This window comes from Lissotriton vulgaris, chromosome 8 (genome assembly GCF_964263255.1).
Source record: "Lissotriton vulgaris chromosome 8, aLisVul1.2, whole genome shotgun sequence".
In the NCBI taxonomy this organism is placed as follows: Eukaryota; Metazoa; Chordata; class Amphibia; order Caudata; family Salamandridae; genus Lissotriton; species Lissotriton vulgaris.
Genome location: NC_141696.1, coordinates 263,942,027 through 264,086,205, shown reverse-complemented (window position 1 = coordinate 264,086,205; position 144,179 = coordinate 263,942,027).

Here is a 144,179-nt window from a genome sequence, read left to right as displayed (position 1 = left end):
GGCGGTTGGCCTCACTTTTAGCTCGAACGGCTGAATGGATTTGCACGAAACTTGGCAAAATTGTATGGACTGTTAGCCCGATGTGCCTTTGCTAGGTCTCAATATATGTGCTCCAGTGGATTTTGAGAAATTAACGTTTTAAAACACAGATATATCTGTGACAGCGTCCCGGGTAGCGCTCCGGTTTGTGTACTTATCGCGTAACGGAACTTTGCGAAGCGAAGCTGATTGGCTCTCCGGTGTCTGTCAACATTGTAAACAGTCCGGAGCGGCCGCCATCTTGCCTCTCAGTAGAATCGAGAGACAAGAGGAGGCCAAAACGAAGGGGGAAATGACCATAAGGGGGCATAGTAGATCCTCCCTGACCCCCTAGGTTTTATGTGGAAGCTTTAAAAGGGCCCCGCGGGGCAAAAAACTCAGTTTTCTTTGCGTGGGGTGCGCCCGGTACGCGCACCGGAAAGCGGTCCGGGGAGCATACTATAAGGAAACAAGAATGATAGACTTTTTAAATATTGTATGTTTATTGATTGTTCGTTTTGTTGTTTTTTTTTGTTTTTTTTATTTAAGTAGCAAAATGTAGGTACAATGCAGTAACATAAAAAAGTTGCACAGTATACTATAAGTCTGACTTTACATTATAATCAATTTGGTACTAGTTTATGAATTACATATAAAAATGATTAAAGACTCAATCAATTTTCGATTATTAAATATAAATGTATTCTTCTGATTCTTTTTCAAAATTTAATATACTGTCTAACATTTGACTGTCCGAAATGTCCTCTTGTTGAGTGAACATAACTTCCCACATTTTATCGTCCTCATAATGAAGTAATAAATCCACAGATTCTACACATTGTAGAAGTTCTTGGTCTCGTGATTCGTCCATGAATTCCAAGTCAATGCTTTCAATTATTTCCTCATTTTTTATCTCTAGGGCAATTTCAAAGGAAAAGTTCTGTTCTCCTTCCATTTTTGTGCTGAAATTTGCCTAAAAAATATATATATCAGTAGAGATAGGGCAATGTTGGCTTTAGGTTCAGACAGGTACTTGTGAGTTTGTAACAGAGAAGTTATCTATGGGCTCTGTATGGTTTCAGGCGTGAAGTAGTACTATTAAAAAGTGCCTGCGAAAAAGCCTAAGTAAATTCATAATTATAACACAGAAACGTAAATCAATCCATAATTATAATAAACACGCCTTTGTCAATGTCTAACTCTTACAGAGGGATAGTATATAACTATCTGAAAATGTTTTCCAAATTAATTTAAATTGTATAACATAGTTCTCCGGTCAAATTTTTTAAATATCATCTTACCTTTTAAAAACAAGTTTAAGTTGTCAGTGAAAATGTTCTTGCAATGTACTTCAGGAAGTAGTAGTCAAAATGGCTGTGTTTTTCTCTCTTTCTTTATATATATTCAGGTAATAATCAATCAAATGTTAGGTTAAAAAAGTAGAAAATGAAAGTAACATTTTAATTGGTTGTCAATTCCAACACTTCCGATGTGTTTTGTGAAGTAATTTACCTCAGGGAATTTAGAGAGGTCTACATGCTAAATGGCTAAATGGAATTCCAACCAAATTTGTGAAAATGGTAGGGATTGGTATGTAGTTTGAGCTAATGTATATTTGGTGAAAGTGTCTCCAGTGGTTTTTCTGTAAATTACTTTCCCACCTTTTTTAAGCGAGCGCTTCTCAGTGCGTGCCCCGGTACGCGAACCTGCAGCGTTACGGGAGTCCTCCATTTTGTGTTTCGGTAGAATTGAGATACAAGATGGAGGGTAAATAATGTTCAGAATGGGTAGAAGGGGGCACGGTAGACGTATCCTGACCCCCTAGGTTTTCTGAGGGTGGCTGAGGAGTCCCATATAAGCGACAAAAAAGAATTTTTTTTTAATTTTTCGCGCGGTTAGCTGCCGGTACGCGAACCGGGTAGCGAACCGGGAAGCGAACATAAGTGAAAATTTGTGAAAAAAGGTACATTCGAAATTTTTAAAGCGTAATTAAAGTTAAGGTAGCTCTGAAAAGAGCTTTTGGGTTCTGTGTAAGTTCTAGGTACTTATAAGTAGGTACCAATACACAGTCTTAAATTTTGTATGAAAACTGTGTTCCCCTCATCTGAGAAGTGCACGCCATCTCCTCTGTAGATATCTTGCATGTAGTAACGCAAGTTGTTGTTGTAGATGCAGCCCATTCCATGGTCTCTCATGTAAGCTGAAACAGACTTATTTACATGCTTCCTCGATTTTTCAATTTGTGGACAAAATTGATTGGACCACCTCCATTTTTGTCTTTGGCATATATCGGCATATATACCAAGGCAGTTTGAGGAAAAAGTGCCATCAATTGCTCAAAGGTGTCCTTTAAGAGCATTTCCAGACCTACCCCAGTCAAAGTGCCCAAATCATTTCCTCCACAGTGAACTATTATGAGGTCAGGGTTTGGCAAATGCAAAAATGTTTTCACCAATGGTATCAATTGGTGACATCTCAATCCTCTTTGCCCAATCCATTTGTTTTCCACATTTTGTAAATTGAGGTTGTGTAAATTTCTGTTATCAGTATACCTGTGAGCCCAGTGAATGTAGCTATGTCCTAGAATCCAGACAGAAAACATGGCGAGAGGAGGTTCTGCTGCAGTCAGATGAAGTGTGGGAATGAAATGGCAGTTGAAATAGTGGAGTTTGTAAAGAAAAAAAACTGTGGAGTTTGAGTGCTAATGATTCATTAGCAGTGATTGGTGGATTTTCATTGCTGAAAACAGAAAGTTAGGGTGCATGGATGTGTTCTTTGAAAGATGTAATTTGAATGGTTAATAAAAATTGATTTTATGAAAGATTGCAGTGGATTAGCAGGTGTACTGAGAGTTCAAAGTTCATTTGAAACATTGTTGTGTGAACTTGTAAACATGAGAGGTCTGGCAGGAGGTAGTTGCTATGGAAAAAGGGCAGAAAGGGCAGAGGGGGGAAGGGTGTTGATTTGAAAAAAGTGAGGGAAGAGTTTTGATTGGCTGACATGAGAGATATGTGTGATGAATATCAGCATTTATGTGCCTTTCTTGGTTGCAGCCTCCAGAGTGCATACCTTTTGTTCTGCTAAAGAAAAATTGGTGTGTTTCTGAGACTGTTTTGAAATTCAAAAAGCATTTGTTAAGGTGAGATATCGTTTCTTTATTTTAGATAGAGACTAGTATGTTTTTTTGAGAAAATAAGAAAGCCAGCTGTGCATTTAAAATTATGTTTTGAGTCAAGTGTTTGCATTATGTTTTCAAAGAAGATTTTGCATTCTTTTACAAATTGTAATTGCAGATAATGTAAAGTATTAGTACTGACAAGGTGTGGTTGTACATAGGAGCTGTGCTGTGTTTTCAAATTATGATTAGGAAATCGTTTTTAAGGAAAAGGAATGCTTTTAAAATTTATGAGAATTTATTTACTTGCGATGTGACTCCTGCAATGCGTCGCTTTTGCGGAACAGATGCATGATGCATCTGTGTTGTTTTTGCCCCATGGTGCTCCACAGTGTACTTGTTAAAAGTGATGCATAAGTGGTGCAAGGGCCTTGTAAATACACCCCTATGTGTGCTTGGTCATTTTAAGTCACTTCCCCCTGAGGAAAGGGTCTTCTAAATATGTCCTCATGTGTACTTTGCAATTTTAAGTCACTTTTCTCTGGTGCAAGTTCTTTGTAAATACGCCGTTATGTGTGCTTGGCCATTTCAAGTCATTTCCCTCTGGTGCAAGGCCAGGGCCTTGTAAATACGCTCTCATGTGTGCTTGTCCATTTCAAGTCACTTCCCCCTGGTGCAAGGTCCTTGTAAATACGTCCCCATGTGTGCTTGGCCATTTCAAGTCACTTCCCCCTGGTGCAAGGTCCTTGTAAATACGTCCCCATGTGTGCTTGGCCATTTCAAGTCACTTCCCCCTGGTTCAAGGGCCTTGTAAATACGTCCCCATGTGTGTTTAGTCATTTGTAGTCACTTTCCCCGTGGTGCAAGGTCCTTGTAAATACGCCCCCAAGTGTGCTTGGCAAATTTTGATTTTGATTGTTTGAGTTACATAGCCATGTTAAAAGTGATGGGAAAAAAGGTGCAAGGGCCTTAAAAAACGTTTTCATGTGTAGTAGGGCATTTTAAGTCAGTTCCCCATGAATGTAGGTATATAATTGTTTTACATAAAAGGTTTAAAAACGTTTTTGGAAATCAATTAGGTTTCTTGATATGTACTGCTAGTGTTTCATAGGTTGTTTGGGGCATATTTACAAGGCCTTTGAGTCCCTTTGATATAATTTTTCCCATTTTAATTTAAGACATTGCCCCTGGAGCAAGGTCCTTGCAAATACGCTCCCATGTGTGCTTGGGTAATTTAAGTATTGATAGGGTGTGCTTCTACATAGGACGTAGACTACATCTGCACAATGAGATAACTAAGGTGTAGAAATACAGGTGATGTGATTGTTAAATGTGCAAAAATATTTGCACGTTTTTCAATTATATCACTTGTGTTTCCTAACATTACGAATCATATTGTGCAGATGAGGTTTAGTCGTGTTCAGGGAGATAGAGGAGGTCTGACCTTTGTTCAAGAGTGCAGTGGACATGATTCACTTCATCGGTAGGCTTGTATATGTATTATCACCTCTGTACTCTTCAACAAGCCTAAATTTCATCTGCAACCCTGAGTAGGCCTCACCTCAAACAAACTTCTAGATAGTCCACACCTTATCGTGATCCTGAATCAATCATCTAAAGTGTTAAGGGCAGATTTATGATGGCTGTGCGCCTCTTTTGTGCTGCTGTTGCGTCACTTTTATAATGCAGCAGTGATTTACAAGATGCACCATGTTGCAAGATAGCAGCCGCGGGTCGTGGAGGGAGTTACGGTGGGGCAGGGAGGCGGGGAGGGGGAGGGGCAGGGTGGAGGGACCTAAACACTGGCATATGGATTATTGCAGGTAAGTACACAATTTAACGTGCGTCAAGTTTCATGTGGGCTTTTTGTTGCAGGGTGGGCAGTCATTTGCATGAAAGCCCTGTAAAACTAACACCGTAAAATTAAGATGATTTCACTGAATCATCTTTATGGCATTGCTGAATCAAATCCTTACTGTTATTGATTTACTGTTTGGTAATAGTGGTTAATAAAATTTTTTATTATATTTTACCACAGATTCAACTGCAGATTATTTAGAAATTACACAATGCCGTCTAAGGATAGAATCCGAAAGGCTACGAAACGTCAAAGACAGCAGATTACTAAATGCTTGCAGCAGTCCTCTACAATAAAATCTCGTCAACGCACGAAGAAAGCTCCGGGTAAGAGAACAAAATCATTCCTTAGAAACATTTGTAGAAACAAAAGTATAACTATAGAACAAGTTTTAGTCCTGAAAAAGAGAGCCAATTTAAATGGAAAGGAAAGGCCCGTCAAAAAATTTTCTGCTAGAGCAGGAGATAACTCTGTGCATGGCAGTAGAAGGGAAAATACATTCAGGGACATTCGTAGGCGAATGTTACGCAACAGGATAATTGTCAATTTGCTAAAACCATTTAAGAAAGGCCAACAGAAAGTGGCATTTTATAAGAAAAAGAAAAATGTAGAGAAAATTATTGATCAGGCTTTCGAAATTATCCGAAAGTTATTTATTTCGGTAATTAATAGAATTAGGAAACTAAACAAGGTAATTTATGTTTTCAAATCAAATAGTAGATGGAAGAGAGTAGTTAATTGAAGTAATTTTTGTGAAGTTTTCTCAGGAGAACGGATGCATAGTTCAAGTTGAGAGGCATTTTTTAATGAGGAGAGTTACTTTCAGGACAATGATTTGGTGCATGCAGTTGACACCAGTGGTCGAGCATATGAGGTAAAAGATGGTTGTCCGGTTGAAAAAGAAAAACTTGTGTCTGCAGATGCAGAAGAGGTGTTAAGTGATGAGGTTTTAGGGAGACGTCCTAAGGGACCAGTGTACACCTGGAAGTGTAGTTCTATTTGCAGTGTGCGACAGGATTCCATCAATTTGCTTTGTGATTTTGTACGGACATTTAATAAGAAAAGTTTAAAACAAAAAATAAAGTTGTTGCAAGAATTAGATCCGTGCAGAGTGAGACAAGTGACAGGTTTGCATGGTCATTCACTGGCTTGTCTTTCCAGGAGAGTATGCCAGAGTGTTTTTCATCATTTCAGGATGCTAGCAGTGCATCATATTAAAGTGAGGAAATTAGTTAGAATGTTGTATTATGCTAAGAGTCCAGCAATTATGCTTAAACAATTAAGCAGTGCTCTTTTGCATGGTTCTGAAGTAGATGTGAAGAATATTTGTCAAAAAATTGAGTTCTGTTACTTTGCTGGTAAAGAGAACAATGTTGAAATTGACCCACTAGAAGAAGGTAATGTGGAAGAGAGTGTACAGATTTTCAGTACAGATAAGCTTCACTTTGAAATTTCCACGTTTATGGTGAAATCAAGTGAGAGGCCTAATTTCACTTGTGTGTGTTGTCGACGGACTTATTATAAGAATCAGACTAAGTTAGCGGATTTATATGCAAAAAGTGATATGGAAAACAATAGTGAATGGAAGGATTTTGCCACATACTTGATGGTAGAAAATTTGTTTTGATTTGGGAGCGGACCAACGTATGTGTACTTATTGTTTTAACAAATTAAACCAAAACCAGATGCCTGCTAGAGCGATTCATAATAATCTGGAATTGGTTGACATTCCTTCTGAATTGAAGGATTTAAATACTTATGAATCAAAGTGTCCATCCCTTCCAGGCTATTGTACGAATGGAGCCAAAGACAGGGAAATTGCCTCCATCAGATTTACAGAGAGGATTAAAGGGAAGAGTTGTTTATTTGCTTTTAGATTTGAAGAAAAACATTAATACAATTGGAGTAGAGAAAGTGGAAGAGGAACCTCTGGTTATCATAGTTAATGGGGTTCCGACAAAGAGTAAGAAAATCTGGCAAGATTTAGTGGATGTTAGGAAAGTCAAAAAGGCAACATTGTATTTGGTAAAAAACAATGAGTACTACAAGAATGTATGTGTTGCAGAAGAGGAAGTAAGTGAAGAAGAGGACAGCGATTTGTGTGCTGGACAAATAGAGAAAGTAGATGCCTCTAGAAATGAAGAAATATATGAACATTATAGTGTTCATCCTTTGCATTCTAAAGAAGTCATGGGGAATGCTATTGAGTTGTTTCAAATGAAACAAGCCAAAGGGAGTCCCATTAGTGTTTGGGAGGAAAGGTTGGAAGCTCGATGTTTCCCACAGTTATTTCCCACAGGTCAAGGAGGAAGATATGATGAGCGACCTGTTCAAATTTCTGCTTCAGAATACCGGACTTTACGATTGTATGCAGAAGATCCTAGGTTTCGTCAATGCATTCCCTATTTGTTTCATCTACTGTTTGAAAGTGATCTCTCTGGATTGTCTTATGCAGTGAACCACATCTTGAAAAGTCGTGTACAACTGCGAAATATCTCGGCAAGGGACTTTATGGATAAAGTCAATGTGCAAGACAGTATTTTGGATTCTCACCTGATTAATCTCATGGCTTGTCAGCGTGGTACTAAGGAGTATTGGTTCCGCCGTCATGGTGACTTAAAATGTATGCTGAGGAACTTAGGAACTCCCACATGGTTCCTCACTCTCAGCTGTGCTGAGTATGGCTGGGAAGACTTACTTGAATTTCTACGAGAGGCAAATGGAAACATTGAAAATATCGAATTCAAGACACCCGGAGAACTGTGCTCTTTGGATCCAGTGAATGTATGCAGATACTTCAATCATAGATTTGAAGATATGATGTCTTTCATCACAAACAAGAAAAATCCACCTCATGTTGGCTGGTGGGAGAAGCATGTTCTGGGGTTCACTCACGCACATTGGCTTCCTCACCTTGCTCATTATTGGAGATTCATTGACGATATTTTTATCGTCTGGAAGGGATCACAAGAACAAGCAGCTGTATTCGTTAATGAAATCAATGTGAACAATAGGAACCTGAAGTTCCCTGCTAATATTACATCTAACTCTGCTGAATTTCTGGATGTCCTGGTTTACATTGAGCATAACACTATTCAGACCAAACTTCACAGGAAAAGTACTGCGGGCAATTCCATCTTGCATGCCCGCAGTACCCATCCCCCACACACTATAAACAGCATTCCTTTGGGAGAGTTCATACGTATCAAATGCATTTGCAGTAGCCCAGATACCACACAACAGTGCCTATTGGAATCTAGGGAAAGATTCCTTTGACGTGGTTATAATCGAGCTGTTTTAGATCGGGCGTTAACTAAGGCATTAGCTCGTCCTCGTGAGGCACTTTTGACCCCAAAAATCAGAAAGATCTCTGACTCGGTAAATTCGGGCACTGCTAGGTTCATCACCACTTACTGTTCCCAGACCTCTAAGCTTAGTAAGATCATCAGGTCTGAGTGGCCTATAGTACTAACGGATGTGATTCTTGGTCCCTTTCTGCCTAAATCACCGGCCATTACTTTTAGGAGGGCTCCTTCAATGAAAGATTCTTTAGATAGAACCCAGCCTGAACTTTCACCCAAAACCACTTGGCTCAACAAACCCGTCTTTTACAGATGTACTTTGTGCCGTGCCTGTACTTTTGCGGTTAACGCCACGCATTATACATCTGCTTTTAATGAGAGAGCTATTTCGATAAAGGAACATCTGACATGTCGCAGCGATTATGTAGTTTACCAGCTCACCTGCACATGTTCTCTCTCTTATATAGGCAGCACAAAGTTGCAAGCGAACCAACTAATCCTGCAACACATCCGAGCCATAGTCAACTCAGACATGAATTACCCAGTGGCTCGCCACTTTAAAGCTGTCCACGACAAAAAATTGAAAGATCTGAAATATACATTGTTGTGCTCTGTGGCTAATCCAGGCAGGCGTGGTGATCATGAGAAACTCTTACGCCAAAAAGAAGCATTCTTTATTTTACTGCTTGATACCAGATCTCCCAATGGGCTGAATGCTTTTGATGAATTACATCATTTTTTGTAACACATGTTTCTTTTCTTTAAACCATCAATAATGAATTACTGTTCCCTTTTGATCATGATATATGCATGTATATACACTATTGTTGTTCGTGATATCATTTTTTCTTGGATGATCATTGATTACTGTTTAATGGTACAAATTTTAGTGTTTTTATGCATTTTTTTGCAGGTTTCCACTTGAGTTTTCCTACCGCTAGTTATTTTCCATGTATTTTACATTCTAATATATGGTTTGTTGTAGCATTTGCACTTTAGCTTTCAAGCATCTTTGAGACAGTGGTTTTTGTATTAGGCCTATAAATTTGAATCTATATAGTAACCTCATCTTGCACTAGCAACCGATTTTTATTCTCGTAATGTATTCTCTCTGTTGAAACTATGGGAGATTATACAGGATAAATAGATATTTTGGGGTTTTCTATTATGAATGATGTGGTGGTTATGATACACTTTCCACTATGTTAAATTTGCTTTGAGTTTGATTGTTCACATAATTTTGACATTTGGCCTTTTCCATCGTACTCGCGCACTATGCTTTGATTTTTGTCTCTTTGCATTCATATTTTATACATTCAAGTAACTATGGTCGATATATTGCTCAGCTAATGCTTGTCTGCTTTATTGTATACCCTTGCGTCCTGTTTCTTTAGGCGCTTGGGCTTTTAATGACCATTTAATTCACTGCCTACTCCTGACGCGTCATGTGACCAAGCTCCGTTCGCGGAGCGAAACGTGTCAGGGAGAGCACTCGCTCTTTCACTTTGCCTTAATAAATTTGCACTGCTGGCACCTTACTTGGAGTGATGGCTTGTTGATCTAACAACAGTTATTCAGCTTGTGGAGTGGAGGTCTGCACCCATTTGGAGCCAGCCGCTACCAAAAGCGGTTGGGATCCTGCTTGTTCATATATATATATATATATATATATATATATATATATATATATATATATATATATATATATATATATATATATATATATATATATTCCAAAGTAACGGCGTACCTCACGAGCACTCGGTAAAGGACAACACAACAATCCACAAGGTATCCAAGACGATAGATTTATTCCTTCATAAATCTCGTGACGCGTTTCGCACTCCAGAGAGTGCTTGATCACACAACTTGCACCAAGTGATACACATTATTTATGTTGGTTACACATCACTAAACATCAACAATGGACTAGTATTGTTAGTGGGTCCTACAAACATGATTAGTTGGGTCGCCATGTTGGAAAGGTGAAAACCTCATATATTATTGTAATAATATAGTGCTGGTTTAGTTATTCTCAATCCCCTAGTGAGTCACTCTTGTTAATAATCACAACAGTGCTTCTATGTGATTTGTATTGCAATAATCATGTGTTCAAAATTATATATTAAACACTTTATTTAGGAGGCGTGGGGAATAATTACCAGCTGAGCGAGTAATGGCAACGGGTAAGGTTCTAGTTTAACGTGTATCCAAGTGAAATGGAATACGTTATAGAGACCACCGATTAAGGTCATATGTCGAGACTCCTCCCAGCTGCGCGTCATGCCTAGACTGTAGTCATGGCTACGCGATGCTATGCTTGATCTGCCCGTACCGAGTGCGCGAGATTACTAGCACTCCGGTACCGGTAGGAGAAAGTACTGGTTTTTTATACCTCTGGTTCTTGAGATTAGGAGATCTCTTGTAAGATACACAACTATGTCTATAGAAAGCTGCATAAAGGACAACCAGATATGGTGAGGTGAGATCGAGGGTGGAAAACACCTTGGCACCCTCTAGCATGCTCATCATTTGGGTGATGTTCGGCAAGGGGTATCGGTCAACGACGACCTCTTTGTTGAGTGCCCTTAAATCAATGCAGAGCCGGACTGACCCATCCTTTTTCTTCGCTGCCACGATGGGCGCCAACCATTCGGTCGCTTCCACAGGTTCGATAACTCCAGCCTTGCACAGTTTCTCCAGTTCAGTTCTGACTTCCTCCTGAATGGCTATGGGGAGTCTTCTGACTTTTGCCACAACGGGCTTGGCATCCTCCTTCAATTTGATTTTGTGACTGTAGTTCTTCAAACACCCAAACCCTTCCCTAAACACCTCTTCAAATTCTCTTGTGATGTCAGCCTCACCCTCCTGTATCTCCTGTATCAAAATCTGGGGATTGCTGTTGGGATTGAGGTACACTTCTAACCCCTTTTGAGCACGCCACCCCAAAATGTTGTCCCCTACAGTGGACACATATACTTTTGACACAGTAGACCTGTTTCTGTACTCAATTTTACTCAGGAAGTATCCTTTCATGGAGATGGGGCGCCCCGCATACCCTCCTGGTCTCAGGTCTAACCTCCTCAAAATTATCTTGCCTTTGGACACACGTGAGAACTCCTTGGCATTAATGATAGTTATTCTAGAACAAGAGTCAAACAATGCATCTAGGTCAACATCCCCAACTTTTATGGTGTCTTTAGGACTATCAACTTGTTCCTCTTCAACCTGTGCTGTAACTTCCTTACATAAGGGGTTTCTGGGACCTGGCGCCTTCAACTCTTGTACTTGCACAACAAACTCGTCGCTCACCACATTCGTTCTGTCTCTACTCTGTCTACTGGTCCCCTGCCCACTTTTGCAAAATTGCTTGAAATGGCCCTTCTTACCACACTTGTTACATGTGAACCTGAGGGCGGGACACTCCTTGTCGTTGGCTAGGTGCCCTTGTTTCCCACACCTGTAGCAGGTACCTTTGTATGACCCTCCCGGTCTGCTTTCCTTCTGCTCCTTGCCCACTGCCTTCTGACCCTTAACTACAGACACGGTCTCACATTCGGCCACCACCTCACTCACATTGGTCTTGTCATCGTTCTTCTTCTCCCCTGCATCTTGCTTAATCTCCTTGACACACTGCAACATGTGCTCTACTTGCTTGGCTATGATGAGAACTTCTCTCAATGGCGGGTCATCTTTAAGCCAAAGCTCCTCACGTACTCGCTCCATCCTGCAGGTCAAAACGAACTGGTCCCTAATTCTCTCCTCGCTTGCTCCCCCAAACTTGCACGTTGCAGCTAACTTCCTCAACTCAGACACAAAATCTTCTATAGATTCCCCATCCTTTTGTGCCCTCTTTCCAAAATGGTACCTCTCCATAATTGTGCTGGTCTTGGGGAGGTAGTGCAAATCTAACTTCTTTAGACTAATTTCAAATTCATTCAGACCCCTTGCCTCCTGTGCCCCTAAATCCGGGAGATGGTCTAGAACTTCCTCTCCCTCTGCGCCCAAGTAATAGGCCAGCAATGCAACCTTCCTTTCTAGTCCTAGGTTAGGCCCACACACAGTAGCGTAATTAAGGAACACTTTTTTCCATTTCTTCCACAGGATGGTGGGATCACCCGGGTTGGTTAAGAAGAAGGGTGGAGGGGTCACACTTTGCATGCTTACTTCACACTAGACATATGGATACTTTTCCCTTCAAACATGCACCTATACACCGTGCAGCTTAGCAACGTTAGGAGAGAACCTGAAGTCAGTGTAGGATAAGATCGTCTAAAAAAAAAAAGTAAACTATCAGTGGAGGCACTATGAAGGAAGGGGAGCGCCTAACCACCCCTGCGCAGCTCTCATTACCTAAAACATACACGCAGAGGATGAAACCGTTACTCAAAACTCTAAAGTTATATAAGCATATTGATAACCCTCTTGGGGAAGTACAAAATACAGGGTGAAAAACGTTCCCCTATTCACTTTGTTCAGTCATTCACTTTGGGGCTGAATGTGCAGAGCGCAAAACCTGCCCTAGAAATCTCAATGCTTTGCTCTCAATGTTACAAAATAGATATGCTCTCTAGCATAAGTCAGTCAGGGCAGCACTCCCAGAGGGAGTAAGACTTGAGGAGAAATAAGATATACTACGTTTAGAAACCAAGATACAGCAGCATCAAGTTATTTACAAGGAGGTACACAAACACAACTCATATAAATCAACACATTTTCCCACAAATAGCATGGAATAGAGTCGATCAAACAAAGTCACACTACAGTACCAACCATTAAAAAAATATATAAGTGAAATTCCGCTCTGAGATGGAGGGGCTTTAGCCCCCCATTGTGTTTAAGCCTGGGCAATGCTGAAGATTGCTGTGGGCTCTGCTTGGCAGTGTCTGGAGTCTTATCTCTGGTGTTGGAAATGGGATCCCTGGCTGGCCAGGGCTTGCGTCAAGTCAGTCAGAGACCACAATTCCCAAGTCAGGGCAAGGAAGTTACATGCCAAGATAACCCCTGCTCACCCCCTTGGTAGCGTGACAAGAGCAGTAAGGCTAAATCGGAGGCAATGTAAGTGAAGTATTTGCGCACGCACCCACCAGCAACAACTTCCAAGTCCCCCCCACAAAAGGAACTCCACACAAGGTATATGTAAAAATAGCCTTTGTATTGCAAAACACATTAGATAGAAACACACACTTTACAATGTGCCAACAAGCACGCGCAGAATTTACAGGGGATATGTACAAGACAGGGCCACCCGGACCACTGTCAGGAATAGACACTTTTAGCACTAGGATACTTGTTAAAATTAGCACTTAGAATATAAAATCACTGTAGCACCAAATAGCAAATAGAACACACAACCAGTAATTACTGGTAAGAGGTAAGTACCATCTACGCAACCCTAACCACCTTAGGAGAATGTTACGCAGGGAACCAGGACCTCACTTGCAACACCTGTACTAGGAGAAAACAACCACCTAAGTATCACCATACATTTAGGGGTAAAGACATAGGAATATTACACATGATGCATCACAACATTCAGAGGTGTAGGGAAGGAAAACACATGATGCATAAACATACATTCAGCGGTATAAGAACAAGGCACATGACGCATCAACAACACATTCAGAGGTGCAGCAAATAACAAATTGCAGAAATCACATTAGCACAGAACTTACATCAAAGTCCAGGTTGCGCCACTGTGCCAAAACCTAAACGTAGCAGCTGCCTACTACTTGCTGGGCAGCGGAGGACAGGGACAGGGCCTAAACGCTGCAGCTGGCACTAAGTGCTGCGCAGCTGGGGAAGGCCAGGGTAGGGAGGAAGGAGTGCGACTCACTCCTAAGGCCAAAAGAATATGTCCCTAGGAAGCAAAATAACTAAACGGTGCAGCTGCCCACTAATTTCTGGGCAGCTGTAGATCAGCAAAAACTGGGCCAGGGCTCTCATCAGCCTTCTGGGACAAAGTCTGCGCCAAATGGGGAGCCCTCTAGGCTCGGAACAAATCCACACTGCGGCACAGGGTTGGAGCCCTCTAGGCTCTGGGAATAGTGGGGCCAACAATCGGTGGAAGCCACTCGGGCTCTAGGGATCACTTTTCCCCTGGGGAGCGCACTGGCTTCTGAAATCATCGTGCCCCAAAGATACTGTGCTTTTAAAATAACTGGGCCCCCCCTTGGAGCCACGCACAGGTTCTAGGGGACAATATGCCACACTGAGCCATCTGGCTCATGAAAGAATCATGTCCCCAAACGTTGGAGTCCCGCTCGGGGAACTCTTACTGACTGAGGCCCCCAGCACTGCCAAAACTGCACCCCACTCACCGGGACCTGGAGGCGGGGGCTCCTCTTTGGCACTGCTTTCTCTGCGGCAGTAGAGCTTTGGGGCTCTCTCACCACATGAGAGCCCCGCCTTCACAATGCGCCTTGTCTGCTTCACCCGGTCCCCCATCTCGGGACTGGGGCTTTTTCCAATGGAGCCAGCAAGGCTCCGGGTCGGTCTGCTGCCACTCGGGGAGGCGAGTGGGCTCCCAGCCTCCCCACGCAACACCCGCTTCCGTTTCCGGCCGTGGGACCGGACAGGCGGGACACCGGCTTCTCCTCCGCGCTGGCGGTAACATCTCCGGTCTCCCTCTTGACCCGGGAGACCGGCACAACGGCAATGGTTTCCCCCAGGCAGGGGGAAGCGGAAGTGAGGCACTCCAGGCCCCGCCCACAGTCAGGCGGGCGCAGGCCTTGCTTCTGGTTTCGGCCTAGGAGGGGCCGCCGCGGCGATTCACAGGGGGTAATACCGAGGGGTGGGTACCCTGTGTAAGCATTTAAAATGCACAAGCGAGGTGGGCCCTCGCTAAGTACCATATAAATGGGGTGGGCACCCGTAATTAAATAAATCAATGCAAACAAAGACGCAGGGTGGCACCTGCGCGCTCGGGGGCAAAGAAAGGGCAGGAGTGCTTCCCTCCTTGGGAAAACGACAGCGCTCTGCCCAGTAATGAGAAATGAAGCACCCTCAAGGCGCTGGGGGGCACAGACAGCACCAGGGCCCTCTGGGATGACCCTTTAAGCAACCAGGGCCCCAGTAACCATGTCCTCCTGGGCAAAGAAGGAATCCTGGGGTAGGAAAAGGGGAGCAGGCAGCTCCTACCAAAGAAAAAGTCCTCCAGTCCCCGCAGGTCCAAAAGCAGTCCATCAGCAATCCAGGGGCTGGGCAGGGCCCAGGGAGGCAAGCCTTCCCCTAGGCCCAAGCAGCAGCACGCCCCTGGTAGATTCCAGTCAGAAACAAGAACATTTGACAAGAGGTCACAGCCTCCTTTTATACAGAGAAATCCTTTGTCGAAAGGTGCAGGGTGGGGGAAGAACCAGTCGCAGCTGGTCTGGGAGCACCCTTGATGTGCTCAGCCCCTCACTCTATTCACTGGCAGGGCTAGGGACATTAGACGCACAACAGGGGGCGGAGCCAGCATTGTGTGGGGAAAGCCCAGCCCTATTCAGGACCCAGGTGCACTCCTCCCCAGCCATCAGCATGCTAATCTCCACACTCACCACCGGGCAGACCCATTCCAGACTCCTGGAGCAAGGCTTACCAGCCAGCTCCAGCCAATCACGTGCCAGCACACTCACTGCACATGCACACCCATGTCTAGAAGTGGCACTTCCACACTAAACACATTCACGCTGCACATATCATTACGCAGCATTAAATCACACGAGACTGCACATACCAGACTCGAGCCTGCACACCCCACGCATCAGGAACTACCAGGTCACATACATTCCCCATGCATTCCTATAGGAGGGCAGGCCAACCTTACTCCACTCACTCAGGGTGCGCACGCACCTTCCACTGGGACACAGTGAAAGTGCGCAGAACCCAAAAAATCACTATCACCAGGTCACCATTACAAGCAAAAAGTTTAGGGGTGAACCTGCCAGAAGGGCCAAGTCCAAAATCTGGTACGCCCGAATGTTTCACAGGTCTATAACGGTCATTTGCATGTTTACAAACCATTGTAAACTGGTTGAGTCTTATTTTTTTTCTTGTTCCTGTACCCCCAGGCCCCCCTCTGCCTTAGTGTGAGAATGCATTTCACGAAAAGGAATATAAAGTAGGGTTGCCAAAAGAAAAATGCCTGACATTTGCTACTTAAAAATCCTGCAAAGACCGTGTCTTGATACTAAATAGGGTTATAAATAAAAAAGTATGTATTCATTTGTTATGTGACTTTCTGTCTTTGTTTTCTTTAATTATCATCCATGGATCATTCAGGAAGCCCTAGAACACAATCAATAATGCTTTCTATTTATATTTGCTGTTCCAAATATGGACAGAAAAGTGCTGAAAATAGGCTTTAGGTGACTGCTTATTTTTGTACCGTTAGGGATATCAATATAATGAGCTGGCAACCCTAATCACAAGACTTTAAGTTTGTTGCAGAAGGAGCAAAATATGTATTTCCTCTACCCTCGATCCCTGAACACGGCTGCACTTGGAACGCAAATTGGGCTTGGCAATTGAGTCAGACCGGCCAGGGGGCAGGGTGTGGAGCATGGGGGTTTGCATGGAAAACACTGCTGCTACTTTTAGGGGCTGATATTGCAACACTGCTGCAAAAACTGGCCCCCTGTGCTAAAAACGGCCTCCTTTGGTCCAATACAAGCCCCTACCCTTCCATTCAATCAAGAAAACACCTGATGCCCGCTAAAGCACGTCTGGCCCTTTTCCTGAATAATACAATAATAGCAATAGTTTAACTTGTATCTGATATTGTACGCCAGCCCTCAACATGCTGAGTTACTTCAAATGTCTGGGAATGCACCCTGCATTCAGACAACTCACTCCTCATTTTTGCCCTTCACTTTCACTCTCACCCTGCACTCTCACACTGATCACAACACACTCACACTTATCATTCACTCATTCACTCACACCATTCACCCTGCACTCACAATGACCACACATTTGTAGTGTCCCCCTGTTTTACCTCTTGGTTGGGGTCTCCCCCCCACGCCACCTATGCCACCTACTCTCTCCTACCCATCCACTGCTGCCCCTGCAGTCCTGCCCCCCGACAAAGCCCTGCTCCTGCCTCCCTTCCGCTGCTCCTGCATCCCTCCCCTACATATGCCGACCGCTGCTGGGCTCGAGCCGGCTGCTGTGACTGCGCCACAGGTTCTCCTGGACTCTGTGGTATCTTTTTCCCTTCATTGTTTTTTACAGTTTCATCTGTGTTATTGTGCCTACTGGTGTTGTCTTTTACTTTCTCGTGCCCCCCATGTTTTACTGCTTGATTGGGGTCTTCCCCCGCGCCACCTACTCACTTTTTCCAACTGCTGCTGCCCCTGGGGCCTCGCCCCCGACCGAGCCCCTCTCCTGCCTCCCTTCTGCCAATCCCACCCCCTCCCCTACATATGCCAACTGCTGTGCTGTCGCGTAGGGGATGCATGCAGCTGGCAAGCCTGAGGCAAGGCCGTCTGCGCCCGTCCACACCAGGACTAGGTCCAGTGCCAGACCGCTTGGCCCCCGTGAGCGCCACAACACCCGACGCTGCTGCAACACCAACACTATCCATGCACTCAAAGGCAGCCGATCCTCCTCCTCCTTCCAGGCCACCCCGAAGCTCATCTATGACCCTTCACCTGGCGAAACTGCAGCTACACCTGCCAGCGCACTCCTGCACGTCCTGCCTACCCCACCAAAGCAGACCACAACCATCTCAGATGCATACTACTCAACACCGACAAGCACACCGTCGAACTCTGGGACCTGCTCGATTCGTCCTCCCCAGACATCGCCTTCCTGACAGAGAACTGGACGAATATCTCCTCAGCGCCTGACAGAGCCATAGCCATCCCTGACGGCTACAAGATCACGGGCAGGGACCAAAACACCAAACCAGGAGGAGGAATCACCATCACCCACAGGAACACCATCAGAATTTCGATCAACTCCGAAGACTCCCTCAGCATAGCCGAACACCTACACTTCCAGATTCAAGTCGATCACAACACCACCCTCGGAGAAACCCTCTTCTACAGACCCCCAGGACCCCTACCGCAGTTCAGCGACTCCATCACAGACCTCATCAGAATGCACGCCCTCGCCTCCACAGATTACATTCTCCTCGGAGACCTGAACTTCCACCTCGAAGACGCAAACAACAGAAACTCCACAACCTTGATCGACAACCTCACCAACCTTGGACTTAAACAGCTCATCACGACACCCACCCACTCCGTGGGACACACGCTCAACCCCATCTTCTCCCCCAGCAACCACGTCACCTTCAGCCACACAACCAAACTCCACTGGACCGACCACCACTGCATCCACTTCTCATTCAAGAAACAGGCTGCGCACAACCACCCTCAACAAATCCCACCCTGCAGCTGTAACAAGATCGCAAAGACCAGCTTATCACCACCCTCACCAAGGTCCTCCATCCGAGCCCTCAGACACCAATGCAGAGGTCCACAACTTCAGACAATGGATCGATGACTTCGCCAACACCCTCGCCCTGATCAGGAAACCCTCAAACAGGCACACTAGCACAAGAGCCATCTAGTTCAACGCCAACCTCCAGACTTCCAAGCAAACCTGCTGAAGACTCGAGAACCAGTGGTGCCACGACCAGACACAGACAACCACGCAGCCCTCAAGAATGCCAGACGAAAGCACCACCAACTCATCCGATCCGCCAAAAGGACCTCCTTCAAGGAGCACATTGACAATGACGCACACAACAGCAAAGAGCTTTTCAACATTGAGAAGGAACTCTCCAACCCCAGCTCCAATTACATCCCACCGTCGCAAGAACTCTGCGACTCCCTGGCCACCTTCTTCCACTGCAAAAATGCAGACATCCACAAGAGCTTTGACACCCAGACACCAATGACAGAAGCCGACACTTCCAACTCAACGCCCACCAAACACACCAACCTCCTGCTCTCCTGGCACAACGTTAGCGATGAAGACACCATCCAAATCATGAACACCATCCACTCTGGCTCACCTTCTGACCTCTGCCCCCACCACATCTTCAACAAAGCAAGCACCATCATCGCACCCCAACCCCGGAAGATCATCAGCAGCTCCTTTGAGACCACCACCTTCCCGGAGAGCTGGAAACATGCCAGGATCAACGCCCTACTCAAGAAACCCAAGGCGGGCCCAAAGGACATCAAGAACTTTCGACTCATCTCCCTCCTCCTGTTCCCGGCAAAAGTTATTGAGAAGACTGCCAACAGACAACTGACCCACTTCCTTGAGGAGAATAACATCCTGGACTCCTCCCAATCCGCCTTCCATAGCAATCACAGCACTAAAACTACCCTCATCGCCGCCACCGATGACATAAGGACCCTGCTGGACAGTGGCGATACTGCGGCCCTCACCCTCCTTGACCTCTCAGCCACCTTCGATACAGTCTGTCACCACACCCTGCACACACACACCTCCAGGACGCAGTGATCTGCGACAAAACCCTGAACTGGATCACCTCCTTCCTCACCAGAAACACCCAGAGAGTATGCCTTCCCCCATTCCAATCCAAAGCCATACGATCACCTGTGGCGTACCCCAAGGATCATCCCTCAGCCCGACCCTTTTCAATATCTACATGGCACCTCTTGCCAACATCGTCCGAGCGCACCACCTCAACATCATCTCATACGCCGATGACACCCAGCTGATCCTCTCCCTCACCAAGGACCTGGCCACCACCAAATCCAACCTCCGCGAGGGAATGAAGGCCGTTGCAGAGTGGATGAAGACCAACTACCTGAAAGTGAACTCTGACAAGACTGAGGTCCTCATCCTCGGCTCCACTCCCTCCACATGGAACGTCTCCTGGTCGCTGGCCATGCTGTGAACTGCCCCGACACCCACCATCCACACTCGCAACTTGGGGTACATCCTGGACTCAACGATCTCTATGACCCAGCAAGTCAACAAGCTCCCCTCCTCCTGCTTCAACACTCTCCGCATGCTGAGCAAGATTATATAGATGGCTCCCCACAGAAACCGAAACCCAAGCCTTCATCAGCAGCAGGCTGGACATCAGCAACGCCCTGTATGTTGGAACCCTGGCCAAAATCCAGAAAATACTTCAACGCATACAAAACACCTCTGCACACCGCATCCTCGGAATCCCTCGCCACAGCCACATCACCATCCACCTGAGAGACCTGCACTGGCTCCTGATCAACAAGAGGATCACCTTCAAGCTCCTCACCCAAGCTCACAAAGCACTCCACAACGCCGGACAAGCATACCTCAACAAACGACTCACCTTCTACACCCCAAACTGCCAGCTTCGCCCCACTGACCCCGCCCTCGCCACCGTCCTACGCATCCGCTGAATGACCCCCGGTGGTAGATCATTCTCCCACCTGGCCACCAAGACGTGGAACACCCACCCCACCCACCTGCGACAAACCCAGGACCTGCTGACTTTCAGGAGACTTCTATAGACCTGGCTGATTGATCACTAGCTGCTTTCCCCCCTAGCGCCTTGAGATCCTCACAGGTCAGTAGTGTGCTTTACAAATGCTTGAGTGATTGATTGATTGATATAGCACTTATACTACTCGCCATGAAATCACACCATTCTCCCTCCACTTACCCTGTGGTCACATGAGCACACTGCTTACTCTGCACTCACAGTGATCACTTTGCTCTCACAGTGCACTTGGGCTGTTAAACCTGTACCTCACCCTGCAGTTACACGAGCACACTACTCATCCTGCGGACACTTCACTCACCTGTCCCCCTCACTGTTCCCTCTGTAATCTCACTCAAACAAGTCCATCACTAACCATACATTCATTTGTCACACTCTGCACTTACATCCGCACCCAAATTAATATGATCAAATCACTCACCCTGCAGTCACTCCTCTCACCCTACTCTCACACTGTTGCATTGCTTACCATTCACTCACATGGGCACTCCTGTTACTCACACAGCACAGAGGGCTATTGTGCCTGCTACAAAGAATGTGTACCATGTACATCACAGAACTGAGTGTGAGTAAACTACGTGTAACCATATTAAAAAAATGAAATGTTTGACAAAAAGGGGCTATAGAGAAATGATGTGCATTGTTAGCGAGTGGTAGTATGGGAATTCATGGAGAAGGAGGAAATAGGGGAGGGGCGCCAAAAAAGACTGTTGCACAGTGCTCGTCCAGTGCAAGGGCCAGCCCTGGATGGGTGTCTTAGCCCTCCCCGAAGTTTGGGTCAAGTTGCACCCCTGATGGAGGCATTAGTAAAGCAGAGAATATTAGGTTACATAGTTACATTGACCCATGACTAGCTGGTCAATGACTATGTATGTTTATCTGTGAAATGAAAGCGGCAAGACCCCAGCTTGTCATGGCACGCTTAAAGGCGACACACCAGTTCCAATAGGAGCACACAATGCTGACTAAAGGATAGTATGGCTAGCCTATTTAAAGTTGATTTAGGAAAAAGAACAGCTGTGGTCTTCTTGAACTAGAACCAATTGATGTCTCAACCATGAAAAACCATAGTAACCCCCTGTTAGAACTGGCTATTTCTGGTTGGCTAAGGCTGACACCAAAGCTAGGCAGAAACCACCATTCTAGTCAGGGCAAGGGAGTCACACGCCAAGATAACCCCTGCTCACCCCATTGGTAGCTTGGCATGAGCAGACAGGCCTATCCTGGAGGCAATGTGTAAAGCATTTGCGCCAGCACACAACAGCAACAACATCCTAGGCACACCACAAAAGGAACTCCTCACAAGGTTATATAAAAATAACTTCTGTATTGTCAAAACACATCAGATAGAAATCACACATGTACATTGTGCCAACTGGCATGGGCAATATTCACAAGGGATTATTTACACAGGACAGGGCCACGTGGGCGCCTGTCAGAATCAGCACTTAGTAGACATAGCACTTCTAGGACTTAAAGTATAGTACAAAATAACAGTTATAAATCACAACCAGTAACTACTGGTAACAGGTAAGTACCACCTACTCAACCCTAACCACCTTAGGAGCACGTCACACAGGGAACCAGGACCTCACTAGGACCACCTGTACTAGAAAGAACAACCACCTAAGTATCACAATACAATTAGGGGTATAAGCAAGAACACATTACACATGATGCATCACAACATTCAGAGGTGTAGGGAAAGAAAACACATGATGCATAAAATATACATTCAGCGGTGTAATAACAGGGCACATGATGCATCAAGAACACATTCAGAGGTGCAGGGAAGGAAAAACACATGATACATAAACCAACACATTCAGAGGTGAAATAAAACCACACAATTGCGCAAAACTTACATAAGCCACCAATTGTGGCAGTCCCTAGGCCATCTGGCCTCTCTAGGGCTAGGATGCCCTGTTTTCCAATGTCAGGGTCCTAAACGGCGCAGCTGCCCACTAATTGCCGGGCAGCTGGTGTAAAAATGGTGGGGACAACGTTGGAGCCTTCCAGGCTCTTCACAAAGCACTAATGTCCCCCAAGAGCCTCTCTTGGCTCTAGAACTAAGTAATGCCTTAGCCCCTCGTGGGCTCCTTAGCAAATGTAGCGCCTGAGCCCCTCGTGGGCTCCTCAACAACTGTGGCGCCTGAGCCCCTCATGGGCTCCTCGACAGATATAGCACCTGAGCCCCTCGTGGGCTCCTCAACAATGGTGGCACCTGAGCCCCTCGTGGGCTCCTCGACAAATGGGGCACTGTGAGCATCTCAAAAATAATAATAATAATAAAGAGCTTATAGAGCGCTCAGTAACGCCATCTCGGCGTGTCCCCGCGCTAAGAGCTACCAGCGATCACCATAAGAGCCTATGACCTACACAGTGTATAGTTGTGTTTTAAGCTTGGCCCTGAACAGCGCTTCACTGCTCTCCAGTCTCAGAGCAGTAGGAAGTTTGTTCCACTGTTGAGCTGCTTGGAACGCAAAAGATCGTCCACCCATTCTAGCCTTCCTTATCCTGGGGACTGTCAGCAGCCCGGCACCCTCCGACCGGAGGGTCCTTGTTGGTTCGTAGCGGCTGACTAAATCCCTAAGGTAGGCGGGCGACCTGCCCCAGACAATTCGGTGACAGAAGAGGAGGCACTTAAACAGCACGCGTTTCTTCACAGGCAGCCAGTGAAGCGCATCCAGCGCCTTTTGAGAATTAGCTCTCCTGGGTCTTCTTAGCACCAATCTAGCGGCGGAATTCTGGATAACTTGCAGGCGGCCCAGGCAGCCCTCGGTGGCCCCTAGGAACAAGATGTTTCCATAGTCCATCCGAGAGGTCACCAATGCCTGCGTCAGTGTCCTTCTGGCCGCTATGGGTAGGATGTGAATGAATGAATGAATGAAAGGGGTTTTATAGAGCGCAAATCTACCCGAAGGCCTCGTAGCGCTAAAGTTGCTTACTTCTGGGGAGACTTACTGAATTATGTGGAAAAAAGAAAAGTTTTAAGAGATTTACGGAATTTTAACAGATTGGGCTCATTACGGAGGGCAGGAGGTAAGGAGTTCCAGGTAGTGGCAGCGTTAAGGGAGAAGGAGCGTCCGCCCCACCTGGCTCGTTTAATTTTCCGCGCTGTTGCCAGAAAAGCAGTGCTTGACCGCAAAGATCTATGGGGGTGGTAGGGAGTGGCCAAGGCGCAGATCATGGCGGGAGCATTTTTCCTCATGGCCTTATGCATGATGCACATTGCTTTGAACTTAACTCTGGCTTGAATGGGCAGCCAGTGTAAGTTTCTCAGAGCCACGGTGCCTGAGTGGCTACGGGACAGGCCCAGCAGCAGACGCGCGGCAGCGTTCTGGGTGACCTGTAGTGTTTTAAGTGTGCTACTCGGTGCACCCAGATAAAGGGCGTTCCCGTAGTCCAGGCGAGACAGGATAATGGCCTGGACCAGTATCCTGCGAGCCTGGAAGGGGAGGAGAGGCAGGACTTTCCGCAGCATGCGCATCAGTCCAAAGCAGGTGGCGGAAAGTGTGGTGGCTTGATGAGTAAAGGTAAGGGTGTTATCTAGCCACATGCCCAAGCTTTTAATTTGCTTTTTTGGTTCAGGGGGAGAACCCATGCAAGGTGGCCAAGGTAGGATGGGGCTGGGGAGGGCTGAGTTTCCCAGAAACATAAGTTCTGTTTTATCCCCATTTAATTTGAGATGGGAGGAAGCCATCCAGTTTGTGACCGCTATCAGACAGCTACTCAAGTTCGAAAAAGTGTGGTCTGGCTGATTCAAAGCTAGCACCAGCTGAGTGTCGTCAGCGTAGGTCACAATGTCAAAGCCAAATGGACGGACGATTTCTGCCAGAGGTTGCATGTAAACATTAAAAAGCGTTGGGCTCAGGGAGGAGCCCTGAGGCACGCCTTGGTTGAGAGGCCAGGTTTTTGAGTGGACTTCACCCTCTACCACCTGGAATGTGCGATTTTCCAGGAAGGATTGAAGCCATAGAATGGCGTTGCCCGTTACTCCAAGGAGCTTTAAACGGGAGAGAAGGATGTTGCTATTCACGGTATCAAAGGCGGCACTTAAGTCTAGCAACATTATTGCTGTAGTGCCGCCTTGATCCATGTGCCAGGATGTCTAAGGTTTTGTTTAGGATCTTCAGTACTCCAAAACATTTGCCCACAAGACGCCTTATGTGGCCATCATAGGATAGAGAGGGGTTAATCCAGACTCCTAAATTCTTAGCCTCCTCACAAGGTATGGGGGTAGGGCCAAGGCATGGAGGCCACCACTCTGCTGATCAGTTTTTGCTTTTTCCCCCCCACCACCAACACCTCTGTCTTAGAGCCATTGAGTTTTAGGCAGTGGGAGTCCATCCACTCAGCTAGTGCCTGCATACAGGACTTAAAGTTGTTGGGGGTGTAGGCGGTGTTCTGCGATAGGGAAATCAGCAGCTGGGTGTCGTCGGCGTAAGACACCAATTCCACCCCAAATGAGTGTACCACCTTCGCCAGGGAGGCCATGTAAAGATTAAAAAGAGTAGGGCTCAAAGCTGAGCCCTGAGGCACTCCCTGATCTAGTGGCATCTCGACCGACCGACATGTCCCTTGCTGTACCTGGAAACATCTCTCAGTGAGAAACTACTGTAACCAGTACAGCGCAGGACCAACGACCCCAGCTTCACTCAGACACCGTAGCAGGATGGAATGCGCTACGGTGTCAAAAGCAGCGCTGAGGTCGAGCATGATCAGGGCCATTGTATGTCCTGCATCCGCCCCTGCTCTTAAAGTCTCAGTGGCCCATAGGAGAGCTGTCTCCGTAGAGTAGCCCGCCCTAAATCCTGATTGTGAGGGATGAAGTAGGTTCCCTCTCTCCAGGTGCTCAGTGAGCTGAGCATTGACCACCTTCTCAGCTACTTTCGCCACGTACGGCAATAAGGAGATAGGTCTGAGGTTTTCCAGCATCTCAATGCTTACATTCGTTTTTTTCCTTATTGGCAGTACTATGGCCTTCTTCCACTCCTCAGGGACTCGTTGAGTGGAAAAGGAGGTCTGTAGGACGTGTCTAATGTATGGTTCCAGGGCTGCCAGGCCCTCTGAGATGACCCAGGCCGGTGCCGGGTCGTTAGGGGAACCGGACTTCACGCTGCGACAGATCTTTATTAGCTTATCAGCGGCGGGTACCTCGAAAGTTTGCAACGAGGAGTCAGGGGCCACAGGCGAGCCGCCTGCTATAAAGTCTATGTCCTTATCTGGTTGTTGGGTGAAAGAGGCATAAATAGCTTTAACTTTGTTGGAAAAAAAGTTAGCGACTCTATTGCATCCCTCCACGGTGGCCCTTAGGGGGGTGCTAGAGCTGGAGACTAATGATATTTCCTTATATATTTTAAACAATTCGCGTGAGGAGCTCTCGGCAGCCTCAATGCGTGTCTGGAAATATTTAGCTTTAGCTCTACGCACCTCATACTGGTAGCTTCTGTGTGCTAGGCTATAACTGTTTTTACCTTGTTCGCTCGGGTTCCTTCTCCAGCTCCTTTCAAGTTTTTTACAATTAGACTTGATTTGCTGGAGTTCTGGAGTGAACCATGGGGCAGTACGTTGTCTGCCTTCTCTGGCTTTACCCTTACTCATGGGAGCTAGCTCATCCAGGGTGGCAGTCACAAGCTGATTAAATTCATTATTCGCCTGATCACTGTCCATAGCAAGCGGTGGTTGCGCTTTCTGGATGGCGCATATAAATTTTTCTTGAGAATATTGTCTCCATTTACGTCTCATAATATTTTCCATCCCATTCTCAGTGGCCCTAACTGGCTGGTAAGAACATTGGAAAGGGACCAAGAAGTGGTCGGTCCAAGGGAGCTGACAGGGTGTAAGTGCCTTTATCATGTCCCAACTGGCGAAGATAGGGTCCAAACAGTGACCCCTCTGATGTGTAGCTGCAACACTTAGCAAGTACAATTGTAGTTCTTGTAGGACTAGACGGACGTCCTCTGCCTCCTTCTGTAGGGGATCTTCTAGATGTAAGTTCAGATCACCCAACACCAATACTTTATTGTGTTTGACCGCAGTCTGAGTGACCCCTTCCAGTAAACTACTTCGGAAGTTGCCCAGAGAGCCAGGAGGTCTGTATATTAGGATGCCCGAGATTGCCTCATGTTGGGTCAGTTTGATGGGCTCGAATCTCAGGATGGCACTCAAGAGCCTCTCTGGCTCGAAGAAAGAATGCGGCCTCGCTGGGGGAGCGACCCGCTGACTGCTGGGGCCGCTCTACCCTCCCAGCCTCCCCCAGGAAAATCGGCCCTACTGGTGGAGGGGGGCCGGGCACCGGCAATGCACGCCGATGGTGTCCCTCTCGCTCTGACGGTAATGGGCACTCTGAGCCTGGCTTGGCTCTAACAAATGACTGCCCCCAAGAGCCTCTCGGGCTCTGAAATGAAGCTATGCCCCTGAGCCTCCACCGGCGCTTCACACTGGAGGGGGGCGGGGACCGGCAATGAGCCCCGACATCCCCCCTCCCTCTAAGAGGCCCATGCACTCACCGGCTTCTCTGTGTGGTGGCGGCTCTGCTTCTCCTGGTGCCGCGGGTGGGGCTCTTTCCCCAGGGGAGCCTAGCTAGGCTCCCGACGGCTGCTGAAGACTCCTTCCCGCCCCGAGGCTGAGGGGCGGGACTTCCGGCCAGGCCGTGCCACCTTTGGCTGGCCGGCCAACCACTTCCGGTTTGCGCGGGCAGCACGGCTGCCCGCTTCAGGCACTTGCAGGCGGAGTATCACTATCCGAGGGGTAGGCTCCCTCGAGATAAGTTAATAAAAAGTTAATACGCGGCGTGGGCAGCTGCGGAAGGGCATAAGAGCGCTACCACGCACTGAGGGGATAATTACAGCGCTCCCAGTGCTATAAGTGAAATAACGCGCTCGTAAGCACTAGCAGCAGAATAAAGCGCTCCCAAGCGCTAGGGACAAAAGTACAGTGCTCTCAGCACTATGGGGGTCAAGAGGGTCCAGAGAAAGCGCTCCCCAGCGCTAGCTGCAAGGTCCAGACCCAACAAAGTTCTTCAGTATCCAGGACAAGTCCATCAGGTATCCAGGGCAAAGCAAAGTCCCCCTAACCGCCCAGGCAAGGCAGAGGGGTCCCCCAGAAATCCTCCAGGCATCCAGGGGCTGGACAGAGCCCGCCCCTGTCAGATTCAAGTCAGAAACAAGAACATTTACGAAGGGGACACATCCCCTTTTTATACAGAGAAATCCTTTGTGTAGCAGGGTGCAGGCAGTGTGAGAACCAGCTAGAACTGGTTATAGGGAATTCCTTCGACTGGCCAGGCTATGGACATCAGACGCACCCCAGGGGGCAGAGCCAGCATTGTGTGGGGAAAACCCAGCCTCATTCAGGACCCTCAAACCAGATGGTCAATCCACAAGCAGGCCCAGGCTCACTCCTCCCCTCATATCAGCATGCTAAACACTCCATTCACCACCGGGGCAGACCCTCCCAGACTCTTGGAGCCAGGCTCACCAGCCAGCCTCAGCCAATCACACGCCAGACAAAAATTACACAAATATGCCAACTTCTAGAAGTGGCACTTCTACACTAGACACAATCATGCCGCATATACCATTGCGCAGCATTCAATCTCACAAATTCGCACATGCCAAACTCGACCCTGCACTCCCCACACATCAGGAACTACCAAGGGCATACATATTCCCCAATCATTCATATGGGAGGGCAGGTCATTCACTACACATACACAGAGAGCTCACGCACTTTACACTGTACCACAGTGAAAAAGTGCAAAGAGGCCTAAACTCACCACCACCAGGTTCCAGAAACAGGCTAGGAAAAAGCAAAAAGTCTCGGGGTGAAACTGCCAAAAGGGCCAGGTCCAACACCACCCAAGGTAGGTAGGTGATAATATCAGCGACAATAAGACTCCAAAAATACGCCATTAACCACTAAATATAGCCCAAATCAAGATGTCAATGTCTTTTTAATATGTTAATGATGGGCGACATTTGGAGATTGTTGGTGAATAGAAGTCGTCCGGTTCCTGGAGTGCTCTCTAAGTACAGAGAAGTATCTGCCGACTGATTTTCCTTCATTGTGTGTATAGATATGTGGAGAAAATTCATGTAATTGTTTCTGCTCTATTTTCAGCATTTCCTCCAGAAGTAATTGAATATTAAGGTCCCTCCAAGCTCTAAATGAGACACCTTTTGTCCATCAATCGTCATAGGATGACTAGTCACTTAATTAGAGACTATAGCTGGGCACAGCTATATTGAATACACTGACATAACACATAAAAATAGAAGCATTGACATATATCAGAGTAAACGCTGTATAGCAGTTGCCTGCGAGATCTTACATGGCATGGGGGGTATTAACATCTATTTTTCCTCATATCACAGACCATTACACACATTACTCACAGGAACAATCAAGAAACGCACTGGGACTTGAACTACTAGGAAACATGATGTTAAATTATGCTCCATGCTCCTCTTTTAGAAATGAATATTGGGAATGAATTCGAACCTCATACTTCATATTCAATAAACAAGTTAGAAGCCAAAAATGTGAACACCTTGCTAAGCAAAAGAAAACGTAGAGACGAGATGACTTACGGTCGGACAATACTGGGAGCCTAAAATTGACCTTCACCACAAAGAAACACTTTATACCAACTGAACATTGGATAAAAACCTCAGGTGAAACCGGAGTCGGGATTTCAAAAATAACATTTATAATAATTAGAGAATAGCATGTTGCGAATTCTAGTTGTGCCTCTTGGAACATATCGTCAAACACTTCATCAAACAAAAACAGATGGTGGAACACAGACAAATTAAAATAACAGTGAAGAATAAAACTGTTGCATTAAAAAAAATTCTGCCTCCTATTAGGAAAAGAGAGGTGCCAAAGAATTCAACATCAAATCGTCTGAATATGATGTTCTCTTTCAAAAGCTATGCTTCCCAATAAATATTTCTGGCAATTTTGGCAGAATCAATTATACAGACAGATGAAAATGGAGATAGAAGAACATGGAGTAGAGTAAAATACCTGCCACAGACAGTCCTTAATTCCGACTATTAGAAACACTTTACATGATGACTCAGAACACACCTGGCAATGCTGTGTACGTACACAAAGACATCACGCTCACAAAGGGAGAGAAAGAGAATAACTTTAATCCTCACACTAGGAACCTGGGTCCAAAATTAGTGATGGAGTGTACTGTCTTTTGTTGCACCCTGGCGCTCCTTTAGGCAGGTGTGTTGGGCACAAACTGGGTCAGTGCGCCCTATTACAATGAATGCACTGACCTGGGGGCACCACAATCACTAAAATGTGGAGCAGATGCTTTAAAGTCTGTTGTTTAAAGAGGGAAGAGAGATCCCCTCAGTGCTCCTCCCAAGACATGTTTGACTCTACACCCACATCCATATTAAGGTATGGGTAAGGAATCAATGTAACATCCTGATTTGCATGAGGCCAAACTCCCATGCAAATGAAGGAACACTCTCTCAAGACAGCGGTGGTAGGATATGTTCACCACCACTATCAGTACTACAGAAGGAGCTGCACTAGAATCTGTAGCCCTTTCTGTAACAACATAAAGCCCTGAGGCACAAATGTGTGCAACCTCTGCTGTTGCATCTGCAGAGCACTATCTGTGATTCGGCCCCAGATGTGCAATATTGCTTCTCATAGGTTGTTACCAAGATTAATATTCAAACAAGACAAGGGAACCCAAAGGCAATATGTTAGGGACCTTGGGTGTATAGATATTTACTAAAGACAGTGGACTCTGGACAGGAAAGAGTTTAAGGAGCTATCGGTTAAGATACGCTAAATAGACAATAAGTTCTTTGTCCAGCCGGACAGTATTTATTCATTAATAAGTATAGTATATAAACGGAAGGATCAATAGCAAATGCAAGTGGGATGTAACCCGCACCCAACTTAGGAACATACATGGGTAACATAAAAGGAATGGAGGGGTTCAGTTTCAGGCAAGAACACAAAATCTGTGTACAACAGTTTTTCCAGACTTAATTTACAGAAGAGTACCATTACATTTTGTGATCCAGAACAATTAGAAACAAATGGTACATATAGTGTTGACGATGTTTCATGGGATCATCTTCAGGACAGTGATAATAAACATGCCTGTATGCAAACATTGTAATTCATGTTTGTCAATTACTGAGTAACAATAAGTAGAGAGTTACAGTAGGGGAAAAAATGAGGGGAAGAGAAGGGGAAATGAAACTGCATTAGAGCATGTAAGGGCAGACCATATATTTACAAAGAGCTGTTACAATTTGTGTAGAAGTTGAAAAATATGGCGCAGTGCTTTAAATTGGAAACATTAGTGACACTTTCAATATTTCAGTACATGTGTAGAAATTGGAAAATATGACGCAGTGTTTAAATTTGGAAAAAATGTGTGTACAGTTCAATAACACCATGTTGGCAGTATTGCGGGTGAGGCCTGATCATAGTCTATGGAGGCAGCACAGTGATTTAAGGCATGCAAAATTGCAGGTTTGAATTCGGGCATATGCAATCAGGGTGGTGCTTCAAGTGAGGATTTAGCTGTGAAACCGAGCGGTAGGGGTTGTGTATTTACAAAGTTCAATGGAAAACCGAAAACTTGCGAGAAAATTTCTGGAACCGGGCGATGCCTTGAAAGTGTACTATGGCCATACGGGACAAGAGGTGTGTCCACAAGATTCAATAAAACTAAAATGAAACAAAATTACTGAAGGTTTTACTCGGATCAATTGAAATCCAAGGGATGGGAGCAGAAATTCTTGCCGGAGTGCTGTGAAAAGGTAGTAGATAACCGGGAGCCTGCAATGAGTTATAGGAACGGGACGTTAGAAGTTGGCTGCCGTTTTCTGTACGGATCGATGTCGGCAAACCTGAGGGCCAATAGTTAACATAAGTACTATGTCGGAGTAGCATGGCCAAGGTGCCGTCAGCATTGGCGTCTAACAACTCACCGAGTGAATACTCGAGCAACTTCCAGGAGCTACTGCTCCGGCGGGGCGATCTGGGAGTGATTAGGAGATGGACAACAGGGGTAGGGTAGCTGCTGGGTGGGAACATGATAAGTGACGTGGTTGGTGAATAATATGCATGCGAGACGAGCCCCGCTGAAAAAGACAGCGGCCATCTTGTAAGGGAGGTATATGCATTCAGAGTATATTACATAGTGTAACACAATACAACCGCGGTATGGTTCGAGAAACAGGTATTATGTACAGTGGTGAATTATTATGTGTAGTCATAGAGAGGTCTAAATAAGGAATTAAAGTACAATACAAACAGTGGAGCATTTAAAAAAAAAAAAAAACTATAGGAGTAAAGTTCAAGCAGTATAAGCAAAGTTCAGACAAGTTCCATTATTTACAAAGTGTTTATAGTAGCAAGGTTCAATCCTCGAGGCGATTCAGGCCATCGTGTATGCTGTTAGTTCTAAGTATCCATTTTAGTTCTTCCTTGTTGAGCAATTGGTTGATTTCAGCACCCCTTGGGGGATGTTGGATTACGGTAATGATTGTCCATGTGAAATCCAATTTGCTATGTCCAAGTTCCATGAAATGGTCCACTAGTGGTGCATTCGGAGTTTTGCAGCGGATCCTGCTGTGATGCTGTCCAATCCGTAGTCTGACCTTTTGAGTTGTCTGTCCCACATATATTTTTGAACAAGGGCAAAAAATGGCATACACAAAATTTGCAGTATTACAATTTGAAAAATACCTCCTTTTAAACTTTATGAGGTTGAAGGTGAAATCTTTACCTTCTACGGTGGTGTCACATGCAATACACTCACCACATCTAGCATGGCCTGAGAGGTGTGGGAGACCCCATAGATCATTGAGGGTGTTCTTAGGGGCATTGGTTGGAAGAGCAGCCCTTGCTAGTGGTCTTAATGTATTTCACTCGCTTAAATGCAAACATGGGCCATTCAATGTTAAGAACCCCTGCATTTAAGACTTTCCAATGTTTCAGGACACTCTTACGTATGGCATTGGATGCAGGTGTGAAAGTGGTAAAACACACCCATCTTTCCTGGGCATTTTTAGGTTTAGGCACCAGTAGGATGTACCTGGGACAATACCAGGCCCTTTTTAGCGAGCGGCGGACCAATTTGCATGGGTATCTCCGACTGCAGGGCTTATCACTCAATGTTTTTGCTTCACAAAAGTAGGAATCTTTATGATAGCAGTTCCTTCTAAATCGAAGGAATGGTGAATAAGGAAGTGAGTCAAGTAAGGCACGGGGATGGTGAACTAAACAGTGTGTTGCGCTCAGTAGGTCTACGGTGCAGACTAGTAGTGAGTTGACCATCGTGGTGTTCGATTTTTAGATTAAAGAAAACGGCGATGCTGATCTTACTCTCTGATAGGGTAAATTAAAGTCCGCTACAATTATTATTGAGCCAGTGAAGGAACTGTAATAATGCTACAGCTGATGCATTCCAGATCATGAATATGTTGTCTATATAATGCTTCCACAGTGCAATGCCACTGTGGAAGGGGTTATCTGAATTAAGGATGCATCTCATCTCGAGGTTGTCCATGAACAGGATAGCTAGATTGGAAGCAAAGACTGCTCCCATTGAAGTACCCCGGACTTGGCCTCAGAACTGCTCATTGAATAGAAAGACATTTTTGGTTAGGCAGATTTCCAGAAGCTGTAAAACAAATAGAGTGGGTACTGCATGCGGACGAGGACGCCAACTGAGTACTTGTTCGATTACTAGCATTGACTCAATTTGTAGAATCTTGGTGTACAATGACTCTACATCCAAAGTGCACATTGTGTAGGATGTAGGGTCAACGGGGTATTCCTCAATCAAGTTGATCATAGACATACTGTCTCTTATGTAACACTCGGTCTGTGGTGCAAAATATTTAATGAAATGGTCAATGTACTGCCCAAATGGTTCCAAAATGGAGCCACAGCCAGAAACAATAGGCCATCCTGGTGGTGTTTTGGCATTTTTGTGAATTTTGGGAAAACAATATATTTCAGGAATTCTAGGAGATTTAATGTTTAGAAATTGGTGCTCTTTCTTGCTAAGGAATCCTGCTTCTAAGCCTTCATTGGTGATTTGTACAATACGTTTTTGAATTTCTTTGGTGGGGTTGCAATAATGATCGGGGTTACTTAATTGCCTGAGGATCTCATTTTTGTATTTGTCCATGTCTTGAATGACTATCCCTCCACCCTTATCTGCGGGTTTGATGACCAGTGCTTGGTTAGTTTTTAACGTGGAGAGTGGTTTCTTCTCCTGTAGAGAGTTATTATAAGGTTTTCCACTGAATTTTGTAAATACACAACCCCTAACCCTGGGTATCACAGCTCGGTCCTCATTTGAGGCATCACCCGGATTCACAAACACTCCCGCTAGCAGTCTTGCATATACCCAAATTCAAACCTGCAATTTTCCATGCCTTAACCACTGCGCCGCCTCCATAGTCTATGATCAGGCCTCACCCACAATACTGCCAACATGGTATTATTGAACTGTGCATGTACTGAAATATTGAAAGTGTCACTAATGTTTTCCAATTTTAAACACTGCACCATATTTTCCAATTTCTACACATGTACTGAAATATTGAAAGTGTCACTAATGTTTCCAATTTTAAATACTGCGCCATATTTTTCAACTTCTACACAAATTGTCACAGCTCTTTGTAAATATATGATCTGCCCTTACATGCTCTAACACAGTTTCATTTCCCCTTCTCTTCCCCTCATTTTTTCCCCTACTGTAACTCTGTACTTATTGTTACTCAGTAATTGACAAACATGAATTACAATGTTTGCATACAGGCATGTTTATTATCACTGTCCTGAAGATGATCCCATGACTCTTCCCTAAGGGATCAAAATGTTGTCAACACTAGGGGCTCGATTCCGATCCGGTAAAAAAATCCACCGTACGATTCGTATTCGTAGCCCTTTCCATACAAATCGTACCCGTCCGTCCGAGTTGCGTAGTACGATCCGCATTCCGTCAATCCGTCTGAATCGTCGCGATCCGTACGTATTGCAAGGCTGAGACTGTGAACCGTACGACTCGTACACACGCCGTACGACCCGACGAGTACGATCCGGACTGGGGAATCAGGACGCGATTCGTACGGTCCACGTCAGGTAAAGTCGATTTGTATGTAAAAGCGCACAATTACATACACCCCGTACAGTGCGTACCCCCCCATGATTGCAGGGGTATGGCACGTACCCCTGCGATCATGGGGTGTACGAGCCGTACCCCCATTGTACGATCGGTGTACGAACGGTGTACGAGCCGTACCCCCATTGTACGATCGGTGTACGAGCCGTACCCCCATTGTACGATCGGTGTACGAGCCGTACCCCCATTGTACGATCGGTGTACGAGCCGTACCCCCATTGTACGATCGGTGTACAAGCCGTACCCCATGTACGATCGGTGTACGAGCCCTACTTCATGTACGATCGGTGTACGAGCCGTACCCCATGTACGATCGGTGTACGAGCCGTACCCCATGTACGATGGGGGTACGGCTCGTACACCGATCGTACATGGGGTACGGCTCGTACACCGACCGTGCACCGATCGTACAATGGGGGTACGGCTCGTACACCGATCGTACTATGGGGGTACGGCTCGTACACCGATCGTACACCAATGGGGGTATGGCTCATACACCCCATGATCGCAGGGGTACGGTGTGTACCCCTGCGATCATGGGGGTACGCACCGTACCCGGGGGGGCCGTTCCGTACCTGTTTCGGCACGAACTCTGCTTTTACGGCTGTTTTCAGCTCCCGTAGAAAAAGGGTCGTACGGTGCGTACCCGACACAAATCGTACTTGCTGGGTCGTAAAAACCAGCCGCGAACCATACAGATGTCGCGTACAGCAGGTTCCGAGGGAGAATCGTACGGAGATTAGAGTCGTACGGTGTCTTGTACGACTCGTACGGAGTACGGCTCCTGGTACGAATCGTACTTCGTCGTACGTACGGGGGACGTTGCAGGGTAAGATTTGTACGGGAAAAACGCTCCGAACGGCTATTCGGAGCGGTTTTTCCCGAATCGGAATCGACCCCTATATGTAGAATATGTTTCTAATAGTTCTGGATCACAAAATGCAATGGTATTCTTCTGCAAATTAAGTCTGGAAAAAATATTGTACACAGACTTTGTGTTCTTGCCTGAAACTACGCTCCTCCCTTCCTTTTATGTTACCCATGTAAGTTCCTAAGTTGGATGCAGGTTATGTCCCACTTGGGTTTGTTATTGAACCTTCTGTTTAAATACTAATTAATGAATAAATGCAGTCCGACAAAGAACATATTGTCTATTTAGCGTAAGTTAACCGATTGCTCCTTAAACACTTTCTTGTCTAGGGACCACTGTTGTTACCAAGATTATAGCAGATGGAATACAGCAGTCTGTGAGATATTATATCTGCTAGAGGTGTTCTCGCTGTTTTTTATTTAGGTCTTTCAAAAATGTTCTCTTTATTGTACACTGAAGGCAGATGTTCAGGCAAAGCCCTTGTACTCTGACCTTCCCCTGTCAACTCAATGACGTTTGCATTGGGATTGTACTACAGTTAGCTGTATCAGCTCTGTGCATATCAAACCTATTACATATGTATAAGTTCGGTAGTGTAAAGTAGGGCAATCATGTTCATCACCAAAGTTCCTCACATGAACATCAAAGGCCCCACACACAGCAAGACCAGACGGCCCTTTAAATCTATTTGTTTGTATAACTATTTTGAACATTTATTCAGCAATTTGGCCTGGTGGAGGCTATCAATACAAACATTTCTTAGTTTGAGTGACAAATATGGGGCCTCTTGGGTGCCCTAGTTATGTGCCTCATGGGAACACAGTGTCAGTGCATGAAGGGAGCATTTGGTGTTTTGGGTCAGGGGAAGATTGGGTGTTGTATATTATGGGAGTACTGATTGTTGTGATTTCAGGCACTGAGTAGATGTCATACATCAGTGTAACACTCAGTGAGATGTAGATCAGGGGTACACGGTACAAGCTGTTGTGCAGTGGGGCAGCAGAGTAACTAAGCAGGATGCACATGAAAAGGTAGTGAATAAGGCATAAAGAAATGTTCAATCATGCTCAGCACGCTGACAGGTAATAGGAAAAGAGAGTATGTGGTGTAAGGGCGGTCAACCACAAATCTGGGGAACCAGGTTCGACATCCTGTGATTCTGGGCAAATCACCTGATATCCCCGTGCTTAACAAAAATGAATGTGTCCTTGTGTAACACATCTGGTGCTCATGTAAAGCGCTCTGATACCCGATACATTTGGGTCAAGTTTGCGCTATATAAAACTCTGGGGAAATAAAGAAAGTCATGCAACAAGAGCCAGGTTAATGTGAAGATAGGTTGGCACAGGGTGGTGTCAAGAGGAGTCATTAATGCTATCTAAATTGGGTACCACTCATCTAGCTGTATTTTGTTATTTTTCTTTCCTTGTACTGGGGGTATTTTTTTGATTAAGAGTTCTAAAATGAAGGCAACAGGTCTAGAATGCCACTATCCTTTACATGAGAAACCCTGATGATTTTTAGAAACATAAACAATGCATTTACAAACACTTTGGGGCAGATTTATGTTAACTGGCGCATCCCGAGGGATGCGCCAGTTAACATGCGCCACAGCTACGCCACCCATGGTGCGCCGCATTTATGATGCAGCGCACCATGGGGCAAAAACGGCACAGATGCGTCACGCATCTGTGCCGTAAAAGTGACGCATTGCTGGAGTTGTGTCGCAAGCGCGACGCAGCTCCAGCAAGGCTCGGGGGTGCCCTATCTGACCAATGCTGCGTCAAGCCTTACGCCTGCTTCAAGCAGGCGCAGGGTTTTGACCCAGCATTGGCCTAAAAGTGACTGAGTGAAAACCACAAGCGGCGCAGGGCTTTACAACGTGACGCATCTGCCTAGATGCGTCACGTTGTAAATCGGTCGTAGGGATGTTTACGCCACAGTTGCGTGACGCAAACGTGGCGCATACACAACATAAATCTGCCCCTTTATATGTTAGATTCAATTATTATTTTAACGAGAGAAACTCTATTTGACGATAGATACAAAAATAAAGTTACATGGGCATCATAATGTTCAATCTCTGGGTAGTTCCCAGGTTTAGATGGAGAACTGCCCCGATGTATGGTATCTATAGATCCAATGCCCTCTAAATCCTCCCACCTCCAATCTCTGATTTCTAGCCACATTTACACCATAGATTGGCACACTGTCATCCAAGCTAAACTAGAAAAGTGACAAAGCATTTTGCCATCTTTGCAGGTAAAGATTTTTTCAATACTAGCTGAGAGTATTCATACCATTCCAGAAAAAGATACCCTTAGATTAGCTCAAATGCCCTTCACACATTCACACTCATTAGAGCTCATCAGAGAAGCATAACTTTTCCAAGACACGAAGTGTACCCAGTAAAGTTTAAATGCGAACACTCACAAGCTTAGGATGCCTAATAAATTACGGAAATCACAATCTAGCAACTTTGAATAGTTCCCAAGTTTAGGTGGACAGCTGCTATTGTTTATTAAGCACATCTACAAAATACCATGCTTTGTGCCCTAATTGTTGACTCATATATTTAGTTCCTTCCAATTTCATCACTGTGTACTGACTGAAAAACAAATTTTATTGTGAGTTGCATATCCTGGAACAAGTTGGTTTCATCGCAGAAGAAATTCACAATGCATACCTATAAACTAACAGAGATTGATTCGCTTGCTTGGATTTCGTGTAATTCATTTTATACAGTTGAGTACAATACCTCTACATATTTTATGCAATCAATAACATAATGTGCACTAGTGTTGGCTCTTAAACGAAAAGGATGCTTTCAGATTGACACCATTGTATGTCCATCTCATACGGTTTTCGCTATTTATCTTAACATACTTTAATATTTAAAATACTGAAAAGAGAATTTCGACTGTTAAGGACTCGTGTGCCCATTAAAGGCAGGGATGTAGGGAATATCATTCGATGTTTTTCTTATGCCTAGCAAAGTACATCTAAATCCGAATTATCTAGTCTCAGTACCTAGGTAAGAATGGCATGAGAGCCAACAGTACAATACAAGAAATTCAACCGGAAAGTCTTCTCTATCCAAATGAAGGAGGTAGTAAATGAGTAACTTCGAGGCCTGGGTAAAATATGAATTGTATCACATTCATTTGCATAATTTCGGGAATTTCAAGTTATGCTTGTTATGCAAAATTCCCAAAATTGCACCACTATGCAACTTTGCATAATTACGTGTCATTTGGGGTAAAAAGTACCGCAAACATTCATTTTGTTGTAAAAATTTACGGCTAACTCACAGGAACAACATAACTCCATTGTCATTCAAGTTGGGATTAGGCCCTTCGCCAGAGGCCTTGTGGTCAACCTTCTGCACATGGTGGAAGGCTGCACTTACTAAGGGGGTGTCGCCTGCCCATGGAGGGTTGTCCCCCATGATATGGTTGCCCACAGGGCCTGCTCAGAGGCCAGGCCCTGTGGCCAAACCCCACTGAGCTCAGCCAAAGATGATGTGCAGGGTGTTGGACAACTGCATAGAGGTTGGATGCAGAAGGTTGTGAGATGCTGTGTACTGTGTGAAGACTGTGTGAAGAGGGGGTTGGCAGTGGGTTAGGTTGGGTTTTGTGTGCTACCCCAGTTACTCATCTTAGGGAGGTTGCTCACAGGACATCAAAGAGATTGCTAGCTCTGGGGCAATTGATCGTGTGGAGTTGGGTGCAGGGCATGATAAAATGTTAGGTCCTTCTCCAACTTCCTCACTGTGGGTAGTTGGGGTTGATGCTCGGTCTGGTGGATGGGTGAAAGGGGGGGGGTAATTACTTTGTCTGGAGTAAGATTGGTACTACAGTACTTCCGCAGTGCCAGGAAGTGAGGTACACCCGAAAAAATAAGCAATACAGGCATCTTGCTGATACTGTGGGAATACTGTGATACCCACAAATGTTATTAAACAGTTTTTGTTCATGGTAAGAACATATATATTACTGAGAAAGCGTTGTCTCTGACAAGAGACTTTGTGTTAACAGTGTATTGTGCACACCTAGAGGGTAAAAATGATACATTTATGTACGTGTATAGGAAGATCTTGTTCCCTTCTGCTGTGAAATGCATGTCATCCCTTTTATGGATAGCAGGAACATGAAAGTGTATTTTATTGTGGTGTGTGGTTCCCATGTCATATTATCAGAGAAAAGCTCAAATTACCTTATCGACATGATTATGAGAATTTACAAATTTTGGGCATAACTGGTTAGAACACTGCCTTTTTTTGCCTTTGATGTATGTTATAATTGACAAACATCATGTTGGGGAAGAGATTCATCAATATTCCCAAGGTTTCCTTCATTTGAGTTGAGAAAGTTGCATATCATGTCATTAGCAGACCACGAGCATGACATTAGCATGCTCACAATTTGAAATGATTTCCCACGTCAGCAGTAGTTGATGCATTTTCATCCCTCACTGGCCTACTCAAGTTATATCTACTTTGGGAACCCCTAGACCTTAGTTCATGTTACAGTGTTTGGCCCAAAAGATAAACAAATGGCCACACTACTGATTCAAACCATGATGCTAGCATCCTAGTGCAACACAGAGAGGAGTTCTACACCAGAATGAGAAGCGTTCGGGAAGACTTTGTAATTTGAAGAGGCAAACACGTTTTGTAGAGTCCTAGGTTTGGGATTGGTTGCTGTTTGTGAGGTAGATCACTAGGCTATTTAGCAAGTAACTGCCATCTGTTTCAATTCAGAAATTGAGTCCGGAGTATGGTATTTTCTGCTATTAAAGTCCACAACTCATCAACAGAACAAGAAGACTGAAGACCATATTATCAAGCAAGGGCGATACATTTTCGCCGTTCTATCGGCAGGAAACTGCAGCGAAAGCGGCAATACTGGGCTTGATAATATGCCATTGTGAAGTCCCATAGAAGCCCAGATTCTGGTGTTAGCCTGGGCTTCTATGGGAATTCACAAGGGCATATTATCAAGCCCATTATCGCCGATTTAGCGGCAGTTTCCTGCCGATAAAAGCGGCAATAATGTATCGCCCTTGCTTGATAATATGGTCCTGAGAGTTTTCAAATATGGAGCTTTCCATGGAGCAAAGCATGCATGAGAACACTTGCACTGAAAATAAGCTTGTAAATTTGTTGCCAAGAAAACAGGTTATATTAGAGTGTTCAGCGTTGGTTGAATATTAAATATTGTCTGCAGTTTAATATTTGCTATTTAAATAAAGTATAATAACAATGTAAAGACATATTTCACTACTACATTAATAATTAAAGTTGAAATACAAAAATTTGTGAAAAGAGTGAAAAAATGTGTATAACAAACGAGAATAGACGAGAGTAAACTAAAAAGACATTTCTGAACACCCATATGATATTTGTTTTAAACACAAGTTACCTGGTGAGGTGCAAGGGCTACCTATTTGCTGATTATGGTATAATATTGGACTACTGAAAAGACACAAAAATGTAATGTTTACTGTTGTTTTAGTGGCTCAAAATAGGTCTGGGCAACCTGTTGTTTACCCTGAATTAATTGAAGCAATTTCCGGTAAATTTGTGTTACTCTTTTGATGTAAAATTACATAAAATAACACAATTGCAGTTAGAAATGGGGGTCTCCAGTTCGCAGTGGTGTGCACCCTGCCCAAATAGGGACCCTTCCATCTAGTCAGAATGAGTAAAGAACACACCTAAGTTTGCCGGTGCTCCCCCCCGTAGCTTGGCACAGACCAGTCAGGCTAAACTACAAGAGCCAATGTGTAAAGCATTTCTAATTAACCCACAGCAACACAGTGAAACCACTACAGATGGACCCCACAGCAGTTAAAAAGAAGAATCTTTATCAGATTCAGATTTTAAAAGTGTGTTTATTTAAACGTTGGTCTATAAACAATCACATAGTTACAAACATACCAGCATCCTAAAACAACCACCCATAAAGATAATTAATAACACTCCATCATTTTACATACAATTTGCCACACATCCATAGATAAAAGCTTATACAATTAGGTGCTCCCCTATTGCGATTAAAAATCTTCCTAATGCACATACCACATTTAAGCAGCTAATTTTTATCAGTAGACTGATGGCTTGATCCCAATTAATAATTCTATTGCTGATAACAACGGGCTTAAAAAACTCTGTCCGTTCATCTAAAAACCACAAACAGTCTATTAAAACATGTAGCCCACTACATTGTACTTTCAGTCCACATGTACACAAGCCCTGCCCATCTCTCAATACTGTGTTAATCTGTTTATAACATGGATGTTGCCCAAATCTGAACCTCACCACGGAATTCTTCAGATCGGGTCTTGGCAGGGCCTCGATATAAGGGAACACATGATCATTACTCATGTCCTTAACCAAAAACTGGAAGGCTGTTTTATACCACAAATAAAACAAGTCTCCCTCTCTAGCTATTCCTTATGATAGTACTTAATTCCTGCTCAGGGATTGATTTCTCTTCCTTCCGCCCATCTGGCGCCAATAACAATTTATTGCAGAGCTTTCCTAATATATGTTTCACTTGAAGGGCACAGTTCAGCTCACTTTTCTCTATCTCTTTTTTAAGATATGATATGTTAAAAGGACCTTCCTCATTCAATCTCTGCCAAACAACTTACATAGCTTGCAGCCCCTGGCAGTTCCAAGCTGTAAGCTGGCATTCTACTCTTATGGCCTGTTCCATGGTTGACAGTGGCAGAGCAAGGAGCCGTTTTGTACATTTGCTCTCCTCAGAATTCCAATCCAATTTGCCACCTATGGTTAGCACTTCTGCCACATACTAAAGTTGTGGGCATACCATTGCATTAAAAGCCAAAAGTAATGGGGTGTATGGACTGCCCTCCATATATCTGGCTAAACTGTTTTAAGCCCCAGACCAAGGATAAGGCTGGTGATTTTAATGCTCCTATGTGGCCTTTCTAGTTTTACTTGTTATCAAACCACATGCCCAGATATTTATATTTGTCGACCACATCAACTTTGTCCGCACCCAGGTGCCAGTTAAAGACCCACTTTCCTTTACCCAACACCAGTATTTCCAAATTAATCGAAAGTTATTTTCTGCAAGCAATAATCATGGAAAATATCCAATTTCCTTTGGAGCCCCAACTCTGTCATATCCATTATCACCAGGTGGTCTGTATATATTAGGCAAGATATATGGGTCTCACCTATCTTTGGGCATAAACCACCAGCTTTATATAGAGGTTTTGGTAGGTCAGATAAGAAAAGGGAGAACAATTGAGTGGCCAAGACACAGTCCTGCTGTAGGCCATTCCTTATCTGGATTCTCTTTGGTAAGGTCCCATGAATTTCTAAGATCGCTTATCCTAGTTCTGCCTGTGCAATTCTTGCATAAGCTAGAGCTATGCCTTGTTGATACTAAGCTGCTCTGGCATATCCCTTAGTAGTTTCCTATCCACTAAATCAAAGGAGGCTGGTATTTAACAAAGCAACACAATTATCTTGCCTCTTAATTTAATTGCCTTTTTTGTGATTGCCCATTGACTGAGGCAGTGATCTATTGCTGAGTGGCCTTCCCTAAAGCCTCCTTGTTCCGTTGGGATTAAGTTGTTTTGCTCTACCCAGGATTTCATTATTTCTAATGATACTTTAGAAAATACTTTTTCCCCCCACATTGTGTAAGCTAATTAGGCAATAGTTATTTTGGTTGGATGGCATCATCCTTCTTATGTTTTGGCCTAACTAATACCTCTTTCCAACTCTCTGGGTAGCATCCAGAGTCTAAGACTATTCCAAGGTGACATAAAGTAGACTTGTACAACAGTCAAACTTATTTTTTATTACAACTGCTCATACGTTATCTGGGCCCGCTGCTCTGGTTAATTTGAGGGACTGAATAAATTATTTTATATTTTGTAAGAAGTACGACTTAATATCTCCATCAAACTTGGCAGTACTCTTCAGATTCTCATCTGCATTATTGCTGACATGCAGGGTACCTTAGTGGTTGATCCAATTGTCTTACCCTACTAAACACCTAATTTCACCTTGCGTGTTCCCCTCATGCACTACCTGCCAATATTTCCTGATGGTTTTTGTGCCTTTCACTTTAATAATAACTTGCCAGTTTTTACAGACAAACTCCAATTTCCTTTCCCTCAGCTTGTTTTTATACTCATGTTTTGCCAGGCAGAAAATCTCCCTTGTTACCTTAGTCTATCTTTTCTTAAATAATCTTTCCCATTTTCAGACAAGTAATTTTAGGTTAGTATACTCCTTTTTGAACCACCCATTTCTCTTGCCTGCCTTTTTGTGTTCTCTGTATAAAGTGATAAATCCTGTTTAAGTTTTACCCTTAAGCAGTGTACTACCTACTCCACCCGCTCTTCATACCTTTTTGAAATATCATTCAAATCCACTTTTATAGCGCATAGTCTTCCATTAGGTTGCTGAGCAGTTACTAACTGTCCTCAGTTATATGAGAAGTGACACATCAAGGGTATTCTACCTGCAGCAAGGCAACTCTGCCTCTCTGCCCTCTTTGTTCTACTCTAAATATTAACTGAGGGGGCAATGATCACTACAGTCCATTTTTAGCACCTCAAATCTTTCCACCTCAGAAAAATGACAAGCATTTACAAACACACAATTTATTGGGTAAACCTAATTATTTTTGGAACACTGGTTGGTAGGAGGGTCAGTTTCTACCAATCCGTTGACACAAAACAATCCTATGGACTTCTCGCACTGTACCACGTGATCTGAGGAAATCTGCCAAAGGCACCCGTGCCACAGCTCGCAAATCTATATACAGCTTGTCGCATGAAGCTAGGTCTAATTCATGATTAAAATCCCCTAGTACCTTTACCAACTGATTTGACTTTGCTATGCAAGTAGACTCATAATCTTGTCCTAGCAGTCCCAGTGGGATTCCATATTCTGCTAAACTCGCTGGTGGGATATGAATGTTAACTACAATTATTTGTCTTTCCTTTCATGGCCCAGTAAAGAGCTCTATCAGACTGATCAGTAGCCACTGGCTTTTAACTTTCAATCTACTCATTTTATTACCTATGTTTGTAGGGACCAAAGTAATCAGCCCGTCCAAGACCAGCCTGGGCCCAGGCGCACAGCATTTTCGGAAAGCATTAAAAATCCATCTACAGACTCAGGTCCTTTGCATTGCAGGTTTCCTGTAAGCACATGATTCGATAACCTCTCAAAACCTCATTAAAGCTGTCATGGTGTTACAGTTTCTTATATCCACCTACAACCAACAGGCTGTGTGAAAACCTCACCCCTACTCCAAATCACTCATCTCCCCCATCGACGATCCTCACATATTAACATTGAATCAGATAGGGGCTCAAAACGGTTCTGCAACATCAATTCTTTGGCTGCACTTGCTATAGTTATGCTTAGAATGCACTCCCTTCTTTCCCTGAATGTTTTTATTTGCTAGACTCTTACAGGGCTATACTGTACTTGTTCCAGCCATAAACCTGCATGACAGGCCAGGGCTTCGTAGTCCTAGGATTCCTCACCCCTGCTCCCAACTCATCTGTCTGTACCAATCTTATATCCTCCTTTTTGAGTTTTTCCTCTGCCCTCACCACCACCTGTTTCGCAAATTCTGAGTAGAAAAGGGCCTTTGTTACCCCTTCACTTCCAGGTTTGTTATAAACCCTATTTGACTCATATCCCCAGATGTAATCTTATATAAACTGGGATATTTGGTCAATACCTGTAAGAACTTTGATCGATTCAGAGGCTTTAACTTCCTCAGACACTTCCTACCTACTCCCAATCCACAGGGTTTCAAATATACCCACATGCTATCCCTTCCATCGGATGCTTCTCCATATATCTAGTTTCTGGGAGTTATTAAGCATTTACTCCTCCCATTCTTGTAAGCAAAAAAGCTACTATAATCACAGGGCTTACCTTCTCCTCTGCCTTTCTGCTACTGCTGCCTCCACCAGCCTCTGTGCCACATTTTATGCAAGACTGGCTGATAATAGCTTCTTTCTCCAGTGACCATGCTTTTGGCTTCTTACTATTTCCCCTGTACCCTCCTGGCCCCAACTTTAAAATTGGCACCTTCTTGGGTGGCTGGCAGGCGATGCATCGATGTTTCGCTGCACGGGGCATTGCTTCAGGAATTTAATCCACACAGCTGTGCTGCGTCCGAAAATTCAGCTGCAAGGAGGACGAAGTATCAATTTCTTCAGATCCTCAGTTCTTGGCAGCTTCCTTAAGCAGGAATAACCTCCAGAGGGCTAGAACTGGACTAGGCAGCCCCTGTCAGATTAGAGCTCCCAGCAGTGGAGGTCAAAAAAACTGTGGGTGAAGTCTTTGTGTTTCTGAGACTTCAGAATAGTAGTCCATTAAACTCAAGCCCTTGTAGATTCTTCTCAAGTAGGTTTATAGCAAAGTCCAGTCTTTATCCTCTCCTTTGCAGAAGCTGCAACTGCAGGCCAACCCAGAAAAATAACACACAGTAGAGGGGCAGACTCCTCCTCACAGTTCTTCAGCTCTTCCCTTTATTCCAGAAGTGATCTAAAGTTCTAGGGTTATAGGTCCACTACTTACATCCCATTTTCTATTTGAAGTCTTTGTTCAGAAAGTCTCCCTTGTTCAGTAATACAATATCTGTCCACTTTCATTTAGCTTTACTACAGTGGGTTGCAGAACAGACGCAGCATATTCAGGTGCCAGCGAAAACTCATCCCACCACTCTAAGTGCAGAAACGTCCATTCTGCCAGGCTATGAGTCACCCAGGAGAGGCAGGACACACCGCAACCCCCCCTTGTGACTGTCTAGAGTGAAGGCACATCCCTACCTCCTGTCACAACAAGACTAGACAGGGAATGAATAAACAGGCAGAAGTACACAGTATGGTTAAACAAGAAAATGCCCACTTTCTAAAAGTTGCATTTTCAAACATACAATTTAAACTTTTACTAAAAGATGTGTTGTTAAATTCTGAGTTCAGAGAGATTAAACTCCGAATAGCTAGCTATTTCCAATTAAAAGTTGCACATGTAAAATACATAGCTCCAATGATAGCCTACAAGAGAGCTAGTCCTTGCGGTGAGTAGACATAATATTGAGTTTTTTATTTTGACTAGTCATAATATCGAGTTTTTAATTTCGACTAGACATAATATCGACTAGACAGAATATAGACAACAAAAATATCGATTTTAAGGTAAGTTAATATTAAAGTTTCATTTTTGTGTAATATAATTCTGTAGCGTGGGTTTATAGGGGAATAGGGTGGGAAGTAATTTAAATATAACTAATTACATATGTTATTTAAAAAAATTGGTATTGATTTAAAATGAATTGTTAATTAATTATGAACTGGTAATTAATTAAAATATAATTGGTAATTATTTTTAATTGATGAATTGATAAATATTTTATTTTTAGTCTTTTAATTTCTGTAGCGGGTTGTGGGTTTATAGGGGAATAGGATGGGAAGTAATATAATTATAATTAATTAAATATTTTATTTAATTAATTGGTATTTATTTTAAAATAATTCCTAATTAATTATTAATTGGTAATTAATTAAAATATAATTGGTAATTAATTATAATTGATTAATTGATAAATATTTAATTTTTAGTAATTTATTTTCTGTAGCGGGTTGTTGGTTTATACGGGATTAGGGTGGGAAGTAATTTAATATTAATTAATTAAATATGTTATTACATTTGTTGGTATTTATTTAAAAATAATTGTTAATTAATGATTAATTGGTAATTAATTTAATTATAATTGGTAATTAATTATAATTGTTTAATTGATAAATATTTTAATTTTAGTAATTTATTTTCTGTAGTGGGTTGTGGGTTTATAGGGGATTAGGGTGGGAAGTAATTTAATAATAATTAATAAATATGTTATTTAATTTATTAGTATTTATTTAGAATTAATAGTTAATTAATTATTAATTGGTAATTAATTACAATATAATTGGTAAATACATTTAAATTATTAATTAATAACCATGTCAATTTAAATAATTTAATTTCTGTAGTGGGTTGTGTGTTTATAGAGGAATCGTTTTGGAAGTAATTTAATTGTAAGTTATTATATTGTTAAAATAAATATATTGATTTTAATTTGTAAAATATATTTAATTTGTAAATTAATTGATTGATAATAGGTAAATTATTAGTATTAGTAGGTAATTATATAATTAAATAAATATTATTTCTCAATGTAATAGATTATTTAATATATTTTACACAATTCTAAAATAATAAAATTATTTTGTAATAGATTTTAATATTTATATTATTTATATTTATATAACAAGTATTTACTTTCCGTACTGTTGCACTCACTGGAGTTGGAATAGTAATTTTAACCCCTACGCTATCCAAAGCTTTCCCTACTGTTGCATTCACTGGAGTTGGAATAGTAATTTTAACCCCTACTCTATCCTATGTTTTCCCTACTGTTACACTCTCTGGAGTTGGTATAGTAAATTTCCCCCCTACACTATCCGACGCTTACTTTACTGTTACACTCTCTGGAGTTGGAATAGTAAATTTTACCCCTACGCTATCCAATGCTTACCCTACTGTTACACTCACTGGAGTTGGAATAGTAATTTAAACCCTCACGCTATCCAACGCTTTCCCTACTGTAGCACTTATTGGAGTGGTAATAGTAATTTTTACCCTTACGCTATCCAAACCTTTCCCTACTGTTGCACTCCCTGCAGTGTTAATAGTAATTTTTACCCCTACGCTATCAAACGCTTTCCCTACTGTTGCACTCTCTGGAGTTGGAATAGTAATATTTACCCCTACGCTATCCAACGCTTTCCCTACTGTTGCACTCACTGGAGTTGGAATAGTAATTTTTACCCCTACTCTATCCAAAGCTTTCCCTACTGTTACACTCTCTGGAGTTGGAATAGTAATTTTTACCCTTACGCTATCCAACGCTTACCCTACTGTTACACTCACTGGAGTTGGAATAGTAATTTTTACCCCTACGCTATCCAATGCTTACCCTACTGTTGCACTCACTGGAGTTGGAATAATAATTTAAACCCATTCGCTATCCAACGCTTTCCCTACTGTGTCACTCTTGGGAGTTGGAATAATAATTTTTACCCCTACTCTATCCAATGCTTTCCCTACTGTTGCACTCACTGGAGTTGGAATAGTAATTTTAACCCCTACGCTATCCAAAGCTTTCCCTACTGTTGCACTCACTGGAGTTGGAATAGTAATTTTTACCCCTACGCTATCCAACGCTTACCCTACTGTTGCACTCATTGGAGTTGGAATAGTAATTTAAACCCCTACGCTATCCAACGCTTTCCCTACTGTTACACTCTCTGGAGTTGGAATAGTAATTTTTACCCTTACGATATCCAACGCTTACCCTTCTCACTGGAGTTGTTACAGTACATTTAACCCTCTTGCCATCGTACGGTAAAAATATTGTATATGTTTTGTTAATAATATGTAGATATATATATAAATGTATTAAAAAAACTTTTTTTGTAAGTTACATTAATTATTTCTTAATTTTACGTTTATTTAAGTATTTTAAATATGTTTATATTAATTTAATTTAATGTTATATTACTTTTAAGTTACTTTTAACATATTTAAAAAACATCGATATTTTGACATTCTATATTTTTAACACTCGATATTTTGGAGTTGATATTTTTGTACTTACCTGTTTGAAGATAGGAAGTCGATATTCTGTCAGTCGATATTTTTTCCTCGATATTTTGGCATCTCGATATTTTGTCAATCGATGTTCTGTCAGTGATCCAGTCCTTGCATTAGTGAAGAGTGAAATACACAGTATTTCTCTATCAGCAAATATAAAACACTTCAGTACATACCTTTCACATCCACTGCAGACTGCCCACAGGGCTACATTGGACTTATCTGAGGGGTGCCTTACATGCAAGAAAAGGGAAGGTTAGGGCCTGGCAAGTGGGTGCACTTGCCCGGTAGACAGGGCAGTTTAAAACTGTGCTAACAGACCCTGAAGTAGCCGGTCTGGGACACATTTACAAGTCTACTCATGTGGGTGGCTCAACCAGTGTTGCAAGTCCACTAGTAGCATTTGGTTTACAGGCACTGGCACACTCATTGCATTTTACTAGGGACTTGCCACTAAATCAAGTATGCCAATCATGGGTAACCAATCATAATCACAATTTACACAGAGAATGTATGCACTTTAGCACTAATCAGAAGTGGTAAAATGTCCAGAGTACAATTGCCAACACAAACAGGGTAATAAAAATAGGAGGCAAAACCTGCAAAAAAGGTAAGGCTTAACATGGGTCGTTGCGTAATTATAAGTAATTTGTTACAAAAATCCTACCACAGGAGCACAAGAACATCTAATGTGGTTCATGTTCTGTTACATTTAGTGCAATATTCCTAGTGAAACATTCATCCATGGGTCCATTTTGGATGCAATATTGCATTTTGCTCTAAGGTAATAACGCTAAATGCTGGGTTACTCTCATATAAATATGCAACATTTTACATTGATTTGCTGTAATTCCATGTAAGTATGCAAATGAAATGTATGTGAGGTGTGCCCAACCTTAGTTCAATGTGGATAGGTACAACAAAGTAAATTAAGAGAGATTTTTCTGCTTGAAAACTTGAGATGAAGTAAAGATACAGAGCACCAGCACAGGGTTTTAAGGTAGAAAACTGCACATCATACAAAGTGATCATGTATGAGAAAGTAGGTTGTTGGTTGAATGGAGAGTGAGCCCTGGCCAAGCAACATCCACAATCTCTTGCATGGTGAACCACAAAAAGCCATTCAATTAACCTATGCTTAACCCCAGGTGGCTATGCACAAATAGCCAGGCTTAACTTAGAGGCAATGTGTAAAGTATTTATCCATCGCAAAAACAGTAAGAAAGTGAAAACACAGCAAAAGAAAAATCCAAAATCAATTTAGAAAAATAGAGTACATTTTAATAAATTATTTGACAACCAAAATGAAAAATATCCAATAAGTAGTACTGGACTTATACATTTTGCAAATATTTTAGTGAAAACTAGTGCCTAAAAGATCAAAGTACTAACCATGGACATAAAGTTGTGTGAGACCAGGTCAAAGTAGAAAAATATGGCTGCCTACAATGGCGCTCAATTTGGATACAAGATGTTGATTGAACCTGGTCAGCGCTTACCTTCGAACATAGAAGACATTTTGAGAAAAGTGACTGAGGAGGTAAGGTTCAATGGGCAAGGCTGCCGGAGTTATCTGAGGAGGGCCGCAATATGCTTAATAGCCGCTTCACAGAAGAAGAAATAAAACTATGTATAAAAAAATCAAAAACAATAAAGCAGCAGGGCCTGATGCTCTTCCTGGCGACGTCTATAAAACGCTCCAGGATCTATTGGTACCAAAACTCTGTGAGCTGTTTAATTATATATATAGCCCTCAGGGCAGAATTCCGCCGTCTTGGAAAGAATCTACCATTGTGTTAATTTTAAAACCAGGGAAGGACCCCCATAGGGCAGACTCCTACAGACCAATCTCCCTGCTGAACGCAGATTACAAGATCTTCACTAGTATTTTGGCAGGGAGATTGGCCAAACTGGTCCTGTTTTTGATCAACCTGTACCAGAAGGGTTTCATCCCGGGGAGATACATCCAAGAATTAACCTTACAGCTGATCGGTAATATTGATCTTGCCGTGGCACTGTCAGAGCCTTTAGCGGTGGCAGCCTTTGACGCAGGCGAAGGCTTTCGACCGTGTCAACTGGGGTTTTCTCTGGGATGTTCTTACTATTATGGGGTTCGGAGAGACCTTCATCCAAACTATAAGAGGATGCTATGAGGGTGCCTCGGTGGCGACTTTATTGAACGGCTCTTTGTCATCACGCTTTAATGTCAGGAGGGGAACAAGGCAGGGGTGTCCCATCTCACCTCTCTTGTTCGATCTCTATATAGAGCCTTTGGCACAAGCATTGAGGCTAGATGATCAAATTACACCTTTTAGAATAAAGGAATACTGCTGCCAGCTGGCATTATACGCAGACGACCTACTGGTTTATACCAGCAACCCGGTAGAGGTTTTTCCAGAGTCGAGGAGATCAAAGCAGACTATGGTATCTAATCAACAATACAAAAACAGAAATAATGTGCTGGGGTGTTGACAAGTGGGAGAGAGCAACAAGCAGCCAGTTTAGGTATATAGGCATATTAATCACATCTGACCTTAACAACATAGTGAATATAAATATATAAATTTGAAAAAGGTGGCTAAAGATATCGACCATCTATTTTTGAGTTAGCAAAACCTTCCGTTAACAATATATGGCCGTGTTAACTTGGTCAAAATGGTCATCTTGCCCAAAATAACCTATCTATTCAACGCGATACACTTAACATTCCATGATAAAATCTTAAAAAAGATCCAGGGGAAGATAGGCAGTTTTATCTGGGCAAATAAGAACCCTCGGATGTCCTGGAAAAAACTGAAAAGAAGACTGATAAAGGGGGGGGCGTGATGTGCCAAATTGGGGGCCGAGAAAAAAGTGGGAGGTCCCAAACTGCTTTTTTCCCCATCCTATTTCCCAGAGCCGGAATCACTGAACGGAATTACACAAAATTTAGCAGAAAGCTAGTTCTTGGTCAAGAGAGATAGACTTTTGTAATCTGGTGTAAATCTGTTCAATAGTTCTGGAGTTACTAAAGAAAAAAGATTGATGTATATTTAGAGATACTGATCCACCACCGATGCACTGTGGAGGATCCGCAGATCCACACACCAACAGCAATGGCGTGGTTGACTGGCTCCAATGTGATAGAAAAGTTGCGACCACCATTTTGTTACATGGAACACGATTCCTAAGGGTGGGGAATTAAAGAAGAAATAGGATCTAAGGGTTCAGGATAGATTAATCCTGACCCCATGAAACTGATGGAGGTGCCGCTGAAGGAACCCTCATAGGCAAGAAATCGTCCAAAAAATATTGAGCATGTGAGGATGTATGAAGCCACTGTGGTGCTCAGCACTGCCCCATGTGAATCCACAACAGATCCATATCGACTCACACACTGACTCATATAACCAATCACAAATCCATACAGCCAGTCACACACCCACTCAAAGACCCAGAACACCACTCACATACCCACTCAGACACCCATATACCCACTCACACACATCTCAGAGAACCTCTCATACACCCATTTGCAGACCCACAGAGGGACACATACCCACTCATGCACCCACATACATACCCACACAACCACTCAGACACCCACTTACACACCTGTACAGCCACTCACACACCCACTCAGAGATCCGGAGAGCTACTCACACACCCTGTCACAGACCCACATATTCATTCACACACCCACATCTATACCAATGCAACCACTCATACACCGACTCATAAGCCTGTACATCCCCTCACATGCCCACTCAAGGGCCCACAGACCCACTTGCATACACACGCTCAAAGTCCCACAGTTCCAGTCATACATGCTTTCACACACCCACTCACATAGTCACACATCCACATTCACACCCACACAACCACTCACACACTGACTTACATACCCACACGCCATTCACTCAGCAACTCTAAGAACCAGAAAACACCCTGGCACCCATACAGCCACTCACACATTCAGACATCCAGAAAAACCATACACACACACTAACACATTCATACAGATAATCACACACCCACTCAGAGATCCAGAGAGTCACTCATACAGCCACAGAGGCACTGACTCATGCACTCATACACCCATATAAACACTCATACAGCCACTCACATAATCACTCACAATCCCACATAGCCACTCACACACCCACTCACAGATCCAGAAATCCAGCCAGGCACACAGTGACACACCCACCACACACTCACAAACCCACTTAAACACGCACACAATCACTCACACACCCATTCATATACCAAGGTTACAGGAATGTTAAAGTTAGGAAATAGCATTAAGAAATGTAAAGATTCACTCAAAAAAAGGTTATAGGGACATTATAGGTAGGAAATAGCATTTAGAAAATAGAATTAAAAACCTTAGGCGCATATTTACAAGGACGGAGTTAAAATTATCGCCGCATTAGCGGCAGAAAACTGCAGCAAAACGGCGATAATGGGCTTGATAATAGGCTCTTGAGAATTCCAATAGAAGCCCAAGTTTACACCAGAACATGGGCTTCTATTGGAATTCTCTGGAATTCTCAATAGCCTATTATCAAGCTCATTATCACCGCTTTAGCAGCAGTTTTCTGCCGCTAAAGTGGCGATAATTTTACCTCCGTCCTTGTAAATATGCCCCCAATAGACCAAATGTTACAGGAAATGTATAGTTAGGTTAAGATTTTGCACACACAAACCATAGAAATTCAGCAGTTATAGTTATAGTTATCTCGCGGAACTACAACTTGTGCTCTAAGGTAACGATAACTTGCACCTTTGCCATGCACAGTTTTCTCATTTTTTTCAGCATTTCTTAGCTAAGATCAAGCATTGTTGAATACTTTTTTAGATATGGTTGTAAAAAAGGCATGTGAAGGGACAGTAAATCACATAATATATTGTGATATGATATGATATGAGGTAAGTATAATGTGCAATGTTACTCATGGCTGAGAATACTGACCCTAGCTCAGCAACAAATATGGTAAATCCTATTCTAACACATACGATTGTAGTATGAAGAACCAAGGAGAGAATGGTGAACCTTGAAATAAGTAAGTCAAATGCCCACATGAATCATTGGATAGAGAAAAAAGCCAAGTGGGACAGGAAGCTAATTCCAGATTTTGGACACAATTACAGAGAAGGATTTACCTCCATTTCTTTTGCATCTGAAAAGATTAATGGCTAGTAAATTAAGGTGGGAAGATCTCATGGTTCTATAAGGCTTGTCATGTTTTAAATGGTCACAGATATATAAAAGGCCTGAGCAGTGGAAGGCTCTCAAGACCAAAGTCTGAGTCTTAAAAAGAATCTATTTATGGACCAGGGCCAATGCAGTTTCCTAAGTCCATGAAAAACTGAGCCAGTCTGACCGGAGCATTTTGGATTTTTTGTAATTTCAAGATAAAGGCTATTGCAGTAGTTTTATCGTGAATTGATAAGTGCTAGTTGTTAAAAATGGGATTCTGGTTGGCAGAGGTATGCACCATGTCCACGTAAGAATCACCACTCCAGTCAGGGTAATCTGGATGCACACTAAAAGATATCCTGTGCTCACCGTCTGGAAGTTTGACACAGAGCAGTCAGGCTTATCTAAAGAAGCAATGGGTAAAATATTTGTTCGACACAAACAGAGAGAAACACAATGATAAAACCACAGTTATATTCCACAGAGGGCTAGAACAATATATTATATTTTTATGAGTAAAACAAGATAAATACAGTAAAAATCCAATAAGTAAAACTAGAATTATGAATTTTTTAAGAAAAAATTAAAAAGTAGTGTTAGAAGCAAATAGCATTTAGAGGTTACTTGAGGTCACACTAGACTGGGACAATCCAAAGTTCAGGCCGACTGGGATGGAGGACAGGCTGGCTACAGTGTTCACATAGGTCCCACTGAAAAGGTACCTTGGACAGAGCATATATCGACGTTGAAGTCTTGATGTGTCAGTTTCAATCCAGGCAGGCGAAGAAGGATTCATCAAGGAATCCCTTTATGAAGCAGGTTCTGTGTCGTCTAGAGCTCCACTGTCCATCATCGAGTTGTGCAGTCCGTCAAAGCAATGGCATCGGTCAGCTTCAAAAGCCAATGCGCTGGCTCCGATCAGGGCAACATCATCATGGTGTCAATTTTTATGGTTTTGGACATAAGAAATCACCTTCAAAGGGCCAAGGACTGGATTGGCACCACTTGGCAGGGCAGAACTCACAGATTGCATTGTCTAGATTCTGTTGCAGAGATGAAGGAAGTCTTTGATCTCCCTGGGACTTCAGAACAGAGGGCAAGCCAGCAAGTCCTTGAAGTCACACTGAGTTCAATTGAGATGGATCCAGTCTTTGTCCTCAGCAGGGCAGAGAGCAGCTCGCAGCAGAGCAGCACAACAATGCAGAAAAGCAGTTCTTTCAGAGTAGCTGTCAAGCAGAGTGGCAATTTTTGTAGCACTGCAGTCTTTACTCCTGGCAGAGTTCTTCACATGCCGAGTAGTGTACTGTTTTGGTTGGGCAACATGCCCAGTACTTATACCCAGTTTTGCCTTTGAAGTGGGGGTGACTTAAAAAGGGTATTTGAAGTGTGCACAGCCCTTTCTTCCCAACCCTTGCTCCAGTCTATCAGTAATGGTGTAATCATCCCCTTGTGTGGAAATCAGGACCTATTAAGGTGTCAGTGTCAGCCCCCCTTCTCTCTTCCTGCCCCGGAACAGCTATCATAATGCATATATGTTCTCTGTCACACACAAACTTCCTCTGTTTGTGGCTGTCAAGAGGGAATGCACAAAGTGCATCTCTCACCCACCCCTATGACGTGGATTGGAGACAGGCTGCAAGGCACACAGAGCAAAGAAATGTCCACTTTCTAAAAGTGGCATTTCTTAAACAGCAATGTTAAATCCAACGTGACCAATAAGGAGGATTTATCATCATCATTCCAAAGACATGAAACATGATGCAACCACTCCTTTCTTATCAGGAGTTACAGCTTAAAAGTATATTAAGGAATTCCCAATACTAGCCTATGAGAGGAGTAGGCCTCACAGTAGTGAAACATGACTGTGGGTGTTTGTCACTACCAGGACATGCAAAATTTAAAGGTACATTTCCTAACCTTTTATTTATACAGCACCCAGCTCCTATGGCGACCTATGTGTAATAAAAGGGGGGTTGAGGTTTGGCAAGTGGTTTTAAATGCCAAGTTGAAGAGGCAGTAAGCTGCACACACAAGCCTTGCAATGACAGATTTGAAAGGCTACTTATGTGGGTGGAACAATCACTGCTGCTGGCCGACTAGTAGCATTTAATTTACAGGCCCTGAGTATATGGTATACCGCTGTACAAGGGACATACAAGTTAACTAAATATGCCAAAGATGCATATAACAGTGTCACCCTGTTTAGGGAAGAGGCGCATGCACTTTAGCACTGGTCAGAGGTGGTAAAGTGCTCGGAGTTCCAAGGCTAATGAAAAGAAGGTCAGAAAAAGAGGAGGAGGAAGGTAAAAGTCTGGGGTGACACTTCAGAGAGGGCCATTTTTCAACACTAGTATTGCAGTTTCCCTTGAGGTCAAGGAAGGTTTGTAAGGTATTAATGATTTGATCAAGCATAAACAAGCACCAGAAACAGATACTATTTGGGAGTAAAAAGAGAGTGAGCAGTCAAATTTGATGCTGAGTTTGTGAGCCACTTTGACTAGAAAGGGAGGAGACAAGAGATTGTCAGGCAACTACAACCGGGGAGAATATATGTTATCCTCAACACATAAAAGAATCGCTGTCCTGTCAGTGTTAAAGTTCAGGAAATTAAGCTCCATCCAGCGGACAAACTCAAAAAACTATATTTTAAATAGGGGTTGGAGCTAGAAGAATTTTTGTCTAAAGGCAATACCAATTGGGTATCATCAGCATATGATGTGGACACGTTAACAAAAGTATCAATGAGAGACATAAGAGGAGATAAGTAAACATTGAAAAGGGTTGGAATAAATATTGAGCCCCGAGGAACCCCAAAATTCTGATTTGCTTTTGATTGAGAGGAACTGACCAATAGATTTACTCTGCCTCCTGTTCTGAAGAAATGACTGTAACCAAGCCAGGTGAAAAAGAAGCACACCGTGTAGGTCAAAGGCCATCCTGTAACTTGCGACAAAATCCTGTGAACATGATACTTACTTTTTTTGTAGTAAGTGTGTTATTTGGAAGGCAGAAAGCATAGCAAGCTTTTATTCCCGGATTGGCCTTTATTGAAAATGATGATTTAAAGAGGAAGGGGGGATAACTAGTAGCAAAGAATGCCTTGAGGGTCTGAGTGCTTTTCAGTTCTTTTAATGTAGGCCAGTAACTTCAACTTTCAATTGGAAGGAAGGCATTTCTGAATGGACATTCATCTCACCACGGAGCAGAGAAAGACCATGCTCCACCTGTTACTTTGTTAAACGGATAATTTATTAGATAGTAGAAATAAAATGACAATCTACATTATGGAATACTCTTCTTTGCAAGTTTAGCGTGAAAGCCTATGCCGTGGAGTACCTCAAACTCCAAATATTGAAAGATTTTCTATGTTGTAAAGTGTCATTGATTGCAGGTACACAATAAATATCTACCCTGTGGAAAACTCTTGTTTGCAAATATAGAGTGAAAGCCTGTTTTGTAGAGTACCATGAGTTGCATATATATAGCATAGGGGTGGGTGGAACTTGCAGAGTTCCGTGGAGTTCAGCGAATGTCAGAACTCTGCAAGTTGCGCTGCTCATGCTGAGTTTTTAATGCTAGGAGCTTGTTTCATGCTGTAAAATAAGCGTGAACTGCACCACATGGAGCACTCTGTTTCTTTCTGCAGCTCAAGTAGATTTTCTACTTGAGCCACAGCTTTCTTAACGCAAACAGTAGCGACCTGCCAAGACTGTCCGCGCTGGAAAATCTCGCCAGGAGGTGTTGTAACGCTCGATTTAATTGCTGACGCTCGACAACTTAATATTGGTGAGCCACACGCCGGGAAAACTCCATCATGCAGCAATTTATGGAATTTTTCCAGAGCTCTGCACTCCAAGTGGAGCGCAAAGTTGGCAAAACTCCACTGGCGGAGTGGAGTGTATTGCCCAGCCCTAGACTATGGAGCCAGTTGTGACTCAAAGGGGCATATTCACAAGGATTTATCTCTGAATTATCCCCACTTTAACGCATCAAAAGTGGTGAGAGAATTAACACCCCATTCACAAGCTGGTGCGAACTGCAAATGTCGCCAGAATTCCCCGATAACATCCCTAAAACCTAACACCACGGCGGGCACCACTAACTAACGTTAATGAGATGCAGAGTAGGGGTTCCTGTGCAGAAACACACAAAAGAACAGCATCACCACTTTCACAAAGAACTGACAGACCCGCAAAGCGAACTGAAAACACGCGAAAAGCCGTAGTAGCTGCAGGTATTTAACACCTGTCTCAAGCATTAGTAAAGACGGACGACTACCTGCAGTAGGCAATGGAGCCCCGCACTCAGCCACATCCGAAGACCGAACGATGCCATGGAGCTACTTATCATGCAGCTCAGAGCCCCAACAGGCCACAACACCCACCACCACCACCCCCAGTACCGCCACCACCCCCTATACCTGAACCCAGACCAGCCCCCCCTGGATCACCAAAGAGGCAGCGTAGAGTAAGACAGTGGACCTACCAAAAATGCACCACACTCACAGATCTAATGCCCGAGGAAGTCATTGCCCACTACAGGCTCAAAAGGGCAACCATTCACCGCATCATGACCCACACCGCCCACACCCTGATGGTCCCAAACACAGACGAGAACCAACATCCCTCTGCAGACAAAGCTGCGGGCTGTGCTGCACCTGTTGGCCTCTTGTACCTTCTAACCAACAACTGCCACAGTCAGAGGAGTCTCCAGCCAGCCCTATCAAAGTTCATCACACCTGTCCTGGATGCCATCCTCAGCTTCATACCCCAGTACCTTCACTTCCCCAATACTGCGCAGGAACAGCTGGAGACTAAGCAAGGCTTTTACACCAGAGAGCCGGATTCCCAGCTGTGTTGGGGGTAATAAACTGCACACATGTCCCACTTGTGCCCACTGCAGATACTGCACATTACTTCTGCAACAGAAAGCACACACATTCCATCAATGTGCAGGCAATAGTGGACCACTGGTGACTCTTCACCAATGTCGTCGCCAACTACCCAGGCAGAGTGCACGATTCCTTCATCTTCCAACAGTCCATCATCAACCAGCGCTTCCAGGATGGCACAAATGGAACGTGACTGCTCGTTGATAAGTACCAAATAAACACATCACAATGCCTCAACAGCACAATGCCCAACTGTGGGGATGCACACATGACCAAATCATATTCCACATGTCAAACTGCATGTCCACATACCAGCTATGACCACAACACTCCATGGTCATCCTGGCCTACCCTTGCACCCTATACAGACTGCTGGTGTAGTGGCCAGCATCAGCTCATCCCTGCGGGCCGGCAAACACTCACCCCACACACAACCGGCACAGGTGACACTGGATTGGTGGACTTGCAATCACATTCTGCTGAACCAAGTATTGACTCCTTGCTCCCTGCACTGTCACAGGTGATCAAGGATATGTTCTCTCTTCTTGGATGATGACACCCCTCCAAGATCCAAACACACCCGCCCAGAGGCAGTACAATGTGGCCCACATACGTACCAGGGGCATCCTTGAACGAACTTTTGACGTGTTGAAATCACGTTTCAGGTGCCTGGACGGCACAGGTGGGAAGCTCCTGTACAACCCGGACATCGTGTGCAAGCTGATCGTTGCATGTTGTGTGTTGCACAACATCTGTGTTTGCGCCAGGGCCCCATGGATCCCAGTTCCGGAGGTACTGGCCGATGATGGGGGAGATGGGGTAGATGGGCTACATCCCACTGCAGCAGCGGCAGGAATGGCCCATAGGAAGACCATCATTGAAACTTACTTCTCATGAACACGTCATATCCATGGCAATCATGCAACAGTAGATAATTGCAAATGCACTGCATGTGTGAATAAACATGTTTACAGGTCTCAGCTTTTACTTGTACATTTTGTTGTAACGTTTCCCTGCATTCCAGATGTGATTTGGCAGGTTGTGCATATTTGTTGAACCTGTTGCGTCCTGTATTGAAATGGTGGGAGTGCTGTTTGACCCGGGATGTTGTCACTGCCGGGGTGCACTCCTCATTGTGTGCGTATGCTGCACAGTGGGTGTGTCGCTCCTGCAGCTCTGCTCTGTCTGCCACTGGTCTCTTTTGTGCCGGTTGCCTGTCAGTTCTGTCCTTCCATGGTACTTGATTGTTGTGGTGTACATGTTACGGAGCATCTGAACATTGCAAGCACTCACCCCCAGTCAACTGATCTGGGCTTAATCCATCATCATTCTTTAGCAAACTCCGCCACTCCAGTCCAGGCATGGCCATATGCAAATCAGTCTGACTCTGTGCCTCATGGGAACAGTCCAGCCCGAACTGCCAAATCATGTCTTTCCTGGACCGGAAACAAGCATCCTGGGACCAGTTTCTGGCTAATCAGCCATCATCAGCCAGGCTAGCTTGAACCAGTGGCAAAGTGAGCAAGGGACCCATGTCTGGGCATACCCTGCCAACTTAGGGCAAACAAAGCAAAACCAAAAGGGATGATGGATGGAGTGTTGAACATTGCAAGCACTCACCCCCAGTCAACTGATCTGGGTTTAATCTATCATCATTCTTTAGTTCACTCCCCCAGTTCAGACATGGCCATATGCAAATCAGTCTGACCCTCTGCCTCATGGGAACAGTCCAGCCCGAACTGCCAAGCCATGCTAAAGAAGATGATGGATTAAACCTAGATCAGATGACTGGGGGTGAGTGATTGCAATGTTCAACACTCCGTCTATCATCCCCTTTTGTTTTAGCCTCTGCATTTGGACAGGGTGCATTTGTCGTACTCCGTTGTTGATGATTTTTGTTCATCGCATTTTCGGTGTGCTGGCCTTATACCATTTTCCCGCATTGCGTGTGAATATTGCTGCCCTTGCGCTGGTTGTCACTGTTTTCTCATTGCGCTTGTGTCCATCGCAGGTTTTGTCACGTTGGGGAATGTGTTTTTATCTCCGTCACGGTAGTTGATTCGCGGACATTGTCCGCGGTGTCAGCAGACTATCGCATGTTACCGCCGTGTTGTGATTTCCACGTTGTCACAGGGTTATTTTCTTGCGATGCAGCAAGTTGCCTTACGCTACTCTTGCAGTAGTTATCACATGTTCTTGTGAAAATACCCCTAAGTCTCTGAAAAAGTGCAAAAAGCAACATTGAAGGGATGTGGACACAAAACCTTTTTTTGTGAGTAATGGTTAGTGACTGCATCTGTATCCTCTAATTAACGTGTTTTTACGTAATGGCAAGCTCCAGGTTTAATTTCCCAACGCAAAATCATAATGTACAACTGATAATATAAAAGAATCCCTACATTGCTAATGACACCAACATTCAACATGGTTATTGGATGGAGTTCGTGTGCATGAAATAAACAATATGACACATGCAGACTTTCTAAAGTCCTCCAACAGAACTGGCTTAGTCTATCTTGAAGCGAAGGTAAATCTTAGAAGGCTTTTAGTGTGCAACGGAAACAGTTTAATAGATTAAGTGGTTTAAAAGTATTGCCAATTTGAGTCATAACCTAATAGCAGTAAAGACACGTTTTCCTTTCACAGTTAAATTGATCTAAATGCATTAGCGCCTGCATTTAATATGAATTGTCTTCCCCGCCTCATTGCATAAATAACTAACAATTCATAGCGAGGGTGACTCAAAGAGGCCATTAAAGGAAACTGCCTATTCTGTTTGTATTGACAGGCTCAAAATGGACGCTATATTTCCTAACAGTTAAGATGATTATTAAGAAATACATTTCTGCAGAGCATGTAATATAAAGCAATGGCAGAAACTATTTTAGCTGAAAATGACTACAAACTTTAATAATATAATTCTCACACTCAAGTTGAATAACAAGAGATATACCAAATCAAGCCTAATATTTCGTAAAGATTTCAGTGTGCACAACTGTCTTCCATAGGTTATCCTGAATGCCTTGTTATGTGATTGCTTTAGAGCACAAATTAATCAGGAAACGTTTGCTGGAGTTAATACTGTATTCTTTTTGTCATGTCCGGTTTTAGACATAATTTCATCAGTTCAAAATTGGGGATTTTGTATCAGTTCCATTGACTACACATCGGGAGAAATGAAAAATAGAATATAGACATTCAAATGGAGCGGAAATAAAAGTCCAGATTGTTAACATATGTCAAGCTATGAAAATGAAATATTATTGGCTCCAATAGGCCAAAACTTATGTTCTAGCCAAAAATATTGGCTTGGATCTAAATATGGCAAGTATAGATGTGTGCATAACAATATGTTATCGCGCGGCTACTCTTTTAGGCCCTTATCAATTCATAATTTCTAATCACTCAATAATGTCTAAAGTGCAGCACTATCACCCCTTGGGGATACCTGGGCGCTGAGGTTGCATTGGTTGCCTATCTCGATTTATAAATGCATGTAAGAATGATCATCTGCTGAGAATCGCTCCAGGTTTGCATATTTGAAAGGCTCGCTGCACTTTATTCTTAGTGGGGACTGGCACACTGTATTTTAAAAACAGGATCTCTGCACATCACCTGTTGTCCCTGGCATTAGCATGCTGCACTTTAACTCTGTTCCCAAGTACCACGGACTTCAACGCCCAGAGCGTGTTGCGGCAGGAGCCGTACGCGTCATAGAACTCGTGACAGGCGGTGTATAAAGCGGGGCTGATCAACCACAATGCGGGAGATCGCTTAGGTTTTGCATATTTGAAAGGCATGCTGTGCTTTATTCTTAGCGGGGACTGGCACGCTGTATTTTTGAAACGGGATGTCTGCACATCACCTGTTGTCCCTGGCCTTAGCAAGCTGTACTTTAACTTCAACGCCCAGAGCGCATTGGGGCCGGAGCTGCACGCATCATAGAACTCACGCCAGGCGGTGCATGAAGTAAGCCTAACCTCCTGCAACGCGGGACGCGCGTGGGTGTGCCGGGCAAATCCCGGGCCAAAGGTCGGCCTGTCTGATCCTGTCAGAACCCGGAGGAGGTTGGGCTGGGCCACCCCTCATGAGTTTCACGTAGGAACTAGAATAGTTAACGGTTCTGAACTATTCATTTTGATATGCATGTATTCCTATCGTTTTACGGTTCAGTAGGGGGTTTACTAATGGTTATGGAGGGAATACTTTATTAACTATATATTTTGTTGATTAAGTAGGGATTTGCCTATCCGTTTAGGTAAGATGGATAAAAGGAAATTGCGCAGTATTAATACCAAGCAGGTAACCAGTAAAACACAAGTTCCTAATATGACTTTGTTGAACTATTTGACGGGGCAGTTGGTGCTATTGAAAAAGAAATTTCAACTGTAGAAGAGTCATCAAACATGGACTCACAAGGGACACTACCGAATAGTACGGTTAATGCTCTTCAAAAAAATGAGTTGGGGGAAGCCTGTACTTCACAAAACGCTATCACAGAGCAAATAACCCCTTCCATACTGATGACGGCCCCCAGCCGTCATGCATCACGGTGCTTGTGTGCTGATGACGGCTGGGGGCCGTCATGTACCCGGCCGCTCTTTAAGACGGCCGCACAGGCGCAGAATCGCGGCCGCGCCCAAGGGGTTAAACAGCTGTGTCCACGTCATTAGTGATAAGATTTTCCATATTGATCTGGAGGCCGATTTAGCACCCCCGCCAAACGATCTTGCAATCTGTTAATCAATGACCACAATACAAACTTGCTCCCAGTCATTCATCAGACCCCAACTTCGATTGGCATTTTCAAGCCTAAAGCTAAAACACAGCAGGGTACAATTATTAAAACCAGGGCACTGCCTTTTCTTCAGGTGAAATGAATAAACTACTAAGTCTGATAACGGATTTAAATGAGTATGTTAAACAATCTGTAGTCACCCTGGAGGTGAGACTGGAAAAAATAGAGTCCAGATTGGTAAGAGTTATAGCGAATCAAGATAATATTACATCTAAGGATGGGTTGAGTAAACAGAAAAAAGGTAGTAGCGTGGATAGTGTAGCTATATCTCAAGGCCATGAAATTACCGATAGCGCTGAGAGTAATAACAGTCAGCGAGGTGAGAGGGATAGGATTACTAGAGCTATGGGATCCACTAAACCACATGTAACTATACAAAGAAATAGCTCGTCAATAAAGGTAGACGAGGGTAGAGAACCAGGAAAAATAGACAAGTAGAATGGCAGGGAGATATAGCGGTGCATGAGTTACGTTTAAAAGCAGGGTCTACTAATTCAAATCCGCATGAATATCAACCTTTACTACAGATTTTAAATCTACAGCCTGCAGCCACTCCTTATACAGTGGTTTTGGTTAACGTTCCTCCCTCTCCTGAAGGGTGTAATGAAACCTGGACTACCCTGAGGAATATAGCTATTCATTACCTGGGGAAAAAAACAGGACTGACTAGTGAAATGTTTACAGCTTTTAAGATGGTTAGGCGTGTTTCATGGGTGGGTACAAGCAGGAAGATGTTTCGAGGGGACTGTATTGTTCTCTCTAGGCATTCCTTCGCATGTTCGTGAAATCTTGTTTAGAACTGGAGATAAAAATGTTTCTGTTCCTGGTATAAAAGTTATCACCTTGGGCTTTTTCTATCAGCCCAAATCCCTCTACTAACCTAAAGATCAGTACTCCCAAATTTTGCAAATTGAACATATGGTTTATAACTTGGAGGTATCAAACAGATTCGGGGTCCTACAATCATTAGATGAGAATGATTGACTCCCAGACAGTAAAGACCAGTGTACCTGTATGTTCAATACCATCATTCAAAATCCTAGTGGGGTACTACAGCAGAGCCTGCTCGAGAAAACGGTTACACTGGAAGTGCTAGATGGTTTAATGCCTTAGAGTATCAGTAGATGCCAGTACGGAAAGAGATACTAGGAGCGTTGAGGGGTCTGGTTATACCTCAGATAGCCAAATCGTACCTATAATGCAACAGCCTCCACGAATATTAGTTGGCTCTTTTGGAATGTTGCTGGTCTTTTATCCAAAGTGAGTACCTCAGGTTAGATAGACTTTATTCACAGTTTTGACATCCTATGTCTTCAAGAAACTTGGCTGCTGGATGAAGTTCACATAGACGGTTACAAGACATATCACATGCCAGCAAAACAGTCAACTCATGGGAGACATAAAGGGGGTATATGTGTGTATATTTCAAATCTATTAGGGGTTTGAAAAATGGAAATGATAAAATTGGCTATATTCTATCAAATTGTACGTATTCACCTTGACCCAAATATAGTAGTGCTTGTAGTACATTTTTATAATAACACGGAAAGGGGTGAACTGAGAGATATAATAAAGACATTTACCATCTGGGGAGGTGATTTTAATGTTAGCCTATGTACACAAGTCACTTGTGGGGTTTTGATACAGAATCCGAAGAGGATACAAATAATTTTCCACACTCAGAAAGGGGGGAGAAGATTAATGAAATTATGCATCTACACAACCTGAGTTTTGCAAATATGTTGTGTACTCTAAGCGTGGACTTTGATTATAAATTTATAGGTAGAAGATTTCAATCTACAATAGATTTTATTATTGTTCCCAACAGTTATGCTACTTGGTTTTATAATTTAAAAACCCATTCTAATGTTATGAGGAATCATCTTCCTCTTAGTATTAATATAGCTTTTCCAAAAAATGGTGAACAGATAATAAATAGTAGAACGCCCTGGACCCAAAACATTGTTTTGAATTGACAAAATGGTTATGCTCAGCGCTGGGATAGCAAACACCCAGACGAAAAGAATAAACAGATTATCACCAAAGCTTATGACCATATTATGAAATGATTACAAGAAAGTTATTCCCTTGATTATATTCTGAGAGCATTTTCCCAAATTACTTTATTAATTCAAAATGTACTCAGAATCCAAAATAAGGGAATCTATGTTGAGAAAAACGGATGGTTTGACTCAATCTGCACTAAATCATATAGCCGTCTGAAAGTTGCTATTCACAGGTCTGTGAGGGATCATGTGGAAATACGAGAATGTAGGAAGGCTTATAATTTGGCCAGAAAAAAATAGCAAGTAAGAGCTAAAAGAACAAGCATGGGCTACTTTACATGAAGCATCCTTGAGTAAGGATTGCTCCTTGTTTTGGAAGGCAGTCAATGCTCTGTTTTTCACTAATAAGGATGGTGCAACTATTGCAGTTGCTATAGACGAGAAAACGTGGGTAGACTTTTTCGCAAACATATCTAGTGCCAATGGGAATGTAGAAAACTGTACTGCCCCGGATAGTAACCAACTTGGTGATCCCACTGGTTTTCTGCCCATCGAACTGCAAATTACCTGTGAGGAAGTAACAGAGGCTCTTAAGGCTAGCAAAGGTAGAAAAGCACCAGGACCCGACTGTCTGCCTATTGACCTATTCAAGTCAATCTCTTCATTATGGTCCCTGCTACTGATGCGCGTTGTAGAAGCATGTTGTGCAAAGGGATTCATCAAGTCATGGTCCGAGTCAGTGATAACACCGATCTTTAAAAGAGGTGAACAGGAAAACCCAGCATGCTTCCGCCCAATATCCCTTCTAGATTTTCTGGTGAAGGTAGTAGGAAGGGTAGTCTTGAATAGATTGCAAATTTGGGTAATAATATTTTGAGCTAGGTCCAATTTGGTTTTAGACAGGGATTGGGGACATGTGAATAGGTTTGAAATCTTAATATTTTAATTGAGAAATTCACTCAGGCAAAAGCAGAGCAATTTTATGTAGCATTTGTGGATTTATCCACCGCTTGGTCATGAGTATTGCACAGAGAGAACAGTAGAGCATTCCAAGCCTGGGCAGCCTTAAGAGCCAGGGAGCAACCAACCATCTTATGGTGGATAAAGCGGGCACCCTTGCTTGAAGGAGGGCTGAAGAGCGCAGTTGTCTCAGTGGGACAGAGAAGGAGAACCGTTACTGTAGGCCATTCCAAGACCATAGAGGGCACAATGTGCATAAACCAGGGATTTGAATTTAAACCAGTCTGCCACAGGAAGCCAGTGGAGAGTGCAGAGATGTTCCCTCACGCTGCATGACTTAGCGATTCCCAAGAGAAGCCTCGCAGCCGCATTCTGCATGATCTGGAGTCTATTCAAAGAATATCCAGGGTTGCTTACGTACAACTCGTTAGTGTTGTCCAATTGGGAGAGGATCAAGGCGCGGATGACCATCTCTTTGGCCGGCCTATAGAGGAGAGATGAAAAGCTCCATAATGTTTTAAGAAGGCCAAAGGTTCTTGTTAATTTTGCACAAAAATGGGCAAAAGACCCCCAGGAATTCTTCTTAAAATATACTAAGCCAGGTGCATAAGTATAGCAGTGTCTAGGGTGGGAATATGGGGTTCTAATGATGTATCATCAATTCAAAAAGTTGAAAACACTTTTGTAAGGTTTATTTTAGCAGTGCCATCGAGTACCCCAGTTTTGAATTGTGTAGTGAGTTAGGGATTTATTACATCACTGACATTATTAAAGTGCAACCAGTTTTATTATGGCATTGAGTCTGGACTTCCAGCAGTACAGGGCTGAATAGAAAAATTATCAGGGATTCTATGAAGCAGGGCCATGTAAGTAAGATCACTTGGTTGAAGTACGTGAACATTTCTTGATGGATCTTGGACGATTACATTTTTATAATTCCCCGTAATCTATGAATTCCAGTGCATGGAAGGAGTTAAAAAAATTATGCATGGCCCATTTAGAGATGTTACGAGTTGCCTTCGAAATGTAGAAAAGTATGGCGGTTCAGCTTCAAATGACTTTGGTAACATATCGCATTCAACCCTAATTAGACTGGTGTACTGCAGGATATAACAGATAAATGCTTACACGATTCAGGTTTGGTAGTTTCCATCGTTTGGTTAGCTACCCAGCTGTAAACGATTGGTCAAGAGATCATTGCAATTGTCCTTGTGATAATGTATCACCACAATCTACAATTCACATGACCCTTTTTTATAAATTCTGTGAAAGGGAAAGGGAAAGATGGATAATGCTACTGTTGAAGTTAGGGGGGGTGGAGGCAATGCCATCTGGCCTTTCTATTTTTGCAATTATTGGAGAATGTTTATTGTGTGGGTGCTATGGCTGGATTTTTGAAAAATATATTGCGGCTAAGGAAAAGTATAACAAGTTAATAGCTATTATGACAATGCTTTTCAACCGTATTACCTATCTGTGAATGCCTAGTCAAGTCAAGTCAAGTCAGATACTTTATTCTGCATTTTTTTTAAAACACCATAAAAGTTACATTTTAAAATGTATCACCTTTGATGACTTAGAAACAATCAGTTAAATACAATATTTAAGAATAATAAAAGAGAAAGCAAATAAACGACAGCAGCACTGCAAGGAGAGTGAAAAAGCTATACTAATCGTAAGAACCAGAAAGTCACAATGACTTTTAAAGGTCCAAGCATTTTCTGTAACTCAATGCACATTTGAGGAAACCGGCCACAAACGGGATACTATCAGGTTTTAACAATTGTAGATAAAACAAAGCTGGGCGCACTTGCACAAAGTTTAGCTTTTTTAACAAAGGTTTCAGTTAAATAGTCCTGGGCATTTCATAATATTTACATAGGAACATAAAGTGAAGCAGATCCTCTGGAGACTTAAAGTCGCAGCCACAGGATACCAACATGCTCCCTTTATGACCACCCCTTGGAACTGACAATAAGTAATGAAAGAGGTTAAATCTAAACCTAATTAAAAGGAATCTCTCATATGCAGGCAACGGCCAAGTGAGATACGGCTCCATATCCAAAGTAGTACTAAGTATCAGATGTGCCCTCACGCAAGGTTTGAATATTTCTTTTCCTTCTCTTTTCATTTTCTGAATTTGGATGAAGGTGTATTTTATGCTGTTGACATCCTGCCTTTTAATACCCTCAGGATTTAAAAACAAGTCTAGACATCCCAGCTCACAAAAACGGGTTTTTAAATATTTTAACCAGGGTATGTTATTCATGTGGTCTAGACTCGAGGCCTCTTTAAGGATATTATGGGTAAGATGTAAATGCTTGTTAAGCCAACATTGCAACCAGAAGGTAAGCGGGCGTAGTGCCAATATGTCGCTTAAATAGGGCATGCCCGTTTCCTCATGGACAGACCGGTACGCGATCCCCTTGGGGACACTCAATAGTTGTTTCAGGAAGTTGTTTTCTGTCACTTGAAGACCCTCAATGTTGCAATATCCCCATAGATCACTACCATAGCATGCTATGGATATGCACTTAGCCTGATGAATTTTTAGCATTGCTGCCACTGGTCGATTACCCATTTTGGCAGCAAAGCCAAAAAGTGCTGCATTTGCCCTTGTTACCTGACCCTTTTTTTTGTTTAGAAGTTTTTCAACAGTTTTTATGGTTTTTTGGTTTCTTTTTTACCGGAAATCAAGAAACTGTGCAAACAAAAAAGTGTCCAATAGGAACAAATAAAGAAAAAACATTTGCGGCGTGAGCAACGGTGCTCCTGTTTGCGCCGGATAATTAAATCAATCGATTTGCTCCCGTAGCACACAGTTTCATTACAAAATTTACAGAGGATTTTTAAGACTGCAAAATCTGGTCTGATGTCTGGATGTGGACTGGATGGCTCTGTGGCTGGTGCTCTTGAAGTGCTGGGAACAGCAGGTGGAGGATTGTCCCGCAGCCTATCACAGCAAGCTCTTGCATAATTGCGAGGATGGAGGTTCTTGATGTGTCGAACCATGCTTGCGGTCCCAAACAAATATTTATTGCTCGGATCACCTCTTGACAGTGTGGTGTCACAGATCTTGCAGGTGACGTTTGGAGCATTCACCTTTTTCTGTCCATCTGGATAGGTGAACAATTTCCAAATCATTGCCTCTTTTCTTTTTGCCTTTGGCTTCTCAGCTACAAATTCCTCCTCAGTTTTGAACTGTCTTCTTGCTGGGCAGCCATGATCAATCAAAGAAGACACAGCTCCTTCAGAAAAAGGTGTTCCTTCAATGAAAGTCAAAGAAGAATGGTTTAAAATGGGTGAGGCCTTTCAACAGTTGGAATAGGAAGTGGTATGAACCAATCAAATCTCTTGTTTTGAAGTCATATGGCGTACGCGTAGGGTGAGCTACGGTGCGCGTACGGACGATGTACGTTGCGATTTGCGTAATTGCTTGTAAAAATAATATACGCTTATTAAAACTCAATAAATACTATTTTCATAATTATCCCAGATAAGGTCTTCCCTCAATATTTACATTAAATGCATCAATATATCTTTTGAAATAATTAGAAACTTTCGCACAGTATGCGAGTGGGGCGCCGTACAAACTTACATGACGTCACGCTGAAGCGCTGATGTGACGCGGAAAGTCAAGACGTATGCGCGGGTACGCGCACAGTATGATTACCCATACAAAGGATGGTGCGATCACCGTAGGCGTACCGTACGATTACCCCAAAAAATGCAAAAAGAAAGTATATAGAATTTAATTTTAATATATTGAAAAAAAAAACAATTAATAAAAAATTGTTTTTTTATTATTTTACATTATAAATATATATTATGTAACTTACAAAATAAAATATCTAAAAATAATTATTATAAAAATGTAGGAAATTAATATAAAAAGAAATAAATATAATAATTAATACATTTAAAAATTATCATTTACAAAACCTATTAAATTCACTGAAAAAAACCATAGGTTTCAGCCACGTTATAGTTAGGAATTATCATTTAAAAAACCTTCCAAATTCACTGAAAAAACCATAGGTTTCAGCCACGTTATAGTTAGGAATTATCATTTAAAAAACCTTCCAAATTCACGGAAAAAACCATAGGTTTCAGCCAAGTTATAGTTAGGAATTACATCACTCATGACATGGTCAGTGATATAACTCATAACATCACTGATGACATCGCAAATGACATCACTGATGACATCATCCTTGTGAACGAGTGGCAGACCTCCTCTCACCCTAATATGACCTTTGATACACACATCGAAAAATAGAAACTAACATTTTCAAATTAATGGAGATACCAATACCAGTTAGAACAACCTATTCAGTAATTCCAAATTCTACATACACATCCAATCATTCACCAACAGTTCTATATAGTTACTCATACATGTACTCGCTCATCATAGGTACTCCTACACCTAAAGATCCTGTTACACACCTACACTCATACATTGAGTTACTCACACACATACTCACACATGCAAATAAAGTATGAAACATCCATTTGCTTCTATATAAAGCTATACACACACCACTACACTTAATACTACAGAAACATACACATACCTACTCTCTTAAACAATCACTTATAGAAGCACATACTTATTTATACAGGTATTCTTCCAATCTCTCACTCTCATATATACTCACTTATATACATCAATGCTCACATATACTAGTTTAAAACATATGTACTTACTCATAAAGACACTATTGAGACAGTCATTCACTCACTAACACACCCATACCCACACTCATCCACCATACAGTCCTGCACACATGCTGTCTTAAAAAACATACAAACAGTGAGCCAGTCATTCATGCATCTGTGCACTAAGTAATATCCCCCACCCAACCATACAGACACTCATAATGATACTCAAAAAAACAACTAATAACCCATATACACACTCATATAGCTACTCACCAACCCATGCTGCCACTTATACACAAAGTGAGACACGAATACAGATATTTAAATATTTAAACATTACTCCCTAATACATGTATTCACTAAGATACACTTAATAAGTCAGGTATACAATCAATTTTACAAAAAAACACCCATTTAGACACCTTTTACCCATTTATTCTTTCATCGACCTTCAGATATACATATATAACAAATATTCATTTTTCAGAAAGACACTTTCACTGGATGATGTGTCATCAGTGATGTCGTTTGAGATGTCATCAGTGATGTCACTGACCATGTCATGAGTCACGTAATATGTGACATCATCAGCAGTGGATTGCGGGTGCTTGAGTTATAGTTAGCTGAACTAACTAAACCAGGGGAATTTCAATGGTTTTGTACGAGTGAAATGTCCAGCTATCTATAACATGTGTGAAACTTATGTTTTTTTCAGAGAATATATATATATATATATATATAGGGCCATTGATTGGGGTTTACAACTTATAATTTTAGGACCAGATTATGTAGGATAGGAATTTTCGCTTTCTTCCTTATCTCCCGTCCGTAAAACGGATGTTCAGTATTTGAGGAGGAATTAACCTAGGCAAGAAATTTTCATTCAGTATTAAGAAACACGTGCAAAAATTATGCACAGTAGTATTAGGCTTTGTGTTGGAACTAAACAGATGTCGGTCATTACATGGAATAGATATATACAAATATCCACTGATTTTAACAATGTGAATTTTAAATATGTGTGGTCGGTGGCACTCACTATTTAACGGATGTATATATAGTTATTTATCTATTTGTTCCATGTGTATTTACACATTTATATGTTTTAGAATTATAGTGTATATCTATGTGGTTATGCATTTATGTATTTATTTTTTTATTTAGATATTTAAATCTATTTATTCATACTTATATGGGTGGATCGACTTAAGACCTGCCAGCACAAGGTTAAAAATGTCCCGCAATGATTCAAGGGACAGTGCATTTATGCTAATACTTTTTGAAATGATTGCGTTTCTTGCGGTTATGGTATCCTTCTATTAAGTTTAGGTATCCTTGTACATTTCATGTATCATATTTGTGAGGATGTAACAATTTGATTAAGTTAACCCCCTTATGACAGTTACAAACTACTGGATAAAACTGAGCACTGTTTTTTGCACTTCATATCATGTGGTACTTTCACAACCAATGAATACACTCGTCTTTAAAATGAAAAAAAGAAAAAAGTGAATAACTATTTAAATGAATGCCATAGGTAGTTTGGTGATCAAGTCCCCAGGCAGGGACAACACGTGTATATATATATATATATATATATATATATATATATATATATATATATATATATTTCACTGAAGAAAACCATAGGTTATAGACCATATATAGTTAGGAATTAGCATTTACAAAACCTTGAAAATTCACTGAAAAAACCATAGGTTATAGACCATATATAGTTAGGAATTAGCATTTACAAAACCTTATTTTACTCACACAAAACCATTGAAATTCCATATATAGTTAGTTGCACTAACTATATATGGCGCACCCGCAATCCACTGCTGATGATGTCACATATTACATCATTCATGACATGGTCAGTGACATCACTGATGACATCACTGATGACATCTCAAATGACATCACTGATGACATCACTGATGACAACATCCAGTGACTGTGTTTCTGTAAAGTTTAAATATGTTTTACATATTGAAGAATGAGTGGATGTATAAGTGTCTGGATGAAGGATTTAGTAGGTGCGTGACTGACTGTATGAGTGAGTGATTAAATGTGTCTTACTAAATTCATGGGTTATTGACTAAACTATCTGAATGTGTGCATCAGTATGTCTGTTGTTGTGTAAGCTGCTGCATGTGTTGATCAGTAGCTATAAGAGTGGCTATATGGGTTATTGATTGGTTGCCCAAGTATTTGAATGGGAGGCTGAGTGTGTGTGTGGGTGGATGGGAGGTGTGTGACTCTGTGCATAGATGTGTAAGCAGTTGATTCACTAGGTGTATGAGTTCAAGAGTGCATGTGGAAACAGCTATATGGGCGGTTGACTGCATGGGTGTGTTGGTGAGTGAATGGATATCTCAGTGCTACATGTGCAAGTAAGTATGTATGTAAAACACAGTACATGTGAGAGTTGACATATATAAATAACTGTGGATAAGAGCCAGTGAATGTGTGAGTGGCTGTATGGATCATTGTGAGCTTGTATCAGGGATTGTATAAGAGAGTAAATATGTGTTAGAATATGTTTGAATAAGTAAGGTGTGTATAACTGTATAGTTGAGGAAATGGAGGTGTGATTGATTCTTTGCATGGCTGACTAGGTGTGTGAGTAACTCCATTGATGAGTGACAGTCTGTGAGTGTCTGTTTACACTGAGTGTATGTAAGGTTATATTAGAGTCTGAAGAGGTTCATCGTATTATCACATGAGTGATGGCATCAGTGATGTGATCAGTGATGTCAAATGAGATGTCATCAGTGATGTCATCAGTGATGTCATCAGTGATGTCACTGACCATGTCATGAATGATGTAAGATGTGCGCGATATATAGTTAGTGCAACTAACTATATATGGAATTTCAATGGTTTTGTGTGAGTAAAATAAGGTTTTGTAAATGCTAATTCCTAACTATATATGGTCTATAACCTATGGTTTTTTCAGTGAATTTTCAAGGTTTTGTAAATGCTAATTCCTAACTATATATGGTCTATAACCTATTGTTTTTTCAGTGAATTTTCAAGGTTTTGTAAATGCTTTTTTGTGAAAATAACTAAAATTAGGTATACATAAGCGGCGTTCATTTATGTTCACCACAGCCACTGTTGAAAGTAAAGTGAAAGTCGCGAAACAGTGACAACGCCATCTAGTCCCTTTTAGGCCCCATCATGCACGTAAGTAACAGCCATTTTGTGTGTCATGGCCTCTCTGCCCACTGCCAATAGCCTATGATTATTCGGAATTTGTTCTCTTTGAGTGATTCTCTATTCACAAATAAGCACAGAATCGCAATACTCTGTTTAGTTTTTGCAGATAGTGAAGGATAGGTAGTGCAGACTTTTGTCCCCTTTGTAACCCGTCATGCCTATCTCAATGTGAATTTGTTGTGCACCCCACGCAAAGAAAACACTTTTTTTTTTTATTTGCCCTGCGGGGCCCTTTTAACCCCTTCGCTGAGGATGACAAAGCCAGCTCGTCATGGGCGTTACCTGCGCTGCGCGGATGACGAGCTGGCTTTGTCACGAACCGCGCGATTTTCAAATGTCAGCGCACAGCGGGAAAACCCGTAGCGCGCATGCGGTTAAAGACATTCTTTAGTCTAATTAGGTTGGCCTCTATTGTATGTATTTTTTTTTTATTATTTTTTTTCTTTCGCTCCCGGTCGGCGAACCGGGTAGCTTAGCGTTACCTCAATTTGGTGCCGCGACTCGGTCCGCGAACTGGTAAACGTTCTTTTTGCGCAACTGCCGCGTTAGAAAACGACATCGTGACGCATCGCGTAAGCGCGACGTATCGGGTTGTCGCGTAATGCGTCTTATGACACGCCGCGTTAGCGCACCCGGAAGTGTTCCGGAGCGCGAACCAAGCTGCGAAGCGCAGCGCCCCGGAAACGATCCGGGGCGCGGCGCGGAGCGCGTAACGTAAGCATAACAGGTCATGTGACTTGTTTATAAAACTTTTCATTGGTTCATTTTACTTTTAGTTTCCTAATGATGGAAGGCTTGGTCATATGACCTTAAAATAACACTTTTCATTGGTTTAGAATTTTTTTTTTTCCAAATGATGAAAGTCCCACCTTTTTTCTTCACTCTGACTTTCATTTATATGAGAGAAAGACCTACATTGACTACCTTACAAATGGCTTCAATGATTGCTGCATCTGGTGGACCCCCACCACCACCACCACCTCCTAGGAAGAGAGGACCACCTTCTCAGGTCATCCTCCAACAAGAGGAGGAAGAAGAGGAAGAAGAGGAAGAGGAGCAAGGGACTGGGATGTTTTTACCTGAACAGCCAAGGAGGTCCCATGTCAAACCAAATTATATATGGCAATTTTTTTCTTTTCCCCAGGGACAAAAAAAGGTTAATGCACGGTATGTTACCTGCCTGATTTGTAAAAATGAACTGTCCAGAGGAACAGAAAAAAAATACAGTTATGGTAATTATACCATGCATCGCCATATGGAAAGGTGGCACCCTATCAACTAAAGTGCTGCTCAAGTACGTGATCTAGTGGATAACCCCCGACCTGTGGCCAGTACATCCACCAATGAAGAGGCACTGACGGGACCAAAGGCGAGCGACATGGTCCCAAATATTCAAATGAAATTTGGGAGCATAAAACATGTCTGTATTCATTGTGGACAACTCATTTGCTACAGAGATAGTAGCATAAATTTAATCAATTTAGCTATTGATAATCATCAATGTCCCAAACGCCCCCGAAAATAAATTCTCTTTTTTTTTTGTTACTCCTGTTGAGCCCTTCATAACAAATCATTTTCATTTCCCCCTAAAAAAAACAACAAAAATAATAAAAAAAAGTTGTTTTCAGAACTACCTTCCCTTTACAAGAATTTGCTAGAATGTTTAGCACTATGACAACCTCTATTTCTTTTGGTTCGCTTCCCGGTTCACGCGCCGGTACGCGAACCGGAGGCGAACTCAAATTTTATTTATTTTTTTAAAAAAAAAAAGAGAAAATAAATTGAGAGTAATGTTAAAAGAAAGACAGTTAGAGGGAGTAACACAGAGATACTGTTTAAAGAGGGACTGAGAAAAGGAGTGGAAGGAGTAGAGTAAGTAAGTAATAGAGAAATGAATGAAGTAAGTAGCAAAGGCAGAAAACTGAGGGTTAAACAAATGAAGCAGTGGAACTAATAGAAGTTAAATGTGATAGAAACGTAACGAAAAGAGTACAAAACATTTACCTTATAATTGTCGTTAACTTAGTTACTTGTTATTTTAATGCTTTCAATTTGTGAAAGAAAGAACAAACATTTGAAAAATAATAAAACATGTATTTTAAAATTAGAAAAGACAAGGGAAAAGATTGACAATCATCCAATTTTACAAAAAAATAAAGTTAGAGACCCCCACTTCTCCATGCCCCCTACACAGTCCTAAATATATACATTTTAAACTGATGGTATCTTGTTGAAGATGAAGTGAGGCCTATCTTGCAACATGGTGCATCTTTTGCACTGCTGCTGCGTTACAAAAGTGACGGAACAGAGGCGCAAAAGAGGCGCACGGCCATCATAAATCTACCCCTAACATTTTTAATGATTGTTTCTAGGTAAGATGTTATTTTATAAATTTGTCTGGAGAAATATGTTATGCAATTTAAAATAATGTGGAAAACATTTTCAGATAGTTATATACGATCCCTCTGTAGGAGTTAGACATTGAGAAAGGCTTCTTTATTATAATTTTGGATTGATTTACGTTTCTGTGTTATAATTATGAATTTACTTAGTCTTTTTCGCAGGCACTTTTTAATAGTACTACTTCACGCCTGAAACCATACAGTGCCCATAGATAACTTCTCTGTTATAAACTCACAAGTACCTGTCTGAACTTAAACCCAACATTGCCCTATCTCTACTGATATATTTATTTTTTATGCAAATTTCAGCACAAAAATGGAAGGAGAACAGAACGTTTCCTTTGAAATTGCCCTAGAGATGAACAGTGAGGAAATCATTGAACACATTGACTTGGAATTCATGGACAAATCACGAGACCACGAACTTCTACAATGTGTAGAATCTGTGGATTTGTTACTTCATTATGAGGATGATAAAATGTGGGAAGTTATGTTCACTCAACAAGAGGACATTTCGGACAGTCAAATGTTAGACAGTCTATTAAATTTTGAAAAAGAATCAGAAAAATAAATTTAGATTTTAATAATCAAAAATTGTTCGAGTCTTTAATCATTTTTATATGTAATTCATAAACTAGTACCAAATTGAATATAATGTAAAGTCAGACTTATAGTATACTGTGCAACTTTTTTATGTTACACAATGATTTTGCTCATAGTTACTTCCTTTCTCCAACTATATTATCTCCAATGTGTATTTAACATCTCTTTATCATCTCCTGCCTCCATATTGTTTCTACTTTCCTGACACACTATGGTATGAATTCCATATTCCACAATAACTTCTGAAACAACATGAAAGATATCTACAAAGGAGACAGTGTATATTATTTTTTTGACTCTGCATTGGTACCTACATATTGCTACTTAAATAAAAAAAACAAAAAAAAAAACAAAACGAACAATCAATAAACATACAATATTTATAAAGTCTATCATTCTTGTTTCCTCATAGTACGCTCCCCGGACCGCTTTCCGGTGCACGTACCGGGCGCACCCCACGCAAAAAAAAGTAAATTTTTTTATTTTTGCCCCGCGGGGCCCTTTAAAGCCTCCACATCAAACCTGGGGGTCAGGGAGGATCTACTATGCCCCCTTATGGTCATTTCCCCCTTCGTTTTGGCCTCCTCTTGTCTCTCGATCCTACCGAGAGACAAGATGGCGGACGCTCCGGACTGTTTAGAATGTTGACAGACACCGGAGAGCCAATCAGCTTCGCTTCGCGAAGTTCCGTTTCGCGTCAAGTACACGAACCGGAGCGCTACCCGGAGCGCTGTCACAGATATATATATTTTTCTGAACGTTAATTTATCAAAATCCACTGGAGCACATATATTGAGACCTAGCAAAGTCACATCGGGCTAACAGTCCCTACAATTTTGCCAAGTTTCATGCAAATCCATTCAGCCGTTCGAGCTAAAAGTGAGGCCAACCGCCCTATGGAAATTAACGTGGGAAAAATGCATTTTGGGACCCCCCTTTTTTCTCGGCCCCCCTTGACGAACCCCCCCCAAATTTTCAGGGGCTGCTCAGAAACAAAATGTGCCATTTTCCTGAGAATTTCAGCCAATTCCGTCCACAAACGCCAAAGTTATTAGACATAGAATTTTCAAAAATCCCATAGAGAAAAAATCCTAACTATATATTACCTACTGGCGGTCGCCAGTAGGTATATATAGTTAGGACCTATTTTCTATAGGAAATCCCCAACATTCTATTGGGAATAACTTTGGCGCTGGTTGATGAATCTATGCAAATTTCTCAAAGAAGATGGCTCGCTCCGCTCCGCTCCTTCCCTGAAAGTTTGGGGGGGATTCGTCAAGTGGGGGCTGAGAAAAAAGGGGGGTCCCAAAACGTGTTTTCCCCATGTTAATTTCCATAGGACCTTTAGACACGGCTACAGCTTGAACCGCTGAAGGGAATTACACCAAACTTGTCAAAATGGTAGTGTCTATAAGCGCGCACCCGTGCGCGCATCCCCACGAATTTTTGGAATTTTCTTTTGGGGGGGAGCTTGGGGGGCTTCTCTCTTTTATTTTAATGTGTTTTATTTTATTTTTGAGGGTGCCCACCCCTCGTTTTACTCCCAAGATCACCGCCGCGGCCAGAGCCGCCTCAAGATGGCCGCCGCCTGGTTGTGGGCGGGGCCGGGGGGACGTGGTTTCCGCTTCCCCCTGCCTGGGGGAAGCCTTTGATGTGCCCGCCGGCCTCCCGTGCCAAGGGGGAGACCGGTAAATGACGCAGGCTGGTGCGGGGCTGGTGCGGGGCTCCCGTGTGCTGAGGAGCCCCGGGAAGAAGAGCTTTTAATTAGCGTCTCCGGGAATTCCCTGCCACAGGAGAACCACACATAACTGTGCAAGACCCCCGTCTTCACCAGCCCACCTGCGAGAATATAATCAAGACCGATGCAGCATTCAGCTAACATTTCCGAACCGGCCGAGGAAGTTAGTGCAGTGGATGGGTCACGGAGAGCCATGACTGACCACCGCCACTGTGTGAGGACAGCAGCAGCCTGAAACCGAAGTCGAAAGTAGATTTCCGCGGGGGTGGCTCACGCCTGACATGATTTGCACCTACGCCCTTGTTGCAGTGCGAGTCCCCGACCGGGGTGCTTCTGAAGTGCCTGCCTAGCAGCTCCTCCCTGACCCGGAGTCACGCACATTTTGCCGCCCTCCTTTCATCCCCTTTGAAAATGAAGGTCAGGTTCCAGGTCTACTAATTGATTTACAGCAGTGCTGCTGCGCTCAAAGAGTCTTCTGGGCTTTCTACAGCATGCCAAACGCCGTTAAACCACCTACACGGGGTCACAGGCTGGAGTTGACACTTGTAAGTGTGTATATCAGTACTTCCTCAATTGGTGTTCGTTTCTGTGGCAAAATATACACGTAATGATAGCTATTTTCATGTACGGGATGAATTGGGCTCTATGTCAGTATATCACAGTAGCAGTGGGCTGCATCAATATCTGGTGTATTTTAATTTGAGGCAGAGACTACGGTTTGCACATTTCAGGCGGGAGATTAATTTTTGGCTTTAATAATCAGGAGTTTCCCACCAGAATCAGGTCTGTATGAATCATCTTAATTTATTTTTATTATTGGCTTTTCTGTGTTTCTTTACTTTATCAGTTAATGATCATTAATGCACCTCGAACATATTTTTTAAAGCTTTCTTCTTATACTTTCAGTTAAAGAGTGTGCAAATAAGAGAGATACATTATTATACTGGTGTATAGAGATAACTTTACTTTTTGATGGCTGTTTAATTAGATGGCATGAATTATGCATACCATTACTGGAGAGTACTATGCTCAATGACTCATAAAACTGTTCTTACAGTTATGTATCTATAGCATAAAAGCATATTTATGATGTTGCTTACTACCCATTCACCATTATGTTTACTTACATGTTCTGTCGTATGAGCCCTTCTTCCTATGTAAAGAAATTCTGCCCACTCACATTAATTTCCTCATTGAGATTTTTTTACTGTGCCATTGTCATTGTCCTTGTGATATCCCGTCCACCTCATCACTTTTCCCCACACAAGATGGACATGGCCTTATATTTGGTATGATGCACGTCCGTTTGGCTTAACTACATACATGTGTTTGAACACATGATTCTAAAGACCATCTCATTGCTCAATGGGTGTATTTCTGATATTTAAATGTTTCCCCGTGTCTTCATTGCTTGATTTTGCTCGAAAGAAAGTGTCACTCATAGTCATTGAAATGTCACTCATATTTACACTGAAATTATGAAAATGTCACACTTTGCAATCTGAAACCTTGGCAGCTATGAATATATTCACAAATCCACGTACCCGCCACAAGAACAGGCTTTTCTTTAGTTCTCCATTTGATGTCACTTTTAACACCTTGGGCGACAAAAAAAAACTACATATGTATATGTATATGTATATATATATTCACTGAAAAAACCATAGGTTTAAGGCCTTATATAGTTAGGAATTAGCATTTTAAAAACCTTTGAAATTCACTGAAAAAAACATAGGTTTTAGGCCTTATATAGTTAGGAATTAGAATTTAAAAAACCTTGAAAATTCAGTGAAAAAACCATAGGTTTCAGGCCTTATATAGTTAGGAATTAACATATAAAAAACCATTGAAATTCCTCCTATATAGTTAGCTGGACATTTCATTGATATAAAACCAATGAAATTCCACATATAGTTAGTTGCACTAACTATATATTTCGCGCATCCGCAATCCAATGCTGATGATGTCACATATTACATCATTCATGACATGGTCAGTGACATCACTGATGATATCACTGATGACATCTCAAATGACATCACTGATGACATCACTGATGACATCATCCGGTGTCTGTGTGTTTTTGAAAGTTTAACTATGTTTTACATTTTGAAGAATGAGTGGATGTATAAGAGTATGGATGAAGGATTTGATTGTATAAGTGAGTAAGAATGTGTTAGTATATCTGTGAAAATGTAAGCTGTTCTGTGTTTAACTGTATAGATGAAGAAATCAAAGTGTGATTGATTCTTTACAGGACTGACTAGGTGTGTGAGTAACTCCATGGATGAGTGGCAGTGTGTGAGTTTCTGCATAGGTGTATGAGTGCAAATGATAGTGTTGTAATGATGAGTGACTGTATGTACGAGTGATCTTATGGGTGAATGAATGAATGTGTGTGTAGACGTAGGAATCAGTGAGTGCGTATGTAGTAAATGGTATTCGTGTGTCAATAGTTTCAAAAATGATACTCTGTATTTTACACTAGGTGTAACAGGTTATTTTAGAGTGTAAGGAGGTGCATTGTATTATCACATGAAGTATATCATCAGTGGTGTGATCATGGATGTTAAATGAGATGTCATCAGTGATGTCATTTGAGATGTCATCAGTGATGTCATCAGTGATGTCACCGACCATGTCATGAATGATGTAATATGTGACATCATCAGCATTGGATTGCAGATGCGCGAAATATATAGTTAGTGCAACTAACTATATGTGGAATTTCATTGGTTTTATATCAATGAAATGTCCAGCTAACTATATAGGAGGAATTTCAATGGTTTTTTATATGTTAATTCCTAACTATATAAGGCCTGAAACCTATGGTTTTTTCAGTGAATATATATATATATTGCAACACAATCCGACTATGTAGTTGAAAAACGGCAAGCACACTGGTATCCGATTTATAATATTTTAATGCAAACCCCCCTCACCCCAGACAGACGCGTTTCGCTATTCAAGCTTCGTCCATCCAATATGCAGTGATGTCAGTTTATAGATATATGGTTGTTGGCAGACAGCATCTTCATTTTTAAAGGTAGAGTTAGGGCATCAGAGAATATTTGTACACATGATCCCATTTGCCTATTCAGAGGTGGACCCACAATTCTTCATCATTATTAAGGACCCAAGGGGTCATGGTCTTAAGATCGATAATGTATCTAGATTCTAAGACCCGGAGTGCCTTTTCTCTGTCCCCCCATGTTCTAAATGTTTTGCCTGATCTATACAGTAAAATGTCAGAAGATCCCTATCACTCTGATGACATTCAGTGAAATGGCGAGCAACTGGATAGGATTTATCCTTGTTTGCGATTGCTCTCATGTGTTCTAGGATCCTGAGTTTGGTGGGGTTAATAGTGCTCCAAATGTATTTTTTTTTACATGGGCACTCAAGACAGTAAATAGTGTGGTCTGAATTGCAATTTAGAAATTTTTTTATTTTCTATTTGAGTCTGTTCTCTCCTGTTCTGCCCGGATACTCTAACACTTTCTTACTGCCTTTACAGGCTTTACATCGCAAACACGGGAAGAACCCTTTGATGTTAGTAAGGTCAGTGGGCTGAGCCTTTGAGGAAAAATGGCTATGGACTAAGTGATCAGATAGTGACTGACAGCGTCGGTAAGTTATTAAAGGCTGCTGAGGAAGATGTCCTTTCAAAACACTGTCAGTAGTCAAAATGTGCCAATTTTTCTTAAAGATGTGGACTAAGTCTCCAGATTTGGTGTTAAATTTAGTGATCATTCTGACCTCATCTTGCACCTCTGGTGCTTTCTTTGCCACCAGGAGATCCCTCCTGTTGACAGTATATGCCTTATTGGAAGCCAGATGTAATATGCTCTTGGAGTATCCTCTATTTTGAAATCTCTCACTGGCAGCTGCTTTAGCGTGTTGGAAATCAGTATCTACTGAGCAGTTTCTTTTTAAGCGCAGTAGTTCGCCATAGGGGACATTTTTAATTAGACTTTTCAGGTGGTAGCAAGCCGCGTGTAACACGGCATTCCTCGCCCTGGGTTTTCTATAGAGTCTCGTTTGGAGAGTGTTGTTCTCTCTAAAACGTTCCAAGTCCAAGTAGCATATGCTGGTTGCACCTATAGTGCTGGTAAATGTCAAATTCCAAATATTATTGTTGAGGACGGTGATATATTCCTCAGCCGAGGTCCGATCACCTCGCCACACAATAAAAAGGTCATCTATGTACCTAGTCCACGTTAAAATTTTATCTGTCCATGCCTCATTGGCCTCACACCACGCCTCGTGCTTCTTCCACCAGCCCACGAACAAGTTCGCGTAGCTTGGGGAGAAGCACAAGCCCATAGAGGTACCCCTGGTTTGTTTGAATAATTGGCCAGAAAAAAGGAAAATGTTGTGGTACAAACAAAACCTCATCATGCTTAACAACATGTCACTATGTGACCTGTATCGCTTTGGTTTTCTATCAAGAAACCACTTATTTGCCATTAAGTCGTTCTCATGGGCTATACAGGTGTATAAATTCACCACATCTAATGTTATTAAAAGCATATCCGAGTCCCACGAGATATTGTCATAATACGGAGGAAGTCTTGTGTATCCCTCACGTATGACGGTAAGTCCTTTAGAATTGGAGCAAGGTACGAGTCAATGAAGCGTGATGAGTTCTCCAAAAGGCTCCCAATCGAAGACACGATCGGGCGCCCTGGTGGTCTTTTGGCATTTTTATGTATTTTGGGAAGGTGGTAAAAGGTGGGTAAGATTGGTGATTCACATTGTAGGAAAAGGAACTCATCCATGCTGAGCATACCATCCTCCTTCTATTTCATTAGCATTGATTGGTATTCTGCTATACTTTTGGCATAATCCGTTATTTGTATGATGGTATACCACTCTTTGTCCTTTAGTTGTCTCAGTGCTTCCTGTTAATACTGTTCCCTATTAAAAATCACAATATTTCTCCCCTTGTCCGAGGGTTTGATTTCGATGGTTTTATCATTTTTCAGGGACTTTATAGCCTCCCATTCTCTCCTCGTAATATTGGATGTTTGCATGTCCATTTTTCCCTTTGAAAAAAATAAAAACAAAATATATATGTGCCGCATTCTTTGTGTCAAAAAAAAAAAAAAAATATATATATATATATATCGTTTGGGGGTGATTTGTCAAGTGGGGGCAGAGAAAACAGGGTAGCGATATCTAGAGACAGAGTTCTACACGCGTACGGAGATCCATTAAATTACGAGCGCGACCTCATGCTGATTGGCTGTCAACTGTCTGTCAACACTCGAAACCAGGAAGTGTTAGCGGCCATCTTGTGCATCGGTAGAACCGAGACACAAGAAAACAGTAAAACAAAGTTGAGAAATAAGGGAAGGCGGCAGGCTAGAAACATTCTGACCTTCTAGGCTTGCTCAGGGGGTTGTACATGGATGTGTAGGCTCTTTTTTTTTAAAGAAAAAATGTGGCGTACGTGTACGGAAGTCTGTACAATTACGAGCACGAGCTGCATGCTGATTGGCTGTCAACTGTCTTCCAGCACTCCAAACTAGGAAGTTTAGGCAGCCATAGTTTATTTTGAAGTATGCAGGGGGCTCACGGCTCTCCTACATTCTTCGGGGACCGCCACCTTCCTGGGGCAGTAATATATAAAATAGGGGGGTCTGTGATGGCACGGACTTCCCAGCTCCGGGGACTTCCACTTCTCGGGACTTTTTAATGTTGGGAGGGGGTCATGTGGCCTGCTTACTGGAACCATAGATGGCCCTGGGGACCATCATTTCCCAGGGCAGCCTCTTGCAGTGTCTCGGGGTGCTTATCCCCGGGACACTGCTGTTTGCTATGGTAGGGCCAGAGTGCCGAGGCTCCCACTTCAGCACAGCAAACCGGTTTACTATTTGAAAGAGAGAGCAAGTTAATCTGCTGTCTCTTTCGAGTAGAAAAGCAAATTGCTTTTCGTTAGAGAGAGCAGCATGTAAGCTGCTCTCTCTGAGAAAACAATGGCGGCTCTTGAAGGATGCGGGGAGCCGGCTGGGATCGTGGGGATATTGGCGTTCTCCCCATAGTTCCCAATGTTATTTTTTGAGTACCGGGGGATTGGGTCCCTTTGCAGCTCCTTAAACATTCGTACATATAACTTCTGCAAAATCATTTTTTGTGTTGGGGAACAGAGTATTACTCCAGTGACTTTGTCATCCATGTATCTTTTTTACTTTTTCTTTATTTGAATTCTGCTTTATTTATAGTATGTTTCTACCTTTCTTCACAATGAGTTCCACAGCGTAGCGTCCGTTGCAGTGTTCATAGACTTTTTGTTCTTTTGGTGACTTACCAGTTTGTGTTCAAGATTCGGTGACCTATTTGTGTTGCTTTCCTTTGTGTATCTTTTATGCAGCCTTTTTTGTGTATGTTCTTTTGTATCTAACTTTATTTATTCAGTGCTTCATCCAGCGTTCTAAATATAGGAGTACATCTGTAGACATGTAGTTTACTCCTTTCCTTTACCTCCCTCAACCCTAATTTAGAATGTAATGGGGTGAGTCAAACTAAGGCAGTGCTGTCGTCATTGTTTTAAGTTTGCAAAAGAGTAGGTAGTATAAATAAATAAATAAAGCACTTGACACAATGCAGAGTGACACCGTATTTATTGTATTTAATTTTAGAATATTTTGAAAATAATATACACTCGTGTAGAAAATGTTGTTGCTTTAATTGTAAGATATATTTTTAAGATATTTCATAGGAATCGCCACATATGCTGATATTACAGTGAAGATAAAATTAAGGGTTTATGTTTTTGTACAAGGACTTACAACATAAGAAATTCAGTATGGAAAATCAATAAAACAATTTGAAAGGCAGTTTTGAAATTAGTAACAGTGTCATAGAAGAGCTAAACATAATTTGTATAAGTAGGGAGAATGAAGAGGAAGATATAAATGCTGTAGATATCAGCTGTGATTTCCTAGACTAAACTTTAGATGCTGATTTTGTGGAAGCATTAGATGACATCGAGTGATGATGAGTTTTGAAATTGATAATTAGAAATATAAAATAAATGATGAAATTATTTTAGAAATTCTATTTAGTTATGAGCGGTTATATTCTTCATTCTTCAAACCACTTTATTTGATTAATAAAAATCCAAATAGTGCAAATACATACACGAGACAATTCAATACATATAGATAATATAAAAGTGTAGATCATTAGTACACATATATATATATATATATATATATATATATAAATGATTTAAAACTAGAAAGATATATCAATTAAAAGAAATTCATGGTATTTAAAAATTTAGGAGGAATACACAGTTCAGTCATCAGTGGGAATCTTTGTTTCCTAAGGCGAACAGCAGCAATAGGAAAACGAGCAATGTTAAAAATGTTCCAGGTATTGTCTAACAATTGAAGGTACATTAGTGCTGGTCTAACCTAAAGAAAGCCCTTGCCCCTCAAAAGCGGAATTAAAGTCTTCTTCCTAATTTCAGTATAAAAATCAGAGAACATTATGAAGTGGATAGTGTTACTAGACGGGGCAAGATGGCGGCCGCGTGAGGTAGCACGATTAAGTTGCTCCCCCGATCCTCTAGGCTGATGCCCTGACCTGCGTTTGTCTGCCGACAGAGAACAACTTCAGAAACGCTGCAGTGATCCAGTTTTCATTGTGCTTACTGCGGGTCCATTCGCGGTCCACCCACGGTCTGCTGCAGCCCTTTGCGGGCTCTTTTCTTTTGATCCGTTGGCTTCCGGGCGACTGCTTGCGGCTACTCTGACTACTGGCTTTTGGCGGCTTCCTTCTCTCCTCCCCGGTGTGCAGTGTTACTCGTGCATGGCTCCAGGGACGATGGAAGCCGGCGGACGGCAGCCGATTCTGATCTGCCTGACTTGATTTTCTTCATATTCTGACTTGCTTCGGGAGCGGAGAAAGAAGTGCTTGCGTAATCCCCTGTCTGACTGGAGGTATCCCTGTATTCTTTTTGCTTTCTTGCTGCCTAATTATTATTACACATCTGCAACAGACTCTGCTCAGGTACCTTAGCTACGGGAAAGACTGAAGTGGGGCAGGACTTTTTTTGCTGTCTTGTTTGTTCATTGGAGTTTGTATATTGGAATTTGCAGGCTCACTTCATGTGGAAGTGTCCACGCCCACTGACGCTGGAAATTGATGGTATAATAGGTGTAAGGAAAACCGTACGAGTTAAAAAGTTGCCACTGAAGAAGAGATACATTTCTCGAAACGCGTCTGGCAAATCTGCAAATTATGAACTGAGGAGGCGGGTGTTCGCGCATTTGCCTGTGTGCGCTGTGATCGTCAATAAATATGAAATTACTATCTGCCGGCTGGTTTCTCTCTTGGGGCAACCTTTTACTTTGGATTTACAGCAGCTGAGACAAGCCGCGACGGAGACCCACCATTTGAACATGGTCCTGAGATGGCTCCAAACGGTGTCATTTCAAAAGGAGGCAGTTTTCACGACTATCACTACTTCACCGAGACGCCCCCTCCATCTTCATTTTTGTGGGCTTGAAAGTTTCATGTTGCATCACTGAATGGTGGCAGTTGGGATTGTGTTTAATGCTGGGGCTCAGCTAGCCCAGTTCCGCTTGTGTTTTTATTTCTGCGGGGCCAGTTGGAGGTCTGCTGTCGCAGTCTGTTACTCCAGCTTTCGTAAACTGGAACAAATGCCCCACCCCGCAAAGATGGGCTCAAGGATGCCGCAAAACAAGGAGGTAGGGACGGGGGCAAGAACGGGTCCCCAGCCAGCAAGGATAATAGTAAAACGGCTGTTGGAAAACCCGGGTCGGATCATACTCCGGATTTCAGAGCTAGGAAAAAAACTCCGACGGTTCCTGATATGTTTTCAGCTAAATCGGTGAACCGTAATACCCAAGCACAGGCTAAGGGTACAACAGAGCGCACACCTATCCTATTGAGGAGCAAGAAGACAACAACCAATGTGCCTGCTTCTACGCTTAAAGGGGCTGGGGGGTAGAAGGCATTAATGAAACAGGGGGAATTGATTCTGGACCTGACTTAATGTTGGTATCTAACGCACAGGTACGTCCCCCTAGCACAGGCCCCCTTACTGAGATTGACCAATCCTTGCTGTCCTTACCTTCTGCAGCAATTGGGGTAGCTATTGCTCCTGGGCTGGACAAAAATAGCGCTGGGACGGCCACTTTCTCCCCTCATCTCCCGAATCGATAGGAAAAAATACTACCCCTGTCTCAGGCTCTCTAGATCTAGACGAATTCTCTAGTAGAGGAATCTGATGAAGGACGACTATTACTTGGCACCCCAGATGGCGAAAATTTTTTCTCCATGGCTGAGGAATCTGACTCAGCTGCCGGTAGCGATTTGGCCCAAGAATCCTCGGAGGCAGACGGTGTAGGCTCTGCCGAAACTAGTGACACGGACAGCGCACCTAACACCGCTGAGACGCTTAGACAAGCGCGTGCCCACCCCATGCGAGGAAGCGGGTGGCAAAAAGGTACCCGTGCATTGTCAGATCTGGACCAACACCTACAATGGGACTACTCTAATATTACTCTGGGTCAAGGTGGAATAGAGGGTGGTGGTACTCCTCTAGAGAGCCCTCAGGCATCTGGGTCTAAAGATAGTGTGGGACCCTCAATGAGCCTTATCTATTCTACACTGAAAGCTATGCAACTAGAGGCTCGCCAAGAACCCAAAAGAGCCCAATTAGCAACAAAAAAAATCCAGGGGGCGATTAGAAAGAATGCCAAAGCATGTATGGAAGCTATGGCCCGTAGAACTGTGTTGGAGGAGCGGGTTGAGAGTCTGGAAACTGGTTTTGAGATAGCCAAACAGAACACGTCTGCAAATGAAGCAAGAATGCAGGATGTGTTATGGAAACTAGAGGAGTCAGATAATAGACAGCGCCGTAATAACTTGCGCCTCTTGGGTATTGAAGAAAATGCAGAGGGGGGGACATACGTAACTTTGTAATTAAACTCTTTAAAGCTGCTTTCCCTGAACTATCGTCCTGGAACTGGGAAGCTGAGATTCAGCGGGCGCATCGCTTTCCCCTTATGCTTAAAAAAAATGCCGGTCAGGACCAGAGGCCACGAGCTATCCTCATTTTCTTTGGAAATTATCTTTTGCGACAGGCAGTTTTTGAAAAAGCCAGACCAGACGCCAAGAAATCTGCAGAAGGACAAACTTTCTTTGTACGGCTATACTTCTGCCATACCACGATGGAACGACGATGGCGCCTGAGGCAGATGATCCCTCCATTTCAGACTCTGGGCTGTGAGGTTTATCTGATGAACTCTGTCCACCTAAAAGTGATATGTAAGGGTCGGATGAGGGTTTTTACGTCCAAAATACAAGCGGAGGACTATCTGAAAGAGCTGTCTGGTGAATAGGCCAAGGGCTTTCTTCTATCTCTACGGCAGGATAGACTGTTTTTTTGTAGACCAGACTTCATGGAAGTTATGAATATAGGTTTCTTTTTTCTATCTCTATGAATTCTCTTTATTTCCATTCTATTTTCACTCTAGTGATGCAGTTTATGTATTTTCTCTGGATCAGAAGCTCTTTGTACATAGTTGGAGCCCTGGGGGAGTGGTAACTTTCCTTTTAAGGCTTAAAGTGGACTTGGTTAGGACATTATGTGATTTTATTTCTTATGTTTTTCATTCTGGACGAGGGCAACGGGGGCGCACAACGTGGGAGGCATCACAAAGGTCTGGTGACCTTTTTTGCCGAAGTGGTGGGGGAGATATCGGGGTGGGGGTGGGCGGATCCTGTTCTAGGGTAACAAGGTAATGGCAGGGGCAAAAGAGCTATTAGAATTTATGTGTTTCTTTTTGAGGGTTTTTTTCCGGACTTATTGTAGGCACCAAACTGATAAGCAATGGGTGGTTTGCAGATAGCCACAATTAATATATGTGGTCTGATTGATCCGGCAAAATGGAGTAGGATTAAAGAGGATATCCTATTTCTCAGGGCCAATATAATTTGTCCTCAGGAGACTCATATTCAAGTTAGCCAAATTCAACTTTTGAAACAAGAGGGGTATCAGTTGGTGATTTCTACAAAACAGGAAAATAGGACAAGGGAGGTTGACATCTTTGCACATGGGGGATGACTAATTTTCAACGCTCGATTTCTGATAGATATGGTAGATGGGCCATAACTCAATGTGCTATGGGCAGTAATGTTTTTACCCCTTGTTCTATCTATGGCCTGGTATTGGATGCAAATGAGATTTATGATTGGCTAAACATTGAGTTGGTGGGGTGGCCACCCCCATTAATCATCTGTGGCGACTTTAACATCAATCTGGGTTGGGATGTCCAGAATCCCCCCTTAGCTGGCTACAAGGGACGCAAACCAAAGGTCTTCAGCTCCTGGCACTATATGAGGGCGCTTTATGGTCTAACTGGTGTTTGGGCTTCAAAAAGAAGTGGGGAAGATGGATTCACATATTATTTGGCCCTGCATCAATCGTATTCTAGGCTAGATTACTTTTTTGTTTCACAAAATTTGGTGGCAGGGTGTGATATCCAGAAATTTCCCAAAGTCATGTCCGATCATAATCCGCTGGTCCTGGAATTGTCACTACAGTGTATCTATAACAGATCAAGCTGGACTTTTAATCGAACCTTATTGACTGATAAACAATATGTGGATCGGATGGTGGTATTGGTCACTAGGTTTTTTCTCGAAAATCAGAGGAGCACTTGCCTCCAAACTATGTGGGAAGCACTTGAAGCTGGAGTCATGGGTGAGACCACAGAGTTTGGCTGGTGGGTGCAAAGGCAGGAAAAGGATGAAATCAAGAGGCTATATGCCGCACTGAGCAGAGCTGAATCAAATTTGGGCCAGGTCATACTGGATAAGGGTAACATCGAGGCCGCTCAAACTTGGATAGCAATCGCTAGAGCTGCTATAGTGGAAATTTCTACCAGTAAGGCAGCCGCCAGGTATGTAGCCTGGCGTACCCAAATGTATGAGAGCAATGAGAAAACGGGACATACCCTCGCTTTACGTATAAGGGAAAAGGATGCTCAGACTCAAATTCTGGGGATCATTGATCGAGATATTGGACTGGTAAAAGATTCTGATGCAAAAATTCTTTTAGCCTTTGAGAAGTTCTATCAGAGATTATATTCGGAAAATAGAAGGCATAATTTAACCCTGCAGCAGGATATAGCTAGATTTTTAGAGCAAGTCTCAATAGAATCTCTGCCCCGGTATACACCTGTTACAACGCATTTGTTACAACGCACTACTGTTACAACGCGACTTTTACAACGCATACCATTACAACGCATTGCGCTGGGGGGCGCTCTAGGATAGGGAATAAGTATAATTTACTATCCAACACCTTCCCTAGGGTCCACGGGGACTGGAGTTAGAATAGTAAATTATACTTACCACTATCCAGCACCTCAAAGCGCTATGCGTTGTAATGGTATGCGTTGTAATGGTCGCGTTGTAACAATAGGTAGTTGTAATAGTATGCGTTGTAACATGGTACATCCCTCTGCCCCCCTTAGATGTCTCCATGCTTGAAGCTTCAATTACTTTAGCTGTGATTGTCAAAGCTCTTGAGTCGATCCCTTCTGGGAAAGCGGTGGGTCTTGATTTTTTGCCTGGAGAGTCCTTTAAAAAATTTGCAATACAGCTTGCTCCAATTCATTTTTTACTTTTTAGCCTGATTCAGGCGGGTGAATCACCACCTGACTCTTGGAGATATGCCAAAATTGCATTTTTTTTTAAAGAAAGGGAAGTCACCAACAGATTTAGGGGCATACCGTCCTATTACTCTAATCTACAATGATGTTTAAAATATACTCCAAGATCTTTGCGAATAGATTAGCCTCTTTTATCAAAAAAATAGTTTCACGCAATCAACGCGGCTTTGTTCCCGGCCTGGAAACAATTGATCATATTTGCAGAGTCATAACTCTCTTTGACTATACTCAGGTGACAGGAGACCCTATGGCACTAATTCCATTGGATTCTGAAAAAGCTTTTGATGGGGTCTCCTGGCCTTTTTTATGGGCAGTCTTGAAACACTACGTAATTGGAGATGGTTGCATTAGGGCTATAAAAGGCATGTACATAGTGCCTGTAGCTAAAATAGCTGTAAAGGGCTGCTATTCTGGAGAGATTAGGATTGAGCGGGGCACCAGACAAGGCTGCCCCTGCTCTCCCTTGCTATTCGCAATCTATATTGATCCCCTCATTAGATTGATACAAGCAAGTCAGGCAATTCCATCCGTTTTGGCTATAGGAGGGGAGGTAAAAATCTTAGGGTATGCGGATGATTTAGCAGTGGTTACTCCAACACCACAGGATACCTTGGTGGCGCTAGGATCTATTACAGCTAGATTTGGGGAAATTTCTGGATATCATATGAATGAAGGGAAGACACAAATAGTCATAAATCGGAAGGTGGATATGGTTGATTCATAGATAGTTCCCCATGCAAGGTATCTTGGGGTTGAGATCTGCTCCGATCCGGCTATAATCGTTGACATAAATCTTGGGCCCCTTTTTGGGAAAATGAAAACCGATTCTAAGGGAATGAACAATCTACAACTAACACTTATGGGGCGGGCTAACATAATAAAAATGATGTTTCCTCCGAAAATCTTGTATTATTTTAGGGCGATTCCCCTGGAATTTAGTAAAGACTGGTTTCGGAAATTTGACCAATTTATTTCTTGGTTCATCTGGGCGGGGCAGCGCCCAAGAAGGGCTTCACGATTAATGACCCTCTCCCGAGATAGGGGGGGTTGGCCCATCCCTAACTTTCAGGCAAATTATTGGGCTACCACTTTGAAATACTCAGTGGAAGTGATAAATGGTTGCAGCTTAGATGATTCTGGATGCTCAATTTTCCAACTTTTGTGTGGGGCAGAGGCCCGGGGCCTCTTGCTACGACATACAGACTACGCATATTTCAAGAGGGTAAAGTTTAAGGTTTTACTTAGTGTATACAAGGTTTGGACTTCAGTTAGGAAAAAGATGGGCATTCCACGGCTGCATCGGTATTCCTCTCTGGCTAGTAATACCCTCCTCTGTTTGGATATATTTACGGATGGCTATTTTCGCAGGTGGAAGGAGAAAGGGATTTATTGTATCAGGGATTTTTTGGCCGGTGACATTATAATTTCTTTTGACACTCTTAAAGATCGGTTTGGGATGGGTAATAAGGATTTTTTTAAATATCTGCAAGTTCAGGACGTTATAGCTAAAAAATATCATAATCGGGTCCAATTCCCCTTACTAGAAATACTTAGTAATAATCGGGCCCCACAAACACTTAGTGTCTATAAACTCATCACGGCAGGGATGGGGAATGATCTATCCAAACACTTTGAATGATGGCAATTGCAGGTTCAGGACAGGCAGGGGTACTGTGAAGATTCCTTGTTTTATAGCCAAACAATGTGTATATCTGCTAACCTTCAAATACAATGTTTTAAAACCTGGTGTAATTTATATGTCACCCCTGCTCGAATACACAGGTGGGGCGGCCTTACTGGTATTTTTTGCCTGCGCTGTGGAGAAGTAGCTACAGACAGCACACATATGTTTGCTACATGCCCCAAACTATCTCTATTACTATCCCAAATTGAATGTAGGCTAAGAGTTATGTTGGGGCAAGCTCTGATACTTACCCCACTGACTGTTATGTTGGGGTTCTCTGAGTAGGGGATGGATGAAAACTGTAAGAAATGTGTGTTTGTAGCTATGGCCGTCTATAGTATATGTATAGCCACAGTTTGGTTAGACATCACACCGCCGACAGAATATATCTGGCTTAGTAAATTTATGTATGTATGTAATTGGGAGATGGCGGTAGTTAGGAGGAGAGGTAGGCGGGCTAGAGCGGCGGGAGAGAAGCTTAGGGACCCAATGCTTAATTGGCTGAATCGCTAGGTAAAGACAGACTTATCTATATCTCTGTGTTTTTTCCATGTGCTTCAGATATTGCCTGGTTGAATGTGTGACATTGATCCACATTCGGTCCATCATCTGTTTTGTCAGTTATTGCCTCAGCATATTATGTTATCATAGCTCTTTCTTGGCTTGTTCTTTTCTTCCTGTGTCTCCCCTTGAACTTTTCTCTTTCTTTTGTTTTGGTGGGGATAGGATGGATCCACCCGGGGTGGGTGGGGGGCAGAATGTGAAAAAACACATAGGGGTTACAAACTCTTTTTTTTTCTAAATTATACTGTTTATTTCTCTGTGTTTGGTACCCCCATAAAAAAAGATAAAGTGGATAGTGTTTTGATTTGAGAAACTATCACAGTTGTGTTGTGTTTGGCTGAGGTAGTAGCTATGATAAAAAGGCTCTATAAAGGGCATTGACTTTGAATCAAAATATGAAATTCAGGAATAATTAATAACTCCAGTCAAAAAAGGCAGCAGGTAGGTGTGTATATTTGTGGATGATGTGTTGATTGTGTTGAAGATAAAAAAGGTAAAAATTAAGAAAGGCAGCAGACGTTGAAACTGTGCACTGCCTTGTAAAAGAAGTGGGTGTTTTGTTTTTCAGGCCATTATAGACTGTGAGTCGGATTCCGTAGTGTTACCCTGAGAAACTGTCAGTACATCTAAGGAGGGAAGCAACTGTTTAAATGACATACACTGTGTGGTAGAAATGGTGCAATAAAGGACGTAAGTGTGCAACTTATGCACTGTCATTCATCTGTAGTAGTTACCAAGAAGGCTCAATAAATGGTCTGCACTTTGAATTTGTATTAGAAGAAGAATTGATAACCACAGCCAAGAAAGGCAGCCATTGTGCACATTTTGTAATGCTTTCGGCCGGGGGTGTAGCTACAACAAAATGGCTTGATAAAGGGCCTTGACTTTGAATCAGAATATGAAATTAAAGAAGAATTGATAACCCCAGCTAAGAAAGGCAGCAAGTCTGTAAATTTCTCCGTGCTGTTGGCCGGGGTCGTTGTTACAACAAAAAAGCTTGATAAATGGCTTGCACTTTGAATACGGATATGATATAGAACGATAGTTAATAACCACAGCCAAGAAAGGCAGCAAGTAGGAGTGTGTATGTTTTAGATGATGTGTTTAATGGTTGGAAGATGAATAATGTAAAAAGTAAGATAGGCTGCAAGTGTGGAAATTACTTGGATTCCTCCGTGATTGAAGCAAATAAACTAGACCGCTAACCCCAACTCGGAATCGGCGGCTATCTCAAGGCGCCGTTTTCGAGTTAATTCAGTCCAGGGAATTCTCTCTGATCGTTCTGTGCTATAACTCCTTCCTTGCCGTGCAACTAACCCCAATTGGAGTCTTGGGGTTCTGACAGTACCCTCCATAAAGATAGATTCTCTCCTACTTGGTTTGGTAGAAAATCGCTGGTGAAAAGACTTAACCAACCTTGGAGCATGGACATCTTCGTCCTGTTCCCAAGACCTTTCTTCTGGGCCATAACCTTTCCAGTCCACCAGATAGTACAATTGTCCTTTTTGCTCTGTTCCTGTGTAGTAAAACAACAGAGTAATTTCTTAAGTTTGACACACTGCCTCTCCGCTGTTATATGGGAAACATTTGATCTGATAAAAAATTGAAATGGAGATTGTTCTGCAAATGGAGAGGAGATGGCACCTTCCTTTAGGGCTGCGGACAGAATTTGTTCTTTTGCTGTATAGAACAAAAAAAATAACTAAGATATTACGGGGCTTTGACCGGCCAGGGTTCCTTTTGAATGGATCTCTATGGACTCTCTGTATTTCATGCTTTAGATCAATTCCCGAGTGGTCCTTAAGCACTGTACGTTTCAAGAGCGAGATTAAAAAGCCCTTAATATCATCCCCTTCTATTACCTCGGGTACATTCATAACCTTCAGGTTATTCTTCCTTGCATGATTCTCCAACCTTTCAAGATCATCTTTGAGTTCTTTATTTTGCTCAGACAATTTCCCCAGCTGTGATGCCATAGCCTCTATAGCAGTTTTGATCTTGGGAATCTCTTCCTCAATTGCGTCCGTACGTGCAGTGACCACTTCCAATTTCTGAGCCAATACCTCGCAAGAGGACTGGATTGCTGCTTGATTGGCTTCAGAAACCAGGAATCTATTAGCCAAATCAGCTTGGTTTTCCTCGGAGACTGTAGACCTATTGGTCATCTCTTCTTTCAGGGCCAGTAGAATAACTGCCAGTGAGTGAGAGATAGAAGGTGGTACTTCTTTAATTACCAGAGGGCAGATGGAGTCTTCCTTTATCACTTCTTCATTCTTCCCCTTTGCTAATCTTGCTGATGTAGATCTGGCGTGTCTCTCAGGTCTGTTTCTTGCCCTTGGGTTACTTCCTCTTGCTGATCAAATATAGCAAATCTGTTGATAAGACCTATGTCTGGATGCACTTCCTGAACCAGAGCCTGAACCTGATTAGACGAGGGTAGGAATGTAAGTTCCACCACTGCTTTCTTGGTGATCTCACTACTGTCCATAACGCTAGATTCAGGTAGTATTTTCTCTTTTTCATTCAGACCGATCTCAACAAGCGTATTTTGTGCTATAGTGACTGCTTGCGGCTCGTGGAGGGATTTGACGTGGGCTAGGGTCTGTTGGTTTAGCTGAGATTGAGGGTTTTTAGAAGAAGTAAGGGACATAACTTGATAGTAAGATTTCAGAGATGGTGTTATTCTTACCGTGGTCTCTACAATTTTCTTTCCTCTTAATTTTGTCTTATTCTTATGTGCTTTAAAAAGACAGGGGTACTGGTGATCCTAGGCATCCCTCCTGTTTAACCTGTTTGCCTTTCCTGGTCACAGTGTTAACTTCTGCAACGGGGGGGGGGGCACGCTGCGGGATAATTGAGTGTGTAATCAATTTGTTTGAGACAATGTGTGCTGCTCTAGCCCTTAGTAAATATCTAGTTGGTTGGAGGGCAAAAATACCCTCTTGTACGGATGCTCCACTCTCCATACAGTCAGCAAACACCCTGCCTATTATGTCTCTCTCCACATTCACATCGACCTCAAGAATAATAATCTTAGGTCTACCCTTTCTTTTTCCAACAAAGTGTAACAATGAAGAGTCAGAAATTGCCACCGCTGCCCCCGAGGAAGCAGCTATCTTTAATCCCTCAAGGGTGTCACAGGTTTCACCCAGAGCCTCCTCCACAAAGAGACTCGCCTGTTCCTTCTCCGCCTCAGCTTCCAATCCGCCTCCCTCTCCCAGGTAGTCCAGATCCACACTGACCCCCAGACCACCCTCAGAGGAACCCTCATCTACTGACCCCGGGCCCACGAACACAATTCAGCGAGACCATCGCCAACTTCATCAGCCCGCACGCCCTAGCCTCTCCAGAGGACATCCTCGTAGGGGACCTGAACTTCCACCTTGGGAAAAAAGACGACAGCAACACCACAACCCTGCTCGACAACCTCAACAACCTCGGACTGAAGCAACTGGTGAACACGCCCACCCACCTCCCCGGCCACACACTCGACCCCATCTTTTCCGCCAGCAACCACGTCTCCTTCAGCCACTCCTCCGGACTACACTGGACCGACCACAGCTGCATCCACTTCACCTTCAAAAAGACCACCTCCCACCACCAGACACCACAGATCCCCTGCAGATGCTGGAGCAAAGTCACCAGAGACCAACTGACCGCATCACTGAGCCAGAAGCCACCTGCCCACACCCCGACACCATCGCAACCACCGATGACATCTGTGGACAACGGAGAGACAGCCGCCCTCATCCTCCTCGACCTCTCGGCAGCCTTTGACACCGTCTGCCACCGCACCCTATGAAACCCGACTCTACAACACTGGGATCCAAAGAAAGGCCCTAGACTGGATCACATCGTTCTTCTCCGACAGAACCCAGAGAGCCCGCCTCCCACCCTTCCGCTCTGAGGCCTCCAAGATCATCTGCGGCGTACCCCAGGGGTCCTCACTCAGCCCTACCCTCTTTAACATCTACATGAGTCCCCTCGCCACCATTGCACGCAAACACAGCATCAACATCATCTCTTACGCTGACGACACCCAACTGATACTCTCCCTCACCAAAAACCCCGTCACCTCCAAAGCCAACTTCCAGGACGGAATGAAAGATGTCGCAGAATGGATGAAGCTTAGCCGTTATGTTATGTTATGTTACTGGGGGTTTTGTAAAGCGCTCAGCTGCTCCGAAGAGCGTCCCGGCGCTGCAGATCAAAAACAAATACCAGCAACTAACAGAAATACCACCAGCGACGCAAGGAGCTCAAAGGAAACAGAATTATTGGGCAAAGAGAAGAGTCTTAAGCTCCTTTCTAAAAGTGAGCAGGTTGGAACTGGCGCGTAAGGTCAGAGGTAATGTGTTCCAAAGACGAGGGGCAAGGTAGCTAAAGGAACGACCTCCACATCGTGCACGTCGCACTGCCGGCACAATTGCCTTGGCCTGGGCAGCGGACCTCAAGGGTCCAGATGGAAGGTAGAAATTGACCCTTTTTTGTAGATACACTGCACCGAAGTTATGCAGAGCCTTGAAAGCTATTGTTAAGGTCTTGAAGGTGATGCGTTTGCAGATCGGCAGCCAGTGCAGAGCTTTAAGAAGGTTGCTGGCCCTAGTTCTTCTGGTTAGACCGAATATGGCTCTGTCTGCCGAGTTCTGGACGACCTGCAGGCGAGTCAGGAGATACTCGGGGAGACCCAAGCAAAGGATGTTAGAGTAGTCCAAGCGCGAACCTATCAGAGCCTGCAGCGTGATCTTTCTGTGCTCCAAGGATAGGAACGGCAGAAACTTTCTCAACATCCTTAAGATGGCAAAGCACTTCCCTGTCAGACCTGCTACTTGGGCCTTAAAGGAGAGAGTATTATCCACCTGAATGCCCAGATTCTTAGCTGTTACAGAATCGCTGGCTGGCGGGAACATGGCCGAAGGCCACCAGTGCTTCCATCTCGGGTCGGCGGGACACCCAAAGAACAGGATCTCGGACTTGTCCGAGTTGCATTTGAGGCCGCTTTTCCCGAACCAGTCAAACACAGCCTGAAGACACCTCAGGATGGCGGCTCCGTCGAAATCACAGCCCCTGTCACATGTGAACAGGAGCTGCGTATCATCCGCATAGGAGACGATCTGGGCCCCATGCTCCTCCACTAGCGCCGCTAAGGGTGTCAAAAAGATGTTAAAAAGAGAGGGGCTGAGTATAGATCCCTGCGGGACCCCTACCTCAAGCTGCGGCATTGCAGCGGAGAAAGGGGGAGCCCAGATCGTTTGTCTGCGGTCGGACAGAAAAGATTGAAACCATTTGAACACCGTTCCCCTAAGACCAATCTCCCAGAGTCTAGTAAGGAGAAGGTCATGGGGAACGGTGTCAAAGGCCGCCGACAGATCTAGCATGATAAGCATGGCCTTTCCACCACTGTCCAGAGTTTCCTTCACAGCCTCGGTCACCTCGAGTAAAGCGGTTTCTGTACTCAGGTTGGATCTGAACCCGGACTGTGACTGGTGAAGTAAGGAATTTGACTCTACAAAGTGGGATAGGGTGGTGTGCACATGCTTCTCCGCTATTTTCGGCAGAGCAGGCAACAGCAAGATTGGCCTGTAATTGGAGTGCAGTTTAGGATCCACATTGGGCTTTTTAATAAGAGGAAGGATGAGGGCCTGCTTCCAGGAAGTGGGAACCTTGCCGGTGCTCAGGGACAGATTAATGATGGGGTTGATGATAGGGTTAAGAACGGGAGCCAAGGTCGCAAGACATTTGGCGGGGCAATGGTCAAGTGGAGAGCCTGATTTCAGTTTGGCCAAGAGGTCCAGCAAAGTATGAAGCTCTAGGACAGGGAAACAGTCAAGAATGGGACCGGTTATAACTTTGTCCGGATCGGATTGGTGTAACCAGGGAACAAGAGGATCATCGACCTCAGGGCTGGAACAGGGACATTGTATGTTCCTTTCAAGGCCGCTTGGATCGTGAGAATTTTGTTGGTGAAAAATTCTGCTAGATGAGTTATCCACGGTTCCGAAAAGGAAGACGTGGGAGTACAGCAGGTGGGAGCGATAAACTCTTTGACAATCTTGAAAATCTCTTTACAGGAGCTATCTGCTACCTCAATCCTTCTGGCTAGAAAGAATTTCTTTTCTGCTGTAATGTCCCGGTGATATTCTTTCACCGCTTCTCTATAGGACTGTTTAGAGGTCGAATCATACTGCCTCCGCCAGTCTCTTTCGAGCTTCTTGCAGTGCCTTCTTTTGCTCACCAAGGCAGCGGAAAACCAGGGGGCAGAAGCTTTTACAAGCTGTGATCTAACCTGGCGAGGTGGCGCAAGGGCTGCCAGGCGTGCAGTGAGCCAATCCTGAAAGCACTTAACATCGTCCTCTAGCCTGCCTGTGAGTACACACGGATAGGTCTCTAAAGCCAGAGTGAGCATGGCTGGAGAGATTTTGTGGAAGGCTCTGGAAGTACGCGCTTCGTGCATCTGACCATTGCGTGGGGTCACTGTGTGATGTGCTATCTGGAAGTCAGCTAAGAAATGGTCCGACCAGAGGACTGGGGCGAGGGAGGATAGGGTCACTGGGGCAGTAGAGAAGATTTGGTCTAAAATGTGCCCTTTCTCATGTGTAGGTGCCTGTAGATACATGTTGAACCCCGCGGAGGATGTCATGTCCAGAAATGTTTGCACTTCTGGGTCCTCTGCCTTGTCCATGTGGATGTTAAAGTCCCCTAGGACCAGGCAGTGTCTTGCCCGAAGGCTAAGTGTGGAAATGATCGCGAAAAGGTCCTCGGTAAATGAGCCGAGAGGGCCTGGGGGTCTGTAAAGTAAAAGCCCAAAGCAGGATTGTTGGGGAGAGAGGGCCAGGGAGAAGGCTAGGATTTCACAGCCCGGTAGATTGTCCACAGGCAGGATCGTGCAGGGGATGTGTTTATTAATCCGCCTCCCTCTCCCAGGTAGTCCAGATCCACACTGACCCCCAGACCACCCTCAGAGGAACCCTCATCTACCGACCCCGGGCCCACGAACACAATTCAGCGAGACCATCGCCAACTTCATCAGCCCGCACGCCCTAGCCTCTCCAGAGGACATCCTCGTAGGGGACCTGAACTTCCACCTGGGGAAAAAAGACGACAGCAACACCACCACCCTGCTCGACAACCTCAACAACCTCGTACTCAAGCAACTGGTGAACACGTCCACCCACCTCCCCGGCCACACACTCGACCCCATCTTTTCCGCCAGCAACCACGTCTCCTTCAGCCACTCCTCCGGACTACACTGGACCGACCACAGCTGCATCCACTTCACCTTCAAAAAGACCACCTCCCGCCACCAGACACCACAGATCCCCTGCAGATGCTGGAGCAAAGTCACCAGAGACCAACTGACCGCATCGCTGAGCCAGAAGCCACCTGCCCACACCCCTGACACCAACAACGCAGTGCACAACCTCGCACAGTGGATCACCAACTGCGCCGACGGCCTCGCCCCTCTGAAGAAACCCCCTCCAGGCAAGACTAGCAACAGAAAAAAACGCATGGTTCACAGACGCCCTCAAAATCGCAAAGAAATCGTGCAGAACCCTCAAAAAAGCCTGGCGCCACAAGCGGAAAAAAGAAAACATGACAGCCCTCAAGAGCGTCACCCGCGAATTCCACCAGATAATCCGCACCACCAAAAGGACATCATTCAAAGAGCGGCTGGACAACAACGCCCACAACAGCAAGGAACTCTTCAGCATCGTCAAAGAGCTCTCCAATCCCAGCGCCAGCAACAACGACATCTCACCATCACAAGACCTCTGCAACTCCCTTGCCACATTCTTCCACCACAAGATCACAGACATACACGACAGCTTCGGACCCCAGACCCTGCCCCCAATCACCAAACCAACGACCCCCACCTCCAGCCTCAACCCATGGGCCCCCATCAGCACCGAAGACACCACCCGTGTCATGAACAGCATCCACTCCGGCTCCCCCTCCGACCCATGCCCTCATCATATCTTCAACAAAGCCAACACCATCATCGCACTCCACCTCCGGAACGTCATTAACAACTCTGTCACGTCAGCCACATTCCCTGAAAGCTGAAAAAAACACGCAGAAATCAACGCCCTACTAAAGAAACCAACAGCGGACCCCAAACACCTCAAGAACTTCTGCCCCATCTCTCTCCTCCCCTTCCTCGCTAAAGTCATCGAGAAGACTGTCAACAAACAGCTGACAGCATTCCTCAAAGAAAACAACTTGCTCGACCCATCCCAGTCCGGATTCCGAGCCAACCACAGCACCGAGAACGCCCTCATCGCAACCACCGATGACATCTGTGGACAACGGAGAGACAGCCGCCCTCATCCTCCTCGACCTCTCGGCAGCCTTTGACACCGTCTGCCACCGCACCCTATGAAACCCGACTCTACAACACTGGGATCCAAGGAAAGGCCCTAGACTGGATCACATCGTTCTTCTCCGACAGAACCCAACATCAACATCTCTTACGCTGACGACACCCAACTGATACTCTCCCTCACCAAAGACCCCGTCACCTCCAAAGCCAACTTCCTGGACGGAATGAAAGATGTTGCAGAATGGATGAAGCTTAGCCATCTGCAGCTCAACTTGGACAAGATGGAAGTCCTCATCCTCGGACAATCCCCATCCGCCTGGGACGACTCCTGGTGGCCCACGACACTGGGCACCGCACCGATACCCACGGACCACACACGCAACCTGGGATTCATCCTGGACTCCTCCCTCACGATGACCAAGCAAGTCAACACAGTCTCGTCCTCATATTTCAACACCCTGCGCATGCTCCGAAAGATCTTCTGGTGCATCCCCACTGAAACCAGAAAGACGGTCACCCAGGCCCTCTTCACCAGCCGGCTGGACTAAGGAAAGGCCCTGTACGCAGGAACCACAGCCAAACTTCAGAAACGCCTTCAACACATACAGAAGGCCTCCGCATGACTCATCCTCGACATCTCTCGCCACAGCCACATATCTGCCCACCTGAGAAACCTGCACTGGCTCCCCGTCAGCAAGAGGATCACGTTCAGGTTGCTAACCCACGCACACAAAGTGCTCCACGACTCGGGCCCCGAATACCTCAACAACCGCCTGTCATTCTACAATCCCACCCGCAAGCTCTGCTCCACCAGCCTCGCCCTCGCCACCGTCCCTCGGATTTGCAGAACCACCACTGGAGGAAGATCGTTCTGCTACCTGGCAGCCAAGACATGGAACTCCCTCCCCGCACACCTACGACTGACCCAGGACCCTCTCACCTTCAGGAAACACCTCAAGACCTGGCTATTCGAGCAGTAGCAGCAGCCCCCCTCCCTTCAGCGCCTTGAGACCCTCACGGGTGAGTAGCGCACTTTACAAATTGATTGATTGATTGATTGATAGTCTGACCTCAAAATGCCGTTTTTACACAAACTAAGCCTCTGCCTCTGCCCGTACCGCCTCAATTCTGTGGCTGCTCTCCCCCACCTCCTGCCCGCTGTCACCGTTAATATTGCTTGTTCCGCCGTCGGCTCACTCTTAATCTCTTTACCGGGCGCCTCCAGCCGCGTCTCCCTCGCGCAGCTCACACCGGAAGACTGATAGCGGGCTCCTCCCGCACTCTACCTCGTCTTCTCCACAGACGACAAATCCGCGACTGCCGACAGGGATGCTCAGGAGAGGGCTGAGGCGGATACCAGCGGGGACGCAGATGCTAACACTGCCGACACCGATTTCCCTGACTGCAGGTATGTTCAGACCATTATCAGGAGATCTCCAAGGGGGATATTCAGTTTCTGCCTCAATTCATGCCACCATTTGAGCCCAGAGGGGGAGAGCCCGCAGCCGTTTCAGTCAACGGCCGCCATGTTCCTCCCTAAATGATAATTCCTAACTATAACCTGCTTGAAACCTATTGTTTTATCAGTGAATTTCAATGTTTTATTAAATGATAATTCCTAACTAAAACCTGATTGAAACCTATGTTTTTTTCAGTGAATTTCAAAGGATTTTTTTAAATGATAATTCCAAAGTATAACCTACCTGAAGCCCAAGGTACTTTTTTCTGTGATTCTGAAAGATGTATTCAATAACAATTTTAAATCTATTAATTGTTATATTTATTTATGTGATACTGATTTATAAATTTATTTTAAATATATACATTTATAGATATCTTATCTTTAAGATTACATTACAGATTTTTAATATATATATATATATATTTTTAAATGTAATATATATATATATATATATATATATATATATATATATATATTTTATATTTTAAAAATATTTTTATAATACTTTCAGTTTTCTTTTTTTACAACTTTTCTATCAGTCCCGCACCCAAATCGCACCTCTCTTGATTGCCGCACAGAACGTAGCCGCCATTTTACCATTGTTCTGTAGGATGCGCATACGGTGTGCGATGTGTACATATTTTCATGCGCGTTTGCTATGCGACCCGTACATGACTTCTAGCGCATACGCAACATATACGTATCACGCCACACCGCATGCATTTCCGCATGACGTCATGTGCGTGTTCAACTCGGTATATGTATTTAATATAAATATTAAGGGGAAAAATGTTATTCTTTTAGTTTTAATAAACTTTTATTACTTTTAAATGCAAATGCAATTTGGAGAAGTCGCGCTAGATGCGAGCTGCTTGTACGCACCCAACGCAGATTCCATGTGACCAAAAAAAAGAGAATTTAATGGTGCATAACACATACTGTTCTAACTATTGAAGAACCCCACCCATTTCAATTACTCTTCCTAGCCCTTCCTTACGAGAAGACCTATCCTGAAAAGAACGTTACTTTTTGCTCATTGGAAACCTGAACTTCTTTTTGGATTCAAAAATAGCTACACCGCTGCAAGAATCATCTGATTCTGATAATGTTGTTACTCATCAATTTGTACCAGAACCTCACCCTCCCAAAAGATACACATCCATAGTATGGAAAAAAAATTATTTTCCGGAGGGTTAAATGCCACCAAAGTAACATGCAAAATTTGCCATGGAGTGCTGTCCAGAGTAGATCCAAACAAGAAATACTCCGGTGGCACTGCTAGTATGTGCAAGCACCTCCAATCCATGCATCCTGTCAACTATGCTCAAGAAGAATGTAGAAGACTGCGCCAAAATGTACCTCGACCACCGGCAATACCAAGTACCTCTGCAGCATCACCTTCAACATCAAGGCCAGACACACGTCCCCAATTCGTGAAAGTTAGAATGCACTGTGTGAAGTACAATCATTTAATTAGTTATGGGGAGCACTAAGTAGACCTAGTTTGCAGAGCAAATGATAACCATCAATGCTAGTTTTTTTTTATTCCCTCAAAGTTCATGGTTTTCTTCGTCCAGTTGACTTTTTTTTCTTTAAAAAAAAAACGTTCTAAAAATCTAAAAAAAAATATAGAAAAGTACAAAAAACTATTTTTTTTTCCAGAAATAACTACTCTGGTTAAAGAAATAGCTAAATGTATATGCTAGTGTGTGAAAGTTTCCATAAATGTATACATACTGCATAATTGAGTAAAGAATGCATTTGTCATATGTGGTGAATGTATAACTGCAGAACTATAAGAAAGTGCTGTACCATGACACTGTAAGCTCTTTAGCTACAGCATGCTGAGCTACTTCCGAAGGACAGAGATGCAACATATGTACATAAATATGTTGGAAGTCTGTCCTTCCCTCTGCACTGATGCTTAAACTGCAGGCATGTGGTGATACACGTACCCTTGCACCATGGTGCAACAATATCTGTGTCGAGTGGAGTTTGTTTTTGTGCAGGAAAACACACCTTCCTGCACATAAACAATCAGTGAGGCATTTTTCTCCTACAATGTATGCTGTGCATTGTAGCGTATATTGCAAGAAAGAAATGTTGGGAAATGAAAAAAATTCTACAGCAGATTTACAAGCTCTCTTAGCAGGTGGCTTCTCCATATTTACAAGGAGCCAACAAGTTACCATGCATAACTTTTCCTTTCCTTCTAAATATGCCCCCTTCATACGCAGCTCTTACGTATATATATTACATAATTCATGACATGGTTAGTGACATCACTGATGACATCACTGATGACATCACTGATGACATCACTTATGACATCACTGATGACATCACTGATGACTGACAGCATCCAGTGAATGTGGTTTGGTTTGTTATTTAAATATGTATTATATATATAACAATCTGCATTGAAGAATGACTGGATATAAAAAATATGGATAAAGGATTTAGTAGCAGTGTCATTTATTGTTTACTTGAATAATTTATTGTGTTTCATTAAATATATTGGATAGTGACTAACCTGTGTGAATATCTGTACTACTTTGTCTGTAAACTGCTGCACCGGTTGGTTACTAGCTATGTGAAAGTCTATATTAGTTATTGATTAGTTAACTGAGTATTTGTATGAGAGAGTGAATGTGTGTGTGGTTCGCTGGGGGGTGTCTGACTGCCCAAAGATGTGTGAATAGTTGATTCGGTAGGTATATGACGGTAAGACTACATGTTATAACAATTTTTGGGGTGAGTTATTATCTTTATGGGTGTGGTAATGAGCAAATATATCTCTCAATGGTACATATGCAATAAAGTACAAAAGTAAAAGGCAGTGTGTGTGACATTTGTTATATATAAAGAAGTATACATATGACTCAGTGATTGCATTAGTAACTGTATGGATAACTGTATACTTGTAATAGTGATTTTATAACTAAGTATGGGCTGAAAATTGGTTCCGCTTGCGGAATTTGCTGATTCTTGGCAATTTTGCGGTCCGCGAATCTCACAAATTTGCCCAAAAATCCGCCATTCACAAGCTGGCAGATTTTGTTGCTTTGCCGCGCTTCAAAAATACAATCTGGCGTGCGCGGCGTTGACTTAACCTGATTCTGAGTTTTACCGAGTTGTTTTTCCTCCCGGCATGTGTGCGCTGCGCCATTTTGGATCTGGCTGCGTGATCGCGCAAGACTTTTCGACCGCGAGTACGTCATAGCGGCCCGCCATCTTGCACTGCGAGAGTTGCTGAAAGCGAATACTTCATGAGGGCCGCGAACACGCACCACGCAAGAAAACTATTGCGAACACGTAGTTGCACCGCGCAGCTGACTTCCGGCGGGAGATTTGAACAACTCGCTTTCCCGAACTTGCAAAAATTCCAATTCTACCGCAGGCAGCATAAACCTTCTGATAATGATGATTTGGATCAGAATAACTTCTCAGATTGACATTTGGCTGCACTTTTTTGTGCAAGGAGTCCATTTTTCGGGGGGTGGGAGGAAGGAAGGGCCCCAGAGTCTCCAACTTCCTGTTCCTGTCCAGCAGGCTCCTCCCAGTGCTTTGTCCATGTCCTGGTCACTTTTCATTTGGATCTAGAGCTGGAAGGATTACTTTTTGTGGCTGCTGCTGGCTATTTGTATTTGAGGACTTTTTGTTTGGATCACTTTTGGATTACTTTTGGATTTGAGATTTTACAAGTAAGTTGGTGTTGTTTGTTTGGGGCATTGCAGTTGCTGCAACTACAATTTTTAAAATTGTTCACAACTTTTGAAAAAACATATTGTGGGTAAGCACAGTATCTAGTAGGCCCAGGGTTAGTCATGGGTGCATGATACAACTGTTTCAATGAGTTTTGTTGAACTTAAATATCATTTATGTCATGGAATTGAGTAGCACACTGTTATATGTGGATATTTTATTTATTTTGGGGTGCGTGTAAAGCCACACTAGCCAGTAGGCCCAGGGGTAGTCAGTGGTGCATGGACAAAGTCTTTCTGTGGGGTGTCTTGAATTTAAACATCAATTAGGGCATGGATGGCATTGGATTGTGGTGATTTGTGTGTGTTTCTAGATTTTTTGGGGTGATGTTAGGGCCTGGCCATATGGGTGTGGGCAGGGCCTGGCCATGTGGGTGGGGGTCAAGGGGCCATTTTGAAGCAAGGCAGTGTGCTTTGTGCCATAGGCCTGCACCCAGTCTGCCCTGCTTTCATCAATTATGCCCAGGGGTACTCAGTGGTGCATGGACCAAGGCTTTCTGTGGGGACTCTAGAATATTTTAAACATCATGTATGGCATGGATGGCATTGAACTGTGGTGTTTTATGAATTTTGGGGGTGGTGTTGGGGCCAGGCCATGTGGATGGGGGCCATTTTGAGGCCTGGTCCATGGAAGGGCCATGTGGGTGGGGGGTCAAGGGGCCATTTTGAAGCCAGGCAGTGTGCTTTGTGCCATAGGCCTGCACCCAGTCTGCCCTGCTTTGTTTCATCCATTATGCACAGGGGTACACAGTGGAGCATGAAACAACTCTCTCTGTGTGGTCTCTCTTCTATCAATGTAAACATCAATTTTTGAGTAGAAATAATTGCAATTTTTATTTGTGGTCTTTCCGTTTTTGGGTGTGTTGTAATAATAATAAATGCCTAGTTGCAAATATTAATTGAAGCACAACATATGCAACATTTATTTAACTGATGTTCCTCTCGCTTCCTTTACTTTTAGGTGCACAAAGAGAACCACAAATCAATCATCCGCTTCGTTCATCATCAGTGCCAGGAAGAAGTCCTGCTGCGGTGTGTGCAGCACAACGTCATATGACGTCACGTGTGGCCACAGACAACTCTGCAACTCGTGCAACTGCGGTCTGCTGTTCTTCTGACATCTTAAGAAGATGGGCCCAAAGAAAGGTGGCCGTAGCTCCTCTACCAAGAAAGTTGCCAGTGCCACTGCCAGTAAGAAGGAGCAGAAGACGCAAGTGGCGCCACTTGCCAAGGAGACTGGTGTGCCCACAGACACTTTTTTTGGGAAACAAAAAACTACGCCTGCAGCAACAGTAAGGTCTTTGAATGGCTGCATCCAAGAAAGCGCATGATTGGTTATGTTTCCACGGATAATGGCAGTAATATAGTTAGGGCCATGAATGATGGTGGCTATTTCAGAGTGCCGTGTTTGGCGCACAGTATTAACATTGTTGTTCAAGATTTCTTGAAAAAAGAAAGCACAGTCAGCAAGTTACTGACCACCTGCCGAAGGATCTTCACACATTTCAGCCATTCTTTTAAGGTCCGGAAGCAGCTGAGGAAACTTCAACATGAAAGTAGAGTGCCAGTCAGAGGACTCATCCAGGAGGTGGTAACACTTTGGGACTCAACCTTCTACATGATTGAGCGTCTGTTTGAGCAGTGCTTGGTAATCAATTAGTAGGTCTTTGCACTGGGTTCTACTATGAAAGACATGAGGCTAGAGTTAGAGGAATGGGACCTAGTTAAACACCTGACAGACATGCTTCGTCCTTTTGAGGTCTTCACGTGTGACGTCAGCAGGGACGTCTGTACTTTGGGAAAAGCTACCCCATTTTTGCGTGGGTGACCTAGAGCACCAACTGAAGGTGGGGTCTTCAACGTTCAAAGATGATACTGATAAGCAAGACGCATATCAGTTGTCGGAGAGCTTATTTACCCGCCTAGTTGACAATGAAAGGCTTAAAACAATACATACAGAACAACATTACATTTGTGCCACTATACTAGATCCACGGTACGAAAAGGCAGTGGCCAGCAAAGCATTCATTCCTTTTAATGAAGCAGATGTTTCAAAGAACAAACATAGGCTAGCTCTGTCAGCCACTCGGTTAAAAAACAGAGAGGCAGGAAATCGAAGGAACCGGCAGAAGTACTATTGAATCAGCAGGCCATCCGGCGTCAAGGTCCTCTTCTGTGGCCAAAGGCAGTCACTTTCCTTCACAGCCGTTACCTACACCAGCAACCGTATCATCATCCTCACCTGCACCATGCCCAGCCATAATATTGTCGGAAGCGGATTGGATAACTCATCAAGGAGTTGCTCATTCCAGTGCTGGTGCAAAGGCCACAGATTGTACGCAAAGTGGAGCAGCCCTGGGTGACCTTGAGTGGATGGTGCAGGCCTATTTGGATGACCCAATACAACCCATTGCTGTATTGGTACAGGAAAATGCCTCTATGGCAACTGATCACCAACCTGGCTCTAAATTATTTGTCTTCTGAACCTGTTTTCAGTGCTGCAGGGACCATTCAAAAAGAACCCGCCTTTCGCCCAAAAATGTCGAGAGGTTAACAATGATCAAGATAAATCAGCACTTCATACCACCAGATTACAAAATACGTGAATCCACGCAGAAAGAAGAGGACACCGACTTAGGTGATGGAAGTTCTTCTCTGTTAGCTGACCTACTTCCATCTCAATTCACAGAGTTTGAGGACGAGCTCTACTTCCCTGACACCTAGGCCTGAAACTGACTTCTTTTTTTTCATCCTCACTCCTTTTTCACTTTTACTTGTGTGTCTTGCTTTGTTTTGCAACTTTTACCACAACAAAACTCGAATCACAACAAATCCATCAGCAGCACTGTCTTCCTCTTATTTCATTATTGAAGATGCTGCTGTCTGCAATCCTGAAGTTCAGAAGTTCACAACTCAGTCATGTTCCTCTATCCCCCTCCTCCAGACTCCCCCCTACCCATTTCCCTCAAGGCAGATGGCTGGATTACGCAGAATGAAGAAACTGTCGCTTCGTAGATGAGTCCCCTCAAACGAAGTGGGACTGCAATTACTGACTATATGCTGATTGCTGAAAGTTATTCTGAAACTGACACAAGAGGCTGCCCTGTGGGCCTCCACTTTAAGAACAAGATGCGGATAAAAAGTGGAACAGGTAATGAATAATGAGATGGCATGCAGTGGACAGCACTGGCTGTCTGGCACTGATAAAAGCAATTGCTGTTTGTTTGCTGTGCATGAAATGAATCATCATATGTCTTCTGTAAATATTTAATCTTTTACACACTAAATATAACTCAAGTCTACTCTGTTTTTTTACCTTGTTTAATTCAAATTCTACTTCTACTGCAGGGGCCATTACGTTGCATTTTTTAATATGCAAAATGTCCTTGGACTCACTGTGTGTGTAGACTGCGACTGCATGAACAACATTGAGTTTGCCAATATACCATGATGATGATGAGTCTTGATGATCAAAATGACATAACATATTTTTTCTTTACAGTCACTCACTGGGATGGATGGATCATCATCGTCAGTTTACAGAAGAAGTATGGCCATTTCGTGAGTGGCAAACAGGTAAACCAGTCAACAACAACTACAGCAGAACTACATGTCTGTCTAGTCATGGTATAGAGCGGTTGAACCTGTGTAGTGTTATTATGCCAGAGTCCAGACAGCAGTTCATATAAAATTGTGGCTATGTGGCTTGCTGCATACAATTAGGGATGCTTTGTCTGTCTGTGTCAAAGAGGTATGCTACATCTGGTTGCTTCATTCACTCAGTGGTGCCTGCCTTGACCGTCTGCATGGCCCTGGCCTGCTGTGTGCTATTTACTATCCTTGAAAAGGAGACTCAGTGTACGCACTTTAGAAATATGCTTATATGTAATACTGTCGCCTCTGAAACTGAAAGCGTTATTTTTGCACTACACACCGTACCTTATATTTTTTTCTCCGTGGTGTTTTAATATCACTTTCTGTTTTTCCATCAACAATTACAGGCCTGCTTTTACCCTGTTCGATGGGAAAAACGATTAACTCAGGCTTACCATTAGCGATCTGCAATTCCGAATCCACCAGGCAGGCAGTGGACAGTGTGTCTGGTCACCTAGATTGATCGACGGAGCATCATATGGAATGGAGGAGTATCATGAATAAGAGGAATGGCTGGATGCATGCAACTTCCAAAATTGAACAGGAAAACTACACCATACAGTTAGTGTCCTCTTCAATTCTCCTTATCTTTTAAATAATGTTATTGTTGTGAACTTCTATGAGTGTGACTCTGTGTGTTTCTTTGCTCTCTGCTTCAAATTCATCCCTCCAGCTATTTGATAATTTTCTTTGCTAATTTAATGTACTAATAAGTGTTTATTCTCTCTGAGGGCAAATAGGCAAGTGACATTGCGTAATTACTACAGCCCTGTACTGACACATTGTTTCTTCATAGCTAGTAAGTTATAGTAAGTACTACTTTTCAGTAACCTAAACATCCATTCAGCAAACAACTTCATGCATTCAGTAGTGCATGCTCTTCCTATATGTTCCTTAAAAGATTTATGGATATCTTCGTATCCAAAGATTTGTTTTTCTTCATTTGTAGTTTGTCCACACTGTGTTTTTTCCCTCTCTCCAAAAAACCTTCCCAAAAAACCCCACTCCCATCCAACTTTCAAACCCTAACCCTCTTCCCCGGGCTGTGTGGTTTTCATTGAGGTGTGACTACATGACAACATGTCGGGGGTTATGCTGAGGGTAGTGTTTTAAGGTTTAGAAAAGTGCAGTGGTGTTCGTCTACTGTAGGGGATTAGTGTTTTAGGGTTTAAAGTAGTGCAGTGGTATGTATGTAATATATAAGTTCATGCTTGGGGTAGTGTTTTAGGGTTTAGGGTAGTGTTGTGGTGTTTGTGAAGTGTAGCAGTTGTGCTGGGGGTATGTATTAACATTACACTATGACCACCCAAACCACAAATATCAGTAGTAACTTCCAAAAAAATCCAGATGAAGGTATCAACAGAATGCTAGGAAAACATTTATCAATATTAAATACTTCTAATCAAGTAACATTCAAATCATTACATGCAGTGGGCCACAAATGATATTATCACAGCAGTAAGTCTCCCCCAACTTACATTTAAAGTGGATAAACATGTTTCATGTGACAGACCCATAGGCCAATGCTACAGATTCCACATGCTTCAACGCCTTCCACATACTCAGCGAGACTTTCAAATAGACCCACCCCCGAATAAAGGAAGACCATCACCCAAGCACTCACCACCAGCAGGCTGGACTACGGGAATGCCCTCTATGCCGGAATCAACAAATTTCTACTCCATAAACTTCAGACATCGCAGCCAGACTCATCCTCCGCATCCCACAACAAGACCACATTAACCAGCATAAACGAGCAGTCCACTTGCTTCCGGTCGAAAAAAGAGTGACCTTCAAGCTGCTCACACACACACACTTAAAGCCCTAAACAACACCGGACTCCAATACCTCAATCTCCTTCTACACCCCCAAAAGAAACCTCCACTCCGCTGACCAGGCCTTGGCGGAAATCCTCTGTATCCACAGAACCAGACAGGAGGCATACCCTTCTCCTACATCATGGCCAAGACCTGGAAAGAACTCCCCCTCAGCATCAGTTGAACCCCACACTGAAAGCATTCAGGAAGACCCATAAGACCTAGCTTTTTGAATCACCAAAGCTGCACAAATCCCCCCCATCATACTCCCTCAGCTCCTGTAAACTGATATGCCACCACAGTGTTTCTTTGAGTGTTATCAACAGGCCCTGCCATTCGTTTGGTTGTCTGTACCTCTTGAAAGTAGTGAAGTGAGCATTACTACCTTCTTTAATATATACAGAAACTCTGAGATTTGCTTGGTTTGGCTTCACCTCTGAGAACTACTTTCAGCGTGCTGGTGAGCTACCAGTAGCTCCCGAGCTACTAGTTGGAGACCCCTGGTATGTGTAGCGAGGGGGGAATTGTAGTCCTGAAGCACAAATGTGAAGGTTATTACACCAATACATGCATAATACATAGCATTTTGAATCACTCCATTCCCCATGAGTACATGCTTACCGACTGAATCATTACACGGTAAGTAAAGACACTTGGTGAATTCTTAATTGCTTGATTTTTACTTTAGTGAATGAATTACTACATGGTACTCAAAGACTCATTTTGAAATTGCAACAGCAGTCACACTGTGTTTGCTGGAGAATATCGATAGTGACTGGGGAATTATAGGCCTAAAGCACAAGTGTGAAGGTGGTTACACCAATACATGCATAATGCATATTAGTTTGAAGCACTGCATACCCTAAAGCCTGGCTTATTGCAAGAGTGTACGTACTTATGTAACTGCAAACACATCAACCAACCACATCATTCTCTCTCAATTTTGGACAATGATTCATAGTGTGATTCTAGACAAATAACAGTATCCCTTGCAGTGTATAAAGAAAGATTTAAAATATTACATAAATAAATGTATTAAAACTTGCAGTAATGGAATTAAATTAAATAATACTCGGATATAAATTAGAATGTTCAAAGTTTAATAGAGAGTATCTTTGGCACGGGATGCAGGGAAAATAGGGGTTTTGGGTAATGAAGAATAATAACAAAAAAGTTTACTAAAAAGAGAAGTTACTATAATGATAAGTCGAAAAAAACGGGAATGAATTTTAATACTCGTATTAAAAAAAAGTAACCTAGAGAAATTCTTTATTAAGAAAAACAAATTTGAACAGAGCATTTTAGAAATTATACGAAAGTTAAAAAGTATGGAAAGAGGCACGTTTACATAAACATGTGATGCACTAAAACAGTGGCAATGAGAACACCTGACATCTGAAAAAAGTGACTTAAAAGTGGGAGGAGAAATACATGGATCCCATAGAGTGTTAAGTAACCAAAAAGTATATAAACCACACCCGTGGTAAAATTAGTTTCATTTCAGAGAATTAATACTGAGGTTCCGTGACGATTTGAACCCGTGTTTTCAATGTTGTCGGAAATACATAATATTGGCGAACCGCAAATGATCCATTTAGCATATCCTGGTGTTTTCGCTACGATACGAGCAAGAGTATTCCTGTTATGAACACATTTCTGATCTACCCACGGCATCCATCTTAGATCATGGCAGCCATTTTGTGTTTCTTGCCCTCACATACGCAATAACCTCTGATCACTTCATTTCGATTAAGGACACGTAGCCTTAGCCGGAGATTCACCTCTTTCATGACACGTGCACCTTAAACCAGATCACGCTGTAGCTACATGACTCGACAAAGGCTGCCTCCTCTGCCCGAGGCCAGCCCAACTGAACTGATTCTCGTGTCCATTTTCCCGATCATGATTAGGCGGCCGAAGCCGGTAGCCTTGCCCATTTACAACCCACAAACATCTCTTATCCCGCTTTCCTATCTTCCACACCTGGCTCCGTTCCTTTCTTTCTGAATCTTTATTAGGGGGAGGTAACGAAATTTACGATGAGGCGATCCGGCTCTTGAATACAATATTGACAAGGGATTGTGATGAACTAGTGGGAACCCCTCTTCGTGGATGTTTTGTATCAGATTTTATCAACGGTTCCTGTGTACGCCAAATATTTATTGTTTATGACACAAAGGTTTTGGGAATGTACCAACATGTGAAGAATTCGCCTGAAGGCCAAAATTTAGTATATAAGGAGCAACCCTCTTTGTACAAATTGAACAGGCTCCTAGATACTGCCAATGCGTAGTTTCTGTGACTTCTGTGTCCCTGCAGTAATAAACCTTTGGTCTTTGACGCCACCATCGAGAAGCCCGTGTTTCTGTTCATTTGCGCACCAAGGCAGGTGGAACTCCGGGGTCTTTGGGTGTTGTTCCCTGACACCTCTGGACGGAACCAAAAAGTCCAGAATTCCAATTGGCGCCCAACGTGGGGCGACGTCATTCGGTACCGGTCCAAAAGCCTGAAGAGTTCGAGAAGCTTCGTGTGAAGATTCCTGAGGGAGGCGCCCCACTTCATCGATCCCGGCATATCGCAAAAGTGGCCCGAAGTTCTCTTCCACGAGGGTTCCCGTTCAGGATGGCTGCAGTGGGCCGTTGCCTTGACCGTCGCCCTGTCTTGGACCCGAGGTGCAGTCCTTAGTACAGCGAAACGTGACGGGTTTCTCCTTGGTGACGTCTTCAGTGCCTCAGTTAAGTATTTAGTGGTTGCTAGTTGGTTACTTTGTGAGGGTTGTTAAAATCCTTTTTGGTTCCTGGTTTGGTTTGGTTTCATAAGATTATCATTGATCGTTCTGGTTATGATAATCTATTTGGTTTAGTTTGGGTATCGATACATCAGTTCGTTTTGGTAGGCCTAAAAGTTCTTGGTTCAGGTGCACATATTTGTTTAGTGTTTTGTTTGTTTTGTGTTCCGGACTGAAAAATGGTAAGTCGGAGAAACTGTATGTTGTCTTGTTTCGGTTGCAACAGTGATTCACGATTGGAGGACTCATGTCTGGTTCCTCCGATTGGGACTCCCCTATATGATTTATATTGTAAACATGGTGTGGGTCCTATATCTTATAATGAGGTGTGGGTCCGCTACACTGAGAAAGATGGTGTCCTTAGTTGGCCACTGCATGGTAGTTTTGAACCCGAAATTCTTGACAATTTAGAAGCGAAATTGTTTAGGAAGAAAGCCCGGCCGGCAATGTTTGATTCTTTCCGTTACTGGCGAAAAGAATCCAAACAGAGAGAAATGAAAAGGTTGAAGAAAGCACAAAAAGAGCAAGAAGAGTTGACTCTAGAGCAAGCGACTAAACAGTTGCAAAATAACGAGTGTGAGAAGGCCATAGAGGTGGCCATTAGAGAGCATAATTTAGAGATCGACAAGTGCTATCCTGCCTTGGCATCGAAAACAGCTAAGATACTAGAGGACCCCAAAAACGATCCTCTGTTGTCTTATCTGTTACGGTCACCTCCACCGTATGCACAAGGTGCTACGGCTCCACCTGTACCGAATGTTCAATTGCCGGTTGCTGGACAACCTGGTATTCCTGCTCCTGCCCCTCAGAATCAAGTTCCTGTACCTCCTGTGGTTAATGTGAATGTTCCTACGGCTCCTCCTCTTCCTGGGTTGCCGACTTCTATGCCTGTATCTGTCTCGCTTACACCTACTGCTCCACAAACTATTTTTCTCGATAGTCCTACTGTTCCGTTATCTGTTCCTACCTCTACTGTGTTCTCTACGTCTGCGAGTGTGTTGACTCCACTTTCTGTTCGTCGAAGAATCACTGATTCTGTGTCTAATATGCTGTCTCCTTTCTATAAAACTTTAATCAAGACTCCTACTTCTGACTCTGTTCAAAGACGTAGTCAGCATCCAAGCACTGAGGAACGGGGAATTTTAGATTCCACGGCTCTCAGATGGATTTCGAAGAGTAGGAGATATAGTACGAGAGATGTGCTAGACACATTTATGCAGTGGAAGGAACCAACGCAACGGTATGTCTTTGATGAGATGTGCTCGTTGTTACGTGAAGAGATAGAAGAAGATGATGTTGAATCAAATTTAGAAGACTTAATTAAGGTTCAGAAAGAGTTTGCTGCAGGTATGATAGTAGGTGAAAATATAGAAGAAGCGATGGAACTGATCTTAAGTTTTAGAAATGATCCATCTCTTCGTTCACCGAGAGATCTAGAGAAAGATAAGATGAAATTAAGTCGCCAATATCAAATGAGGGAGGTTTCTCCAATTTGGCGCGAAGCTGTGCAAGCTGATAATGTTCGTGGTATTGTAGCTGCTCCGGCCCAATTCCAAAGGGTGTGGATACATATTCTGTGGAAGCGAGCTGAAGTGCTAGCAGTAAAGCAGGCCTTGCCAGATCCGCGTAAGAATCCTGCTGGATATTACAAGGAATTAACACAGACAGTTGAGGCTTGTATAATGAACTTAGCGGACATTGATATGTTATTTGGTAATGTAGTTCCGCAACCAGTGTGGGCTAAAATTCGTAGAGAGGATCATCAAGTTGCCCTAGGTGGTGATTGGGCAGCTATCACTGCAGCGGATGGTCAGCAAACGGGTGGTGCCAAAACCGAACCCCTAATTGCTAATCTTCCAGGTAGGATAATAGACTTAATGAAGACTCTGATGCCCGCATTGCGTGTTAATTGGGACAAGTTATCTGCATGCAGGCAGAAGAAAGACGAAAGTGTCTCCGACTTTTTCACGAGGTTCGAAGAGACTTTTGTAGATCATAGTGGTCAGGATATGAGCACAGAAGGAGGACAGAGACTGTTTGTCGATAAATTTGTGCATAATTTATTACCTGAAATATGCAATAAATTAAAGGATTCAGAGAGTGCGTGGGCTGTTTCTACAACTGCGCAAATACTTGCAACTGCACAGTATTACGAAAATAGGGATAAAGAGGAAAAAGAGAAATCAGACAAGAAAACGAAATCTTTAAAAACTAAAGTTCTTTTGCAACAGGCGTATCCGCCTCGCATGAACCAGACTAATACGCAACAGGGTTTGTATCAAAGGACAGATTATAGTTCAACGAGGCCTCAATATCAGTGGAACCAGTGTGCGTACTGTAAGAAAGAGGGTCACTATAAGAATGAATGTCCGATCTTAGCGCAAAATAATGCAGCAGCAGCTCAGAAAGGTCGTGGTGGTTTTGTGCAGAATTCTAGATGCCGAGGGCGAGGTGCTATGCCTCCACAAACAAATGATCGTCCTTCCAATCACTTTGATCAACGAAATGGACAGTCAGCCCAGCAAAATAGATCTCAACAATATCTTGTTGAAGACTATTGTGAAGTGGATGAGGGATTTCAGCAAAATGGGTACTAGGACAGCCATGGACAGAGAGAGGGAGTAGTATCAGTTCCAGTGGATCAGAGTGGGCCTTATGTCGCAGTAGCAACATCAGGTGTAGTCGAACCGTTTCTGTTGGATACTGGTGCAGCAAAAAGTTCTATCATTCATGCGAAACTCCCTGGCGCACCTTTGTCTGGCTCAACAAATGTTTCTGTAGGTTTTTCAGGCGCCCCTGTTTACAACCCCATATCTGGTCCTTTGTCTATTTCTATTGGACCGTGTCAACTGAAAGCACCTCTGATTTTGACGACAGGTTGTAATGAAAATCTGCTTGGTTTAGACTTGTTAAAACGACTATATGCGACATTGTACTGTTCTCCGGAAGGAGTACAACTTACATTGGGTAAAAATATCACTTCTCCGATGTACTTGTCAATGGATGCACTCCCGCCAGAGCTGCGTTCACTCCCTGATTCTCTTTGGGCGACTGGTCCTAATGATGTAGGCCTCTTAGAAATACCACCATATGTAGTAACTTTGAAAGCAAATGTGAAGTTTCCAAGAATTCCTCAATACAAAATATCTAGTGAAGGTGAGCCTGCGCTTTTATTGATTGTGCAGGATTTAATCAAGAAAGGTGTGGTTGAGGAAACTAGAGGAAATGTTTGTAATAGTCCTGTATTACCGATTTTGAAACGAACCGATCCTACAAAGCCTCCAGTGTATAGGTTTGTCATCGACCTCAGAGAAGTCAATAAGATTGTGGTCCCGCAGTTTCCTGTGGTTCCAGACATTACTGCCTTGTTAACATTGATTCCTGCTACAGCTACTTGGTTTTCAGTTATCGACTTGAAGAATGCCTTTTTCAGCATTCCGATAGCCGAGGAAAGCAGAGATATTTTCGGCTTCTGTCTAGGAGGTCGCAGTTTCAGATTTAAACGCGCTCCACAGGGCTACTGTGAGAGTCCATCTATTTACAGTCAAGCATTAAAAAGTCAGTTAGATTCCTTTGTCCTTCCTCCAAGCTCTGCTCTAGTGCAGTATGTAGATGATCTTCTAGTGGCTGCCGATGACAAGGAAACTTGCAAAGCAGCTACGGTTTCGTTATTGCATCACTTGTCTAATTTGAATCACAAGGTATCACCTTCGAAGATGCAATACTGCTGCCAAGAAGTGACCTACCTAGGTCATCTCTTGTCAAAGGAGGGAAGGAAGTTGACCCCAGAGAGAATAAAAGCAATTACGCAGATGAGTGTTCCACGCACACAGAGAGAAGTACGTGCCTTTTTAGGTATTACCTCTTACTGTAGGCAGTGGATCCCAAATGTTTCTCTTTTAGCAAAACCATTGGTAGCTTTGACTGGGAAAGGTGTTCCGAGTCAGGTGCCATGGTCTGATGAATGTCAGGAGAGTTTTACTGAATTACGAAAAGCACTGTGTTCAGCTCCTGTATTGGGTACACCTGATTACAGTAAGCCATTCACGCTCTACGTTCACGAGAGAGAAGGTTGCGCGTTGAGTGTTCTGACACAGATATTTGGTGATAAACAACGCCCTTGTGCGTATTTTTCATCGACATTAGATCCGGTAGCCAGAGCGTTACCTAGTTGTTTGAGAGCTACAGCGGCAGCTGCGGCTTCCATTCGACAATCTGCTGGTTTGGTGATGAACAACATGCTAGTGGTCATGGTTCCTCATGCGGTGGATACACTCATGAACCGAACGAAGACACAACACCTTACTAGTGCGAGACTATCTGGTTACGAGCTGACATTACTAGCGAGTCATATTCAGATCAAAAGATGCAATGTATTGAATCCAGCAACGTTGTTGCCGGCTAATCAAGAGTCGAGTGATTCCGAGCCACATGATTGTTGCTTTAGAACGGAGGAAGAGACAAAAGGACGAATTGACCTAAAGGATATTCCGTTGTCAGATCCAGATGGCACGTTGTATGTGGATGGGTCATGTTTTAAATTGAAGAATGGTGATGTGACTGCTGCTTATGCGGTAACGACTTTGAGAACGATTGTGGAGACTGCAAGAGTGAGTCAGAATTCTGCCCAAGCTGCAGAATTAATAGCTCTAACAAGAGCGTGTGTTTTAGCTAAGGGAAAGAGAGTGAATGTTTTTACAGATAGTCAGTACGCATTTGGCGTGGCCCATAGTTTTGGCCGGTTGTGGAGAGAAAGAGGTTTCATTACGTCCCATGGGACTAAGATTCAACATGGTCAGCTAGTTAACGACTTGTTGGAATCTCTAACTTTGCCGACTGAAGTTGCGATTGTGAAGTGCAGTGCTCATAAAGCAATCACAGATGATGTTGGTCGTGGGAATGCTTTTGCTGATGAAACTGCTAAACAGACAGCTAGAGACATGATGAGTAGAATGTATGTTGCTACATCCACAAGGTGGATTGCTGAATCTGGAATGTGTGAGGATACAATGGAAAGTGTGAAAGAGATTCAGAAAGAAGCAACTGAGGAGGAAAAACGTGTATGGAAAGAAAGTACGGGCAAGTTGGATTCGAATGGGTGTTGGATTGATTTGACAGAACAGCAGCGTTGGATGTTGCCTGATGCGTATGTGCTTGCAGTGGTGACAATGGCGCATGGAGTAGCGCATATAAGTTCTAAAGGAATCTGCAAGATGTTGGCTCCAGTCTGGAAGAATGATGGGATCAGTAAGTGTGCAGAGAGAGTGGTGAAAAATTGTATGGTATGCCTGATGCATAATCCTGGCAAGGGAACTCCAACTCCTGCTGGTCACTTCGCACCTCCTTCCTGCCCCTTTGAAGTGATTCAGTTAGACTTCATTCACATGGATCGCTGTAATAATTTGAAATATGTCCTGGTGGTAGTCTGTGCTTTTTCCAGATGGATCGAAGCATACCCACTAAAGGACAACACTGCCCTATCAACTGCCAAAATTCTTCTCAAAGAATATTTCCCTAGATTCGGTATGCCACGGATTGTATGGTCAGATAACGGAAGTGAGTTTATAGGGAAAGTTATGCAGAGTGTGTGTGCCGGCCTAGGTCTGAAACAAAAGTTCCACAGTGCGAACCATCCCCAGTCTGCTGGTTTAGTGGAGGGTTACAATGGCACCCTCAAACTGAAACTAGCTAAAATACAAGCATCCACAGGTTTACCGTGGCCAGACGCACTTCCTTTGGCTTTGTTATCAACAAGAGCAACTGTACATTCTAGAGTAGGGCTTAGCCCTTATGAGATAGTGTTTGGCCGCCCGGCAAATATTTGGGGTGTGCCGAGGCCTAAGGAGTTTTGTTCTCTAGAATATCCTATGTTAATAGACTACCTTTACGACTTGACTGCTAAATTGAGTCTTATTCACCAACAGGTTTTCGATGCTTTACCAAAGCCTCCGGAGAGTCCAGGGCATCAGCTGAAACCCGGAGATCAAGTGGTTATCAGGAATTTCGCGAGGACGAAGAACCTTCAGCCGAGATTCGTCGGCCCCTTCCAGGTCCTGCTTGCAACGAGAACAGCAGTTCGTGTAGCTGGTCGCAAGCATTGGGTGCACGCATCCCATGTTAAGCGTGTACCTTTGCCACTTCCTTACGACGACTGGGTGAAGAAGGGAATTGGTGCCTCCGAATTTGAAAGCACGCCAAAGTTCATCCCTTTCAGCGATGCCGAATTGATTACTGACACTCCAAACTCTGACTCTCCTCCTGAAAAGACTCCTTTGAACTCTGAACATTTGTCTCCTGCATCAGAAAAAACTCTGTCATCTGTGAACTTGAACACTGCAACAGCTACCAGTGATACGCTATTTGCCGATCAAACAGTACCTGCTAAGCAAAGATATAATTTACGAAACCGTAAAATGGACAAATAAAGCAGGCAACTGCATATTGTGATATTTTGAAATATTGAACTTTTGCCTTCAGCCAGGAAGTTTGCTATTGTTTTATTGTTTTTAAAATTGCCTTGCCGTCTGGGTAGCCGTAGGGTCGTGGCTGTGTGCCTAGTTGAATCTGCGGGGGTCTGACATAAGGTCAATCTTTCTGTTAGTTCTGGGAACTCCCAGGGCTGATAGAGGCATTTTCATCTACGTACACATCATCAGTGGTCGCGAGCGGATTGTAGAAGATGGAGCTTCCTGCGCTGCAACGAGAAAATGTGATCTATGTTCGCAGAAACAGACTTTACAGAATCCTTCACAGCAAATGCTTTTTGATGCAATGTGCCATTACATTTTTAATTGTTTTGATAACGTTGGTGGGTGGAATCGTTTTCGGCATGAATTTGATTTTTGTGCCAGTTACTACAGTACCTCCCCTTGATCCTGTTACTTCTACTGTTTCTTCTATACACTCTTTTCACTCGTTTCCTGAACATGAGCAAGCCCGACGCTCCGAATTCATTAATAACACTTTTGTACAGCTCTTGCACCAACACCAACTGGTAGTTAACACTACAGACTGCTGGGTGTGTGGCTTGATACCCCACACTATGGATAAAGGCATTCCCTATCTGGTTTTGCCTTTCAGCTACAATGGATCATTTCAGGCCCTTCAAACCATCTTTGCTTATGCCCTCGAAACCTATCCTCCACGTCCACCACGTTCTACTAAATATAACTCTGCCAACAAAGCTTTAGTCCAGGGAATTATTGACATGATCAAGGACGTCAATAATACTCCATCTTACCCTAGAGACGAATTGCGAGTATATTTAAGTTGGAATTCTTCAGAGTATCGCCTTAGTTTGGGAGAAAGCAAGCGTAAAAGCTCAACTCCAGTCTGGGTCGTACCTCACCGAGGTCAGGTCTGTTTGCAAGGTAATGGGAAAAATCCGAGAGCTCAGCTAGGGAGGAGTGAGTGCGTAGAGACTTATGTGTTTCCGGCTAACTCTTCCCCTGCCTTCCTTACTGCTAGGGGTACCTACTTCATCTGTCGAGACAGAGCTTATACATGGTTGCCTGCCGACTTTTCAGGTTCATGTTATATTGCTCGATTGTTGCCTCCAACATACACTGCTTCATCTGACTACCACAGAACCAGAGTAGCAAGAGGTGTCTTCAGCAAGGAAGATACTGCTGGTCAGGAAGCTGGAGACTTCTTCAAAGGCTTCCTTCCGTTCTGGGGGCCTATGGCCAATAGTAGAAACATACGTCAGCTAACACGGGTAGTTGAATCTACTATTACCGAAACTGCTGGTGCCCTTAGCAATTTGACAGCTGAGCTTCAGGCGGATAGACTCATGACGTTGCAGAACCATATGGTTCTAGATGTTATACTTGCAGATCGAGGTGGGGTATGCAGAATGATCCAATCGAGCTGCTGTGTCTTTATTCCTAATAATGCTCCAACAGTCTACGAGGCGATCTCTAAGCTACATAAGATTTCCGACTCTATACACGTAGACAAGGGAAACTGGTCCTTCATGGAGTGGTTTTGGACTCTGATCTCAGCGTGGGGATGGACGGTTCTAATGGTCATTGGTGTCATCGTAGTATTCCTCTTCTCATGTTGCCTGATTATCCAGTGTGGTCCTGCTCTGTGTAGTCTTTGTGCTGCAACTTGTTTTAGAAAACCACCTGTGTTTGGAGAAAAGGCACGAGAAAGGATGATGATACAACAGCATGTCACTGACCTGATGAGCATAGAATTAGATTCTGACATAGACTGAGTAATTGCCTATGTAAGGGCAAAAGGAGGGTCTGAGGTTCCGTGACGATTTGAACCCGTGTTTTCAATGTTGTCGGAAATACATAATATTGGTATCGGCGAACCGCAAATGATCCATTTAGCATATCCTGGTGTTTTCGCTACGATACGAGCAAGAGTATTCCTGTTATGAACACATTTCTGATCTACCCACGGCATCCATCTTAGATCATGGCAGCCATTTTGTGTTTCTTGCCCTCACATACACAATAACCTCTGATCACTTCATTTCGATTAAGGACACGTAGCCTTAGCCGGAGATTCACCTCTTTCATGACACGTGCACCTTAAACCAGATCACGCTGTAGCTACATGACTCGACAAAGGCTGCCTCCTCTGCCCGAGGCCAGCCCAACTGAACTGGTTCTCGTGTCCATTGTCCCGATCATGATTAGGCGGCCGAAGCCGGTAGCCTTGCCCATTTACAACCCACAAACATCTCTTATCCCGCTTTCCTATCTTCCACACCTGGCTCCGTTCCTTTCTTTCTGAATCTTTATTAGGGGGAGGTAACGAAATTTACGATGAGGCGGTCCGGCTCTTGAATACAATATTGACAAGGGATTGTGATGAACTAGTGGGAACCCCTCTTCGTGGATGTTTTGTATCAGATTTTATCAACGGTTCCTGTGTACGCCAAATATTTATTGTTTATGACACAAAGGTTTTGGGAATGTACCAACATGTGAAGAATTCGCCTGAAGGCCAAAATTTAGTATATAAGGAGCAACCCTCTTTGTACAAATTGAACAGGCTCCTAGATACTGCCAATGCGTAGTTTCTGTGACTTCTGTGTCCCTGCAGTAATAAACCTTTGGTCTTTGACGCCACCATCGAGAAGCCCGTGTTTCTGTTCATTTGCGCACCAAGGCAGGTGGAACTCCGGGGTCTTTGGGTGTTGTTCCCTGACACCTCTGGACGGAACCAAAAAGTCCAGAACTCCAATACGGGCAAAGAAAATACAAGCAAGGTAATAATTCAGGGCTGCGGAAGCATCTTGAGAATATCTTTCATTTCCTCAGAGGGAACATATTTTTAATGTATATTCAAAAATACATTAAACATTATATTCCTTCTAGAGGAGTTGGATGAATTTTGACGGAGGAAGGAAAGAATATCGAAGAGAGGTAAATTATCTGAATGGTTATATGTTTGATATTTTAAAAAAAGAAAGCAAAACAATTTAAATTATTGTATAATGTGGAATGATTGAGTTTAAATGTAATATAATAACAAGTTGACGAAACAACCATTACAAGAAATATAAGATAATTAAGGAATTACTACGTGCAAAGTAATAATTAGGAGCGATACCATCATCTTAAATTTATCTTTCATGTCCACAGAGGGATCATATTGTTAATGTATATTTTAATTTATATATTACTTCATGATCCTTCTACTGGAGTTGGATGACTTTCAACAGAAGATTTCAAAACATAATAAATAATATTTTTTTCAATATGCAAATATTTCTTAATGATTGAAAAATGTACTATAAATTAACTATTGACGAAAAAACTAAATACTTTGGAATAAAAGAGAATACTCTTTATCTTGTAGAATGAAAAGTATTTATATTGAGTAGTGCTTTCACCAATTTACACTTGTGAAGAACAGGAGGATTATCTTCGCAAGCACTTTCTAAACAAAATATATATAATTGTGGCTTCAAATGTTAATAATTCTTTCCATTTTTAAAAATGATTGTTAAATGTAATATTGAAATTAAATGTACATAAAAAAAAAAGATTAAGTAGTGAGGGAGTGTTTGTCTTAGCACTTCTGGTCTACTTTATCTGAAAGTAAAAAAAAAGCCCAAACAATTAAATAAAAATGATGGGGCAACACTTGTATAATGTAAACATAAGGAATGAGTGCTTATGACAGAATAAAATAAATGTGGTCCAACACGTGGTACCAATTGTTCAAAACAAGATTTTGCATTTCGCCCATGTCATGAATATAAAACACTCAATAAAAATATTTTGTGCATATTTTTTTTCAAGGATGGTTTGAAGAATTTTATATTTAATGGAAGGACAAAGTACTCCACGCTAAAGGAGAAAATTCAGCACAATTATGATGGAATAGAAAATAGAATAATATTTTTAAATAACTTCACAGTCAACAAACTTGTAACCACAGTAGACAGTTTAAATTAAAACCACCCAACTGCAACTTGGAGCATATTATCAAGAAGGGTTTGAAACACATTATAAAATAAAGTGCATCACAAAATGGGCTACATACATGGTGAGGGTATTGAAACATCACATAGAAAAAACAAGCCAATCAACATTAGGATCAGGAAAGTAGAGTTAACCACACAAAAGCCAATGAAATGTTTTTCAAAATCTGTGCAAGGAAAGGGATTGGTCGGTAATATGTCTGCTTACAATGCTTACCAACAAATGAAAAAAAGGTGTAGAAAGTTTCTGTTTTTAACATACAAGCAAATCAGATGACCTTGCAAGTACACGCAGCGAGAGGCAATTATTAAAGATGACTTGCTTTTGCAAGACCCCGAAAGGCTTCTTGCAGAATGAGTATGCACTCATCTGCCGGACCCCATTTAATGATTAACCAGGCTCTCAAGCCTAAACACGGCGGAAATCATCTGTAGTCACTTTCTCTTCTTCCAGGTTCACTGTGAAAGTGCGTGTCTCCTTCTCTTTTAACTCCTTTTTTTTCATAGTAATTGTTACTCATACAGTATCCAGAAAATACCCCAGAGATGCAACCACCGGGATTTGCAATAGTAATTGTTACTCATACACTATCCAACACATACCCTACAGGGTAAACCGTCATAATATTTATTCCAAAATATAGAATGGACATAATATCGAAGTAAAAATATAGAATGGACAAAATAGCGAATGGAGACAATATAGTGGTTAGAAATATCGAATTTAAGGTAAGTAATATCGATTTTCAAAATATAGAAGTCAAAATATCGAAGTATACAATATAGGCATTAAATATATCGATTTTTTAATAATATCAATTTTTTAAAGTGTTTTGTATGTTAGTATATGTGTGAAAAGTGTATATTAATTTTTGTAATGTATGTTTAATGTATTTTAAGTAATGAATTTTATGTTCTTTAATTTTTGCGTGATTTAAATCTGTAGCGGGTTGTGGGTTTATAGGGGAATAGGGTGGGAAGTAATTTAATTATATTAAATTAAATATTAATTTTTAGCAATTATTATTAATTTTTAATTACATTTTGCTTTTTAGTTCTGTAGCGGGTTGTGGGTTTATAGGGGAATAGGGTGGGAAGTAATTTAATTGTAATTAATTCAATATTTTTATTTATTTATTGGTATTCATTTTGAATTTATTGTTATTTTTAACTGGTAATTAATTTTTATTAATTGACAATTGATTTATATTAATTGATTAATTGTTAATTATGTTAAGTTTCTAAATTTATTTTCTGTAGCGGGTTGTGGGTTTATAGGGGAATAGGGTGGGAAGTAATTTAATTGCAATTAAGTAAATAATCTTTTTTATTCATTGGTATTGATTTTAAATTTATTGTTAATTAATTTTTAATTGGTAATTAACTTCTATTAATTGGCAAATATTTTTTATTAATTGGTAATTATTTTGTATTAATTACATATTTGATAATTATGATAATTGTATTAATGTATTTTCTGTAGTGGGATGTGGGTTTATAGGGGAATAGGGTGTGAAGTAATGTAATTGTAATTCCTTACATGTTAAAAATACTTTTTGTGTATTGATAATTAATTTACTGTTAATTTTTAATTGGTATTAATTTGTATTATTAATTAGTTTTTGTTATTGAAAATTAATTAGTTGTTAAATAATTATGAATAGGTTATTAATTGTTAATAACTAATATCTAGTTGTATTTGTTATTAATTTTTACATGATATCAAATGTGTTATTAATTTCAATTAATGTTTTATTGGGATTGATATTTAATTTATTTTTAATAATATATTAAATCATTACTTTCCCTACTGTTAAACTCACTGGAGTGGGAATAGTGATTTTCACCCTCCCGCTTTCCAACGCTTTCCCTACTGCTGCACTCTCTGGAGTGGGAATAGTATTTTTCACCCCTATGCTATCCAACGCTTTCCCTACTGTTGCACTCTCTGGAGTGGGAATAGTAATTTTTACCCCTACGCTATCCAAAGCTTTCCCTACTGTTGCACTATCTGGAGTGGGAATAGTAATTTTCACACTCCCGCTATCCAACGTTTTCCCTACTGCTGCACTCTCTGGAGTGGGAATAGTATTTTTTACCCCTACGCTATCCAACGCTTTCCCTACTGTTGCACTCTCTGGAGTGGGAATAGTAATTTTTACCCCTACGCTATCCAATGCTTTCCCTACTGTTGTACTCTCTGGAGTGGAAATAGTAATTTTTACCCTTTGAATATCCAACGCTTTCCCTACTGTTGCACGCTCTAGAGTGGGAATAGTATTTTTTACCCCTACGCTATCCAACGCTTTCCCTAATGTTGCACGCTCTTGAGTGGGAATAGTAATTTTTACCCCTACGCTATCCAACGCTTTCCCTACTGTTGCACTCTCTGGAGTGGGAATAGTATTTTTTACCCCTACGCTATCCAACGCTTTCCCTACTGTTGCACTCACTGGAGTGGGAATAGTATTTTTTACCCCTACGCTATCCAACGCTTTCCCTATTGTTGCACTCACTGGAGTGGTAATATTAAATGTTACCCTCCTGCTATCCTACGGTAAAATATTGTACATTTTGTATTAATAACTTAAATTAATTATATCTTAATTTTAAGGTTATTTGAGTATTTTTAAGTATGTTTTAGTTAATTATATTTATTATTTCATTAATTTTAAATTACTTTTAAGCCATTTTAAAAAATTCGATATTTTGACTGACTATATTTTTTACAGACTATATTTTGGATTCAATATTTTTGTACTTACCTGTTTGTAGATCGGAATTCAATATTTTGGTATTATATATTTTGGTGACTATATTTTGGTAAGTCTATATTTTGTCATTCTATATTATGTCAGTGATCCACCCTACAGATGCACCCTCCTGGAGTTAGAATAGTAATTGTTACCCCTACACTAACATGCACTTACCCTACAGATGCACCGCCCTGGACTTAGAATAGTAAATGTTACCTCTACACTAACCTGTACTTACCCTACAGATGCACCCTGCTCTCTCTTTAAAAATCCAAAGCAGATTTACAACACCCTTGCACCACTTTTGCTTCACTTTTCTTAAAAGTAATGCGGGGAGCCGGCAGGACCGTGGAGATATTGTGGCTCCCCCACGATCCCCAACATTTCTTATAAGACCCGGGGATACGGTCCCCAGGAATCTTAGAAATTACTGATAGGGGCTATTTTTACGGAAAAATAAAAGTCGCGCACCCAGCGCAGTGCTCAGGGTGGCCCCTTGGTGTTCACGTGCTGGATGCATGACTCATATTCTGTAGGGTGCACAACTCCAGCGCCTTTGGTGCACAACTTCTATGCGTTTGGGAGCCGGCACTGCTTTTCCACATGGAGACCTAGTAACATGCAGCTCGCCAAGTCGAAAAGCACTCTGATTTACATTTTGAAAGAGAGAACAGGTTTCCTTGCTATGGGAGGGCGGGATGGACTCCTCAGGACACTGCAGGAACCGGCCCTCCCACAAAGCATAAAGCCACTGGGGGTGATGGTCCCCACGGCTTTTAGGAGCTTGGCCCCCTTCTCCCACCTTTTTTCTTTTTAGCCCCAGGTGGTGACGAACCCCGAGGCTGGAGGGCACCTCTCGGCCCCACATAAAATGTAATAATTTTGCCTCTGGTATTTAACCCCCCGGGGACTAATTATTAAAAAAAACTCTGTTTTATTTTATGCATTTTACGGCACAGTCCACGCACCTGCCAGGTTTTAAAAAAATAATGTGGGCCCTTGGGGTCCTTCTGGGACCCCCTAAGCAGGTCTAGAGGGTAACATTATTTCTACCACGTCCCCTTTCTCCGTTTTGCACACACATTCCACTGACTTCCTCAGCCTCACTTGTACCAAGGCACAAAATGGCTGCCAACAGTTCCTAGTTTCGAATGTTGACAACCACTTGACAGCCAATTTGAATTCAGTGCGTGATCAGAAGGGTGCCCTAATGGTACGATGACAATCCTCGCACACTCCGCGGATCCACCGCGCCCATAGATATATAAATGACTTTGACTGTAATTTTCTCAGGAACTACTGAACAGATTGACACTATATAAGCAAAACCTACAAGTCGGAACTGAGGATTACCTCTTTGCCAAATTCGGCGTAATTCCATTGAGCCTTTCAAGCTGTAACTGTAGCTAAAGGTCCTATGAGAAATTGCATGGGGAAAACACGTTGTGGGACCCCACTTTTTTTCAGCCCCCACTGGACCAATCACCCCGAAACCTTCAGGATAGGAGCGGACCAGAGCTGGCCAAAATATTGGAGATTTTTGCAAAGATTCATCAATCGGCGCCAAAGTTATTGGGAATAGAATGTTGCAGATTTCCTATGGATAATAGGTCCTAACTATAACTACCTACTGGCGACAATCAGTAGGTAATATATATATATATATATATACTTTTCTAAACATATATATATTCACTGAAAAGATCATAAGTTTCTAGGGCGTTACAGTTAGCTGGACATTTCACTCGTACAAAACCATTGAAATTCCCCCGTTATAGTTAGTTCACCTAACTATAACTCGCGCGACCGCAATGCACAGCTGATGACGTCACGTATTACATCACTCATGACATGGTCAGTGACATCACTGATGACATCTCAAAAGACATCACTGATGACATCACTGATGACATCATCCAGTGAATGTGTATTTTTTGGAAACTTAAATATGTTTTATATATGTATATCTCAAGGTTGATGGAAGAATAAATGGGTATATAAGTGTCTAAATGGATGATTAATTTTTTGAAAAATTGATTGTATAACTGACTGATTAAGTGTATCTTAGTGAATACATGGGCTAGTGAGTAATGTTTAAATATATAAATTTCAGTATCAGTCTCTCACTTTGTGTATAAGTGGCTGCATGGGTTGGTGAGTAGCTACATGAGTGTCTATATAGGTTAATAGTTGTTTTTTTGAGTATCAGTATGAGTGTCTGAGTGTCTGTATGGTTTGGTGGAGGGTATTACGTAGTGCATAGATGCATAAATGAGTGACTCACAGTTTGTATGTGTTGAAGACAGCATGTGTGCATTACTGTATGGGTGGATGAGTCTGTGTATGTGTGTATTAGTGAATGAAAGACTGTCTCAATAGTGTCTTTATGAGTAACTACATATGTTTTAAACTAGTATATGTGAGTATTGGTGTATATAAGTGAGTATATGTGTGAGTGAGAGATTGGAAGAGATCCTGTAAAAATAAGTAGGTGTTTCTATAAGTCATTGTTTAGGAGAGTAAGTATGTGTACGTTTCTGTAGAAGTAAGTGTGGGAGTGTGTGTATAACTGTATATGCAAGTAAATGGATGTTTGATACTCTGTTTGCATGTGTGAGTATGTGTGTGAGTAACTCTGTAGATGAGTGGTGGTGTGTAACAGGATAGGTATATAGGTACAAATGAGGAGTGAATACATGTATGAGTGACTCTACAGGACTGTTGGTGAATGAGTGGAGGTGTGTGTAGATCTTGGAATTACTGAATAGATGTGTTGTAACTGGTATTGGTATGTTCATTGTTTTGAAATTGATAGTTTGCATTTTTGAGTGTGTGTATCAAAGGTTATATTAGGCTGAGAGGAGGTCTGCCACTCTATCACAAGGATGATGTCATCAGTGACGTCATTTGAGATGTCATCAATGATGTCATGAGTGATGTAATATGTGACGTCATCAGCAGTGCATTGCGGGCGCGCAAGTTATGGGCGAATTTCAATGGTTTTGTATGAGTGAAATGTCCAGCTAACTATACTTGTGCCTGAAACCTATGTTTTTTTAGTGAATTTGAATTGTTTTTTAAATGCTAATTTCTCACAATAACCTGCCTGAAACCTATGGTTTTTTCTGTGAATTTCAAAGGTTTTTTTAAATGCTAGTTTTTAACTATGCCTACAGAGGTAGGACCTGTGAGGAAAGAAGAGAAAACGCACAGAAAAAAGCACAAGAAATGCAGAAAGAAGGAACAGAAGTCCTAAAAGATGAAGGAAAGTGCAGGTAGAAGGAAAACATGCAGAAAAAACAAACAGAGGAGCAGAAAGAAGCCTTATGCAAAATCATCCTGTACCCTCAAATTTTTCAGATGGGTACTGGTGGTAACTGACTCTCACTAACCAGTTCTAGTGCCAGTGCTATGCTAAAAAACACTTAGAATACAGTGAAAACACCTACATACACTAGGGAACACTATGGTTGTGGTACCCCTGTGATTACCATGGCCTCCTCTGTAAGCCTCTAGTACATATTTGGGCAGGGGGATTAAAACTACCTCTTAAAACACGCTACAGGGCACAATTGCACACTGGTGAAGGGAGGGTGGCCTGAGGTGACATCTGTGCAAACTTTGGTTGATAAAGTCTTCTTGAATCCTGAGTGTCCCTTCGGTCCAACTAGCCCACCAGGTATCTCCGGTTAGATCCACAGAGCTGCATTGCAGAGAGGTGTTAAAAAGGGGTACGGCCTGGACCACTTCTTTGCAACACAGTGCAGTGGCGGTTACTGGAAGTACCTCATTGGCTAGTTGGCCCCCAGGGGCCATCAAGATTGAAGGGGAATTATTTCCCCAACTTAAATTGTGCAACAGGGGATGCTTGCACCCGTCATCTCAGGCCCCATCTCCTCCATTCACCACTGTGTAAACGCGCCCTGTGGCTGTTTTAAGTTGGGAGATTAAGTCCCCTTGAATCCTGAGGGTCCCTAGGGTCCAACTAGCCCACTATGTACCTCCAGTAAACGCCACAGAGCTGCGTTGCAGAGAGGTGTAAAAAGGGGCCCAGCTAACCACCTCTCTGCAACGCAGTGCAGTGGTGCTTACTGGAAGCACCTGGTGGGCTAGTTAGCCCTTAGGGGCCCTCAGAATTGAAGGGGAATTATTTTCCCAACTTAAAATGCGCCACAGGGCGTTTGCACACGTCACCTCAGGCCCCGTCCCCTCCCTTCCCCACTGTGTAAACACGCCTTGTGGTCATTTTAAATTGGGAGATTAAGTACCCTTGAATCCTGAAGTCCCTAGGGTCAAACTAGCCCACTAGGTATCTCCAGTAAGCGCTGTTGCTGAGAGGTGTAAAAAGGGGTACAGCCTGGGCCATCTCTCTTACTGGAAGCACCTGGTGGGCTAGTTGGCCCCCTGGGGCTCTCAGGAATGAAGGGGAACTATTTCCCCAACTGAAAACACGCCACAGGGCGTGTTTGCGCACGTCACCTCAGGCCCTGTCCCTTCCCTTCACCACTGTTTAAAAGTGCCCTGTGGCCGTTTTAAGTTGGGAGATTAAGTTCCCTTGATTCCTGAGGGTCCGTAGGCTCAAACTAGCCCACTAGGTACCTCCAGTAAGAGCCACAGAGCTGCATTGCAGAGATGTTAAAAGGGGTGTGGCCTCTGAACACCTCTTTGCAACACAGCTCCCTGGTGCATACTGGAGGTACCTGGTGGTCTAGTTGGCCCTCAGGGACCCTCAGTATTGAAGAGGAATTAATTCCCCAACTTACAACTCGCCAGGGGGTGCGTTTGCACAATGGTAAAGGAAGGGGGCCAGGTCTGAGGTCACATGTCTGCAAACACACCCTGTGGAGTGTTTTAAGTTGGGGAATTAATTCCCCTTCAATCCTGAGGGTCCCTGGGGCACAACTAGCTCCTGCAGATCCTGTACCTCCTGCTGTGGGTCATGATAGAGCTCACAATCCTGAGTTGACCGAGGGGGTTGCAAACGCTCTACAGATTTGACGTGTCTCCACCTGGACAGGTGAACCCTAGGCTCCAGGCTATCGTCAAGTCCTGGGTGAGGTCCCACAAGCTCTTGTTAATGGATGCCCCTTGGGAGATCACCAGCATTTGCGTTGGTGAAGGAGTACTCCACTGGGGTGCTTGGGAAAACGCGGGTATCATCTCCATCCACCAAGTGTTCACCCAGGGGAACCTCAAGTGCCTCAATGATATCTGCAAGGCATTTCACCTACCACCCTACCAATAGTGAAAGTACATGCAGATGCAGCACTGGCTCAGACATTGCTTAGGTCCACAGCCATGTGCTCTTCTATCTTAAAATGTGGGGTCACTTTCATGGGGTGCTTTTGGGCTTTTATAACCTCTCAACCTAGCATCTGTAATTCCTGCCACTATTGGAGAGTCTACGGGCCAAATGGAAGGGTCAGCTACAACTGGAATATGAGGCAAAAGACTGAGCAGAACTGGTGGAAACTCTCAGAGACAGTGCCCATGAAGCCCGTATGAAGTTCTGCCTCTATAAAACAATGCACGATTGGCACTGGAACCCGGCACAGCTTTGGACAGTGGGGCTCCTACCACACTCCAACTGTTGGTGCTGTACTGAAAGGGGCTGAAACCTGGTGCATATTTTGTGTTGTTGCCCGGCAGTCTACCCATTCTGGAGGACTGTCAGCTTCACGTTAAGCAAGACACTGGCAATCTTGATGACGCACTTGCTCACTTTCATTCTGCTTCATGACTATTCAGACTTACCTGACCAGTCCTGCCATGAATGTCGGTTGCTCCATAGGGCTCTTGTGAGGGCAAAGAACTGTGTCCTTAGGCACTGCACCCATTCTTCCTACCCGCACATGAAGAATAGCTCTCAGATATGCTTAAGATATTCTCGCACAAATGAATCATATATAACCTGAAAGATAAGGTGGAGACCTTCCACCACATATGGACACCCTTATTGCAGATGACTACTGATAGCTGTTAAGATGTCTGGACAAGCCCTTAGACTTCCGCAGTCCCGCGGGCTGCAGCAACTGCTCTGTGCGCTATACTCAGGGTGAGCATCATCACTGGGTCATCCTTACTTGGTCCTTCCCCCCTTATAGACTCCACCAGGCTCGATGTAGGTCTGTTATCCTCTCCTCCCTATTCTCCTTTTTTCCTTTCTTTCTCTTCCCTTAATCCTTCACTCTCCCTTTCTGCTCCCTCTTTTTCTCTGTCCCCTCTCCTCTGCATTACCCACACACACTCCCGCCCCTGGGACTGATTCTCCCCTATGTTTTTCTCTCCTTTTCACCCCTGCACCCCCTTTTAACCTGCTCTAGCTGTATTCTGCCTGGCCCTTAGTCACTGCGCGATGGCATGTTGGCTATATCTTGACTGTGTGCCATGTGTGTCCATGTGTAATGGGTTGGCTGAAGTTGTGTTTGCTGTCCCTTCTTTGTTCTAGGAATAAACAAGTGCCACATAGAAGACAATGGGCCCGATTCACAGAACTAACTTAAGACAAAATTCTAAACTTACATCCATTTTGGAATGCACAGAAGACACTTACTCATTTCGGTATTCACAGACGTTAGGACTCCTAACTTTAGGGCGCCTAAATGCCTTCTGTGAATACCGAAAGTAATAAAGTTAGGATTTTTCTCAGTTTAGGAGTCCTAACGTTAGGAGTCCTAATTTTTCTACTCCTAAACTAAGAAAAATCCTAACTTTAAGACTTTTTCGTATTCACAGAATGCATTTAGGAGTCCCAAAGTTAGGACTCCTAACTTTACGACTCCTAAACTGAGAAAAATCCTAACTTTAAGACTTTCAGTATTATAGGACTCCTAACTTCTGTGAATACCAAAATGAGTAAGTGCCTTCTGTGAATACCAAAATGAGTAAATGCCTTCTGTGAATACCAAAATGGTAGTAAGTTTAGGATTTTGTCTTAAGTTAGTTCTGTGAATCAGGACCAGGGAGGCCAACATTGTTTCTCCCATATAATACCAACCCATTAATGTTTGTATTGTTGTTTCGTTGTACTGCAATTCTAAATAGTTGCTACAAAATATCTACAATGCCACATAAGTTCGTGAGACACCATATTTTTTTCAGGAAAATAAATAGAAATTTGTTACAAAAGCTATATTTATTTTGCTTACTGTTTAATTGTTTGCAGCTAATAGAAAAGAGGGCTGGTGGCATAATGTTTATATTCTGCTCTGCAATATGATAGAGTTCTATGCTTTTTAAAGGAGGTGATGTGTGGTGTTGCAATAAAGGTATTTTCTTGATTTGTTCTGGGTACTTCCTTTTGTTATACCTTTCTGATGAATTCTAACTATACCAAAACCCATTTGCCAGTAGTTGCTTTTTTTATTTCAGGTTGCTGAGGGTGCCATTTTACCAATCCAAAGCTGTAATACTATGCCTGGAAGTGGTAAAAGGCCATGCTACTTTTCAGCTCGGCGTGGATTGTATTTGCTAACCTTATGCCCAAAGACTTTGCTGTAAAAATGAGAAACAATTTTGTTACTCTCAAGTGTGACAAGAATGGCACTGTGATAATCCTTTGTTTAAACATTTAGCTTTGCTAGAGAGATCAACATTTGAAATGAGCAGATTCATATGAATATTTAGAACTACAACACCCATGGACTCCAACAACTAATTTTTTTTAAATTAATTTTTCCCGGTCCTTTGGGTGTCCCTCAGTACTCCCTAGGGAGTCATGTGGGATTGTCGCCACCCCAAGTTGTCCTTCTGGGACACACCGCAAGGGCTAGAGGCCAGCATGCCTACCTGCTCCCTTATAACATTTTTTTGTAACAATTTCAGCAAAAGGGACCAAAGGCCTGATTCACAGAAGTAAAGACTTTTGGTATTCACAAAGGACATTTACGAGTAGTAAAGTGAGACTTTTGGTCCAAGTTAGACTTTTGGTCTAAACTTAGACCAAAAGACTAACTTGACCACTTGAAAATGCCCTTTGAGAATACCGAAAATCATAAATTTAGACTTTCATCTCAGATTACTTCTGTGAACTGGACCCCAACTTCTTGAGTCCTGTGAAGGTGGCTGCAACATTTCTATTGATGTTGTAGTAAGCCAATCAGAGCCAAAAAGCCCCTCAACTAATCCCAGCTCTTCAATTTTCTTAATTCAAATCTAACTGCTAATATATCTATACATGTTTAACCTTAATTTCTACAATATTACTTAAAGGAATTACATCAAATAACAAAAAGCACACTTTCTGGGTAAAGATCTAGCTTACTGCCATTCTTGGTGTAATTCGGTTCAGTTATTTTGACTGTAGTGATGCCTAAAATGCCCTATAAAATGTGAATGGGGAAATAGTGTTTTTTTTGCCCCTTCTTGATGGATCACCCCAAAACTTTCCAGATAGGAGCTGAGCTGGATGAACATTTTTTTGAAAGTTTTTTGAAGGTTTGCCATACATTGCCAAAGTTATTAGCAACACATTAGAACTCTCATCCAATGTATAATCGGAATTCATTATATTACTTGATCACTCAGACCTTGTCGTTTTCAACTTTCCAGCACTCACTAGCTAGCAAAGCATGGGCTATCATCAGCCATGGGGCAAAACCACTCATTCTGAAGGGATGAGTAAGGCGGACTATCAGCCTTTTCCCACTGGCAGATTACAAAATTGAAGCTAAGGAAAAACATTTGAGGAAGAAGTTCTTGTGTCAGAAAACACTGCACTGGCCTCTTTCATTTCCTCTCCTTGTATCCACTTCTATATTTCTTCCATCTGATTCAATTGACCAAAGTCTTTTATCTCTACTTGCCTTTCTTCCTAATTACCCTCCTTGATGCAGTAGACAAGACCATCAGGCAAGCTCCAAGCTAAGCAGCATGATGTCCTACAGGTCTACGTAGAGCTGACTTGTGACATCAGCTAAGCCTTTGATGAACTTTGGAAGTAGCTCATTGCTGAGCACCAGACATTTTGTTGTTTGCCTGGACTGATGCAGTATACACTTTAACCTCTTCTACACTTTCCTACCTTTTCGCATTGTCAGTGAACCCCATTGCTCCCTCTACTATTCAACCCATTGGAAGTGCCAAATCGCAATTACATTGATGGACATGCCTGCCATTTTTGATAGTGGTGATGTTTCGTAACTACAATAGAATGCATGTACATCACTGATCTTTTAAGAAAATAGGCAATTGAATTTTTAAATGTTTTCATCATTAATACACGAAAACAAAAATACTTGTACTGTAGTTCCTTTTTTTTGATGTTTGAATGCTAATGTTTTTTTCATAATAATGTTTCTTTTTTGCATTTTGTTCTCAAAGTCTTTATTTGTTGTGATCTGGATTGCTGGGCAGTGTGGGACTCCTTGAACATAATTACAAATTTGGGTGAAGTAATTATGATATTAGGTATTTTTTGTACTTCCACACGAAAATGCACATCAAAGTCTGACGTGGTATAAATTGCTATTGCTACATGGCAGCTGCAATGAAATAAAACACTCACATGGGGACTAGTGCACGGTAAGTGGTCTGAAGCATCCCAGGCGTATTGTGGTCTAGGCCTCAGGATTAATCTGACTTTATGTAAGAAATATGTTAATGTTTCTGAAAGCAACAAGATGCACCATAATTGTCACATTTAAACCATGAAAGCTTTCCTGTTCAAAAGACAATTAGTGTAAAAGAGCTATGTTGCCTGTGGAACTAGCAAACAATATATGTACATTAGCAGTGTTTCAAAACTCTACTCTTTTGAAGGTGTGGTTATGAAACAATGAAAAAAATGATTCTTGTGAATTATTCCAACTAATTTAAACAACATAGATTTTTGATACAAATGACACACAAATGTAAGAGAAATGTAGGAACTAGCAGATTAAGAGTTTCTTTTAAGATAGTTTTGACAACCACTGCATGATGTGTTACATTCAGTGCATTATAAATTGCTTCATACATCACTTCAGCCTCAAAAGACAAGAGTAGAAGTAAATAACACTCCTAGGGGCATATTACCAAGCAATAGTGATAATTATCGCTATTGCTTGGTTAGAGACAAAAATTCACCGCTGCGCTGCGGCGATTTTTACCGCAAATAAACCTTGGTATTACAAAGGTTTATCGCAAATGCGATAAAAATCGCCGCAATGCATGAATATCGCTGAAAAGTCCGCGATATTCATGCATTACCGAGCTAATGCTCTTAGCCATGTTATCCACCTCCCATCGGATAACATGGCTAAGAACTGCTCAGGGCAGGTGTTAGCTTTTGGAGATATTTGCTCTTAGAGCGAATATCTCCAAAAGTTGGTAATAGTAGATAGCGATGTTAGCGACTGTTTTCAGTCGCTAACATCTTGGCACGCCCACTTTGCATATCATTAGTGATAAATATCACTGACATGCAAAGTGGGGCCCAAGATGGTCGCTATCTCCTACTAGCTGTCGCTAACTGGTGTTAGCGACAGCTAGGTAATAGGGAGATAATTTTATCTCCGCTTTCTTGGCTTTTAAAGCCAAAAAAGCAGAGATAAACCCCCTTGATAACACTAGTTATTGTTCTCCCTGGAGCAAAGGTCTCTAGACTCACTGATATCACTCATTGTGCCAGCCCTTACCTAATGCAGAAAGATTTTAATTAATGGATAAAACACACAGAAGCCTGATTGTTCAGTCCTGCCCTGTCCTTGACAAAATACTGACATGAGGAATTTGACACTTCTGAAGGATCTCCTCCATGGAGATGCTTCCTGTTTAGAGTTGTTTTGCATACTAAATGGAAACAACTCTAAGACATCTCTTTGAAGAAAGTGGATCCAGGATGTCTCTAGGCCCCTTACTTGATGAGAGGGATGATGATAGTAGCCACAAAAAGGGATTCATGTATTTGGACTTGATCAGAAATCGGTTAGCAGAAGGTTGGCATGGATTGACCCAGGATTCCTCCGGGCAGCAGAAAAAAAACATTTCATTGAGCATCTGAGGACATCTTGGAAAGCTGGGATGTAGTGCTTTGCCGCAGTGGTGATTAAGAGAGGAGGGCATTGCAGTTGAACGTCCGTGTGATAATTGTATGGACATTTACCAATCACAAATGGACTACCATTAAGAGAATCTGCTCTCACCAACAAGAAGCAGAATGCTAATGAAAAATAGAAGTGCAGAAAATTACCTAGTTGAATGAACCCATATCTACCACAGAAAGGAGTGTGGAGTGTTTCACTCCAGTTTTCCACTTGAATCTCTGTTTGTAACTATCCTGTGGATTAAAAAGACTATCTTTAGTTAACCATGCAAGGGGGATGCTTGCTTATCCAGGGGTGTTTACTACTAGGTAATAATGTTTTCAAACCCTGGGAAAATGGGAGAGGCCAAAATACAGACTCAGTTCTGACATCCAGCAGTTCTATTTGAAATTTGACTTTCAGCACTATTTTTGAAAGAAGTATGGAAAAACAACTTTTTCAGACTTAAACAAGTGACCTGTTTTCCACTGACCAGTCCCTGAAGCATAAGAACTGTAGTATACATGTTTGAGATACATTCTGAAAGTGTGGCATTTCCTATTCAGTACTATCTTTAGACATTTTAAGGCTGTATGCAAGAGAACTATGTCTGGAAGTAAATCAATTCCATTACATCAGCTTATTTTAAAGCAAGGGTTCCTTGCTTGTTTAAAGTGTTTTGTTTTATTTGAATGGGTTTGGAGGAGTTAACCTATTTATTTATTAGCATTAATATTGTTTGTTTTACATTTGCATAAACATTACATACAAATTCACTGAGGAAAGATGTGCTCTTGTGCCAATCTAACAAGGGTAAACGCATGATTCCCTACTGAAGCCACTGTTTGAGTGTAGGTACTAGAATGTTATTACAGTCTTGACTCTCAGACACTGCTCTAATCAAGACTTGGGCTTTTAGCCCTAATGGTGCATTAATCAATTTTCCTATAGGTAGGTTGTTCAGGCTTTCTCATAAGAGAGTTGCTCAAAAAAGGAATGCTATCTCTCTTGACAAAACTAGATAAGGGCTGAGTACACATAATATGCAGCTGTAGATGAATTATGAATAAAATAGAGATCTTGGAAGGTCTTGTACTTAACATGAAGAGGAAATATTATCTGACGTGATCGCAAATACTTTCTAGGCTCTGTCATCTGAACAGTATGTGCCAGGTCCCAGTGGCACTGTAACACAAACCACACTAATGCAGGCGGTATCTGGTTGCAAAGATGGTGTTTAGATACATTAATATGCCCATGTGTCATGGTATACATATGTGTTTCGATTGCAAGTGTGTTAGCTCTATCAGATTTAGGGCAGTCTTCCCCCCCAATTTTTGCTTATTTACCTCCAGATTTGGCTGAAATTCACTTTTTTTAACTTAGGACTCTCTGTACTGTACCACTGCTAACCAGTTCTAAAGTGTTTGTGCTCACTCCCCTTAACAGGTTTGATTGGCATATATTTGATTGGCATATTTAATGTACATATAAATCCCTTATAGAGTGGTATACTATATACTGACGGCCTGTAAATTACATTTTACCGCTGGGCCTGCAGCACTTATTGTGCCACACTCTTAAGTAGCCCTCCAGATAATGTTCCAGTCCTGCCATTGCAGCCTGAATGCAGTGTTACACTGCCATCTTGACTTACCCTTTAAACTTCCTTGACAATCCCTAAACTCCCCTTTTGTTACATATGTCAGCCCTAGAATAGGTCCTAGGTAGCTCATAGAGCAAGGTTTTATATATTTAAAAGGTTAGACATGTAATTAAGTGTTACATTTCCTGGTAGTGAACAACTTATATATGTTTTCACTACTGTGAGGCCTACTTCTTCCATAGGATAACATTGAGGATTCCTTATTACATATAATAGGCTGTAACTCATTGGGAGCAGGTACATATGCCCTGTTTTCTGCCTTAACGATTGTAATATAAGCCCTCTTTAAAGGTGAAGACTGGATTTTTCATTACAATTTTAAAAATGGCATTATAAGAAAGTCGGCATTTTCCTGCCCTTAGTCCTTTGTACCCGCAACATGTCTTGGGTCAAATCGTTGGCTGTAGCTGACAGTTAGACTTTGTGAATTCCTCTCAGACTGTCACACAATATTGACTTAGGTTTGCCACAAAGGACCATCTCCTGGCAGGATAGGGGGTGGAGTTGAGCATTGCCCCACGCACACTTGAATAGCCTGTGCTCCATCTTCACACAAAGGGCCTAACAACCCTGTATTGTCACTGCAGCCAGGGCAGGGGAGTCAGTAAATTCAATGCACTTCTTTTTTTTTGTCCTCATACATGCCACCAGAATGAATAAACTCTAGATGGGGTCTCCCTGCACCTTCCACACAAACATAATCGATAGCCGCCCTAGGTGTCTATGCCCGGCATACAGAGTTCACCCAGAGGTAAGGCTGTCTCCTAGTCCCGCTCCTGTTCCCCTGGCTGAACAGGCATGGGTACCAGGGAGGACTGAACAACAAACCTCTGGCATAATCATTGGACCCATGTTAATTCTTCCTCCAGGCCTCAAGTGCTGACCAGATCTTAATAATACTCGCCTCATCACAGGACATATCTGACTGACTAATCATAATGATATTTTTTAGACAATCAGTGAATGTAGGTAGGACCTCCGACTTCCATGCCCAGCAAATTTCCCTTCTAGCAATAACAATTAAATAGAACAAACTTTTTGGGGTGGGGTTAGTCATACTATAGCCCAACTGCAAACCGAAGAAGACCAGTCTAATGCTGAATACGATTGGCCTTAATAGGACCTCCTCTAGGAAGCCACATACTGCAGCCCAGTACATGGAGATTTTTGGGAAGTCCATAAATATGTGTTGATCGACCGAAGCCAGATGCTAACATCTAGGACAGTAATATGTATTCATGGTCACCTTAGATAGTTTAGAAAGTCCAATGCACCCTGTAGGCTGTATAAAGGTGATTCCTCCTAAGATTAGCTGGTTTAATTACTGTCTGAGACATAGTAAAGGAGTCACTCCAGATTTTCCGTATCTCCTCTCGGCATCCTGTGAGGACATTACCCCAGAGATTCTCCAATTCAGAGTCCAAACAGTCTTTTGCTTCGGTGAACGTCCTATACAAGAAGGAGACCTCATATTTCCATAGGCCCCTCTAGAGATGGAATCAAGGGGCAAACTATCTTCTTCATTCCCCCAGGATGGTC